This window comes from Marmota monax, unplaced genomic scaffold (genome assembly GCF_021218885.2).
Source record: "Marmota monax isolate L192 unplaced genomic scaffold, Marmota_monax_Labrador192_F-V1.1 WCK01_AAM20220418_F8-fsc00104, whole genome shotgun sequence".
Classification (NCBI taxonomy): domain Eukaryota; kingdom Metazoa; phylum Chordata; class Mammalia; order Rodentia; family Sciuridae; genus Marmota; species Marmota monax.
The window spans coordinates 3,741,289-3,868,087 of NW_026693836.1; the positions used below are offsets into that span (position 1 = coordinate 3,741,289).

At 36.4% G+C, this 126,799-nt stretch overlaps 4 protein-coding genes, 1 long non-coding RNA gene and 3 other non-coding genes across 13 annotated transcripts; 5 read left to right on the forward strand and 3 right to left on the reverse strand.

Moving 5' to 3' along the window:
- Nucleotides 1-2,549: 2,549 nt before the first annotated feature.
- Nucleotides 2,550-64,425, reverse strand: Mre11 (MRE11 homolog, double strand break repair nuclease). 4 transcript variants are annotated; one of them, XM_046462375.2, is made up of 20 exons: nucleotides 64,271-64,425; nucleotides 63,403-63,511; nucleotides 61,049-61,181; nucleotides 57,177-57,337; nucleotides 52,894-52,981; nucleotides 51,748-51,889; nucleotides 49,044-49,158; nucleotides 43,118-43,303; nucleotides 42,136-42,307; nucleotides 39,545-39,625; nucleotides 35,627-35,753; nucleotides 33,682-33,782; nucleotides 32,243-32,416; nucleotides 27,307-27,369; nucleotides 21,587-21,806; nucleotides 19,880-19,963; nucleotides 10,153-10,211; nucleotides 8,904-8,968; nucleotides 7,344-7,419; nucleotides 2,550-3,600 (listed from the first exon to the last, which is right to left on the reverse strand). In XM_046462375.2, the coding sequence occupies exons 2-20, from the start codon at nucleotides 63,420-63,422 to the stop codon at nucleotides 3,544-3,546; spliced, it is 2,124 nt and encodes a 707-aa protein (XP_046318331.1). In that variant the 5' UTR covers nucleotides 63,423-63,511; nucleotides 64,271-64,425; the 3' UTR covers nucleotides 2,550-3,543. The 4 variants fall into 4 exon arrangements, with proteins under 4 accessions (XP_046318331.1, XP_046318333.1, XP_046318332.1 ...); XM_046462377.2 differs by having other exon boundaries at nucleotides 64,248-64,407; XM_046462376.2 differs by having other exon boundaries at nucleotides 64,243-64,407.
- Trnav-cac (transfer RNA valine (anticodon CAC)) lies at nucleotides 34,659-34,730 on the forward strand. Its single transcript has one exon. It is a non-coding gene; the product is annotated as a tRNA-Val (tRNA).
- LOC124105283 (U6 spliceosomal RNA) lies at nucleotides 56,280-56,386 on the forward strand. Its single transcript, XR_006855691.1, has one exon. It is a non-coding gene; the product is annotated as a U6 spliceosomal RNA (small nuclear RNA).
- Nucleotides 64,426-64,442: 17 nt separating the features above from the next.
- Ankrd49 (ankyrin repeat domain 49) lies at nucleotides 64,443-70,603 on the forward strand. Of its 3 annotated transcripts, none has more exons than XM_046462395.2 (3): nucleotides 64,443-64,584; nucleotides 66,956-67,306; nucleotides 68,500-70,602. In XM_046462395.2, exons 2-3 carry the CDS (start codon nucleotides 67,049-67,051, stop codon nucleotides 68,959-68,961), a joined length of 720 nt encoding a protein of 239 aa, XP_046318351.1. In that variant the 5' UTR covers nucleotides 64,443-64,584; nucleotides 66,956-67,048; the 3' UTR covers nucleotides 68,962-70,602. The 3 variants fall into 3 exon arrangements, with proteins under 3 accessions (XP_046318351.1, XP_046318350.1, XP_058440953.1); XM_046462394.2 differs by lacking the exon at nucleotides 64,443-64,584 and adding an exon at nucleotides 64,600-64,621 and having other exon boundaries at nucleotides 68,500-70,603; XM_058584970.1 differs by lacking the exon at nucleotides 64,443-64,584 and adding an exon at nucleotides 64,640-66,204 and having other exon boundaries at nucleotides 68,500-70,603.
- A 7,929-nt stretch (nucleotides 70,604-78,532) lies between these two features.
- Nucleotides 78,533-95,922, forward strand: CUNH11orf97 (chromosome unknown C11orf97 homolog). The gene is made up of 4 exons (XM_046462332.1): nucleotides 78,533-78,808; nucleotides 84,815-84,919; nucleotides 92,445-92,570; nucleotides 95,593-95,922. The coding sequence occupies exons 1-4, from the start codon at nucleotides 78,676-78,678 to the stop codon at nucleotides 95,595-95,597; spliced, it is 369 nt and encodes a 122-aa protein (XP_046318288.1). The 5' UTR covers nucleotides 78,533-78,675; the 3' UTR covers nucleotides 95,598-95,922.
- Nucleotides 81,073-81,202, reverse strand: LOC124105276 (small nucleolar RNA SNORA51). The gene has a single exon (XR_006855684.1). It is a non-coding gene; the product is annotated as a small nucleolar RNA SNORA51 (small nucleolar RNA).
- Nucleotides 95,923-100,656: 4,734 nt separating the features above from the next.
- On the reverse strand, nucleotides 100,657-108,741 carry LOC124105255 (uncharacterized). The gene is made up of 2 exons (XR_006855676.2): nucleotides 105,765-108,741; nucleotides 100,657-100,982 (listed from the first exon to the last, which is right to left on the reverse strand). It is a non-coding gene; the product is annotated as an uncharacterized LOC124105255 (long non-coding RNA).
- Nucleotides 108,742-108,790: 49 nt separating this feature from the next.
- On the forward strand, nucleotides 108,791-113,460 carry Fut4 (fucosyltransferase 4). The gene is made up of 3 exons (XM_058584982.1): nucleotides 108,791-108,820; nucleotides 108,965-109,198; nucleotides 109,441-113,460. The coding sequence occupies exons 1-3, from the start codon at nucleotides 108,791-108,793 to the stop codon at nucleotides 110,998-111,000; spliced, it is 1,824 nt and encodes a 607-aa protein (XP_058440965.1). The 3' UTR covers nucleotides 111,001-113,460.
- Nucleotides 113,461-126,799: the final 13,339 nt, after the last annotated feature.

The window sequence follows — 126,799 nt, forward strand, 5'->3', positions numbered from 1 at the left end:
GGAATCAACCTAACAAAAGAGGTGAAAGACTTATACAATGAAAACTACAGAACCCTAAAGAGAGAAATAGAAGAAGATCTTAGAAGATGGAAAAATATACCCTGTTCATGGATAGGCAGAACTAACATCATCAAAATGGCGATATTACCAAAAGTTCTCTATAGGTTTAATGCAATGCCAATCAAAATCCCAATGGCATTTCTTGTAGAAATAGAGAAAGCAATCATGAAATTCATATGGAAAAATAAAAGACCCAGAATAGCAAAAACAATGCTAAGCAAGAAGTGTGAATCAGGCGGTATAGCGATACCAGACTTCAAACTATACTACAGAGCAATAGTAACAAAAACAGCATGGTACTGGTACCAAAACAGGCGTGTGGACCAATGGTACAGAATAGAGGACACAGAAACCAATCCACAAAACTACAACTATCTTATATTTGATAAAGGGGCTAAAAGCATGCAATGGAGGAAGGATAGCATCTTCAACAAATGGTGCTGGGAAAACTGGAAATCCATATGCAACAAAATGAAACTGAATCCCTTTCTCTCGCCATGCACAAAAGTGAATTCAAAATGGATCAAGGAACTTGATATCAAATCAGAGACGCGCCGTCTGATAGAAGAAAAAGTTGGCTACGATCTACAGTCGGTGGGGTCGGGCTCCAAATTCCTCAATAGGACACCCATAGCACAAAAGTTAATAACTAGAATCAACAAATGGGACTTACTCAAACTAAGAAGTTTTTTCTCAGCAAAAGAAACAATAAGAGAGGTAAATAGGGAGCCTACATCCTGGGAACAAATCTTTACTCCTCACACTTCAGATAGAGCCCTAATATCCAGAGTATACAAAGAACTCAAAAAATTAGACAATAAGAGAACAAACAACCCAATCAACAAATGGGCCAAGGACCTGAACAGACACTTCACAGAGGAGGACATACAGTCAATCAACAAGTACATGAAAAAATGCTCAACATCTCTAGCTGTCAGAGAAATGCAAATCAAAACCACCCTAAGATACCATCTCACTCCAGTAAGATTGGCAGCCATTAGGAAGTCAAACAACAACAAGTGCTGGCGAGGATGTGGGGAAAAGGGTACACTTGTACATTGCTGGTGGGACTGCAGATTGGTGCAGCCAATTTGGAAAGCAGTATGGAGATTTCTTGGAAAGCTGGGAATGGAGCCACCATTTGACCCAGCTATCCCCCTTCTTGGTCTATTCCCTAAAGACCTAAAAAGAGCATGCTACAGGGACACTGCTACATCGATGTTCATAGCAGCACAGTTCACAATAGCAAGACTGTGGAACCAACCTAGATGCCCTTCAATAGACGAATGGATAAAAAAAATGTGGCATTTATACACAATGGAGTATTACTCTGCATTAAAAAATGACAAAATCATAGAATTTACAGGGAAATGGATGGCATTAGAGCAGATTATGCTAAGTGAAGCTAGCCAATCCCTAAAAAACAAATGCCAAATGTCTTCTTTGATATAAGGAAAGTAACTAAGAACAGAGTAGGGACGAAGAACAGGAGAAGAAGATTAACATTTAACAGGGATGAGAGGTGGGAGGGAAAGGGAGAGAGAAGGTAAATTGCATGGTAATGGAAGGAGACCCTCAGGGTTATACAGTGGAGGGGGTAGAGAGAGAGGAGGGGAGGGGAGGGGAGAGGTGGGGAGGGGGGAGGGTGGATGATGGGAAAGGCAGCGGAGCACAACAGACACTAGTATGGCAATTTGTAAATCAATGGATGTGTAACTGATGTGAATCTGCAATCTGTGTATGGGGTGAAGGTGGGAGTTCATAACCCACTAGAATCAAAGTGTGGAATATGATATGTCAAGAAATTTGTAATGTTTTGAACAACCCACAATAAAAAATTAAAAAAAAAAAAAAAATAATAATAATAATCCTTATGTTCAAGTTAGGCACAAAACTTAGTTTTTAAAGAAACTCATTAGAATGTTATAATGTAATTTTTGACTTAGGCCATTTCTAAGATGCTATAATATAGACATATCCATTATCTAAATGCTTCTTATAATTTGACAAGTTCCAGATATAATTATTCTGATGGTAATGAATATTGTTTAATCAACTATTTGCTTCTATCTATGAAGAAATGTCAGGTTGTTGTGCCACAAAGATCCACCATTTCCTTAAGGAGTCTTTAAACAGAACTGCCTCAAAGAATGAACTCTCTCAGCCAGACATAGTGGTGCCCGCCTGTTATCCCAGCAACTCAGAGGACACTGAGGCAGGAAGATCCCCAAGTTTAAGGCGAGCCTGGGCCACTTAGTGAAGCCTTATTTCAAAATAAAATTTTAAAAAGATAGTAGTGTAGTTCAGTGGTAAAAGATCCCTGGGTTCAATTCCCAGTACTGGGGGGGTGGGGGGGGGGTGGGAAGAAGGAATATTCTCAGGTATCTATTTTTTAAAGAGTGTTAAAAAGGAGAATGGGATTATTTCAATAAAACCTTCTTCAAGATTTCTGAAATTGCCCATTCAGAAATATTATATAGGAACCAAAGTTAAAATTAAAAAGTTTTATTTTTGTCTTTTTGAGATGGGATCTTAGGCTGACCTTGAACTGTCTCTCCTCCTACCTCAGCCTCCCAAGTAGCTAGAACTATAAGTATCTCTTTTATTGAAAAAAGTTAACATTTGTAAAATATAAAATTTATTTAACATTTTTCTTCCTATAAATAGATGTAAGAAAGAGAACAGCCTTAATGACAGAGAATAATAGAGACAATTGCTACTACTCAATAGGAACATAATGTTTTAAATTTTTGCTACAAATGGAACAAAAACTCAGTAATTCTAACAGACTGTTTTGGTTTTTTTTAAATAAAAAAAATCTATATAGAATTATTCAAACTTTTCAGTACTTCTAATCATTCCAAATCTTTGGGTCTACTACTACATGAAGCACTAGGGGAAAAAAAAGAAAACCCATACTTAATGACAAATAGTGATGTGAGGCACAGTTTCACAAAGAATGTTCACTTCTGGGAAATACAAAGCCTCTAGAAAATTATTAAAAAAAAAAAGAGGTAAAATTTTATAAGCTCTTTCCTTCAACTCTGGCTAAATTAAACATTAAGATACTGATAGTCTTTGATCATGAAGCAGAAATGTATAATGGTGGATTTATTTTACTACTTATTCAAGAACAACCTTTAAGCAAAGCCCTTATTCAGTAAGATATACACTAACATGTCAGTAAAATACATTTTAAATTTTACAAAGCATTCCCAAATAATTTAACAATCAGACTAAAAAATGAGAACCAATGTTATTTTTAAAGCCATCAGCTGAGAAACACCTTCAGTAATAGAGTCATGTTCAGGAAATGATACTTAAAAATATAAATTCCTACATATTAGTTTATCTGTTAAGTAAGTCTTTTTCAAAATTTTCAGTTCACAGAAACAGTTTTAAAATCTTTTAACTATGAAGTCTTTGCTTGAAATGTTTTGATTCTTTCTGTAACTTGAAAATTTCTAAGTTACATTGAATATATTATCTTCTGTTTCTTCTTAAAGAACCAATGTTCATGAAAGGATCATCATCTTCATCCTGAAATGACAAAGATGTTAAATCAGTGTTGTTCCATGTTGCCCTGAAGCAAGACAGAAGTTCGTAGGACAAAACAGTAGCAATGGTGTCAGTGAGAGCCACTTTCGCTTCACACAGGCTAGATTTCATTTTTTGCATTTCCTTTATAAGTGTGAAACATATAATTCAATTCAAGTTCTTAATGAGCATTAAAAATAAAATTTGATCCTGCAATATACGAGTGTATATACACATATATAATGAACACCCATTTCTCTCAGTGATTAGACTAAATAAAAGCAAATGAGGTATGGGTAAGCCAGGTAAAACTGAATTAAAACATTTCTATTTGGTCTGTCAATAGTTTTTTTTTTTTTCCCCCATTTCCTTCCCATTTACATTCTATTACAGTTGTCTGCTATCCTGAAAATTCACCAAAAAATAATGAATTCACATGCAGAAGGTCTAACTTAGAAAGAGCTGTAATTCTTAGTTCCCATTTCCCATTTAGGGCTAGAAGTAGATAGCTACTCTCAGACTACTGAAGAAACAACTTATCAACGCAACCTTTTGGGTTTTTGAAAAAGAAGTAGATGGAATATTTCAAGAGTTTCCATTCTGATGAGCTGTAAATTACATGCATGTTAGAAAACAACAGGAATATGAATGAGATATTAACTAAGAATTTAACTAAAGAAAATGAAAACTAACAAACCTCAGGTAAGTTCAAGTTATATAATTTAATGAGGGATAATATAAATTGATTATATTCTATAATTCAATATTCAGAGGTAAAATAAATTTGTAAATTTCTGATTTATGTTTCTATTAAAAAATTAATAAAGGAAATCATTAGCTTATGTTAGTTTTATTGATAGTATTAACAAATTAAAGTGTTAGCTAAATTATCCATCTCTGGTAAGAAATGGATACCTTGAGAAATATAAATTCACTTTCATTTACTGATTCATTTTCTGCTACTATCAAAAGCAGAACTTATTAAATATGAATCCAAAATGAAGGCCAATAGAGAGTTTTCTATCTTTGCAGTTAAACATGAACTAGTACACAAAATTTTAACTTTAATATATAACCACATGTATATACAAATGCTCTGCTTGCTTCTCTCCAAGAATAAATACGGTAACATTCAATAGATAGAAGAGGTCTTGCTGTCATTTTTCGGCCCAGCTCAAGTTGTTTTAAAACTACAGCTGAGATACAGGGAACTTGGAAGGAGCAGTGGAAGCTCAAAATGAAAAGGGTAATTCATATGCCATACCATGTATGAATCCTGAGGACATTTTGGAAAGTTAATAAGTAAGTCACAAAACAACACATACTGTATGTTTCCATTTATATGAGTTACCTAGAGCAGACAAATTCATAGAAAGAGAAAGTTTAACAGTGGGTACACGAACTGGGGAAAGAGGGAAATGGGACCATATTTAAAGGTTATAGAGTCTAGGTTTTGCAAGATTAAAAAGTTCTAACCTATCTATTATCCTGCATAAAACTCAAAGTGGATCAAGGACCCAGACATTTGACAAGAGACTCTGGACCTACTAGAAGAAAAAATAGGCCCAAATCTCCATCATGTCAGCTTAGGAGCTGAATTCCTTAACAAGAGTCCTAAAGCTCAAGAAGCAAAATCAAAAATCAATAAATGGGATTATATCAAAACCTAAACATCTTCTTCACAGCAAAGGGAACAATCGAGAACATTAAGAGAGAGTCTATAGAATGGGAGAAACTCTTTGCCATCAACTACTCAAAGTATTAATCTCCAGAATATATAGAAGAGCTCAAAAACTTCACACCAAAAACCAAATAACCCAATCAATAAATGGGCAAAAAAACTAAACAGACACTTCACAGAAGAAGAAATACAAATGGCCAACAAATATATTAAAAAAAAAGCCCAACCTCACTAGCAATGAGAGAATTGCAAATTAAAACTACACTAAGATTTCGTCTCACTTCAGTCAGAATGATAATTATCAATAATACAAGCAACAATAAATGTTGATGAAGATGTGGGGAAAAGGGCATACTTATACATTGCCGATGGGACTGAAAATTGGTGCAACCACACTGGAAAGTAGTATGGAGATTCCTCAAAAAACTTGGAATGGAACTACCATTTGACCCAGCTATCCCACTCCTCCTCGGCAATACCCAAACGACTTAAAATCAACATACTCTAGTAACACAGCCACAACAATGTTTGTAGCAGCTCAATTCCCAAAAGCTAAGATATGGAAAACCAAGCTAGATGCCCTTCAACAGAAGATAAAGAAATGCATAAAGAAAACAAATGGATAAAGAAAATATGGTACATATCCAGAATGGAATATTACTCAGCCATAAAGAGAAATGAAATGATGGCATTTGCTGGTAAATGGATGGGACTCAAGACTATCATGCGAAGTAAAATAAGCCAACCCAAAAGATTAAAGACTGAATGTTTCTCTGATATGTGGATGCTGACTCACAATAGAGTGTGTGTGTGTGTGTGTGTGTGTGTGTGTTTCCAATCTGGGGTGGGGAGATAGAGGTTCCCTGATTGAATTATGGAATGGGGGGAATGATAGGGGGTGGGAATGACGATAGAATGAATGGGACAAGACTTTCCTATGTTCATATATGAATGCACAACCAGTATAACGCCACATCATGTACCACCACAAGCATAGGAAGTTATATCCATGTATGTATGATATGTCAAAATACATTCTGTTGGACTAGGGTTGTGGCTCAGTGGTAGAGCGCTCGCCTGGCATGTGCGAGGCCCTGGGTTCGATCCTCAGCACCACATAAAAATAAAATAAAGATGTTGTGTCCACGGAAAACTGAAAAATAAATATTAAAAAAAAATTCTCTCTCTCTCTCTCTCTCTCTAAAAAAATACACTCTGTCATATATAACTAAAAAGAACAAATTTTTAAAAAGTTAAAAAAAAGTTCTAGAGATCTGTTTTACAACAATGTGAATGTATTTAATACCACTAACCTGTACGTGTTAAGATGGTTAAGTTTTATGTTAAAGTGCTTTTACTAAAATTAAATTTTTTTAATAAAAAGAAATAAATGAAAGGGCTGATAGGTCTAAGAGAAATACCTTCAAGGAATTCAACAAAAACTTGTAAACGTCCTTCAACTGGCAGTCATGTAGCTTTAATTCAACTTGATGAAAACAATAAATGAATGAAGGCAAGAGGCAAGTCTTGATCATACCTTTTCTATTCCTGCTCATTCAAGTCAGAGGAGATTTAACATTTGTCCGATTCAGACAATCACCTTGAGTTTCCTCTATACATCTTATCAGAAAGCATTTCACTCAATGCCTGAACACTCTGACGTAAAAATCACCACCAGACACCATCTTATATATGAAACATGTGGAGCACACAGTGGGTAATTATTCTATTAAAGTAACATTAAAAGCTCTTACATTATCATCACCAACATTTCTTCAAATATAAATGGTAAAAGCTAAAAAACTATTCTTAGCTTTTATCATTTATATTTGGAGAAATGTTAACTGGAGTGAACATCATCTTTTAAAAATCTGCAGGACTTTCATATGAGAAATTACACAGACGGGCACTCAACAGATGTTCCCTATTGACTTTTAACATTATAGTTCAAAGAAAAGCTATCAGTTAAACTATTAAATAACTTTTAGCCACTAGCTAGCAGTCTCTATTTACCTATCACAAAATTAAAAATTAATTAAAATTTAACAATAAAAGACTTTATTACCTCATCTGATTCAAAATCAACCCCTTTAGTTACTTGGCTCTGGGACATGTGCTTGCTTGCTGATGTGCTCGACCACCTGAGGCAAAAAATAAAGGGGAGGAGGGATAATAAACCAAAGACAATGACATAGAGAATGTATGAGAAATGCACTTCTAGTTAAGTTTCTCAATCCTGAAAGCACCCATGAATAAAAATAATACACAATTCCCTTCAATTGCACTACAGCAGTAAAACTATGTTTAGAAAAAGGACTCCTGGGCCGGGGTTGTGGCTCAGTGGTAGAGCGCTTGCCTAGCATGCATGAGGCACCAGGTTCAATCCCTGGCACCACATTAGAAAAATAAACAAATGAAATAAAGTTGTTTAAAAAAGGAAAGAAAGAAAAAGGACTCTAAAGTCAGAGTTTGGATCTCAATTTTTCCATTCACTAGCATGTGTCTTTAGACAAGTTTCTTTGTGCCTCAATTTCCTCATCTGTAAAATGGGAATAACAGTTTATTTTTTTATTAAAGATTCAATGTGTTAATATGCTGAAATACACACAGCACAACCTGACATATCAAGCACTGATCAGAGGCTTAATTATAATTATAGTTCTTATCACATATCAAAATATATCTATTATCATCCCTCACTTCTGAAAATTATGGTAACACTGAAATATTTTTTTTTCAAATCTCAGTTCTACAACAGAATAAAAGTATCTTTAAAAAGGCCCCACATATTAAAAGAAAGAAAAAAGGCCCACCAATCTCCAGAGGTTTTCTTCTACCAGAGCCCACACTCCTGGCTCTTTATTTGAGCCCTTCCCATAAGCACTCACGATAAGGGCCTGAGTCATAATTTCACACATAATTATGTACTGATTCAATCTTCCTTTAATGGATTCATAAATGGGTTCAATTCTTTCCACAATTTAAGTTGCCTGAAGGCATAACCATATTAAAATAGTTGTTATGTCCCCCATCAGACCTAATATAATGCTCAAAAAGAAAATATTTAAAAAGGTCACTGATTATTTTCTTCGTAGAAATTTCCATTAATTGAGTTTTAGCTAAGCAGTGTTCACCCAAAATGTTAATTCTGAAACAAAATGGTACTACTGAATTAAGTCAAGCTCAACAGCAACAGGCAAAAAAAAAAAAAAAAGGCCAGGAAAAGCATATAAATACTCTAAGGCAGAGTAAATCTACACCACCTCTTTTTAGCACTTAGTACAGCACCATGTGCAATTAAGTAAATAAACTATGGTAGTAAAGAAAAGCTGGAATCAAAAATTAACAAAATACAAAATTATTTTCTAGTAAACGGGAAGAAAATCATTGAGTAATAAAGACAAAAGGAAGTGAATTACAGGTTATTTACATTTTCAGTGACAATACTTAACAACACTGCAACAGTTTTACAATCTAGCCCTCTGTCTATTTCTTATTTCTGTACATACTCTACTAGTTGAAAATAATTCTGTTGAACTTATACAGCACAGAAAAATGTAAAACTAGAATTCTGGATCCTTTTTAATATTTTGGATTTTTTTTTTTTCAGGAAGTCCCCAACTACCTTTGATCTGTTTTTGAAGTAGTAGGAAAAATGTCATCCTCATCTGATTCATCCACCTCAATCTCCTAAGGGTAGGGAAGGAAACAAAGCAACAATTTTTTTAGAATGGAACATCTAAATATGAATTAAATAATTGAATCTGAAAGTGGTTTTTTAAAAAGTATATTAAAAAGTCACAAAAAGGGAGCCAGAAAACATGAAAGCAGTAACTATTAAAAATTAAAGTCAGCCTGACCTCCCTTCAATGTCCCTCTTTATTCACAAATGGTATTCTCTACCGCATGTCTTAGCTCACTTCTCTCCTTGCCCACACAAGGCCTGGGTACCTACAGGATACAAACTGGTGAGTGACTTGCACAGGCTTGAGGGCAGTGGTGACCTGTGATGTTCTTCCTGGATTCCGATGAGGAGCTAGAACTTCAGTGTTCCATCTCCAATTTTAAATGAAGTATCTAACCATGTGAGAAGTACCAGGTGTCTGTTACATTTGTCCCTGCTAAATACCATTTGTTAGAGTAAGAACCAACAAAGATATTTCTGATTTTTTATTCCATCATGCAAAATACTAGCTATTCCTTGACATTTTGTTATCTTGACATGCAACACACACATAAGCTGTCTTCACCTAAATGAAGCACAGATGAGGATAAAGCCCCTGAAACAACATCATGTAAGGCCAAGGATGTTGCTAAACATCCTACAACATAAAGGACATTGCTTCATAAAAAAAGAATTATCTGATCTAAAATGTCAATAGTGCTGCTAGAGAAACCTTGATATAGGAGGAAGAGCACTGGCTTGGAAGTTAAGACATACGGGTTTTGAAAGTGAGGTACTAGAGGAGTCAAGCCCATTCTAGACTCTTTGGAAGCCAAAGGAAGAGGAGAAGGCCCATGTGAAATCCGAGCAAACCACGGAGATCCTTAGGCTCCAACCTTTAGTCTGTGTTGAGTCTAAACTTGCCTTGGATGTTAGTATTCCACACACATGCCCTTTTGTTTCAGTGTTGTTACCCTTGAAAATATTACCTTACATACACTCCTTATGGATATTTAGTAATGTGAACCACTATTTTTAAAGGAAGAAAAGAAATAAGAAGAATTCTGAGTTGCCCTCAGTCTATGTAAGTGATAAGCATCTTCTGGCTTTAATAGGTCCTCTTTTATTTACTTTGCAAGTCCAAGAATTGACAATTCGTAATGCAGGAAACATAAATTATTAAAAGAGAACTATAAAACCTTTTTCTTACCTCTGAGTAATTCTTAGTAGCAACATTTCGGGAGGGCTGCTGTCTCACAGTTTTAAAAGCTAGAATGCAAAAGATAAAATACCATTATGTAATTCTTAAAATAACTTAGAAAAATTACACATTTCTTTAGCTGAAGATTTTATTTTGTTTTGTTTCTTTGGATTTTTTTCTTGGCTTTTAAAAAATGCTTTTATTAGTACATTACAGTTGTACATAATAGTGGGGTTCATTTCTACATAATCATATATGCATGGAATTTATTTTACTCCATTTCAGTCCCCAATGCCTCCTCTTTCCCTCTGCTCCTCCCTTCCCCTAGTCCCTTTCCCTCTGCTCCTCCCTTCCCCTAGTCCCTTACTGGTCTTAGCTCAATGTTTTTTAATTCCTATCTGCAAAAATCCATCATGACCAAGTATAAAACCATCTGTACCTTTTAAAATCGGAAGGCATATGGAATTGCATGTTCAAATAACTCAAGCTCTACCTGTCAGCCTTGCGCTTATTCAAATATAGTAACAGCAGTATTCACAAATACACCCGTACTAAAAATACTTAAAAATAATACCCAAAACATAAAACCTGACCCCCAACCACTGAGCTACAAAGATAATGAAGGTAAACCTCCCAATACCTTCCTTCTTTGTAGTCAATGATAGATTTTCTGTGGCTACATTATGAATTTTCTCATTCTATCTTGGTAGCCATATTTGGAAGGGTATTGGATATAACAGAACTATATCAGAAGGAAATTCTATAAAACAGTACATCTTTCTTTTATTCCATGATAAAACTTTCCTATGAATCTTTTTTTGCTTTATAAACTAGGTTCAAAGTTGAGGTTTAGCTAGCCCTTTACCTTTCCCCTTCTTTTCCCTTGAGATAAAAACTAAGGAAGGAGGAAGGAAGGAAGGAACGAAGGAAGGAAGGAAGGAAGGAAGGAAGGGAGGGAGGGAGGGAGGGAGGGAGGGAGGGAGGGAGGGAGGAAAGGAGGGAGGGGAGGGAGGGAAGGGAGGGAAGGAAGGGAAGGAAGGGAAGGAAGGAAAGGAAGGAAGGAAGGAAGATTGATTAACAAAGCCAACCACTCAAAGAATCTTTCAGAGTACAAAATTTCCTAGTCTGAAAACCTCAAGAATCTTTCTACCTAGCCTACATTTACTATTTGCTCCTGTTTCCTGTTCTAGATTCTATCCCCGATCTTGTGATGTCTGTCTGAGAGGAGAGATGAAAGGCAGCAGCAAAAGTCTGGTCTGCTCTCTCAATTTTGGTCTCACATCCTACTCTACTAAAAAGGCTAGCAAATGAACAGAAAAGCCAATGACCATGACACTTGCAAAGAATATTTCTGCTCAATACTTATTTACTATCTCCTCAAACTCTGAGATCCTTTAAAAGAAGAAATCTTTCTTTTAATCCTCAGTGGACAGAAAAAGATGAAGATTTATGAAATAAATTAATTTTATCAGAAAGATAAGCATACGTTTTGTTAGAAAGACAATATATTACAGTGGTTAAGAGGCCTGGTTTTAGAGTTAAGACTCATTCTGACTTCCTCCCCAGGTAACTATGACAAGTTCCTTGTCTTCTTTCAATCTCAATATACTCAATTGTAAAATACTGTTAATACTTTATCCAGAAAATTTGTTGAAAAGATAAAGAGGTATTTAACGCAAATTGTTTTGGCAAATGCCTAGTGGGCAATGGGCATTCACATACGTGGAGCTGTTAGTGGCAATACATGCAGCAGCAGCAGTGAATCTCATGATGGTAATCACACATAAATAAGTGGCGGCAGAGGCATCTTTTAGTTGCTCAGTCACTGTCCTTGGCTAACTTTAATGGAAAAATCTGAGCTGTCAACTCTTCTTCACAACTGCTGTTAGCTAAAAGTGTAATTTCTACTGTTCCCAAAATTTCAGCAAAGCAATAGACCTCCAAATTCCATGGAGCTTATTAAAACAGAATTTGGCTTTTATTTTTCTCTTCACTCCTCCATTAATAATGGGGATATACAAGTTACAGTTTTAATGGTGCTTCTGTCCCAGTGTGATGACAAACATAGTTAATAGCCCATGGTTATTTTTTTAGAGACTTAAAAATAAAAACACCAAATCTAACAATAAAAATATTTCACACATTCATATTAAAAACATCAGTTTCTTTTTCAAAACAAGGCCCCCAAATTAGGAGGTAATCAATTAAATCAGCAAAACTATGAGATCAAATCAATTAGATAAAAGATAAATTTAGACTCATGATTTATATAGCATCCATCTGGGGCTAGGGATATAGCATAGCAATAGAGCACCACCCTGGCATGCAAGAGGCCCTGGGGGGTGGGGGAGTACCACTAATACTAACTAGTGATCATCTATTGAGCTTTTTTTTTTTTTAAAGAGAGAGAGAGAGAAAGAAAGAATTTTAATATTTATTTCTTAGTTTTTTTCAGCAGACACAACATCTTTGTTTATATGTGGTGCTGAGGATCGAACGCAGGCCGTACGCATGCCAGGCAAGCGCGCTACTGCTTGAGCCACATCCCCAGCCCATCTATTGAGCTTTTACTAAGTACTGTACTCAGTATCATGTATACTTAAGTTCACTTAAAATAACTATTCCATGAGATATGTACAACATTGTCAATTTTATAGCTCAGGGATCTGAGGTTTTCTGAATAATCACAGTTTACTCTTACTGAGACCTACCATGTTTAGACACTTGCAGGTCCCTCACGTAGATTTTCTCAGTAATTCTCAACATGACCCAATAAGGTAGAAACAATCATTACCCCACTTTAGAGATGAGGACATAGAAACTTCAAGATGGAAAGTGTAACCAATCTGCTGAAGGACACATAGCTAGACAACGGAGGAGTTAGGAGTACAAGCAAGGTCTTTCTGACTTCGGAATCATGCTCTAACCTTTACACTCTACAATCTCTGTGTAATTTTCATTTAATCAAGTTCAAGAATTTAATATGCATCTACTATGTGCCAGGCACTATGGATGCAATAAACAATAATGACCCAGCCATTGTTCCCCTAGCACTTACAGTGCAAGGGTAGCAGGTAACTAATGGGCCTGACCAGACCAAACCAGGACTAACTCTAGAGCTGGGTTCTAAACCATAATGCTACTCTGCCCATGGCACCACAATAAGATCTGGACCTTAAACACAACTCAAGGGGATCTGAAGCTTCAAATTAATGTGGTTTACTGACATAGCCTCTTTCAGAGGGGACTATTATTACTTTAAAAAATAATGTCATGATGCAGGCACATCAATGTTTATAGCAGTTCAATTCACAATAGTCAAGCTATGGAACCAAACTGGGTGCCCTTCAACAGATGAATGGATAAGCATGGAGGATTAGATGAATCCTAGATAGGGAAGAGGGGTGGCAGGGAAAGGGAGAGGGCAGGGGATTAGCAAGGACAGTGGAATGTGATGGACATCATTATCCAAAGTACATGTATGAAGACTCGCATTGGGTGTCAATACTTTATATATAAACAGATATGGAAAATTGTGGTATATATGTGTAATAAGAATTGTAATGCAAAAAGAAAAGTATACGAATAAAGGCATGAATTGGGCTGAGGATGTGGCTCAAGTGGTAGCGTGCTCGCCAAGCATGCATGAAGCACTGGGTTCGATTCTCAGCACCACATAAAAACAAAATAAAGATATTGTGTCCACCTAAAAACTAAAAAAATAAATAAATATTTTTAAAAAAAATTTTAAAAAATAAAGGCATGAATTGGCATGAACATACTATATATACAAAGTTATGAAAAACTGTACTCTATGTGTAATAAGAACTGTAATGCATTCTGCTGTCATGTATTTAAAAAAAATAAAATTAATAAATTTTTTAAAAAATGTGGTATATATATACACAATGGAATATTACTCGGTCATAAAAAAGTACGAAATTATGGCATTTCCCAGTAAATAGATGGAACTAGAGACTATAATACATAGTGAAATAAGCCAATCCCAAAAAAACCAAAGGCCAAATGTTTTCTCTGATATGCGGATGCTAACACACGATAAGGGGGCGTGGATAATAGAAATTCACTGGACAATCCAGTGAATGAAGGGAAGTGAGGAGGAATGGGAATATGAAAAACAGTAGAATGAATCAGACATAATTTTTCTATGTTCCTACGTGAATCCACGACCAGTAGAACTCCACATCATGTACAATCATAAGAATGGGATCTTAATTAGAATAAGTTATATTCCATGTATGTATAATATGTCAAAATACACTTTACTGTCATGTGTATCTAAAAAGAACAAATTTTTAAAAAGTGAAAAACAAAATAATGAAGTCAATCCAATTTGTGATAATGTACCATAACTGGCCCTTTGTCTTTCTACCCCAAAAGGAAATTTATTCCACACTCTCAATGCATAACAGGGCAGCTGTTATTAAATAAAAAGATGCTTTCAAAGTCTCTGTTGGCATAGTGATTCTAAAAGAAGCTGACACTGTCAAGTGAAAAATGCTCACAAACAGTATGAGCTAAAGTCCTCAATGCAAAGGAAGCGCTACAAGTGAATTCCAAATAAGTAAGGATAAAATCTCTGTATCTATTCACTATTTTTCATACAATGCTTCTCCTGAAAACAATCCATGCTGCTCCTCAAGCAACAATAGAAAAATCTCAATGGTATTTGAAAAGCACATGACGTAGCACAGAATTACCAGGCCAAAACAAGAAAAGCTAGAACTCAAAAGAAGTACTAGTCCTTTTCCCTGAGGAACCATTCATTCATGGAAACATTAATGTTGGCTTTTAGAGAAAAGCTGAGTGAGACAATGCCTAGCGGTGGTGGGAGACTGAGGCATTTCCTCGACACCATAAGCTGGCACTCCAACTGATAAAGAGAGAAGCAGAGGTAAACAAGATTTCATAAGTGCATGTCATGCCCCAACAACCCTCAAGTTGTACATTTAGTTTTAAGAGGCCTAAGATTTATTTTTTCAAAATTATTTCATGATTTTATTACTTTACATTTATCTCAAAATAAGGTTTTATTTTATTAGAACAATAAACTAATTTAAATTGACCTGTTTCACACAAATATATGTATACATATATTTTTTTATATGTTCTTTTTAGTTATATATGACAGAATGTATTTTTACATAGTATACATATGTATACATATGTAGTATAACTTCCCATTCTTCTTATAAATGATGTGGAGTTATACTGGTCGTGTATTCATACATGAACACAGGAAAATAACGTCTGATTCATTCTACTATATTTCCTATTCCCATTCACCCTGCCTTCCCTTCATATTACCCTTTGTCTAATCCCAAAGTACTTCTATTCTTTTCTACTTTTACCTTTACAGTGACTTTGTATCAGAACATTCAGCCTTTGATTTGGGGGGATTGGCTTATTTGATTTAGCATGATAAACTCCAGTTCCATCCACTTATCAGCAAATGCTATCATTTCATTTCCCTTTAGGGCTGAGTAATATTCCTTTCTGGATATGTACATTTTTTTATCCATTCATCTGTTGAAGGGCACCTAGGTTGGTTCCATAGCTTAGCTAATGTAAATTTCGTTGCTATAAACACTGTTGTGGCTGCGTCACCACAGCATGCTGATTTTAAGTCCTTGGGTATATGCCAAGTAGGATAGCTAGGTCAAATGCTGGTTCCATTCCAAGTTTCCTGAGGAATCTCTATACTGCTTTTCAGAGTGGTTGCACCAATTTGCAGTCCCACCAGCAATGTGTGAGTCTACCTTTTTTCCCACATCTTCACCAACATTTATTGATACTTGTATTCTTGATAATTGCCATTTTGAATGGAGTGAGATGAAATCTCCATGTAGTTTCAATTTGCATTTCTGTAATTGCTAGAAATGTTGAGCATTTTTTCATATATTCATTGACCATTCATATTTCTTCTTCTGTGAAGTGTTAAGTGGCCTAAGATTTGAGGTGCCCTAGAAGTCTGGAGAAACAAAGACAAATCTTTTCAAGAAGAACACTACTTCATCCAAGGTCTGATTATTCCTACTGACAAATTTTCTAGGAACAACAGATAACAAAACATCCAAAGAAATAAGTCACCATGGATAACAAACAACAGAAACAGAATTCACAAAAGAGGCCAAAGACATTCAGGCATTAAGTCATAGACACAAAACATAAAACAAGTGTCCTTACTACGCATACAAAAAATAAATAAATAAATAAATAAAGACCTAAAAACATCCACAGGGAATTCTTAAAAACTATGAAAAGTGACAGATCATATTTAAAAAGAATCAGATAGAATTTCAATACCGGAGTCCTCCCCCACCCCCCCCCCCCAAAAAAAATTCCAATTAACTAAAAATACAAAAGAATTTCAGAATAGATGAGTTAGAATATAGATCAGATATTGAGAGCTGCGAAAGAATCATTGCTTTGAAGTATGTGACCTTGGACAGCAAGAGGCCTCTCCTGGGTGCCTGGAGAAATGCCCACTCCCAAGTGGCTCCTGTTGATAGGGAGAATTCCATTCTTGTCATGGAATTTACTAGATCAAAAGCCTTGAATTCAAATCCCAGCTGCCTGGAGGTAGAAGAGTTGGGTTTAAACAGGTAAACCCCAACTAAGCTGTTTTACTTAAAACTTCCTCCTGTTTACCTCAAGCCTTTTCATAGTGAATCCCTTTGATTTTTAAAACCTATATGATAAACATGCAGAACTTCAGCTCATTGTTCAGTCAGATCCCACCAGGGCTGATTCACCCACTGAGTCCCACTTTTACCTGAGTAGTTCCCTCCCTTCCTCCCTCTCTCCCTCCCTCCTTCCTTTCTTTCTTTTTTTATTTTTACTTTTTGTGGTGCTGAGGATTGAACCCAGGGCCTTGTGCATGCGAGGCAAGCACTCTACTCCAGCCCTATCTTTATTTCTTGTACTTTCTTATTTTCCTAATCTGCCCACTGCCTCTATTTGGAGAACTGTTCACTCGCTGTGCAGGTCATGGTGATAATCAGATACGATTATTCAGAATGGAGTGCAGGAAAATAGCATATGCAAGAGAAATTAAGAATGAGCCAGGGGCAGTGCTGCACGCTTGTAATCCCAACGGCTCAGGAGGATGAGGCAGGAGTATCCTGAGTTCAAAAATCCCCAACCTCAGCAAAAGCAATTTGCTAAGCAACTCAGTGAGACCCTGTCTCTAAAATAAAACACAAAAACAGGCTGGGAATGTGGCTCAGTGTTCGAGTGCCCCTGAATTCAATTTCTGGTACCACTCTCTCCCAAAAAGAATGAAAAGGTCTCACAGAAGGAGGAATAAAATAGGAATGAGGAAATATCTGAAGGGATAACAGACAAGGCTTTTCTAGAATGATACAACACAAATTCAGAGATTTATGAACCAATAAACCCTAAGCAGCATAAAAAAGAGCACCATACTTAGATTTATAATAACAAAACTATAGAACACCAAAGACAACAAGGTGAGGGGAAAAAAATAGATTACTTAAAAAAAAAAAAAGAAAAAGAAATGCAGCTTAATTAACAGCTGATATCTTAACAACAGAGGAAGACTGACTTTAAATGATTAATTCTATTCACTCTATCAAGGAAAACTTCACATAAGTAAGCTAGGCAGAGCAAAGGTCATTGGGGCTAAGATAAAGGCAGGCCATCTATAAGTTGCCATCTGTCTGTAACATGCTAATCAACTTCTGGTGGTGTAACATAGAAGTGTTCATATTTTATTCACTCTCTTTTTCTCATTTTGTATAACAACAACATTTCATAAATGCCTACTATGTGCCAAAAATTTTGTTCAGAAAAGCCTAGTACAGTATGGATTATCATTCCTAATTAACATGTAAACAACCTAGGACTGTGACCTACTTGAGTAAAGTCATAAAACTTCCATGTTGAATTCAGAGTTGAACTTGGCCCGCATTCTTTACAATATAAGATGCTGCCTTTTTTTTTTTTCCGCCTTCTTTGCTTTTGTAACTGAGGTATCAGAAATGGAAGATCTTCTTTCTGAACACCATTCTCTACCTAGCCAAAAAGACAAGTTTCTGAAATCAAAGCTAAGGATATTAGAAGACTCTTCAAAGTGCTGAATAATACTTCAGTAACTAGACCTTTATCTCTTCCCCTGCACTGAAGTCAACTCAAAATGGATCAAATATATCTAGGAATTACACCAGAAACTATGCAACTCCTAGAGAAAAACATGGGGTCTACGCTCCAACATACAAGAACAGGCCATGACTTTCTCAACGGGACCCCTAAGGCTTAGGAAATATGCCAAGAGCTAATAAATGAGACAGCATCAAATTAAAAAGTTTCTGCACAGGAAAGGAAACAAGATCAAGAGAGAACCTACAGAATGGAACAAAATCTTTGCTAGCTACACTTCTGATAGAGGATTAATATCAAGAATATGTAAAAAACTTAACACCAAAAAAATCAAATAACCCAATAAATAAATGGGCAAATGAACTAAAAATACTTCTCAGAGTAAGAAATATAAATCACCAACAAATATATAAAAAAATTCAACATCAATAGCAATTAGGGAAATAACAAAACTACACTGAGATTTCATCCCACTCGAGTCAGAATGGCAGCCATTAAGAATATGAACAAATTAGATGTAGAGAAAAGGAATACTTTTTCACTATTAGTGAGATTGTAAATTAGTACAACCACTATGGAAATCAGAATGGAAGTTCCTCAAAAGACTAGGCATGGAACCACCATGACCATCTATACCAATCCTCAGTATTTATCCCAAAGAATTAAAGTCATAACACTATAGCAATTCACGCATACTCATGTTATAGTAGCACAATTCACAATAGCCAAACTGTGGCACCAGCCGAGGTACCTATCAATGGATGAATGGATATCAAAACTGGGGTATATAAACACAATGGAGTTTTATTCAGCCATAAAAAAATAGGAAATCATGACATTTGCAGGAAAATGGATGGAACTTCAGAACATTATGTTAAGCCAAAAAACTCAGAAGGTTGAGGATCATATGTGTTCTCTCACATGTGGCAGCTAGAGGGAAAAAAGAAAGATGGTGGTAGGGAATCTCATGAAAATCAAAGGAAGATCAGTAGAACAGAGGAAAGGGACCAAGGCGGGGAAGACAGAGAAGACAAAGAAAGGGAAAATCCTGATGAATGATGTTGGCCAAATTATACTGTTATGTTGTGTGTGTACAAAGATATAACAACAAATCCTACTTTTATATACAACTGTAATGCACCAATAAAAAACATGTAAATAAAACAGAGAGTTTTAATTGATCTGATGATTGTGTCCATTCTCTATCATCAGTTGCCATTCAATAAAGGCTGAAAAACTTCCTTTAAGGGAGAGATAATAATTCTTTACAAGGCAGCTTACTTCTCCTTTATTTTTATATTAATTAGATCCCATACTTCACTTTGCTAGGCAATCATGATCCCTCTGCCAAAGATAAATAATAATTCTATTTGTCTAAAAGAAATGATTTAAAACATTATTAAAGTTTACTCTCCAATAGTTTTGATGCATAACAAAGATCTTTTAAAGAATAACTTATCCTATAATCTTAATAGTCCTTTAACTGTAATGAATGCAATACAAATAAATGAGGGCTACTATGAGGGGTTTCCTCAGTCTTTCTAAGTTGGAATTTATAAGTTCTGCTAGATAGTCACTTGCAGCCTGTACTCACCATCTATAATAGACATATTTCTAGATGTTGACACAGTGGCCTTTGAGTTCCTGCTTCGAGTAGAAGTCTCTAGAGCATTGCCTGCTATTAGAATAATGAACAGTCAATACACAATCCCAACAGTAACTAAGGCTTTTTCAAACACCACCAAAAAATGAAAACTATATAAAGTTATGCCAAAAGTTTGTAAAAACTGTAATTCCAGTCACTTGGGATCTGAGGCAGGAGAATCATACCAGCCTCAGCAACTTGGTGAGGCCCTAAGCAACTCAGCAAGAGCCTATCTCTAAATAAAACATTAAAAAAAAAAAAAAGGATTGGGGATGTGAGTAGTAGGTAAGCATCCCTAGGTTAATCCTTGGTTAAAAAAAAAAAGAAAAAAGTTTGCAAAAAGCCAAAGGCCTATATTAGAAAATGTAGAGTCTGACCAATCAATTTTCAGACATTAGACTAATGCTTTTAGACTATGTCTGGTTCACATTCATCCATTTAAAATTTCAGAAAAAAAATTTTGTAAATATGAAGATAATGATATCACTGGAAGATGGAGATTTCTCTCACTGAAGACTTAAAGCTAAATTACTATTCATTTTGCCAACTTATAATTCACTTGAATAAATATTTAATGAAAATAATTAGGAAATTTCTTTAGGGACGGATTTAAACAACACATTAAGAAGTCACTGGATGACCATTTTTCATTGTCTGGACTATTCAATAGCAACAATAGTATATTAAATACAGAGATAAAAATAATTTTAACAATTGGTTTTAAAAATCAAATTATTTTGGGGGGGTAATTTTCCTTTTTGAATGAATTTTATGGAGAACACTTTATAAGATTGCAGGTATTTTACCTTAAACAGTAACAAAAATAATTCTTTTATGATCTGAAGTAGTCATTACCTAGCCATTTTCCTTAATGATTCATATTTGTCTCATTATTACTTTGCACATGTGAGAGAAAATGTGACAATAAATGTACCCATAATGTACTATGAGAGAAATACAATAAAGCTTCAAAAAAATATAGGTTAAGAACAATTAAAACTCTATGTTGGCAGGGTATGTTGTGGCACATGCCTGTAATCCCAGTGGCTCAGGAGGCTGAGACAGGAGGATCATGAGTTCAAAAGGCAGCCTCAACAAAAAGTGAGGCGCCAAGCAACTCAGTGAGACGCTGACTCTACATAAACCACAAATTAGGGTTGGGGTTGTGGCTCACTGGTCAAGGGCCCCTGAGTTCAATCCCTGGTACCAACAAAACAAAACAACAACAACAAAAAACTCAATTTTGCAGGTGACCATTCAAAATTCACTTAAGTTAAAGGTACATGTCAAAACTTAAAATGCCTTTTGCATTATAATAATCAAATTGTAACTGGGCATGGTGGTATACACCTATAATATCAGCTACTTGGACTTAGGCAGGATGATCTGCCTGGGAAACTTAGTGAGACTCTGTTTTGAAACAAAAAATAAAAAGGGATGGAGATGTAGCTCAGAAGTGTAGCACTTGCCTAGTATGCACAAGACCCTGGATTCAATCCCCACTATTGCAAAAAAAAAAGGAAAAAAATGTTTTTTAAAAAATCATGTTCCAGAAACAAAGACGTGTAATAACACAATTCTGACCAAAAGATACTAGGTACTACTTCCCACTCAACTTCCAAGTCTGCAGCATGCAAGACAATATTTAGTACTAACCTCTGCCTCTTTGAGATCCTCCTCTTGATGCTGAATTCTGCCCTCTGCCTCCTCTTCGACCTCTGCCTCGGCCTCTTCCTTTGTTGAGTCCTGCTGAGATGCTATCATCAGAGTCATTTGCCATCTGTTCTGCTAGATCTATACTCATGAGGTCATCAGCACTAAAGGCAGATGTGTGGTCTTCTGATTGACACCTGAGAGCTCGGGCCCTATTCATGGCCTGTGTAACAGGAAAAACACACATCAGAAAATAGTGCAGCATCTTGACAATCACTAATTTTGTCATTCAGATGAACAGTTAATATTGTCAAACTGTACATTTTATTATTTTTCACTAACTGACTATAAAAGTACAAAAATTCAATGTATTTGTATAAAAAGTATAATCAAAGTCGATGTCTATTATCTGTCAGGTCAATTTATAATACTACCTGTAAAATGAAACCTTTTGAAAAGGTTTACCAATCAAAATAGAATTTAAAGAATCAAAATTTTAAAAACTAGATGGAAATCTGGCTATAACTCCTACTTCAAAACCACACTTATGAGCTACTTTTTAGAATGAGCTCTTAATAAACAACAATAAAAAAAACCTACACAAAGTAGTTATTTTCTCTAGGTGGTGAAATTTCAGGGTGCTTATCTTTTCTTTTTTATTCTTATACCTTATACAATATGCTTTTTCTAAAATGTTTGTTTCCATAAACAGAAACAATAAATAATCTCTTACAACTATAAGCATATTAAGGTTTGAGAAGGAATAAAAATTGTGGAACTAACAATATGCCACAATTTTTTTATTTTGATAAGAAACCATCCAGAAAAGATAAGTTTGAGACTTAATCAAATATTCTAACTCTAAAATGAATACAGATTTTTAAATTAAAAATTGAATAAAAGCAATTCTGCCTTGTCTCTTTGCTTAAACTAGTAAATGTAAAAGGAGTACAAAAACAAAATGCATTTTTCAATAAAACTAGAAAATAATTCCAACCCCAAACACATAATCTATGAAGCAGAGTGAATAAATACAATGAACACTTGAGGTGGCTAAGGGAGAAAACTGAGAAGACTTCAGGAAGTGTAGAGTTCTCCAAAACAAATACAGATATCCCAGGATGTTATGACAATAGTTTTTTACTTGGAAAAGCAAGTTCTTAATCTAATAGATGATCAGAGCATTTCTAAGCATTATGGTACCACAAACGAGAGGCAGGACTAAAGAGAAGGGAACAAGGCATGCAGGGTAGAAATAGGAACGAAGTGTGGATAGGGCATACCAAGTAGACTAATTCAGTATTTAAAAAGTTAGGAAAAATAAAGACTTATGACACAATTGTACATAATTTGGAGAATTAGTAACATAAACTAACCAAGAAAAAACATGTTATCAACAGACTATCAGATAATACTGTTAAAAGAATGACACCACCAAAAAGAACAACCAAAAAATTTCATAGGTAAATTCAACCAAATTTTCAAAGTGATAATTCACTTGGTATTTCAATAGTTCTAGAACACAAGGAAAGAAATCTTCCAAATGTTTGCAAACATGATACTGACAAAGGACCATACAAAAAGAAAATTAAAGATCAAAAGATGTAGTAATATATCATGAGGGCAAGGATGAGGGTAATAAAAGCATTCATACTATCGTGAGAGAGCAAACCCAAGTGATCTTTATAGCAGTAACTAGAATTTAAAATTCATATGCCCCATTACAATTGTTATTATTTTTTTAAAAGAGAGAGAGAGAGAGAGAGAATTTTTTAATATGTATATGTATATATATATATATATATATATATATCTTTTTTTTTTTTTTTTTTTTTTTAGTTTTCGGCAGACACAACATCTTTGTTTTTATGTGGTGCTGAGGATCGAACCCGGGCAGCACACATGCCAGGCGAACGCGATACCACTTGAGCCACATCCCCAGCCCTACAATTATTATTTCTTGAAGTTAATTACCAACCATCATTCCAAATTCTACATTTTTCTCTTTGCCCAAACACAGTATCATCATCTTTATCAAACATTACATTTGAATAGCACTTTAACTCTACTTTTCTTATGCAGATTTTCATCATCCCAAACTGAAACTCTATATCCATGTCTGTTTATTTATATCAGGCTCTTTTTTTCATTCAGCATAATGTTTTCATGTTGTAGCACATATCTAAATTTTATTCCTTTTAAAGATTTAACCAACATTCCATTGCAAGTAGGTACCACATTTTGTTTATCCACTCATTTGTTCATAGACATTTGGATTGCTTCTAACTTTGGCTTCTTTGTCATATCTACTTGAGTCCCTGCTTTCAATACTGTTGGTTATATACCCAGGTGTGGAATTGCTAGATTATATGGCAATTCTGTGTTTAATTTTTGGTTGCATCATTTTCCATCCCCCCAGCAATGTATGGTGTTCCAATTTCTCCACATTCTTATCAATACTTGTTATTTTCTAAGTGTGTTTTTCTTAATAGCCATTCTAACGGGTGTGAGGTGGTATCTCACTGTGACTTTTACATTTCTCTAATCATTGGTGATGTTGAGTATCTTTCCACCTGTTTATTAAACATTTGTAAATCTTTAGAAAATTGTCTATTCAATTCCATTTCCCACTCTTTCAAGTGGGTTTGTTGTTATTGGTGAGTTGTAGAAGCCTTTTTAAAATATATTGTGGATACTAATCCCTTTGATATATGGATACATTATTTGCAAATAAGTTCTCTCATTGTGTGGACTACCTTTTCACTCTGCCAATAATTTCTAGTATCACATTTTGAAAGAGATTACCAACCCTAACTCTAATTCAGACAGAATATTAAGAAATCAGATAAACTAAGGACTATGCATAATATTTAGAAAAGTTTTTATATTCTTAAAAAGCTATTAAAAAACAACAACAGGGGTTGTGGCTCAGCATAGAGTGCTCACCTAGCACATGGGAGGCACTGGATTCAATCCTCAGCATCACATAAAAGTAAATAAATAAAATAAAGGTATTGTGTCCAACTAATATATATATATAAAACAACAAATTAGTATATGTGATTGAGACTACATATGATCTACAAAGTCTAATATTTACTGTCTGGCTCTCTGTTTCAATGTGAACTTATAATTAAAGAAAAATTTTTAATTTTTTCCATATGAACAAGAGTTTCAAAGTATAATGCTTTTTTCCTAAATGAAAGGACTAATATTTTTGTTTTGTCTGTTTGTTTAAATAATTTAAGCAATTATACTGGGATTAATATTCTGATCTAAATGATTATACAAAGCTATGAATTTGCATCTTGGGAAAATATCAAACTCTAACACCCAAGTTCGAAATAGTACACTGAGGCTGAAAATCTTTAATATCCTATGTATACAATGCTGAAAATTTTACCAGTGGTTTGAATGTGTCCCCCAATTTCATGTGTTAGAAATGCAAATGTTAATAGTATTGAGAGGCAGGACCTTCAGGAGGTGACTGGTCATGATGGCTCTACACATATGAATGAATTATCCATCCATGAATTAATAAATAAATGAGTTATCAAGACAGTAGCTTGGGCTGAGGTTGTAAGTAGAGCGCTTTCCTAGTATGTGTGAGGCCCTGGGTTCTATCCCCAGCACCATATAAAACGAAATAAAGAAAATAAAGGTATTGTGTCCATCTACAGCTAAAAGTATTTTTTTAAAAAAAGAGAGGCTTTATTATGAAAATGAGATCTCTCTAGCACACTTGGTGCTTCACCATGTGATGTCCTCCACCATGTCATGACCCTGCAGGAAGATATCACCAGCTGCTCACCAGATGCTTGCACCATGTTCTCTGGACTTCCAACTCCAAGTACTGTGCGCTAAACAGATGCTACTATTTATAAACTGCCTGTCCTCAGACATTTTGTTAAGAGCAACAAAAATTGGACTAAAACACCTAAGAAGCCCTGGTCACTTGCAAAAGTTTTAGAAATATAGTTGAAAATCTAAACTCATTAAGGTCTTTCCTCTGAAAAATTCCAATTTGAAATGTGTCATATCCTTTCCTACCTTCCTTATGTAAAATGTGGAGGGTTTTTTGTTTTGATTTGTTTTTTTTCCAGTGCTGGGGATTAAACCCAGCACGTCATGCATGCCAGGCAAGGGCACTACCACTAAGCTATACTCCCAGTCCTCATTTTTACCCTTTCAAAAGATTAAGAAAAAATTGAAGCTAGCATCTTCAAACATAAAGGACCCACAGTAAGAAAGATTTCTATGTTAAATTGAAAGAGGTAATCCTAATTAAGCTAGATGATCCAAGAACCAAAAAAGAACACTTCTTTCTAGCCTGCATTTTTGCTATTTGGCAAACTCTTTTCTATTTTAAGAGCAACTTGTAAAATGTAAAAAAAGGTAGCAAGGGATCCATAATCTATTGGCTCTTAAAAATAACTTAGCTTTCAAAAAAGAACTTATAAAAGTCATAGCAGTTACATCTATGTACAGTGATTTTGATGTCATTCATAATGGTTTTATAAGTTTTTAGCAATTCATTGGTCATGCATTATTATTATTATTATTATAACCTAATACTTTGATAATACAAAGGATGGTGGACAAATTTAGATTTCAAGGTTAAAACAGGTTCAAACTCTAGCCCCACCATGTGACCCTGAGTCTGGTCTCAGTCTTACTTGTAAACAGGAATTAAGATAGTGTAAGTAAGGCACCTATCAAAAAGAATTCAATAAATACTTTCTTTAGAGCTACTAAATGAAGAAAATCTTATGAACATAGATCACACCTTTTTCTAATTTTTATTTCTATCTAAAGTGGAACATGTAACCCATAACTGTTTAAAATGTCTGCTGATGGAAAGCAATCAAGGCAAAACCCAAGAGTAAATAATTTATGAGGTAACTTTTAAATACTAGTAGGCAAACATAAAACACTAAAGACAATCAGGAAAAAAAAAAAGAAAAGAAAAACTGGCTGGGGATATATCTCAGTTGGTAGAGTGCTTGCCTCATATGCACAAAGCCCTGGGTTCAATCCCCAGCACCATAAAAAATAAATAAATAAATAAGAAAAAACTATTTCAATCACTAGATTGAACTAGATAGAAATGCAAAATTCTATTAGGTAGGGTCTCAAAACTTAATGAGGTGATTGCTAATTTGTTGTTCCTAACCTGCAAAGATAGAAACTAAGAGAAAAATTATTGTAGCCAAGCTAATTTTAACACTTAGATTGGACAACAGAAACTGCCAAGTCTTATCCAGGGTAACAATGCTAATCAAAATACTAAGCTTCTTTTTTGCCCCAAATAATAGGTTAGAACACTTGCCTAGTATATGTGAGGTCCTGAGTTCAATCTCCACCACCAGGGGGATAAAATGGATTTCAAAAATATAAGCTCAAAGGATAAAATTTATCTTATATAGATAAGATGCTCTGATAGCAACTAGATATTATTCTGATAGAAAGAGAGCTTTTTTAATGTATCCCTGCCCCCACAATATAAACAAATTTTAGACAACAGCAAAAGAAAAAAAAAAAAGTAGCAATGCCAGCATGAAGAATACTGTAGGCAAACAAATAAATCAAGGGTAGCTATTCTCAGGCATCCCCTGCTCACTCCTGTCCATTACACCTGTGGACTGACTATTCTAAATAAACCTACTAGTTATTCTATTTGAACAAACTAAGATGAGTACAGAAATTAACAGCAAGAAAATTACCTCTCGAACTTCATCATCTTCTTCTTCAGTATTTTTTTGTCTGCTTTCTCGGAAACGACGTACCTAGGTCATAACATGTTAAGTCACAAACATGTTGCTTATCCCAGTTAGGTAAATATAAAATAATGGACTACCACTGATTAAGAAATACTTTTCATTACAACACAAAACCTGGAAATTTAACTATCACAAAAGACTGATTAAAGTCATATTTTTCCAGTTACTTAAATTAAAATGCTAGAAATGTTTTCTGAAGTAAATACGTGTGTATTCACATATATATATATATATATATATATTTTCTCTCTGAAGTTCTCTCTCAGAAAAATTACATTACCAGAAGCCAAAATGTTCCATGTTACTGAAAAAGTCTGTAAGACTGCAAAGAAAAAGTTCCTAATATCCAATGGATATATATTTCAGTAAATAGTTAAAAACAAGTATTTCTCTTTTACATGTCTTGAAATATTTATTACATTCCTCAATTCACTCTTGTACACATGGCTGCAAAACACATAGGAGGCTCTCTAAAACAGTATCTGAAGTGAGTGGGTCCCTAAAGATCCATATTTGTTAATGGTCAACTACTAAATATTTGCTGACTGTGGCTCTGGACCCAAGAGTGGAACTACAAATCCCATGTTTTAATGGATCCTGCTCACAAGGATCTTACATAGCTAGAGACAAGCCCCATTTATTTAACAATGTACTCAGCGCATATTTAGGTATTGAGTACCCACTATGTGCCAGGCACTATTGTAGAAAACAAGAAAACAAAAATAGTAAAAAAAAAAAAAAAAAAAACTCTGCTGCCTTCACAGAGGTGACAATCTAGTGAGTATATGGAAAAGAAGGGAGGACAGCCAATAACAAAACAAGAAGTTATATTGTATTTAGAAGGTATCCAGGATCCAGTTAATACAATTAACACTGGAAAGGCTTATCCTATGGGAGCCTTTGGCATCCTCAGGGTCAATGCATTTACTGATGGATTCAACCTACACATTATGATCACATGACCTTGATTATGTGAACAGAGGGCACAGAAGGACTACTTGGAGCCAGGCACAGTGTAGCACACCTATAACCCCAGCAGCTCCAGAGGCTAAGGCAGGAGGATCATAAATTCAAAGCAGCTTCACCAACTCAGTGAGGCCTTAAGCAACTTTGTGAGACCCTGCCTCAAAATGAAAAATAAAAAAAGACAAGGATGTGGCTTAGTGGTTAAGTGCCCCTGGGTTTAATCCCTGGTACAAAAGGTGTGTGTGGTGGTGGTGGTGGTGGGGGGTTTACTCCTTGGGAACACCTGCACAAATCTTGCTGCTCAATCCACGAACCACTGTTTGTGAATGTGGCCTTGGAGAGCTCATGCCTGGTATCCTTCAGATTCCAACAGACGCCTTACTTCTTATTTTACTATATACTCTTTACCTTTAAAAACCTTAAGTGAATGTGCTCCCAGAAGTCTTGTGAATCCTTTCAAAAATTTAAACCTGTGAAATCTTTGCAAAAAGCCTGTTAAGTGCTCAGAGGAAAACAAAACAGGAAGAGAGACAGGGAGTGCTAGGGAGGTGTTGCATCTTTGTGAAAAGAATTATCACAAAGGCCTCAGGGCAAAGATCATATAATAGTGAAGATGTTAAGGGTGAGGCATGAATCAAGAAAATACTTAGGGAAAATCATTAAAATCAAAGGAAAAGGTATGTGCACTGCAAGGAAGTCACTGCAGCTAGAGCAGACAGAAGATAAAGAAATAATAGAAAGCCAGATTGAATAAAGCTTTGTAAGCAACTGTAAGTTTTTTGTTTGTTTGTTTTAAAGGCAGGAGTTACTAGATTCATAATCTGTTAGGATCACTAAACAGCTGAATTAAGGACAGAAATGGAGGAGCACTGGAAGAAGAGGAAGGGTAGGAGAAGGCAGATCAGTTTGGAAGCTACTGGGAAAATCCCCAAAATTGCCTTGGACTGATTGTAGTGTTACAGGTAGTAAGAGTAGTCAGAGTAGAAAAGACATCATTACCCTAAGTACATTTTTGAAGACACGAATGGTGTGAAAATGCTTTGTGTACAACCAGTGAGTAAAAAATTGCCCCATATGTGTAATATGAAATGAATTGCATTCTGCCATCATATATAACAAATTAGAATAAATAAATAATTTAACTTAAAAAAAAGTAGTAGTCAGATACTGCATACATTCTAACAGTGGAGCCCAAAGGATTTCTAGACAGTCAGAATACAGGTGACAGAAGGACAGGAATCAAGGATGACTTAAAAGTTTTTGGCTCAGTAACTGAAAGAGTGGTGCTTATACTAGAACTGTAAAAGGACAGCAGGTCTGAAAGCAGAGTGTGAGGATGAGCCACTAAACTTAGGACTGTTACAAGTTTGAAATGCCGATTAAACATGCAGCTGGAAATGTCTAGCAGACTGTTAACTATGCAAGTCTTGATCTAAGAGGAAAGATTTGGGCTAGACTTTTGAAAATAACAACCAAATGCCAGGCTGGACAAGGTTATAAAGAGGATGTAAATTTGAAGAAGGGATCCAAAGACAGTTCTGGGGACTCTAATTAAGAGGATGGAGAGATGAGAAGAATCAAGAATAGAGATTAGGAATACACAGCCAATGAGGCAGGAAAAATCCCTTAACAGTGTGGAGTCCTGGAAGCTACTGAAGAGAATGTCTCATGAAGAGGCCCAGGGACATTTAAGGTAGAACAATGACAGTAGATTTAGCAATGGAGGTCACCAGTGACCCCAAAAAGAGCAGCTTCACAGGAATGATGGGTCAAAAGCTTGATGGAGGACTGGGGTTATAGCTCAGTAGTAGAGCACTTGCCTAGCATGTGTGAGGCACTGGGTTCTATTCTCAGCACCACATATAAATAAATTAATAAATAAAGTAAAGGTCCATCAACAATTTAAAACATATATATATATATGAGGTTGACGGATGGTTTTAAAATGAAAATAAGGGAGAAAACTCTCTGAAGCAATTCTTATGTAAAAGAGGAACAAAGAAACAGTACAGTAGCTAAAGGGAAATGCGATGCAGAATTGTTTGTTTTTTAAGCATAAAGATCAGTATGTTTGTTATGATTCAGGGAGGAATGCAGAAATAATAATCTTTTAAAAAGATGACATACTATGTAATAGTGTCCAGATGATATATAGCATACCCAAAGTGCCACTATTTGTAAAAGAGAATCAAAAGTCACAAAAAACACACCGAGCAGGCACTGTCTGGCAGCATCTGAGGATTTACCAGGCACTCATTCTTTTAATCCTCACAATACTGAAGGAGGTTCCATTATTATCTCCATCTTATAGATGAGGAAACTGAGGCACAGGGAGGTTGGAGAACTCACTGATGGGTGCACAGCTAATAAGGATTTTCATATCAAATACAGGTGGTCTGGCCCACAGTGCATGCTCTTAGCCACCATCCTACACACATGCTGGGAGCCTTCTGCAGCTCAGGAGTCAAGGTGTCACTTAGGGAGGGTCATGTTTTATTGTGGATACTCACCTGAGGAATCTACCTGTACTAAAAACTCAAAACATAACACATACACTGGGACAGACTAGGTAGTTTTGGAGTATGGTTTACATGCCTGAATTTTAAAAATACTTGTCATTGAGTAAAACTAGTTACATAATAACACCATAAGATTTTAAGAAAACCATGTTAAGTAAATTCAAGAAAGGAAAACCCAAAGGTAATGTGTTTTTAAAACAATGCTTTATTCTTCTGTTTAAGGGGAATAGAAAAGGTGAACGCCTATAATACAAATGCCTAAATGTAACTGTTGATAGTATACTGGAATACTTCCAACTTTTATATACATGCATACACATACACTCATGTATACAATAAAAATAAGGAGGATAATATTGCGTATAGCTCTACATCCTTAAAATTATTTTCCCACTTAACATTATATTGGAAATATTTTTCCAAGTTCTTAAAAAATGTAATTTTTCATGGCTGTAATGAATTCTATACTGTGAATGTTCCAACACCAAATGTAACAAGACATTTCCAATTATTCTTCACTGTGGATAACACTAAGAATAATTATTCCATATACAAATCTCTATCATACTATTTTCTTAGGAAAATTTCCCAGTTTAAATAGTAAATCTTGAGCTTCTTCATACACACTACCAAAATGCTTCTCAGTAAAGCTATCTGAACATAATCCTCTCATCAGCAGTATTCTAACTACTATTTTTCTCAAATCATTCCCAATTTGACAAATAAAAAATACATTTAATTAATCTAAATTTCTTTGATTATCCTTGGCTAACCACCATTTTCATATGCTTATTAGGCATTTATATTTCTTTTGTGAACCACCTATTCATGTCCTTTGTTCATTATCCTATTGGAATATTTAATATTTTTAAAGATTTATTATAGCTATTTAATATTAAGAATATTAACCTTTCTTCTGCCCACATACAAATATTGCCATGTCAATACCTTTTAATTTTGCTTTCTGACACTTTGGCATGCAAACATTTAAACATCTAATAGTCGAATCTGAAGAATGTTCTTCTGCGATTCTTCTGGTGCCTTTATGCTTAGAGAGAATGCATGTTGTAGATGAGACTCTAAAGCTCAATCAAAACTTATTAAAGCAGTGAAATAAAGAGGAATTTTCATCCTACAAAGCTCATCTTCAGGACAAGATATTTTCTAAGGGAATAAAACTAAATCATGAGGTCCAACCACATGTAAATGACTGTTCTAGGTACTTTCTAGATATTAGACATTTTAGTTTAATCTTCATCTTAATATCTCATCTTTATTGCTGAGGAAACTGAACAAATCAGAAAGGTTAAATTGTGGTTTATCAGAAAAAAACTCAGATCTACTCTTAGGAGAGACTGTCTAAATAGGCCTACACACCCAAATTAGTTACTCACCTCTTCATCAATTTTATCTTCTAGGGCATCAATATGACGTTCTTTAAGAAATCGCTGTGTTTTTTCCAACTGGTATTTCACTAATTCCTCAATGGCATCCTTCTCTTCCTTGTCCACAAATTCTTGTACTGCCTCACCCATCCCTCTTTCTGTTAGCAGTGAGAGTTGAACATTCTGTAAGAAAAACAAACCACTATTTGCAGAAATATTATCTATTTCTTTTAAAAATAAGTACCTATCAGCAAGGAAAATTACAGAATAATGTTATCAGAGACAAACAAGTTACCCAGCTATTGAAGGAAAAACAAAATTGGTAGATAGTAATCTAGCCTACTGACAAAAATTAAGGGTCAAAAAAGCAAACTCAAACCAAGAAAAGGAAGGGGAGCCCAGGACAGGTAAAGATGCAGAGGCCCGAATGGCTGGGGTCCAGAAATAGCACTGTAGATTAATAAGAGATTAGGTGAATATGTTACACAGCAAGTGAAAATTAAAGTTGTAGGAAATGAAGACTGCTAACCAGCTGACTGTAAAACAAGGAGATTATTAGGACTGTCCAGGACCACCCAGTATAATCATAGAGACAAGAAAAGGAAAGGAGGAGGCAGAAGGAGGGGGTCAGAAGGAAATATAATTGTGGGAAAATGGCCAGAGATACATCATTGCTGCCTTTGAAGATGGATGAAGGGGACCAAGATCAAGAAACACAGACACCTCTAGAAATTGGAAAAAATATTCTTCCATAGAGCTTCCAGAAAGTAACACAGCCCTGCTGACACCTGGACTTTAGTCCAGTGAGATCTGTGTCAGATTTCTGACTAACAGATCTCAGATCACATAACAAAACTGTTATTTTTATACAACCAGAGACTCTTAGAGTGGTAGAATTTACTCAAACGGTTAAATTTAGTAGCTTCACCATCATGTGGCTGTATTTGTAAAGTAATTCTGAAATTACATCCAAATTAAGAGAAAATCAAATCCTGGACTGACTTTTGCAATAGAGACAAAAAAGAAAGAGGATAAAAACAATAATACAATAAAAACACACATTAAAAATATCACATTAATAATGATATTAAGCTGGGCACATGCCTGTAATCCCAGTGGCCTGGGAGGCTGAGCAGGAGGATCACAAGTTCAAAGACAGCCTTAGCAAAGTGAGGCATTAGGCAACTCAGTGAGACCCTGTCTCTAAATAAAATACAAATATGCCCCCCAAAAAAGAAAAAAAAAACCAAAACAATTATATTAATAACCATGAACTAAGCATTAGTTTTTCTTGATATACAGTAACTACAAATGAATGTAACTAAATGTCACTCTACTTACTCATGGCAACACAGTGAGGATTCATTTTGTTTGACTATCGATTATATGTATTAAAATCTGTTATTATAAAATAGTCATTATTCAAAATGTAAATTATAAGAAATTACCTTCTCTGCAGTCTGAAAATACTGTTTGACAAGGTCTTCTACCCTGAGAGTTGTTCCTTCTGAAGGTTTTGTGATAAGCTTCCCAAAGTTGATCTCTTCTCCTAGAAAAATAAGTCCATCAAAAAAATAGCAGCTTCTACTAATATGTTAAAGTGGCTAAACTCACTGCAGGTTGCTGTCAGTGAGGAGGTAAGGCCTAACTCTTATCAACTGCCAGCTTGCCCAATATAGTACATTTCAAGACACTCCAGCCACTTTTACTAATAGCTACAGTCTTTTCCCACAGTTAGTATTCCCTTTCCATATCTCCAAGGAGTAGGTCTCTTACAGCTGTTCTCACGAAATGGTTCCCAGACGTCGGGAGGTCCCCAAGACCCTTTCAGGAAATGCATAAAGTCAAAACAACTTTCATGATAATATAATACTAAGACATTGCCTTTTTCACTGTATGGACATTTGCACTAATATACAAAAGCAATCATGGGTAAAACCATTAGGTTTTTATAAGCAATTAAAGTATAAACAATTTATAAGCAATTTAAGTATAAACAAAAAGGAAAATCAACAGACTACAACTCACCAGAGACAAAACTCAACTAAATAAGGTACTGTTATAATTCTGTTTTCTTATGAATGCTATACTCATGATCTTTCAAGGAATTGATAAGGATGCACAATTAAAGTAAATAATTATCAAGAAGCAATTAAATCAGGCTAGAGTTGTGGCTCAGTGGTAGAGTGCTTGCCTAGCATGTGTGAGGTACTGAGTTTGATTCTCAGCACTGCATATAAATAAGTAATAAATAAATATATAAAATGAAAGTCAAACAAAAAAAAACTAAGCAATTAATTCAATTTCATAGTATAAAAATATGATTCTCTGGTTTGGATTTCTTTCCTATAAAATAGTAGAAATGAGCAGACTGTGAAAATAGAAACCCATTAAATCTGAGCTAATAAAAATCAGAGTAGGGCTAGGGATATAGCTCAGTTGGTAGAGTGCTTGCCTCACATGCACAAGGCCCTGGGTTCAATCCCCAGCACCACCAAAAAAAATTAAAAAAAAAAAAAAAACAGTAACTTTTAAACAGGTACATGTTACCATGAAAATTCTCTTATTCAATAGCTCTGAAGAGAAGAGTCTATACATTTAACATGAACAATACTTTTTATGAAACAGCACTATTTCAACCAATGACTTAGTTTTATAAATGTTAAAAAGGGCCATTAGATTTTATAAAATTTAATTAGAAATTAATTACCTGCATTATCAGAAAACACCAAATTACAGGATACTTCTTATTTTCAAAAAGCCTGATAACTTCCTGATCCACTGAACACACCAGTATCAAAATACTTAATAACGCATAATTTGCCAATGTATTACCTGGACATTAATACTGCATAGAAAGTAGCAAATATTTATTTTGTGCTTTGTTTTTGTTTTTGTATTACAATTCTTTTTTTTTTTTAAGAGAGAGAATTTTTAAATATTTATTTTTTATTTTTTAGTTCTTGGCGGACACAATATCTTTGTTTGTATGTGGTGCTGAGGATCGAACCCGGGCCACACACATGGCAGGCGAGCGCGCTACCGCTTGAGCCCCATCCCCAGCCCTGCATTACAATTCTTAATACACCTTTATCAGAATTTATTTTGAACAATAACATCTAAAGTCTATATATGTTATTACTCAGCAAAACTGTTTAGAAAAACTATATTTACAAAGACAGTTTTCCATTTCTTCATAATCCACAGGTTTAAAAAAATAACAACTAATTTGTAGAAGAAAAAGATTTAATTATTCCAACCATCTTTTTTTTTGTCTAAGATATTACAATAAACTAAAACATCTTCTATAACTATTTTATTTTCTTTTGTCAAAGACAGATTTATAAAAGTCTTACAATAGCATTCTTTAATTTATAAAAATAACTAGCTTACCTGTTTTTTCTTTTTGTTCTCTATGCCTGAAGAAATGGATAACATCTTTTGGATTAGCTACTCGATCCACAAATTTCTGGCTAAAGCGAAGAACATTGAAAGGTTCAAAACCTCCACTATAGTCCACCTGAAATACAGAATAACATATGAAAGCCAGGAAACAATTTGCCAATTTTTGAGAAACACACTCATTCTTCAGTATTTATATTTGGCATTTTTATATTTACTTATCCATACTTTTAAATTTGTAAAAATTACTTTTCTATAATATATTTTAAAGATCAAATTGGTATTATACCGTTTATTCAATTGAGAAAATAATGCTTGGAAGGTTCATAAACTTAAAAGCAAAATAGTTTGGGCACAGTGGTGTACACCGGTAATCCCAGTGGCTCAGGTGGCTGAGGCAGGAAGATCCTAAGTTCAAAGCCAGTATTAGCAACTAATACTTAAACAACTTAGCAAGATCCCATCTCAAAATAAAAAGTTTAAGAAAGGGAATGCTAGGGATATGGCTCAGCAGTTAAATACCCCTGGGTTCAATCCCCACTAAAAAAAGCAAAATATTTTGATGGATCCAGGTTACAGCAAAGATTTCCACAATGCTGGAATTATTACATCTCCAATGACAACAAAGTTTAGGTACCCACTATGAGTACTATCTGAAAAGGAGATGGAATTTCTAAACAAATTTCTAAACTTTCAAACAAAAAAGACCTCTAATACAACAAAACACCAGCCCTAGGGCATTAGTTCCTTGGTCTATCATCTCAGGGATATGTATATCTTCAAACTGGGCAAGGACAAATACTGGGGAAATCCAAGTAGAAAAAAATAAGTCTATAAGCATTGGGAAATGATTACCTTCAAAAGATGGTTAGCTCAATGGAAATAATAACTCTCAAGGAAGACTATTCTAGAGAAGTCTACAATGGTAAATAGTCCTTTACAAAGAGAAACACAGCTTTCCCCTGAGGAGATACACTCACTAAATTAGCTATTCTCAGCGAATGCTCTGGGACCAGCATCACACAGCCTAACCAGAATACTCCTGACCTGATCATGACCCCACCCACACTCTTCATCACAATTGGCACCATCTTTTTATTCATTATGTTCATTTATTTGATATTTACTATGTCTCCCTTCATTCCTCTACCTCCTATAAGCTCAAGTTCAAAGCCATATCTTCTTTAAACCATCTCTATGGCCAGGTGTAGTGGTGCACACTTGCCACCCTAGCAAGTCAGGAGTCAGAGACAAGGATTTCATGTTCCATACCCATCTTGGTAACTTAGCCAGACTCTGTCTGAAAAAATAAAAATAGCTGGAGGTGTAGGTTGGTGAGTATCCCTACATTCAATCACCAGTATCACTTAAACAAAAAAACAAAACAAAAAAAATCACTGTGTCCTTGTCAGGAGAAGTGATTTGAATCACAGTCTCTTATTGTCCTGTGGCAGGAGCACACCTGTGCTGGGAATTTCCTGTGCAAAGGCTACAGGTTAAGACTGCCCAGTTGCTATGGTGATGCCCCCCCCCCCCCCCCCCAGCAAGGAGGTTCTGTGTATAGCATGGCATTATCAGTCTTGACCCTAAATTCAGACACCAGCTGTGGGGGATAGAGGATTATGAGTGCAGAAAAGATAATTATAACTGGATACCTGATATACCTAAGCCTAATTCTCTCTTTAGATCAGAAGCCAGCTTGTCACATGTTATGAAGGATTCATTTCTGTTTTCTGTAAAAATATTAGGATGTCTGTATAGCCTGGCCATTAGTTGATGTTGTAAAGCTGCTTGGAATGCCTGCCCGTGCCTTGAACTCACCCATGCCCGGTTTTCCCTGACCAGAAAACAACCCTTTCCTAAACCTTAGTGACACCTCATAAATTCTGGCCTTCCCTAGCCAGATAAGGACCCTCTCAGAGGCTCTAACGACCTCCATAAATTCTGATGTCGAGGCCAGCAAAAATGTAAACTTGTGTTATGTTCCCCAGAGTTTTGTTATCTATAACCCCCCTTTGTGTAACTTTTTGGGCTATAAAACTGGACTGCAAGGAAGCTTTGCAGCTGTCCTTGGCTCCAACGATTTTGATGGGAAAGGCAGCCCGGCCGGTCGAAATAATAAGCTTGCATTAATTTGATTTTAATTGGAGTCAGTGGTCTTTTCTTGCAGAACTTTGTCTTTCAACCTGCTTGCTTTGAAGAAACTTTCTCATAGAAAATCCTTTTGATGTTAAAACCTATTTAATAAATGTGTTGAGCTAGCTCTGTATTGTTACACCTCCATTAGAGGGTAATGTCCCATCTGGTTGCGGCTCTCTATGTATGTCTGTTTGTCTTTTCTAAGCTCCCATCACCCCTCACCAGTTTTTCTGAATTAACAGCCATGCAAGTCGCATGTCCTCCAACATCCATAACACAGGTACTCTGAGATTTGTTCAATGAATTAATAAGGACCCTCTAATGGGTACAACGTATTTTGTCATACGACTTACACAATAATATCTGATCCTTTATTTCATGAATGAATAAATTATTTATTGTGTTTAGAAAAAGAATGCCAATTTGCTATTTAAATGGTTGGTTCTAAAGTTATCAGACAGACATAAATGAGAAACATGGTATCTTTTGTCCTGATGAAGAGAACTATGTCGTTCATTTAAAGTAACCTTCTTTGTATAACCCAGATCATCTCTTCTGCTGCCATGTTCTAAAAGTACTAAATGCAGAGGCAACTGGGTATCCCCCAAACTCCTTAGACATACTCTAGCCTAGATTTATTTTTAATTTTCTGCTCATAAAAATTACAAAACTTGTTCACTAAACAAACTTTACTGGGTGTCTTCAATGTTCTGGTACAGAGTACTCTGTTAAGGGTTAGGGACACAATCATGAACAAAACACAATCTTGGTTGTCAAGAAATTTACACACTGACCGGGAAGACAAATATAAATAATTGCATGCAGAATGTAAATTGTACTATAAAAGATATGAACAAAGTAGAATGAGGACACAAAGGAAGAAACTTCAAATTGGAGGGGAGACCCAGAAAGGTTTCTGTGGAGAGACAGGCTTTAAATGGTTGCTGAAGGAGACAAAAAGCCAGGAGCAAGGAAGTGCATTCCACACAGGATTGGCACAGGCAAAAGGTTCAAGTGAATTTCACCAGGCACAGGACCAGTCATTTTAGTCCAATATGACTAGAGCTTAAGAACATGCTTAGGAGGAAAAAGCCTAAGAGGCTGGTTTAGACCAGGTTCTATAAACACCCTAGTGCTACCCCCTCAAAAGTTTTGACTTGCTCCTGTTAGTGCTAGGAAATTATATTAAACTGTGTCCAGAAGGAAAGCCATGCAAGATTGTGTTTTACAAAGATCCTATTGGCATTAGTGTGGAGAAAAGGCTAGTTGGCAGAGTGAAAAGGGAAGTGAAAGTTGAGTTCAGGTAGGATGTTGCAGCAGCAGGCCTGTAAGTGATAATAAGGGCTCAACTACAGCAATGACAGTGGGAGAGAGAAAGGGGACCAGATTACTTTTTGTACACCACTCACTATATAATTCATTTGGATCTCAAAAACTTATGAAATACAAATCAACAAACAAAAGATCCAGTTGTGTGAAGTCATACAACTAGTGAAAGGGCCAGAATCAAACCCAAACAGTCTAGCTTTAAACTGTAATCTTTACCCCTTCATCCTACATCCCAAGACCCCTCAAATTTTAATGTGTAGACAAATCTCTTGGGGATTTTACTAAAAGGCAATGGGTCTGACATGAGGCCTAAGATTCTGCATTTTTTCAATAATTTCCCAGTTGATGCCAATACCAAGTAATATGGCTTAAGGACCACAAAAACTGTACATTACTAGAATTTGAAAATTAATAAAGCTTAATCATGTAAAAAAGACTTACTCGAAGTCGTATAAGAGGCTTCTCTGGCTGTCGAGAATTTCCCAGACGTTCCCGTTCAGCATTTTCAAGCATTTCTTCAATCTCAAAATAAAAATTAAATAAAAGAAAGTACATTTAGTATAAATCAGTTGAATAATAGTTCATATTCCTACCACAGGAACTTTCCTGCATTACACAGTCATCTTCATTTCCTAGGTTATTTATAACACCTTTTAAAATATAACTACTAGTAATGCTCTGATTAATGTTTTTCTTTTATGAAAGTTCTTAATAATTTTTCAATCTCTGTATTTTTTTATAAGAAAGTTTAAAACACTGCTTCTGCTCCAACTTTCTATTCATGTTTTGATATGACTTAGGCCTCATTTTATTAACTTAAAAGCAAATAAACCTAGATTTTTCAGTCAGATCAGGCAGAATATGTAGGATTCTATAACCAAAGGCTCTTGGATTATTTACTTTGAAAAAGTTCAAGCTAAAATAAAATAAGAAAAATATTTCAAATATCTGAAGCTATCTCATGGTATACTACTTGTCCTAAATTGTTCTAAGGTCAGAACTGAGATATAAGTAGACGAATTTTAATACAGTAACTTTCTAACAGCTGAAGTCCTCTGGAAGTTACCCAATCACCATGAACACAACCTTTTTGAAAATGATTCCTATAGTACTCCTTGTAACTTGGTTCCCTCCTCAGGAATAATAATAGAACAAGTATTTTTGTCCTTAAATCTCTTCCAGTCCTAAAACATTATAATCTGTCCTTCAAATTATCTGTAACAATGCAGCCCCAAATAACTTTCAATGATGAGGTTTTACATCCGTAGTATTCAGTATGGTTGCCATAAACCACACATATACAGAGACAGCGCCTGGAATGTACTTGGTACAATGAAGAAGTGAATTTTTAATTTAATTTTAATTAATTATATTTAAATAGTTACATGTGCTACTAACTACCATCCTGAAAACACAGAGCTATAAGAGTATGATCTAGATAAATTATTTCAATTCAATGAGCATTTATAGAGGACCTATAGCCAAGTATTTGGACATGTGCTAAGACGGAAAAGTTAAAAGATGGGCCTTGTCCTCACATGCATATAAACAATGATATAATTAAGTACAAAAAAAGAAACACAATAGCATACAAATGTAACAAGGTTATGTGTACACCCAGGTGTTTAAAGTGGATCCTTTTTACTTTTGCTGGTCATGTGACCATTCCAAGTCCACGGATCTCAATCAGGGACATTGTCAAAATCTGGAAACAGTTAATTCATGTCTGGGGGAAAAAGGAGCTACTGGAGTCTACTAAGGCCAAGGAGAACACTGCTAAACATACTATAATGTACAGAATAGCTTCCCACAACAAAGAAACATATAATCTAAAATGTTATTTGAGCCAGGGTTGAGGCAAGGAATATAATTAATTCAAAATCAATCCATGTACTTTTCATCCCCCTGATTCAGGAATTGTGCTTACCCCAAGCAGTAAAATTCAATGTTCAGGGTTTATTTGGAACTACTGGGAAAAATAATTCTTCCAGCTATAACAATAACAGAAGTCTGTGGACCAGCATGTGAGAATGTCTTCCATAAAGTGAAGTTTAGCATAGAAACCATAAGTGTGAGTGGTAGCAGAGGCCATAAAAACAGAGAGAAACCCACAACTTTAAGTTTGAATTTCTGGAATCAATCTCCTTGACACCAACATACTCTTACAACTTTTTAGTTATATAAGCTATACATTGCTCATATAGCTCTGACACTGGACAAATTACTTTATCTAAGGTTTAACTCATTGTACATAGATTGTGAGTAGTAGGGCTAGAGGTACAGATCAATGACAGTGCTTGCCTACCAGGCAGGAGGTCCTAGGTCTGATCCCCGAAACTGCAAGAAAATAAAAATAAAGGTAGACCCTAACTGCCTAGAACATAGTTAGATGGATTTAATGCAAAATGCTGTCCAGAGTGCATAGCATATAGAGGCAGTCAGTAAATATTAGTGTTCACAATTATTATTATTGTCATTATTACCCTAAATGATTTTTAAAAGAATAAAATGTGAAGTAGAAAAGCTGGCACAAAGAACTGAATGTCAGCAATTAATGTTGTTGTCAACCTACATATTATTAAAAGCATTCACCCAACTTTAGTTTAGTAGGGGTTCGATTTTCTACAGGGGTTTATGAGTGGCAAGTCACACAGAAAGGGAAGATGGGGCTTATACTGAAGCTGTAGGGAATAAAGCAAACACATTTTAAGATTTTCTGTGGGGCAGACATCAGGGTGAAAGGTATGCCAAATGGAGATTACCACAATATCCTCCCACTGCCAATCAGAGTCACTGCCCACTCTCATAAGTGAAGACAAGCCAATTATCAAGTCAGGATTAAAAAGAAGAAAAAGATTATAAGTACTTTTTTTAAAAGAAGGAAAGAAACTGAGACAAAGGTTTAATTAAAGTCTTATCAGCTTCATGAGAATATAATAAATACAAAGGCTTCCCTCTACTGAATTACTTTATTGAAGGTAAATAATTTCTCAACCAATGTATACCTCATTGACTTCATCTAAAAGAATTACCTTCTCCAAACAGAAGCTTTGTATGGCTTGGGTTACTTTAGGATTATCTGGGTTAAAAATATCTGTATGATTAGCCAGAACAACATCCTCCATAAAAAACTGCCGCACGGTACCAAGAGGGATCTTCTGCATATTCATCTTCCTCCCTTTAACACGGAGCAAACCAACGTGTCTGAAAAGGGAGAAAACTGGAAGCTTAACTACAACATTTATTTCCCCAGAAAATTAATTTCTAACTTTCTATAAAATATTTCCTTACAAAATTATATCCTTAAAAATAAATGTTTTTCTCAGTTTAATCTTAATGTCATTTTCACAGGAAAAAAATGGTAAACCTTCTTTCTCAGAATAAAATTCACTCATTCATTATTTTTCCTGTCTAAACAAATTACAGTCTTATAAGGGAAGATAGACCTAAGTATAATAAAATGTTATCAGGACAATAATAAAATTAATTTACAGCAGAACTACAAAGGGGGAAAAAACAAACAAACATACATCCTATAAGCCTCCTATTATAACAATCTGAATGTCAATAGATCCCTAGATTAAAATCCCTTAAAAATGGAGTTTAGTCACTGTTAACTACTTTTTAAAATCACATCACTCTGTCAAAAAGAGATTAAATATATTATCTTATTGCATTTGTAACTAGAAAAACCACAATTAAGTGACTTTATGGGATTTTGTTTATAAATGAATTTTATGAAATTAGCAGCCATCAACATAGCGTTATATTTAAAACTTAATAAAAATGTTAGGTTTGAATTTGCCTAATGAATGGCAAAATCAACATCAAATGGATGTTTCCTTGTTGAAGATGGCTTAAAATCTGGGAAAACAGTAAAACCACATAGAATAACCAACATTCACAAATAAATCTTTCTTATATTGCCAATACCTTGAACCCATGGGATAATTAGGAGATTATTACAACAAGGATTTCTTTAAAATTGATTTGAAACATGTAACAATGACTCACTTCTTCACAGCTTCTCCTGGGGAAAGAGAAGTAACCACTGAGCTTCCAGGTTGTGATACATAAAAGAGCTGCTGCTCATTTTTGATCGGAGCTATTTTACACTCATGTTCATGGCCCCAAATAACAAGATCAATGAAGTCATCCAAAAACTGTTCTGGAATGAAGTTTGTACTTCCATGTTTACTCCTATATCAAGATTTTTTTAAAAATAAATAATATAAATTCATAGCAATATAGAATAATTCCATATTAACTAAGACTACACAGATTTTTCTCTATTCACTTATGATATATTATATCATTCTTTGTGCCAAAAACTTACCATGAGATTGGGAATACAACGATAATCAATATCTAGTTTTTTACTTTTAGGTAGTGACAGACTAGCAGACTAGCAGAGCACAGTCAAATAGGATGTCAAGAGAAGGTGGTCAACTCTACATTCAAGGAGTCACAAAAGGCTTTACAGAGAAAGGTTCCCCAGCTTTGGTCAAGTCAGGAAAGCATAAGCACTGACAATAAGAAAAATCCACAAACTGAGCTGGGCTTGGTGGCACACACACATATGTAATCCCACCAGTTCAGGAGGCTGAGGCAGGAGGATTGTGAGTTCAAAGCCAGCTTCAGCAAAAAGCAAGACACTAAGCAACTCACTCAGTGAGAGACCCTGTTTCTAAACAGGATGGGTGGGGGGTAAACTCATACACTGCTGTTGAGACTGCAAATTGGTGCAGCCAATATGGAAAGCAGTATGGAGATTTCTTGGAAAATTGGGAATGGAACCACCATTTGACCCAGCTCTCTCCCTCCTAGGTCTATACCCAAAGGACTTAAAAACAACATACTACAGGGACATAGCCACATCAAGTTTATAGCAACACAATTCACAACAGCTAAACTATGGAACCAACCTAGATGCCTTTCAATAGATGAATGGATAAAAAATATGTGGCATATATACACAATGAAATATTACTAATTAATAAAAAAGAATAAAACCATGGCATTTGCAGGTAAATGGATGGAGTTAGAGAAGATAATGCTAAATGAAGTTAGCCAATCCCAAAAAAACAAATGCCGAATATTTTCTCTGATATAAGGAGGCTGATTCATAGTGGGATAGGGAGCGGGAGCATGGGAGGAATAGATAAACTCTAGATAGGGAAGAAGGGTGGGAGGGGAAGGGAGGGAACACAGGGTTATTAATGATGGTGGAATGTGATGATCATTATTATCCAAAGTACAGATATGAAGATATGAACTGGTGTGAATATACTATGTATACAGAGATATGAAAAATTGTGTTCTATACGTGTAATAAGAATTATAATGCATTCTGCTGTCATATATAAATTAAAAAATAAAACAAAAACAAAACAGGATTGGGGATGTGGCTCAGCAGCCAAGTGCCCCTGAGTTCAATCCTCCATGCCCCCCACTAAAAAAATCCACAAACTGATCTCATTATATGCACCCCCCCAAAAAAGAAGGCAGAAAATAAAATAACTCTAAATTTTGTAGTATAAAAACAAATTTCTAAATGTGTCCAAACCTTTTTTTTTTTTGGAGGTGGGGACTGGGAATTGAACCCAGGGGTTCTTTACCTCAAACTTGAGGTCCTCCTGCCTCAGCCTCCAAGGTTGACCGGGCTACAGGCATGCACCACCAGCTGACCAATCATTTTTTAACATATCTGTTTCTTTTATGGATTATAAAAATCATGAGACAAACTGTCAACAAGAAATAAGAGTTTTTCAATATTAAATAAAATATTATATGAATAAGTGCTTTGCAAACCATAGTTTTATACTTAGAAAAGTTATTACCCAGTAAGAGAAAACAGAAAGAAAAGGTTTTCTCCAACATTAAATTATCCACTGGGTATTTAAGTGAAAATGCTCAAATATTTCAACCTAGCATTCATTTGATCAAAACCAATATTCATTCACTTAACCAACAAATATTTACTCAGGTCTAAAATGTGTCAAATGCCTCAGGCAGTTAACACAGCAGTAAACAAAATCCTTGCTCTTGTGGGGGAAACAAGCAGTAATACCATAAGTATATGTGTATAAAAATAAAACTTGTCAAGCAGTGATTGGTGCTTATCATAAGAAAAAAATAAAAGGAAAAGTGATAGGGAAGGATGCTACTCTACATACACGGGGTAGTCAGGAAATATCTCTCTGAGGAGTAAAAATGAGCAAAGAATTGAGATGAGGGATCCGTATGCAGAGGAAGAGCAGATGGTAAAGGTGCTGAAGTAAGAATGTGTTCCATGGGTCCAAGAAACAGTATGGAGATTCATACAGGTGAAAGGAATAACACAGGGAAGACAGGAAATGAAATCAGGGAAGCAGCAGGCTTAAGTATTTTGGAATGTTTTCATGTAAAAATTAAACATTTGCTGGGTGTGATGGAACAGACCTGTAATCCTAGTGACTGGAGGCTGAAGCAGGAAGATCACAAATTCAAGGTCAGCCTCTGCAATTTAGTGACCCTAAGCAAACTAGCAAGACCCTGTCTCAAAAAAATAAAAAGGACTGGGGATGTAGCTCAGTGGTAAAGCCCTCCTGGGTTCAAATCTCACTTAAAAAAAAAAAAAAATCTAAGGTATGAGATCATGACAATTACTTAGAAAAAGAAGGTAATTCTCAAATACATTATGATATCACTGTGACTTCATGGAGCAATGGCTCTTTCCTGGAATAAAGAAGGAAGATTATTCAAGTAGTCTGACTCTGATTTGTGACCTAGAGATGGATCAAAACATCCTAGTTGAAAGATTTTGCATGACAAAGCCCTCCTCAGCTTCAGACCACTCCTTCTTTCCCAGCAAAAGAAAAAAAAAATGGTGAATATAGGAAAAAAAATTACAAATAAAAGCAGCACAGCATAGAAGACTCAAGAATTCTCACCTAATCTGAGAAAATCTTTTGTTTTTTAACAACTTAAGGAAACAATAACAACAGACGTATCTAAGAATGCTAAGGCTGGCAAATTAATCTAAGAGTATTAAAAAAAAAAAATCACAAAACCACAATGAAGAGGGTGAGGAAGAGGAAGTAAGTAACTTTGGAAAATGGTGTTTTGACTGAATATAGTAAAGTTGTAGACAAAAATATACAAATATTGTACCTTAGTTGACAAATTTGTTTCTCACAGGGTTATGGTTTAGTAATTATGAAATTACCTTACATATAAACCTGGATCAAAAAAACAGGTAAATACATTATAGATGACACAATCCAGATTTCTGTTAGAGAAAAAAGTTACAAATAAGGCAAGGGAGAAGACAAAAAATGAACCTTGTAAGTCTGGATTAGAATCAGCCTGAATTTATAATTGTGTTTCTAAACACATACATAGCCAGAAATAAAAATACAGGTGTGAATACATACATGCATTGCTATACATATAAAAATCTTTATTTCCTTCACTCTGTTTGTTCAGAGAGCTGAGAGAGCCACAGGAGCAACAAGCACACCCAGACACATAGGTATGTGTAGGTTTCCAAATATTACTTCCCAATAAAAGGAATCAGAGCTCCTTGGAGAAGTGGCTGATTCCAAGGCTAAGGGAAGAAAATACAAGGTGAGACTACAATATCTTTTTTGGAGAGGGGGTAACAGGGATTGAATTTGGAGGTACTCAACCACTGAGCCATATTCCCAGCCCTATTTGTATTTTATTTAAAGACAGGGTCTCACTGAGTTTGCTTAGCACTTCACTGTTGCTGACATTGGTTTTGAGTTCGAGATCCTTCTACCTCAGCCTCCCAAGCTGCTGAGATTACAGGTGTGCACCACAGTGGTTGGCAGAGACTACAGCATCTTGAGGTGCAAAAAAGCTAAGGTTATACACAAAAAAAGAAAGAGGGGCTGGGGTTGTGGCTCAGTGGTAGAGCACTCACCTAGCACTAGGTTCAATCCTCATTACCACAGTAAGATAAATAAATAAAGTTATTGTGTCTATTTACAACTCAAAAATATTTAAAAAAAGAAAAAAAGAAAAGGAAAGGGGTAAGTGAAATAATACAGAAGCCAACATAAAAGAGCCGCCAATGGTCACAGCAGGATTAATCCACTGGATTATAACTCAAAGAGTAAAACAAATGATCCTTAAACCCATTATGACATGTATAAACGAATAAGTAAATAATGGGGGACAGGAATAAGAAAAAAATCTTCCTTATAAAGAAATTACTAAATACAGAAAGAATAAAAATATTTTAAAAACATCACAATTATAATACCACACTATTAATTACTATAAAGATGATCCCAGTGGATGCTAAGATTAGTGGGACAATTTTAAGGTGAAAAAGTATATTTAGATAGTCTCCAAGTATTTTTCCCAAAATGTTCATTAATTACAAAGTAGAAAATAGGATCTTTATAGTGGAGAAATCTGAACTATACCGATTAATCAAAGGATGGCTAGTATCACCAGCAATGAGACACATCAACATCATGTTGACTACTTGTTCTCTGATCAATGTTGTCTTCTATCTTTCACGCTGGCTTAAATCTGGATCACTTTAATGAGTTTTCCTTCCAACTTTTCTCTACTTCGGCATAGTACAAAGTGTTGCAGAACCAGGAAGGCTCCACAAGAGAAGAAACACCTCCCCAATGGTATAAAGTTTCATGGCAACCACACAAAACAAAACTCTGGCTGGCTTTTCCTTTGAAGCTCATACTGTTTATTTGAGAAAGTACATAAAGCAGTGCAAATCTGTGTCCTTCTTAGACCCCGCACTTGGAAAAAGCCTGCATTCACTAATGCAGAGTAATCTGCATTCAATAAACATGTTCAATAAGTAAATTAAATAACAGGCCCCAAAACCTTTGGATTCTTCCTTGACAATATCCCAGTTCTCTCTATTCTGTTTCAGTTTCACTGTCATCACTGTTGCCATCTCACATTTCCTACTATGATAATCATATAATAAATCTTGCTTCAAGTCTCTCTTCCTGAAAATCAATTCTGTACCCTACCAACAGATTAAACATGTTTCAACCACTGGCAAAAGAAAACTGACCCAGCTATATTTACATATTCTAGAATGACACTTTTACATATATGTACCAGAAAACATGTATAAGAAATGTTTGTAACAGCAAGGTTTTAAAAAGCAAAAAAAAAAAAAAAAAAAAAAATGCCAGGCACAGTGGCACATGCCTATAATCCCAGCGGCTTCGGAGGCTGAGACAGAAAGATCTCAAGTTCAAAGCCAGCCTAAGCAAAAGTGAGGCACTAAGTAACTCAGTGAGACCCTGTCTCTAAATAAAATACAAAATAGGGGTGGGGATGTGGCTCAGTGGTCAAGTGCCCCTGAATACAATCCCCCCAAAAGCAAAATAATTGGAAATAAAAATGTACATTGACAGAAGAAAAAATAACTGTACATAAACAATAAAAATGAGGTACAAATCTAAGCAACAAAATGAATGAAACTCAATAATGCAATATTAAACAGAAGTTGTTTGTAAAATATACAGCATCATTCCAGTTATACTAAAACTAAATAAAATAGCAATTATGGCTATACATGTGATTAAAAATAAATTAAAGCACTGGATATTAATTCAAAGCTGAAAATAATGCTTCCCCTAGACTATGTGGAAGCACATGAGATCATGAAAAGAGAATGGGAAAATGTACTGGTAAGATTCTACTTTTTGCTGAATTAATTTTATAGTTATTCTTATGCCTCATCCATATGCTAAAAATATCCTTTTATAGAAATTAATATACATTAAAAACAATTTCAAAATAAGCCATGTGCAGCAAGTCCAAGTTTCCCTGATTCTGCCTGACACTTTGAAAGAATAAGGGCATTATTCACTAAAGCACGTGAGCTTGGAAACAGATTTGGGGAACCTCAATACTTGGCCCAACATTGTTCAGAGAATTCTTTTACCTGTTTTGATGAATCACAAATAAATTAAACCAAGAGTTCTCATCTTCTTTTGGTCTCAACATTGTTACTTTTTTATTGACAAACATTCGATAAAGCCTTTCATCTGGAATGGACCCTGAAATAGACATTATATATCTTAAAATTATTTTCTTACTGTGGTTTAAAAAAAGAAATGCTTTTCTTCTAAATTATGCATTTCTCAAAGTATTTCATTTTACTATTAGAGATATATTTAAATTCTGGAATAAGTTATAAGTGATATCATGTACAAAAGTTATGTTTCAGGTTCTTACATGACAGCAGTTAGATACATTCAAAGAACATGTTTCATTTCAGGGCTATGTACCCTCAAAATCAGAGAAATATGAACTAAAAAAGGAAGTTTCTTATGCTTAAATTCTTATTAAAATCTTTAGTAATACTGTTTTTCACCCCCTTCTTTATTATAAATTATAGGCATATGTACTTTTGATCTAAGATACACATTATTACATGCACAGATATTTAAAAAGTTAAGATAAAAATGTATTTTAGCACAGTATTTCTATGTACATTGTGATTTGAAATTAAAATATCATGCTTTTTTAATAATTCAATATTTTTCAAATAATTCTTGTTATTTCATGTACACCACAGGCTCACCTTGGTCTAGTGAAGGACAAAAAACAAATAAGTAAACAAAATAATAACAACTTGTAAATATTATAAAAAAGGGAGGAAAGCCAGGATGATAACAAGGAGAATAACAGTGTCGGGTGGGAAAGAGGGGCAAGGCTGCTACTTTATATAATGATTACAGAGGATGTCAGAAGAAAAACCATCAATACAACAATGTATAAGAGCAAGAAGTAGCCCAGCTCCCAAAGTAAATACCTTGGTATGGCCATTGGAATAACAACTGAGGTAGAATATATAATACACATAACTGGAGATAAAAGTCAAGGTATACAATGCACAGAGCATTTAGAAGGCTGATCTACTCAGGTGCTGACAAAATCTGATGATAGGTAGGCAGGTAAAAAGTTTGAGGGGAAGCTGGGCACAGTGGCTCATGTCTATAATCCCAGTAGCTCAGGAGGCTGAGACAAGAGGATCATGAATTCAAAGCTAGCCTCAGCAATGGTGAGTTGCTAAGCAATCTGGCGAGACTCTGTCTCTAAATAAAATACAGATGTCACTCAGTGGTCAAGAGCTCCTGAGTTCAATCCCCAGTACAAAACAAAAACAAAACAAAAAAAGAGTTTGAGGGAAAAAGAGGGCAATTTAGCCAAAAGGTATGAGCTTTAAAAAAGCAGGGTATTTGGACATAACTTATTCCAGAATTTAAATATATCTAATAGTAAAATGAAATACTTTGAGAAATGCATAATTTAGAAGAAAAGCATTTCTTTTTTTAAACCAAAGTAAGAAAATAATATTTTTTTAAAATAACATAATGTCTAAAAGAAAGTAGTGGTGGGAAACAAGAAGAGTGATCCCCATTTCTGCCCAAAAGACCATGGTAAGAGAACTGCAGGAGACCTAAAACCCTCAGACACCCAGCTGGGCTTCAGAGAAGGTCAGAAAGTAGAGGCAACATTCAAAAGAGACAGGCAATGCTGGGATATGTTCATTACAAAGAATTCTAGAGTTTATAGTGAAAGGAAGAAGGTTGGGATGGACACAAAGTCCAGTTAAAGAAGGCATAACAGGACAAGATGAGCCTTTGGGAGAAAATGGTTAACTGAGGAGACATGTCTCTGATGGTACCAGAGGCATAATGGGACCTGTCTTCAGTCTGAAGGTAGAAGAAACTGTTTTCTGGAGATATGATCTCTAACACTGCAGTAATTAAAACTGCTAATTGCTTTTTTAAAAAATGTATTTAACCTCCTGCTATATCACTTGTAGAAGCAGATGTGAGGACATACTAAATGGACTTAAAGCACACTTATTTCTGGTCTCAAAAATACTTGACACATAAAATACATAAAATAATGAATGTATTCTTTTAAAAATAGTCTTTGGTCTTTCATTCACATGGAATCAAGCCTAGCAAATAAGCTTCTGTCTACTGAACACTGGATGAATTAAAGATAGTGAAGTTGATAAGGCAAATGCTTGATCTTTAGAGATGACACTCTTAGATTAGCACTGTCCAACAGACATGTTAGCCACTAATGTGTTCTAAATATATAATCTGAAATTTAATAGTAGCCATATTAAAACAAGTAAAAAGAAAGACAAATTAATTTCAACTTATCTGTTAGTAAAGATATTCTACATTTTTCCCTCGGTATTTGAAAACTAGTATGTACTTTACATTTCAAGTGTCCAATGTCTACATGAGGCTAGTGGCTACCATACTGAACAGTGATGCTTTAGATCTTTCAGAGACTTCTAAGATACCAAAATGAAGTTTTGCTAATTATTCTGTAATTCTAACATACAGGATTCTATATATACGTTTAAAAGAAAAAACTGAAAATAATAAACAGATACTAAAGGAGAACTATATTTCAACCAAAATTGCTATTATGTATTAATGCTATTAAATTAAAGTTTTAACAAAATCTTCCAACATTTTTTTTACAACCACCAACAAGTAATAAGGAGATCTGTTACACTTTTTTGCAGAGGATCACAAAGATATGTCCAAAATTCCATTTCACAATTGGCTAAACAATTATTTATTGATATAAACAGTAAAATGAAACCATCTTACCTAAACCATATAAAGCAATTTTTGTGGTTCCTTTTTGAAGCAAAACTGGACTAATGTCTATCTTCTCCACAGACATTGAACGTCCAAAGTGATTTATAAATCCAGCACAACTTAAAATATCCAGGGCACAGAGAGCATCTGCCTATGAAAAATATTTTCAAAGAATATTAATGTGTATGTACAAATAAACACTCTGCATAAATACCACACTACCTTTAACCAGCATACTGCACATACTACCTGCCTTATCTAAATGCTTAGGACCAGAAGTATTTCAGATTGTGGGAGATTTTTGGATTTTAGAAAGTTTCCATAGATTTTGTCAACTGAGTATTCCTAATCTGAAAATTCAAAATCAGAAATGATCCCAAGTCCCAAACTTTTTGAATAGCAAGTTTCATATTTTAGAGCATTTGGGGTTTTTATTTTTAGATTAGGGATATCCAACCTGTAGTTACAAAAACATAGGTTAGGATAGTGTCTTCTCAAAATTCCAATATTAAAAGTATCCACTACCTTTTTTCTACTATAAGTTATCTACAGCAACTGGACTCACACACTAAATGCCAAGTAAGCATCTCACTACAACTACGTGGTGTCTTGGCCACTAAAAAGTAAAAATCAACCTAAAACAAGTGCTTTGTAATTTTAAGCATACCTCTTGAAACCTAGGGAAAAAGACTACAGGTAATAAGTGACTTAAAATATTTATGACCAGATTTTAAAAAAAGATATTTTGAGTTTAGGACCTCTAGTATTACCTCCATGACATATAGGAAATAAAATACTCTAATTTAGATTTAAAGATGTTTGTGAAATAATTATATCCTATAAGTGAGCTCCTCAAGAAATGTAAAAGCACAAGTAAACTATAAAACACTACACAAATATTAAGTGTTTATTCCTCCTGGCTACTCATTGCCAAACTCAGTTCTAATCAAATGAAAGCATAGCTGATATACCAATTCTTATTCTAGATTTTCTTTTTATCTAAGCAGTAGTAAAAATGCTTATATTAGTGATAACAAATCAAATTTGACTTCTTGACTAAAAATTTGACTACAAATTGCTGAGGAAAAGAAAAGGATTGCTTTCCACAGATAAACTAAACTGAACATTTCTAAAATTTCAACAAACAATAATTACCCCTGTAGGATCATCATGATTTCCATGAATACTAAACACTGGAATTGAGATGTTGAGATTGCCATCTTGGTAGTTCACCCATGGAAATCTTAAAAAAAGAAAAGAAAACTGAAAGTTTCTACAAGGGACAAAAGTTGTTTTGCAAGACTTTCTTCCAAAAAAAATGCATGCGATTATAGACACATTGTACAATTTAAATTGGCAGATAACCACTAACAGTACTTCAGAAAATATAATCATAGATAACAATTCATTTCAACTAAAGCTTGAAAATATCTCACAAAGTACTACATTTTAATGAAAATCCAATAACATTAAATGGTGCTTCTGAAATGTATGAGTGATAAAGTTGATTAATAGGAAATTAATAGGCCTCAAAAAATTTAAAAACCTTTCCAAATGGGTTTTTTTATTCTTTTTTAACTTTAATTTGTTATAATAACAACAGAATGAATTACAGTTCATATTACACACATAGAGCACAATTTTTCATATCTCTGGTTGTACACAAAATAGTCAACATCCTTCATGTCTTCTTAAATGTACTTAGGGAATGATGACCACTGCATTTCACCATCTTTCCCACCCCCATTTCCCCTCCCTTCCCCTCACTCAACTTTTCCCCTTGGTCCTATCTAGAGTTCATTTAATCCTCCCATCCCCACCCCAGCATATTATGAATCACCATCCTTAAATCAGAGAAAGCATTCAGCATTTGGTTTTTTGGGGATTGGCTAGTTTCATTTAGTATTATATTCTCCAGCTCCATCCATTTACCTGCAAATACCATGATTTTATTCTGTTTTAACTCACAACTTCCTTAATAAAATTCCTATAGCACAAGAATTAATATCAAGAATCAATAAGTGGGATGGATTTGAACTAAAAATCTTCCTTCTCATCAAAAGAAACAATCAGTGAGGTGAATAGAGAGCCTACTAATTGGGAACAAATTCTTATCAAACCCACATCAGATACAGCATGAATCTCTAGTATACATAAAGAACTCAAAAACCTTAACACCCAAAAAAACCAATAATCCAATCAACAAATGGGCCAAGGAACTGAAAAGATACTTCTCAGAAGATACACAATCAATCAACAAATATATGAAAAAATGTTCAACATTTTTAGCAATTAGAGAAATGCAAATCAAAACTACTCTAAGATTTCATCTCACTCCAGTCAGAATGGCAGCTATTATAAAGACAAACAACAATAAGTATCGGCGAGGATGTGGGGGAAAAGGCACACTCATACATTGCTGAGGGGACTGCAAATTGGTGCAGCCAATATGGAAAGCAGTGAGGAAAATCCTTGAAAAATTGGGAATGGAACCACCATTTGACCCAGCTATCCCTCTCGTAAGTCTATATTCAAAGGACTTAAAAACAGCATACTATAGGGACACAGCCACATCAATATTTACAGTAGCATAATTCACAACAGCTAAACTGTGGAACCAAACTAGATGCCCTTCAGTAGATGAATGGATAAAGAAAATGTGGTACATATTCACAATGGAATATTATTTAGCATTAAAAGAGAATAAAATCATGGCATTTGCAGGTAAATGGATGGAGCTGGAGAATATAATGCAAAGTGAAATTAGCCCATCGGTATAGTTTTTATTTGTCATTAGGACAGGGGAGAAAACACCTATAGTTTGGAATCCAAAAGAACTACATTAATGATCTTAGCTTTATCACCTCCTACCTGTACAATTTATTTTTTTTATTTTTTTTTTTAACTTGTTTTTTTTTTTTAATTTTTTTAAATTTTTTATTGTTGGCTGTTCAAAACATTACATAGTTCTTGATATATCATATTTCACAATTTGATTCAAGTGGGTTATGAGCTCCCATTTTTACCCCATATACAGATTGCAGAATCACATCAGTTACACATCCATTGATTTACATATTGCCATACTAGTGTCTGTTGTATTCTGCTGCCTTTCCTATCGTCTACTATCCCCCCTCCCCTCCCCTCCCCTCCCCTCCCCTCTTCTCTCTCTGCTCCCTCTACTGACATTCGTTTGTCCCCCTTATATTATTTTCCCCTTCCCCTCACTTCCTCTTGTATGTACTTTTGTATAATTCTGAGGGTCTCCTTCCATTTCCATGCATTTTCCCTTCTCTCTCCCTTTCCCTCCCACCTCTCATCCCTGTTTAATGTTAATCTTCTTCTCATGCTCTTCGACCCTACTCTGTTCTTAGTTACTCTCCTTATATCAAAGAAGACATTTGGCATTTGTTTTTTAGGGATTGGCTAGCTTCACTTAGCATAATCTGCTCTAATGCCATCCATTTCCCTGCAAATTCTATGATTTTGTCATTTTTTAATGCAGAGTAATACTCCATTGTGTATAAATGCCACATTTTTTTTATCCATTCATCCATTGAAGGGCATCTAGGTTGGTTCCACAGTCTTGCTATTGTGAATTGTGCTGCTATGAACATCGATGTAGCAGTGTCCCTGTAACATGCTCTTTTTAGGTCTTTAGGGAATAGACCGAGAAGGGGAATAGCTGGGTCAAATGGTGGCTCCATTCCCAGCTTTCCAAGAAATCTCCATACTGCTTTCCAAATTGGCTGCACCAATTTGCAGTCCCACCAGCAATGTACAAGTGTACCCTTTTCCCCACATCCTCGCCAGCACTTGTTGTTGTTTGACTTCATAATGGCTGCCAATCTAACTGGAGTGAGATGGTATCTTAGGGTGGTTTTGATTTGCATTTCTCTGACTGCTAGAGATGGTGAGCATTTTTTCATGTACTTGTTGATTGATTGTATGTCCTCCTCTGAGAAGTGTCTGTTCAGGTCCTTGGCCCATTTGTTGATTGGGTTGTTTGTTCTCTTATTGTCTACTACCTGTACAATTTAATCTTCTGTCCACTGCTGTCCCCAGTCATCCTATTCTTCTCAGAGGCAAATAATGTTAGCAATTTCTATCACATCTTTTCATTGTAACATATTCACTTATTTCATTTAACATATTTTAAAAATCATTCCACAGCAGTACTATTCATGAGAAACTTCTGCTTTTTCGGCCACAATGTATTTCATTATATGGCTGATGATACTGTATTTAAGCAATTCCCTATCAATGTACATTTAGATCCTTTCTAGTCTTTTCTCTTATAAATAATGGTACAATTAATAATCTTGAAAAGTTTCCCTGTTGAGAGTGTATCTGTAGGAAAATTCCTAAAGGACACTACTGGGTCAAAGAATATACACGTTTGCAAGTTTGACAGCTACTGCCAATTTCCCTCCATAAAGGCTGTTCAGAATTACACCTAACACAATGACATGCACAAGAGAGAAAAACTTCCCCAACCTCACCAACATACAATGTTATCAAGTTTTTAAACCTTTATGCCAGTGCTCACTTTGGCAGCACATATACTAAAATTCTAAAAATACTGAGAAGATTAACATGGCCCCAGCACAAGAACAACACACCAATTTATAAAGCATTACATATTTCAAATATATATATATATCTGTATGCCAGTGGTTCTCAATCCTAGTTGCATGTTAGAATCATTTGGGGATCTTTTAGGAAGTACCTATGCCCATGACACACTTCAAAAGATATATGACCCTTGGCATGGGCACCAGCATTTTTGAGTATTTCTAGGTAACTATAACATGCACAAATGACTGAGAAGCACTGATCCATGCCCATCTGAGTAAAAAAAAAAAAAAAAAAATTCAGTATAGCTTTATTTTTTATTTGGCATTTTATTTCCTTTTCTGTCAACTATGTCCAAATTTTTACCTATTTTCCATTAACTCAAGAGGTTTTTGTTTTTTGGTTTTCTGTTTTGTCTTGTTTTTTGAGGACAGGTACCAGGGATTGAACTCAACCACTGAGCCACATTCCCAGCCCTATTTTGTATTTTATTTATAGATAGTGTCTCTTTGAGTTGCTTAGCACCTCCATGTTGCTGAGGCTGGCTTTGAACTCTTGATCTGACTGACTCAGCTTCCTGAGCTGCCACTGCACCCAGCCAAATCCCAGTTTTTAAAACAGACAAAGGGTATAAACAGAAGAATATATCAAAGAAGATATAAAAATCTGAGAAGATGTTCAGTCCCAGTATTATTTAGGGCAATACAAATTCATACAATGATGTACAGAAAATTCAAAGAACTATATTTAGTATGCAAATAACTTACAGTGAAAGTGAAATAGCTATAATTGTTAATGTGTTTATGAGTATTTACAGAAAAGATATGCAGGTAACATTCACTTCAACATATAAATATACTTACTTACTAAAACCAAAGTTGACTGATTGATCACTAATGATTTCAAACTGTACAGGACGATCACCCATACAATATTTTCTTAATAATTCAAGGCATGTATGTAATGTTTTTCTTGAGGGCTTATTTTCATGGAAAAGATCACCACCTAACAAAATAAAATCCACCTAATCAAAAGAAAATAGTGTTAAAATTAGTAGGTTTTATGAGTATGACTTTTAAAAAAATCTATAGATGAAAAAGGTAGAAAAAAATCTTTAATAATTAAAGACAACATCATGTATGACAATTTAAAATCTTATGTTTCCTTTGTACTTTTTGCTCATTTGTTTGTTTTTGTGGTGTTGGGGATTGATCCCAGGTCCTGTGTATGCAGGGCAAGCACTCTACCAACTGAGCTATATTCCCAGCCCCTTATGTTTCCTTTATTTAAAGGTCCTTCCAATCTGGTGATTAATCTTACTCCAATTTAGGTTCAAAAGCTGCCTTTTAAAAAGACACATTTAAATTACTACACCAAGTCCCTGACTCAAGTTACCCAAGGTGATATATATTCTTTTAAATTAAAATCAAACATAAACTTTGCACTTTAACAGAACACACAGAATAGATAGAAAATTCAACCCAAATTATTTAGTGTTCCTACAGGCACTGGTAGCTAAGGAAATAGCAATTTACAAAAGAGATGATGTCCTTTCCCTCATTAAATGCTACGTGCAATACCCTGTACTGGGTCCTGAGGCTACAAGAATGAATATTATATGATCACTATCCTTAATACGTTCAAATTCTAATGGAGGAGACAAACCATTATGCACTTAAAAATAAGTCAGACTCTGACATGCAGTAGAATGGATATGTAAATAAACATAGATGGCACTACAATGAATTGAGGGAAGATGTCCAACAAAAAATCCAGGGGGGATGTGTTAACATCATGGCATTTGAGTTATTAATGAAAGATAAATGAGATTTTTGAGGAAAAGCATTCTAGAAACACCAGTGAAGAAATAAAATCACACAAAAAAATTCCAACACACTCACACTTTTAAGAGGTATACAATCTACCTAAAGAAACTTAAGTTCTTAATTATTTAAAAGACTGGAGTAGGGATCACTGTGGCTACAGTGGTCAGGGGGAGTTTATTTAAAATGCGAGATTTACGCTAGGCCTTCAAGACTGAATATGATTTGAGTAAAGAAAGAAAATTATTATAATGGAAGAAACAAAACAAATACGAAAAAAATACACTGAGTCAGGCTTACAGGTGGTGCATGCCTGTAATCCCGATAACTCAGGACGCTGAGGGAGGAAGATTGCAAGATCAAGGCCAGCCTTAGCAACTTGGCAAGGCCCTAAGCAATTGAGCGAGGCCCTGAAAAATAAAAAGGGCTAGGGTTGTAGCTCAGTAGTTAAGCATCCCTGGGTTCAATCCCCTGTATCTGCCCCAGCCCCCAGTCCCCCTACAAAAAATACACTGAGGGAATGAGAAGTAGTTGGTTAATGTATGTCACTTCTGTAAAATGAAAGGAATTCTGGAGACTGGTTACAAGGCAAAGTGACTGCACTCACTACTACTGAACTCTGTACACTTCAAAAGATGGTGAATTTTAAGTTACGTGTATTCTATCACAATTAATATTTTTTTAATATTTTTAAAAAATAGTTTGTGGCTCCAGGAAACCCCGAGAAGGGCTTAACTCACTATTGTGGTATTCCTGTCCAAACTTGCAGAACCTGAAATCTAATTATGAGGAAATACCAGGCATACCCAACTGCAGGCACATTGTACAAAATAACCAGTCTGTACTCTTTATTTAAAAATATCAGGGTCATGAAAGACAAAGGCAGATTGAGCAAATATACCAGATTAAAGTAGATCAAAGAAATATGTCAACTAAATGAAACATGTAATCCTGGCTTGGGTCCTGGAGGCCACCTATCTGCCCTTAAATTGCTATAAGAGACATTACTAGGATAATCAACATCTTAAAACTACGTAAAGATATTGAATCAATATTACTTTCTGGTTGTGAATTGTGTATTGTGGTTACACGTGCAAATTATTAAGTGGTTCAGGGGGAAAAGTATGTGTATGTGAAAAGATAAAGCAAAGAAAGTCAATGTAATAAAATGTTAGAAAATCTGGATGAAGGACTTTTCTTGTAATTTTTTTTTCTGTAAGACTGATTATTATTTCAAAATTGAAAATCTGAAGTCTCCAAGGAACAAGGAAATAAAATAAGACTGATTAGATCACAAGGGCAAACATAATAGAGAACTGCAAAGTCAGGAAGAATTCAAACTTTAATAATAAATATTAAATTCAAATTAAGGGAAAGAGTAATTAAAATATGCATCTAGAAGTTCCAGCATGGGGCCACTGAAGATGGGGAGGTGGAAAAATTAAGGGATTCTAGCAAGAAACAGACCTCCTTTGGTAACAAGTTTCTCTGCCCTCAGGGAAAGAAGAATCCATCTTAAAAGGAGTTGATACTAGCTATTTCCTAGCTCAATTAACAAAGTTCTAAGAGCTCCTATGGCTTTTTAGATCTTTTATAAATATTTAAATATAGAATGAACATGCAGGAAAGATTTTTCACTCTCATGGAATTTACCCTCCAGTAGAGAATACAGATAATAAACAAACAATTCACTGAATTATTTCAGGTGAGACTATGAAAAAAATAAAACAGAATAAGGTCACAGAGTGCTTAGGGTTTGGGGGGGTTTTTTTGTACTGGGAATTTTAACCCAAGGACACTTAACCATTGAGCCATATCCCCAGCCCTTTTTTATATTTTTTATTTAGAGACAGGGTCTCACTGATAGGGCCTTAGTAGGTCCTCGATAAGTTGCTGAGGCTGGCTTTGAACTCACTATCCTCCTGCCTTAGCCTCCAGAGCCAATGGGAACACAGGTGTGCATCATTACACATGACGCATACGGTATTCTTACTTCCCTATTTCTAATATCAGTACCACCATTCACCCAGACTCAATACACTTTAGCATTAACTTCCTCTTTTCTATTCCTAATGCCACTGTTTTTAAAAAGATCTTTTTAAAGATCTTTGACCTTGTATCTTTTTAAAGATCTTTTTTAAGATCTAAAACTGGTCTGATTCAAGCGGTACTACCCTGCTGCCAGAGACTTTCTATAGAACTGGGAACAAACTCCTCAATCACTCTGGCATACAAAGCCCTCCTTAAAGGAGTTCAAACCCTCATTTCTAATCTTTTGGCACACCTTCTGATACATGGCCTATAGGTGAGCCAAACCAACCTGCTAGTCATCTAACATACTTGAAACTTTTTCATGCCTGTGCCTTCATTCCTGCTTCACCTTGAACATACATTCTCTGTGCTCTTCAAGTACCAAAATCCAGCCCTCCTTCAAAGCTCAAGTTAAATGTCACCTCTTTCATTAAACTCATCTTGCTATCCTCATCTAAATGTCATCTCTTCCACCTCTAAAACTCCCAGGAAATACTATATGATTTTCTTAAAGCTCTTACCACATGTGACCTTGTATCTGAGTATTTTGTATATCATATCTCACATTTGGATTTGCCATATGTTCTTTGAAAGCATAAACTATAATATTAATCTTTTCATTTCAAATAGAAACTACCACAAGACCATGCATTCATTAAATGCCTCATAATATATTTGTAAATTTTAAGACTATTTACCAGAGTAGATCCTACTGTTATTAAGGATACAAACACAGAATCTGCTTTGAGTTTCTAGCATATTGATATGTAAGGAGGCCACATCAGCACAAGAGCCTCTAAAAATAAATCTAACCTAAGAGACAAGAAACTATTGACCAAAGAAATATAGTAGAATCACACAAATATATACATCAAACTCACTTCATTTTCCTGGGCAAGTCTTAAAATTTCATCAAGTGTGACAAATGTATCATTTCCTCTGACTGCATCTTTCTCCATAAATCCAAGGTGAATATCAGTTGCAACTAAGATTTTAAATGTATTTTCATCATCACTGTATTAAAAAATAAATATCATTTCAATATAATGCATTAAAAGGATATTCAAGTAAGTTAAGACGTAAGCATAAAATAAATAACAGCAGTTAGGAGTAAAGTCATTTTTCTACTGTTAACCTTGTTCTGAAAATCTGAAGTACTCAACATCACATAATTTTTCTAACCACTAATTCAATACATAACAAATTTGTACATAAGTTTTAAAAGGTTCTGTAACTGCTTCAAAAATTTATAATCCTGTTATAATAAACCTAAAGGCCTGCTTGTTTTCCTATTCTGTCCCAGCACAAAAACCCAAAGGGCTTTGATCTTGATTACAAGATTTGGTTATTTGATTTTACAATCTAGGAAAATCAAGTTTAAAAAGTCTTCCTCTAAGTTTGTAAGTAGATTTTATACTATTGTGCTAGCAACTTACATTCAGGGTCCTGGAAACACCTGCTTGACTGTACTTTCAATAAAAAGCTAATTTTTCATTAATAAATTTTACCAAGTAAGAAAAGAAATTTCAATTCAAATAAAATCTGGCAGAGGCAATTTCATGTGAAGCAGCACTGGAATAGCAATTAACATTCTCTTAAACAATGTAAATTTTAATTTTCTAAATACTTTTATATCTATGAACTCATCATAACTCCTAGTCAATAAAGAGGTAGGCATTATTATACCTGAAAAATGAAAAGTCTAGACACTGAAAAATTGATTTATCACTCAACTAATTTCAGAAACAGGACTAAAAGCCACATGAAAACTCAGGTTATTTTTACTAAACTATAATCTTTAAAATCTTTTTTTTTTTTTAGAGAGAGAGGAGAGAGAATTTTTTTAATATTTATTTTTCAGTTTTTGGTGGACACAACATCTTTATTTTTATTTTTATGTGGTGCTGAGGATCGAACCCAGCACCCCGTGCATGCCAGGCGAGCTCGTTACCGCCTGAGCCACATCCCCAGCCCCAAAATCTTTTTTTTATTATTTTTTAAATTGTAGATAGACATAATGCTTTTATTTTATTTTTATGTGGTGCTGAGGATCAAACCCAGTGCCTAACACATGTTAGGCAAGCACTCTACCACTGAGCTCAACCCCAGCACCTTTAAATCTTTTTATACAAAATTATTATTTTTTTTTAATTTTTTTTTTTTTAGTTTTCGGCGGACACAACATCTTTGTATGTGGTGCTGAGGATCGAACCCAGGCCGCACGCATGCCAGGCGAGCGCGCTACCGCTTGAGCCACATCCCCAGCCCTTTTTATACAAAATTAAAATATTAATATATGAAAAGCATTTCCAGAAATATTTCTCTTTAGTAACTTCAAAAATGATATGTACAAAGTTCTGATTACTGTATACAAGCTTTTCAGATCACATTACTACATCCTTCCACAGCAATGTATAAAGTATTTTCACATGATTTCTCTCATTTAAATCTCAAAATTAATCTGAGAAAGGCATGATTATTCCAATTATACAAATTAAGAAATTGAGGCTAGGCTCAGAGAACTGCTGAATTTCCAAGGTCATATATCTAATTTTCACCAATGTCTTAAAACTACAATGAAAGACTCAAAGTCTAAGGCTTTTTCCACCTAACATTTTTAGGCCTTTTATTTATTTAGATTTTATCCAAATTCATTTTCAATATATTTGATACTACATTAATTTACTCTAAAAATCTGCTTAAACAGAACTTCATGAATAAAACTTTATCATGAAAATTCAAGGCTATCTATAGCTTCAATATTTTAATAAAGTCTAAGAACATAACCTTACTACAGCAACATAACAAATTACTCCAAGACTCCAATCTATAGCTTCACAGTCTTAATAAACATATAGAATGGATTTTTAAACATTGAAAATATTCTTTTTGATGATTAACACTTCTATTCACAGGCAAGTTCTTTATTTACTGGTAATTTTTTTTTGGTTGGGGGTACTGGGGATTTAACTCAGGGTGACTGGACCACTGAGCCACATCCCCAAGCCTATTTTGTATCTTATTTCGAGACAAGGTCTCACTTAGTAGCTTAGCACCTTGCTTTTGCTGAGGCTAGCTTTGAACTCGTGATCTTCCTGCCTCAACCTCCTAAGCCTCTAGTATTATAGGCCGGCACCACCATGCCCAGGTAATTTATTTTTTTAAGGTGATCATAGTTAATAATCATTGTAAACTCAAAGTAACCAAAGGATTCTATAAGCCAAGATGGGCTTACAGTGCATCAGCAGTACTCATTTTTATGGTCAGTAGGGCTCCACAAGGGCAAGATTTCTCTCCAAGAACTCCTAGGTCCTGTGTTCAAATGTGTCAATCGTTTCCAAATTCTAAAAACAAATATCAAAAACATATTTGTTAAAAGGTTGCACTTATTTAACCATTTTCAGTTAGGCTGCATAGGTACAGACTTCTTAAATAATCAGACTGGCAATTCTGAAAGTCTCATTTTCATCTAAGCGCTTACTATTATTTTTTAATGAGTTTATAATAGACAATAACGAGTCTTCAGTGCCACTTTAATATCACTGTTATGGTTAACATATCAGTGTTTCTTTTCCCTTGCTCTTATGGAAAATTAATGCATATTAATAAATGTACAGTAAGGGTCACGTAAGATTCTAGCACAGCACACAATTCTGGGTGTTAAATTGTATGCATAGGATTTTCTGGAGTATGGCGGCAACCCCATATTTCCTGGCCCAAAACAACGTTTTTAAAAGACCGGGATTGTTTTTATAAGAGAGGGACCCCATGTTTAAAGCTAGAAAAAAATAAATCAAACACGTAGAGAAACACCTTTGAGAGCCTGCAGGACAACTTTTAAGTAGTCAGACTTGGGAAGGAAAAGCTGTCACCGGCTTACACGTCCGGTGTTCCAGGTTGCATTGGGATTCCAAGAGTCACCAAGCTCTATTCGCGGTGGGACTCCAGAGCCATGAGCTCTCCACGCCCCTCCCCAGCCGACTTCGCGGCCCACGCTCGCCAGAGCGTCCCATTCACTCTGGGCTTCCGCCTCGGAACCTAGAAAGCTAGGAGATGGATACGATGCCTAAATTACCCCACACCTGGATTCTTCAAAGCCCCACCTTCGGGACCAAGACTGTCTTCTATCCAGGAAAAAGGGGCGGAATTCGTGAGTAGAAAAGCAAGCAGTCTGCCCGGGAAACACGAAGGGTCATAAACCAGAATTAGGCGCGAGAGAACCGCATCTGTGTTTCTCGCGATATCTCGTTAATGACGTAGGTTTCTCAAGTCCTCTTCGAGTTTCATTGGCTGCGGAATGTCGAGAGCGGGTAAGGAAACTAGCGGTAAGGCCCCGCCCCCGTACGGGAGCCAATCCTGAGCAGCCCAGGGGACAAACCCGGAAGCAAGATTCGCAGCGGCGACTTTCCTCTGTAAGGTGGGTGATTCCTCCCGGTCCCGGACCAGGTTTCCAGGTGGAGTAGCAGTTAAGAACTACTGGGTCCAAAGGGGTGGTCACCTTAGGCCCTGACCGAGCCCTGGAGGTCAGGCCATTTGGCGGGTCCTAGGTAACATCGTGGTGGCTTGTTCGATTTTGGCTGTTTGGAAGGCCGCGGGCCTGCGAGGGACTAGCCGGTGGCAGAGTCAGGTCTGGCGGGCGTCTTTCCTCCGCCCCGCCCGCCTCACTACACCCTCTAGTTCTCAGACTTTATTCCCTGCTCCCCGTTGTCGCCCGTGAATCCCTGGCTTCAGCACATCTGTACTGCGTTTTTCTGAGAACAAAATATAGTGCAGTAAAAGTAATGTGGAACTTTTTAATTTGAAGATCGGGCTTTCAGCTCCACAGAAGGGTCCTTGATCTGAATTTGACAGGTTGTTTTAATCTGTCACTGAATTTGTCACCCTATTACTTCCTAATCGGATATCATCGAGTAAGAATCTTGATCATTTTATTTTAAACCCTGAACGAAGAAGATGCATCTGGGTTTGACTTTTTAAATTAAATATACCAAGGAAGTTTTGTATGTGATTTATTTTATCTAGAACTTAAAAAGTTCAGAATTTATATGAAGGACTATGGAAAAAGAAAGACTTCTTGTGGGAAGTCAGTGAGATTTGTGCTAAAATATTATTATATCTGATATAAATACAAGCGATCCATACTTTATGTAGGTTCCATACTTTATGTAGGTATTTGTTACCTGTTTAATGAATTGTTATATGATCACTTTTGTGTTGCGAGGTTCAGAAAATAGCTTGAGAATAAAGAAAAAAGTGGAAACTCCAAGGGAACTAATATAACACGAAGTAAGTCCGATGAGGTCACTCAATAGACTCCAAAAAGTTGGATGGACCTTAGAAATTCTTTGTACAATCCTTACATTTTACAATGAAATTACATGCCTAGAGAAGTTACTGGTCATAAGTGATAGATTTAAGCTTGAGTTTCATGATCCTGCCCCTAGTAAACAATATTTAATACCACAGTAGATTTGTATATTCTTAAATTTGTGGAATTTAGTAGAACAAAATTAGTATCTTAGGTGTATGACTAATTCTGGATCTTCTCAGAATCTATTCTAGGCAGAATCAAATGACAGGGCTTTAATTAAATTTAATACTATTGCTATTTCTCAATACTTGCTGTATAGAAGTGGAATTTAAATGTTAGTTAAACAAAGTCCTTAACCTTAAGTTCATGATCTTTAAGCATCAGAAACAAAGTTCATGGTAAAACAAGACAAAATATAGCACCAAAAAGAACAAAGGAGAAAGATCTAATTGGGAGGATCAAGAAAGAATGAAAGGGAGAACATTCTGAGAATAGTCTTGAAAGATTTGTTAAGATTTCAAAAAGTGCAGTTTGGAGACTGATAAATTATATTTTTAAAATAACATTTTCATTTTCTTAATTTTGATTAAGGCTTATGTGCTGTGTAACTCTTTAAGCTGATATTAATTTGTAAATTAATATTGCAGCTAAGCAGAATAAACATCTGCCGGAAGCTTTCTTCCATCTCCAGGAATGGGTGAATTATGACCCTCCTGTATACTCAAGGTATCTAGATAGGGTTCATATTATCTTTGCAATCACCTGCACTGGACAGGAATCTTCTTGAGGTAAAGACATGGATCTTGTTCATTATTGAATCCCAGTTCCTAAAAATTCATATTTTTTGAGTGAAGGAGTAAATGACAACCAAAATTCAGTTCAGAAACAAGGAGCCAACTAAGAACTATAGTTTTCTGTCAGCAAATAGGACTACTTTTTGAAGCAATGAGTTTTCCTAGGCCTGAAATTATTAAAGTAGAAATAGGATAATTATTACAAGTATAGTGATAAAATTATCTGTACCAGTGAGAGATTTGGGAAAGATATCATTTGGGGCCTATTTTGTCAAAGAATTTTTTCAAATTGTCTCTTAGAAACTAGAAATTTTTGTTTGTGCTTTGTGTTATCTATGTATCTAGTTTATAAAAATTGTTATTGTATCTGTATTTATTGTATTAGTTATACTTCAAAAAATTTAAGCATTCATCACCCTTCACTGAATACCATCATACTTAAACCAATAGGTTCAAAATAATAGGCATAGCCATTCATTTACTAGAAGGAAAAGAAGAATGGCTACATCATTAAAGATCATAGATAACTGAAATCTGTTAGCTCTAGTATTTAATATGAGCATCATGAGAAAATGACCAGTTTAGGTAATGTTTATTTGTGCATGCTTGCAAAACTGGTTTCTGTGCTATTGATAAAGCTTCAGTTATTGTTTTGCTAATAATTTTTGTGTTTGTGTTTTCAGATCTTGATGAAAACAATAAAGCAGACATAATTCATCCCTAGAAAGATTATATCCTAGCATTTGAAATGCTTTTTACTTAGAATAGTAGTTAAAATGGAAAAAACAAAAATAAATGATGAAGGAAAACCAGACCCAGAGAATTCTTTGGACTTTTCTGAACACTTTAATCAACTTGAATTGTTGGAAACACATGGACACCTTATTCCCACTGGTACCCAAAGTCTCTGGGTAGGCAATTCTGATGAAGATGAAGAGCAAGATGAAAAAAATGAAGAGTGGTATCAATTACAAGAAAAAAAAATGGAGAAAGATCCAAGCAAATTGCTGCTTTGGGCTGCTGAAAAAAATCGGGTAAAAAAAAAAAAAGGAAAAAAAGGGGAACCATAAAATAGTAAGAAAAACTTTGGGTTTAGAACCTAAAGACCTGCCCGGGTGCACCCCTCTATTTGATCTTTGAGCAAATTCCATTTCTGAACCTCTAGTTTCTTATATGTAAAAATGGCCACCATAATATCTGTCTCTGTTGTACAGGATGGTGAGAATCAAATTAAACAATGTACACAAAAGCACATATTAAATTACAAACTGTCATGTTAGGTATTATTTGGGGGTTTAAGAATAATTAACTATAAGGATAACAAGCAATTATCTATATTTTTAAAGCATTTATAAGTTATTAGGATTATCCTATGGGTAAACATTGTTTAAAATAGGTAAAATGGAAATTAACATTTCTTAAATACCAACTATACCAGTTAGCTTACTACATTGTTTTATTTAATCCTCACGTGTCCATACAATAAGGGTTAATATTAATTTTCCCAGGATTATCCTAGTAGAATTAACACCAAAAAACTATTCTTTCTACTTGGCCACTTCCTCTTCACTTTATTATGTTCTCCCATGTCTGTGTTGGTAAACTAATAACTATAAGAATTTAGCATTGATTAATAGCTTTTTAGCTCTAGAACACCCAGCAGCCCTCTAGAGGTTCATAAACTAAACTGAAAATCACTGCCTGGTGGTAGGTTTCTGAGGTCATATTCAGAAGGAATTGAGCCTTTAAGTCCTTGGATTTCCTTTCACCGTTTTATTCTTCTCTTAAAGGAAATTTCATTTTTATAAGTTTTATACACTGTTTATTCGAATGATGTTATTATAAGAAAATTAATGTTATATTTTCTTTGCAGATGAAATATAGAATATTAAATATAATTATAGCCTATATTATTCATTTAGGGCTAAAGCTTTTGTGCAGTAAGTCTTAATTAGACCAGGACTAAATGTATGGTTTAATATTCAGAGAATCGGATTCTTAGAAGCAATTGAGTATAGTTAACACTAAATTGTTCATTAGTAAACCAGTTGCCCTCTTGCACCAAAAAAGAAATCTTAAATTATTTTCATTTTAAAATTCATACCTTAACAGTTTTTTATTTAACTTAATTAAATCTAAAACTGCTGAACAATTTCATTTTCTTTATTTATTGTTTTGCTTCGAGTTGGGTTTTTTAAAGAGCTCTTTTTTTTTTTTTCCTTTTCAGCTTACTACAGTGCAGAGACTACTTTCTGAGAAAGCCACTCAAGTAAACACTAGAGATGAGGATGAGTATACCCCTCTTCATCGAGCAGCCTACAGTGGACATTTAGATATTGTCCGTGAACTGGTTGCGCAAGGGGCAGATGTGCATGCAGTAACTGTGGATGGCTGGACACCTCTGCATAGTGCTTGTAAGTGGAACAATACCAGAGTGGCTTCTTTCTTACTTCAGCACGATGCAGATGTCAATGCTCAAACAAAAGGCCTTCTGACTCCCTTGCATCTTGCTGCTGGAAACAGAGACAGCAAAGAGACCCTAGAACTCCTCCTAATGAACCGTTATATCAAACCAGATTTGAAGAACAACTTAGAAGAAACTGCATTTGATATTGCCAGGAGGACAAGTATCTATCACTACCTCTTTGAAATTGTGGAAGGCTGTACAAATTCTTCACCTCAGTCTTAATAGTTCTAGTAATTTTCTTAAGTTTGTGAGTACCAGTGCCTCCTTTGTGTGTGACGTAAAATATTCCCATTATACAAAGTTGACATCAAAAGTCTTACTACAAAAATTCAGTGCTACTCAGTATAATGTTCTTCCTAGTGAATCGCCTGATCTTGATGTCAAAATATATTTGAGAGTTGTTTAGATATATCTTTAATGATTTCTGTGGAGTTGTGATTTTTATGAGGAATAATTTTAACTTACCTTTACTTAAAAACTTGACACGGGTAGAACAGAAACTAAAGATATTTTTGGTGCTGATCCAAGAGAAATGTATTTTTAAATACCCCATATCCTGGATCTTTGTTGAGTATTTAATATATTAACATGTATTTTTATAAAGTTAGGTGACTCCAAATTTAATTTAAAAGTCTTAAATATATTGGTGCAGCTCAGCTGTCTACATTATCATAATCAATTGCTTTCACTGTAAACCAGAAAAAGTAACATACTAGTGACTTTAAAAAATACAATTAAAAAAAGCCTAGATTTTTGCTTTATATAACAGAAAATTTTGAAAAGTAGTTAGCTGGGCATTTAGTCCATGAATTTTACATACTTCCTCCCCTGCCACAGTTCACAAAACCCTATGCACAGTCCTACCTCACCCTGGTTAACCTACATAATCCTTATTATGGTGAGTCAGTATGACCTTTTAGAGATGCACACAACTATCCCTTGGTCCAGGAGATCATAATATATCTGCTACCCAACTGGTTTTACTTGCCTAATCCTGCTGGGTCAGCCTCTGCTCATAAAATCTCTTTGAGTTCACCAAAAATATCAATTTTCCAAGGTCCTCAGTTTATTCAAACCATTACAAGGGCAAAGTGACAAGGGTAAGGAATTCTAAGAGTAAGGGGATTATAATTATATTGGGACTAGAACCACCAAGTGGCTCAGGTTTAAAAAAAAAAAAAAAAAAACACATAGTGTGGATAGTGATAAACAAATATTCAAGAAAAATAAAGTGCAAGTTTGACAAGAAGAAAGGCGTGAGTTCTTTTTTAACATGTATATTTTGTTTGACTTATAGCATATTTATTCAAACAGCATATGCAACTCTCTCCATGTATTCAGCAGTTTCCCATTGAATACCTAGCTCCTTTGACTATTCCCAAAGGATCTTCTCTTAACCTCTCAACACTGGAACTAATGTTGTAGGGAAAGGAAACAACCAGCTATGCTTTTCTTCAGTATATTTTTTAAATGCCTACCAAATTTTGTCTCTTGAGCCAGCCCACATGACTCAACCACCCTAGACTATGCAATAATATTTATTAATCAAATATATGTGGCAGGATTTTGTTTAGAACAAAATTGGATCATCTCAGAAAGTTAAAGATAATAAATTAACAGAGTCATTGTAACAGATTCTCAAGAGTTATAAAACTTCAATTATTTTGTGATCTCTGGCCTTGGTTTTAAAGTATCAATACCTAATACAAATATTTGTGCAGAAAACAAGAGATTGCTTTCTTTCCATTTTTTCTGGTCCAAGTAAGTGACACCAAATGATAAGTACAGCTGACAGACAGTGATGGTAGAGTAGGACCCCATCTATACCAGTAGACTGCTGAATGAGGCTGCCTGATTATCTGAAATTCACAGAGCCTGCAGCTCCATTCTTAATTGGGAGTGGGTTATATCCATGATTTTATGTCAGTTTTCCCTTTATGGAGCCAAAGAAGACTATCTAATAAGGAACTGAGTTGTGACCACTCTTAAGGTTTTTTTAGTCCTCAACATTCACCAATGCTAAAAAGCAAACTTTGAACAAATAAAGCCTCTTTCCCAGAGGGAAGAATTTTTATTGTTTGCATCCTTTATACTTTACATTTACTACTATCCACAGAAAATATTTACTAATTGTGCTTTTGACTACCACAGAGCTGTACTTTTACAGTTTAAGCAGGCCAAAAGTTGAGTGGCAAACAAAATTTTCTCTAATTCTGAAGTTTATCCAAAGACTTTTTTTTTTTAAATCAGTTTTCTATAACTGAGGTCTTAAATTTGATTAACTTGTCTGCTTGAGGAAGAGACAACTCGTTATTGTTCAAGGTATACATAGGCCCATGGTGAAACTATTTGGCTTTGCCTATATAAATCTCAAGTACACTACAGAGAGCCTTGTGGCCCACAGCCTACCACAGTGATGGGATTTACAATCTTTCTATAGGAATGTGAGGACATTCATTTATTCCTATTTTTTGGCATCTTTGTAGCATCCACTACTCACTAGAAGCTCATGATCAAGAGAAACCCAGAAGCTTGAATCTCATACCAAAATGAAATCTCTGGATCAGCTCTCTATTTTTTTTTTATTCTTTTTAGTTATACATGGCAGTAGAATGTATTTTGGCATATCATACATACATGGAGTATAACTTACCATTCTTGTGGTTGTACATGATGTGGAGTTTACACTTGTCATATATTCATATATGAACATAGGAAAGTTATGTCCAGTTCATTCTACTGTCTTGCCTGTTCTCATCCCAGCCCCATCTTCATTCCCCTTTGTCTAAATCCAATGAACTTCTGTCCCCTGTCCCATTATTGTGTGTTAGCATCCACATAACAGAACATTCAGCCTTTGTTTTTTGGGGATTGGTTTTTTTAGCATAATATTATCCAGTTCCATCCATCTACCAGCAAATGCCATAATCTCATTCTTCATTATGGCTGAATAATATTCCATTGTATATAACACATTTTTTAATCCATTCATCTATTGAAGGTAGGTACCTAAGTTATATCCATAGCTTCAGCTTTCTATTTTGGATCAACATATATGCTATCTTCATCCTATCCAAAATGACTAGGAATTTATGAAATCTGCCCATGAAATATGATTACTAAATCAAATTATGCCTTTATTAATATTAGCTTATCATAGGATCCTTCAAGTGTTCTTCAGGATAACTAAATTACCATTAAACCAGTGTAATAAAAAGTGCTTCCTCTAAATGGAACTTAAGGTCTATGTTTGGTAAGTTCAGAAAGACAGAGAAGAGTTGAATATAGCCTATTGGTGTTTTTTAATTCCTGGAAATTTCCCTTGGAAACCCCCAAATTTTACTTCTGGAGAACTAAGGAGAAATTAAATAGTACTATCACAAGGAAACATAATATGAGCTGTAGGTAATTTTAAGTTTTTCCTAGTAGCCACATTAAACCAAAGTGGGTGAAATTGATTTTTAAAATGTTTTAACCCAGTGCATCCAAAATATTAATTTCAACATTACAAGGGCAATGTAATATGTAAATATGTAATTTCAACATATTTAACAATTACTGAGATATGCTACTTTTTTTGTAGTTAAGTCTTCAAAGTACAGTGCATTTTATAGTATATCAGAATTCAGACTAGCCACATTTGATGGCAGCTACTATACTGAACAGCACAGGTAGATGCATGACACATGCCCTGGAGATATAGCAGGTTGGTTAAGAGAAGCATTAAACTGAGATAGTCACACTTATGTGCAACTTTGGGCAAATAATTTCAGTTTTTTCATGTGTAAAATTGGGATAATATCTGTTTTGTTGCCCGTTGCAGGAGACAAATGAGATAAATGTGGATATAATACCTATTAGGTGATAGGTACTCAAAAGTGGATTGAGTTCTTTCTTTCCCTAGTATTCCAAGCAGATATGCCCTTCTTCTTTTAAGTATTTGGATTCTTGAAGACCAATTAAGTAACTCTCTCTTTATATTCCTATAGTTGTCCCTAACAGTTTTCCAGTAAAATTTGCAGCACAGAGCTTCTTTCAAGAATCTAAGAAACTTCTCTCCTAGAAAAAATGCCCACCCCATTTTAAGTGGTCTTGACCAAGTATCAAAGTTCTCCAAAAGAAGAAAAAATTAAAGCAATAAACAAAATAAAGGAAAAGAATTTTGGTAAATAATTGCAAGGACAGGAGGGAAAGGAAATTCCAAGAGAGTATATTTCCAGAATGAATACAAACCTTGAATAGCTTATTGCTCATTCTATATGCATCTTCCCAATGCCTATTAAATGAGTTGCTACTTAAATTCATACCCATTTTCCCCTCTTTTCAAGGTGGGTTATTGTTAATACTAAACAAAAGGAATAAAAACACAAGAAATAATCAGTTTATTTTAACTGATTTTACTTTTATTTTGTCCATTGAAAACTCAGGTGCATCTAATAATCCTCCAATGACATGGCATATCCTCCAATGGATCTCACTGTAGCAAGATTTGTGAGCCAGAAAATTAGCTTAATCAAAGAAATAGTGTATACAATTGGAAAGCAAGCTGATAATTTGTTTTATTTTTCCATTCATATTACAATATGTTCAGCATTTTATCTCTACTAGATGTATAGTAATTGAAAATTAGGGAACCATTAGAGAATTAATTTGAGTTCAGAAAGATCATTGTCTCCTGAGCAGTCATTGGTGTTCCATTTTCATATACATCTACCTTAATCAGGCAATTTTTAGTCATCGAATAAAAAGTGAGGAAGTGAGCCTGCCATCACACAAGAAAGAGAAAAAATCATGTGCCTATCAAGTTTTTCCAAACCTCAGTTTAATATCTCAAGAAGAAAATATATACTGATTGCAGAGGGCAATCAGTAAAGACACGGGCTCTGCTATGAGGTCATAAGAAGACCTAAGATGAATCAAGTACTTCAGAGCATGTACCAGAAAAAAGGAGTAGGATTCAGATTTGCTTTCATGTGCTTTTGCATATTTCTTATTGAAATTGGAAGATATGTAAAACTTATGAAAAGAATCAAAAGCAAGAAAAATGTGTAAGTGTCCTTTCATCCTTTCTTTTGATTTTAGTCTGCACCCTTGGATATGAGTCCATCTAGAAAAGTAACAGTGTGCAAGGTTTCTCAACCTTCACATTGTTGACATTGGAGCCACATAATGTCATTGTGGTGGGCATCCAGTGTACTGTAGGATGTTTAGAAGTACTCCTGGACTGCACCCACTAGATGCCAACAGCACCTGCCAGGCCCTCACTCCCAGTTATGGCAACCAAAAATGTCTCCAGACATTGCCCAATGTCCCCTTCTTTATAGCATAAAAAATCTATAAGGCAGAAGATTTCATAATTTGAAAAGCTACATGGTTGTTTTTATTAACATGCAAGTAAATTTAATTAAAGCATATGTTTTCCTTACATTTTGTTAGGCATTTCAAATATTCAATCTATCTTTAAATCATGTAATCATTGATTCTACTTTAGTTCTGTTTCATTTTGTTTTTGTTTGCTTGACTGTACCAGGAATTGAACCCAGGGATGCTTAGTCATAGTCCTTTTTTATTTTGAGACAGGGTCTCACTAAGTTGTTTAGGGCTTACTAAATTGCTGAGGCTGTCCTTGAACTTGTGATCCTCCTGCCTCAGCCTTTTGAGTTGCTGGGATCACAGGCGTGCACCATCATGCCTGACTAGGTTTTTAGTATTTTATTAATAGAATCATTGAACATATTCAAAAATTGGGCTAAAACACACAATTAGAAAAAGAGAGCTCACTAATACTGAAAGTTGGTTAGAAGAAAAGCTTAATCCCTATACTCAGTTTTGGCCTTTAGGAAATTTACCCTTTATCTCAGATGAATTTACGATTTTAAAAAAATCTAATTTCTGTGTCTCAATTGAGATAATAGCAACATTCTGATTTTTAATAGGTAGCACCATTACAAATGTGAATTTTTATTGTATTGCTGAATGAAGTTGACACAAGACTTTGCTTCTAGAAAAATAAGAATAAGAGAGATCAACTACTTCTGTCATGGAGGAAGGCCATGGTGAGAAAGCTAGGAGGTTCAAATGTAAATAAGTAGAGAAACAGAGAAAATTTCTTTTTTAGAAATTAATCTCTTAATGTTATTACAGACCTAGAGTCTTTGAGTTTGTTACTTAAATGTAAAAATCATGTGGTATAATTTATTTTGTCAATCACTTTTGTTTTATAAGGGAATTCTAAGATGAAATATATAAAAATCATTATTACAAAAAATCTATATCTGTGTATCAACCTCCCCCAAACATCTTTTAGCATGAGTGAAATAGACTCGTCTTCTTTATGAAAATTCTTAGGTATATAAGACATGGTACACCAACCCACTGTGCTAGTCTATAGGAGCTAACAGCTGAATGCCGACTATGAGCCGACTGTGCTGTAGGTGCTTCACATACACCACAATAGCCTCACAATAGCCATATGCAGTAGATATCATTGTAAAAATGAGGAAGTTGGGCTGGCAGAAATTAAGTGAATGGCCCATTGTCATACAGTTGTGCATGATGAAAGTAAGTGCTCTTCACCACACACTAGTATTTAATATTCACTGTATTTGTAAAGTTGATTGGAGATTAAATTATTCTGCCTGTTTAGTGTATTTTCTTCAAAGTGAGTTCCCACAAAGCTCAAGTTCCCACAACAGCTCTTCACCTATAGTGTTCTTAAATATTAATAACTGTGTATAACTAGTCTATCAATAATAACAACCAAAAATTTTTTATTTTCTTTAATATTATTTTATGTGATATATTTATGGTGGGAAAGTTGAATTTGCTTTTGAAAGTTTAGTCAATATTTTAAAATTTGATTATTTACATCTATATATTTAAATATGTATGCTATATATCCACATATAAAATATATATTACACACATATATACATTTGTTAATTTGATTTTGCCTTCCACATAAAATTCCGTGCTCTTTTTTTACATGTAAATGTCTTTATTTTATTATGGGAAGAACATCTAACTTAAAATCTACCCTTTTAAAATTTTAATTATACAATATAATATAGTTATCCATAGATGTAATACTGTACAGCAGATCTCTAGAACTTACTCATCTTGTATAACATAACCTTTATACCCAATGAGCGTCTACTCCCATTTCCCCCTTTTCCTGGCCCTTGACAATACATTCTACTCTGCTTCTCTGTGCTTACCTGTTTTAACTACTTCATGTAAGTGGAGGAAGGGGATTCACCTTAGTGGCAGGGTGCTTGTCTCAAATATGCAAGGGCCTGGGTTATATCCTTGGTATATTGAGTAGGAAGCATGAAGGAAAACAAAATAAAATCCATACAGGTGAAATTATGCAGTATGCAGAAAATTGCATTTTATGGCATAAAAACATAAATAAGCAAGAAATACCATCAGTTGACAATTATTAGAGCAAAAGCAGTTCTCAAAAAGAAAAACCAAGTTAGGAGGCTTATACATCCTGATTTCAAGATTAGCTATGAAACATCAATATCAAGGAATCAGTATTAGAAGATAGACTGCATATAGGTCAATAGAGAAGAATAGAGTCTAGAAATAAATCTGGATATAGATGGCCAATTGTTTTTTTTACACAAGTACCAAGAATTGAATGGGAAATTCTCTCAAACAAATGGTACTTGAACAAATAAGAGTTCATTTGGGGGAAAAAAGGAACTTATTTATGGATAGAAGAAAAAACAGTTTGGTAACAGGGACACAGATTGGATTTTAAAATGGCAGGACAAATCATTTGGGGTTGGTTAAATTTTCTGTATCTGAATTGTGGTGGTGGTTTTGCAAGTGTATGTAACTTAAAAGTCATTGAATTCAGTAGTCCTTTAATAAAATGCAGTTTTTGTATATAAGTTATATTTCAATAAAGTTGATTTTAAAGTAGGTATTCAAAGATGACTAATTTTATTCCTCTGTCATTTTTCATAGTAAGCAGGGAAATATGATGGCCTCTTCTCCAAATTCTAGGGCTGTATCTTCACAAAGGTGTGTGAGTTATAAATACATGTGTGCACGCACACACATACACATTTAATCAATTGACTGCAACTTTTAAATCCCATGAAACAAGTTCTTTGTAACCAGGAGCATTTTCTCCAGTAAATGATAGAATAGGAAATAAAACGTGAGCTCAAAAACTTAGTCCATTTGGCAGTTTTCAAAAGTTTAAAAAAATGGCTAGTTACTACACAAGAAGAATTTGGTTGGCTTTTAAAATAATTTAGATCAGACTGTTAGAATCTTAAATAGGCCACCAAAGTGGTTATAGCATTTACTTCTCTGAAGAAAAAAGCAATAGCATTAAACATCCAAATGCTTATTCAATTACTCCAAAACTAAGCAGAAGAAAGTTGATTTCTTGAGACCTGTTTCATAGATACAGAATTGAACACAGAATAAAAAACTCAAGCCACCTACATTTTACTAAAATGCCATTAAATAATATTAAGTTATGTATTAACTTTGGTGACTTTTATTAACTTTTTATTTATTTGATAAAGATAATATTTTTACATTATTTTATAAAGAAACTTTAGTCTTAGATTTTGCCTCCATCTAGTGGACATGTTGGTCTTTTTCATGTAATTGAAATGAAAAAAGGATAAATCAACTGCTCAATTTTTATTGCTCATTTTAGTTTTGTGGAATTGAAAAGTGGGGGGACCACAGTTCATAACTAAAACAGTACATTTAACACTTTTTCAATAATTTATTTCAAAGAGATTTTGAAGTGGTACATAATTGAAGACACATATGATCATTGGAAATTAAAAAAATCAAAAGAAGAAAATGAGCAGCCACCTAAATTAATATAGTTACTCTAATTTACAACTACATTATCTCCAAATCTTTTATATTGAGGAAAACAATAGTTGTATGATTATTATTTGATCAAATAAACCATATTGTTTTATGAGTAAAAAATTTCAAATTAATTTTTATAATTAGAACGTGCTCAATTATTTTAATTTTGTAGATGTATACCATACATACAATAAAATTCAAAAATCTTGAAGAATTATTCAAAGTTAACATACCCATGTGACTAACAGCTGAAGGTATGGGAAATAACTGGTATTCCAAAAGCCTATTTTGTCCCGCCCCTCAGTGTTCCTTCAAAGTTGACGACTGCTCTAGCTTTTACTACCATTATTTGAGTTAGACCTACATAAATGGAATGATTTACTATGTGTATTTGTGTGTTTGTTTGTTTGTTTTTAATCAATGTTATGCCTATGAGAGTCATCCATAATTCCACATACAGGGTTTGTCTTTTTCATTGCTTTACTCTGTTATATCAGCATATAATAATTTATAGATACATTTTATTTTTTTATTCTCTTATGTGCCTTTAGAATGTTTACAGTTTGGGGCTCTATAGTATTATAAAATTATGATAATCAAGCATATTTTAGTGTGCGGCATGAAACCAGTGATCGCACTTTGAACTCACCTGTCCAGTACCTGCCCTCACTCCGCACTTTCTGTTGGTGACATATTTCTTGGACTTTGGATCCAGACTTTTCTGAGGTGACATTCCATCTGTGCCACACCCTAGCTGTGTGGTCTCAGGCAATTTTCTGAGTCTTTCTGAATCTCCGTTTCCCTATTAGGGAACTGTAAAACCTCTTTTGAGAAGCTGATGTGAGAAAGGAGAGATCAATGGAAGGTCCTTTGCTTTGATCAAAAACGAATTTAAACTCTAACTGCACGTCTTCTTTGGTTTGCAGGGCAATACACAAGGGTACTCCCAGGGCTGGCAAAAAACATCCAGGGCGGGGGAGGATCCGCAGTCACTATGGCAACCGGAGACGCCTAGTTTACGCAGCTGACTGCAGAGCTGAGAAAGCCGGGCGACAGCCGACAGACCGCGAAACCCCTGGCGGCATGAGGCAGCAGGAGCCCGTGGTAGTGACCGTGGCCGCAACGCCCGAGGAGGGCTGCGATGGGGAGCAGCCTCAGCAGCTGGCAGGGCTGGTGTGCAGGGCGCCCGGCGTCTCCCAGGAACCCCACAAACAGTGTGAGTTCAGCTGCAGCCGCGGACTCTGTCGCAAGGGGTGGATGGGTGTGGAGAAAGAGTGAAAGCTGCAGGACATCTGAGTGGCACTGGCTGAAGAGAAGGTCAGAGCGGGAAGGGGTGGGGAGCTGCTGTTTTGGCAAAGGCAAAGGTGATGTCACTGTGATAGAAAGCATCCTGGACATTTCCCCAAGCCCTCCTTTACAAAAGACACCAAAGCCCAGCGTGGGCATCACCTATGACTTAAAGGATTGACAGTGGAATTATTCTGTAAGAGAATTATAAATGTATATATATAATTATACACACAGAGAGAGGCCTTTACATGTATATAACATGTAGACATTTATATATGCATGTATGTGTGTATGTGGATATGCACATCATTTTGACAATTCCTTCATTATACAGATTAAGAAATTGTGGTATAGAGGAGAGGAAGTAACTTGCCACCATTAATTCATAAGTGCTGGAGAAATACATAAAATGTTTTAATTCTCATCTCTTGAACTCCAAATCCATATATTATTCCCTGATCCTTTTGGAATCTCAGTTAAGGACTTTTTTTTTTTTTGGGGGGGGGGTGGTTACTGAGGATTGAACCCAGGGGTGCTTAACCACTGAACCACATCGCTATACCTTTTTTATTTTTTTCTGAGACATGGTCTCACTAAGTTGCTTAGGGTCTCACTAAATTGCTGAGGCTGGCTTCTTCAAACTTGCAGTCCTCCTGCCTCAGCCACCTGAGCTTCTGGGATTATAGGCCTATGTCATGGTGCAACATTTTAACACACTGCTGTCCTGCGGCCCCCACCCCACAACATATAAGCAATGTTCAAATATGTAAAGACAGTTCCAGTCCACAGTTACATCCAGCATGGTTATAACTGGAGTCCTAGCCAGGTTTCAGTGCTCACCCACATTGTTTCATGAACTTACAGATACTTGACAGCCTATTGCACCCCACAGGTCTTCAGGTGCTAAGGAATGATGATGAAAATAATAGGACCAAGAGGAACACAAGCAGTTTCTAGCCTCCTTGATTGCCTCTCTGGGGAGTAGCCTAAGACTTCCAGCCTCCCTTCAAACTGGCTGATCCCAGAAGGGAGCACTGGGCTCAAGCTACTAGCACTTGTGCTTCAGTGGACCCATACCCTCCTCTCAAGAGATCTTGTCAAGGAGTCAGTCACTGAACCACTGCCTCCTGGGGAAAGGGGTCTGTCCCTCAGCGTCAGCCCAAGGGTGTCTATGATACCTCATTCTTCTTTTTATTATTATCAACAGCAAACAGAAGCCTTATTTAAAGTAATTAAAATCAGTGTATTTAAGTATCAGAGATCCCTTACCTCTGGTTTAAATTAAATCTGGCAACTTTTCCATTAAAATGCTTTAAAAGGTTTAAAATGCTTAAAAGCATCAAAAGGATTTTTTAGTCTAGGGCTTTAGGAATAAATGGTAGATTTATTCATTCATCGATTCAACATATACTGAGTCTTTATTAAATGCCAGGCTTTGGGCAAGTTGCAGGAAATAGGGAAATGAATGCATATAGGTACCAACTTTCATGAGTTCACAAAGTCAGGGTAGAGGCATGCAAAGGGTTTTGCCTCAGTTTCCCTGAGAACCTCCTTTCAAGGACTCAGACTAAGTAGAGAGGGGGCTGTTCATACCACACAACGTATCCTTTCAATTTTCAAATGTTTTTAATTACTGGAAAAGTCTTTAGTCTCTCTATAGCCTCTACTTTCTAATCACAGATGTGCTCTCAAATATACACAAAGTGTGGTCCTTTCCCACAAACATCCTTCAATTATATAAAGGTAACCTTTGGAGCACCCATAAAATGAATCAAAGAACTAATTAGCTTTATAATAATTTGTAGTGCTTTTGCCATTCTGGCTGGTCTCTTCCAACATTATCCCATTAATTAAATCACTGAGCCCAGTATTGTGGGTATTATCTGATTATACAATGTGGTGGAACTATAACTCCTTTGATCAGAGAACTATACTTCTATTAAATGGATCCAAAATAACATGTAAAACAAATGCAGTTTATGACAATCCTTAGTTTGTCTTTCTCCCTTTCCCAGGTTCTAGTCTCCTAGATTAGGTTTGATTCATATATATTCATGTATCTATTCATGTATATATATATATATATATATATATATATATATATATATTCATATATCCATGTATATATATTCATATATCTAAATGTATATATTCATATATTATACACACACACACACACACACACACACACCATGTCTTTCCATTCATAACACAGGCCAGGCACAGGGCCTGAGCTGAGGTGTACATGGGGTAGACTTACTCTGCCTCCTTTTTCTATATAGTCATTGTAAGAATGACTTGTGGTAAGCATCAGGAGGCCTGGGCCATATATTTATCCCCTTAAATGCCATCCTGTGGATTTTTGCATTTTCTTCCAGCTTTAGAAGCAGCCTTTGAGAATCCTAATTGTCATTCAACCACTTACCCATTCACCCAAGTTTATGCCATTCTAGTTCCTTTATTCAAATCAACAAATTAGATGGTGATCTCATCAAAATTGTTCAGTTCAAAGAAGCCTTTGATCTGTTAATCAGCATCCTACTTGTGGGCATTCTGCCTCCCCCTCCAGAAAATCCACTTTATCGGGCGCCTGGTTGAAACGCAGATATATTGTAACTACCTCCCCAGTCTAGTAGGTTAGTAACTTGAGGTATGGAAAAGTCAGGTAGGTTGGCTTCTTGTTTTTAGTACTTTAGTTTTATAACTTCAGACAGGTACTTTCTTAATAATAAAATAGAAATAATTATATTTACCCATAGGTAATTGTGAGGAAGAGAAACAATATGAGTATTAGATGCCTAAAGCATGGTAATATTGAATAAATTGTAGCACTTGCTACATGAAATAACATTGTTCCAAAAGAAAATCTAGAATAACATTGTTCTTAGCAGTCCCTCTTAAAACTTAATGGGACCAGAACCTTGGGAAACACTTGTAATTCCAGCAGCTTGGGAGGCTGAGGCAGGAGGATCACAAATTCAAAGCCAGCCTCAGCAACTTAGTGAGACCCTAAGCAACTTGGCAAGACCCTCTCTCAAAATAAAAAAATAAAAAGGGCTGGGGATGTGGTTCAGTGGTTAATCACCCCTTGGGTTCAACACCTGGTACCAAAGAAGGAAAAAAAAATAGTGGTCACTGTTTCTCACTGTGTATAGACAGAAGCCATTTGTTTACCATTCACTCAAAATTTTGGTGAAGATCAACATAAAGCTGCTATGTTATGGTTTGTAGATTTCTTCCTTCCCTTTCTTCCTCCCTCCCTTGCTCCCTTCCTTTCTTCCTTCTTTTTCTTTGTAGAGGATAATAGCTTACACTTGTTCCTTTCTACTCTCAATGTTCACTGTTCTTTAAATCACCTTTTCTGATTACCTCTAAATTTTCTTAAAAACAAAGCTGAAATTTGTCAGAAGATCTCACCCTATAGAAGGTAACTCTACCCATTATAGACTTTGCTGTTATAGACTAGCTGTTATAGACTTTGTTCCTTTTCTAGAGAAGTTTATTAAATCCTTTCCTGCCTGAAGATTATGATTCTACAGAAAAAAAAAATTTAAACCAAAATTAATGCTCTTATCTCTCATTAATATGACTCCCAACTTTTAGGAAGAATGAGACTCTGAGAGTATCTAACTCTACCTTGTCTGTGTCTGAGGGTGTGATTGAGTCCTCATGACCAATAATGACCCAGGCCACTGTCACGGCAGCATGTCTCTTGCCCCCATTTAGCCAGTGTGTAGTCAAGTCAAATGAATTCCCTTGTGTTATTACTGGTTGGTCTGGAAAAGATGAGACACCTCCCATATCTTTGTAGGTTTAAAATTGAATCTTAAATAAAATGAGTCAGGTACAGTGGCGCATGTTTGTAATCCCAGCGACTTGGGCAACTGAAACAAGAGGATGGCATGTTCAAAGCCAGGCACAGCAACTTAGCAAGACCCTAGGTAACTTAGCATGACCCTGTCTCAAAATTAAAAAATAAGGGCTAGGGGTGTGGCTTGGTAAGTGCCCCTGTACTCAAACTCCCAGTACCCCCCACTCCGCAAAAAATAAATAAATAAGTGGTTTGCTTGAGTTTTTCGTGGCTCCTTAAATTGAGCTCTTGGGTACCAAGCCTAAGAGCATGTTTCCTGACATTCACAGGTTGCGTTGTCAGGCAGGCACATAGAATAGTCTTTGCTTAGGGTTCTATCAAATCTAATGATGGTTGGTTCTACCTGAGCATACATCACTCAAACCTTTGTTATATGCCAAGTCCTCTTCTAGGACTCTGATAAACTGAACAGACAATATCCCTACCCTTATGGTGTTCAATAGTCTGGTTAAGAAGACAGATATCAGCCAGGTATGGTGGTATACACCTGTAATCCCAGTGACTTAGGAGACTGCAGCAGGAGGATGACAGTTTGAGGCCAACCTCTGCAGTAAGTCCCTGTCTCAAAATAAAAAGGTCTGGGAATATAGCCAAGTGATAGAGTGCCCCCTCCCATTTAATCTCCAGTATAAAAACAGAGAGAGAGAGAGAGAGAAGAAGAAGAAGAAGAAGAAGAAGAAGAAGAAGAAGAAGAAGAAGAAGAAGAAGAGGAGGAGGAGGAGGAGGAGGAGGAGGAGGAGGAGGAGGAGGAGGAGGAGGAGGAGGAGGAGGGAAGACTAACACCTACACACATATTTGCATGTAAATGAAATGAAACTGCATTTAAAGGAAAGAAAAAAGGAGGAGAGTATGAAGAAAAAAACTTTTCTAGCTTGTGGAGTCAAGGAAAGTTGCCCCGAGGAACTGATATTAAAGCTGTGATTTACAATTTGAGTAGAAGTTATGCAGGAAAAAAAATCAGGAGAAAGGCAATTCAGGAAGAGAAGAGAACAGGTACAAAAGTGAGAATGCACAGAAGGGCGACTTGGCTGGAGCTCAGAGAACTACACAGAGAGGCTGATGAAGAGATTGGAGAGAGGCAGGGCAGAGCACAAAGCTGTTTTGTTCCCTAGAGTTCTATCCTCTGGGGTGAAAGAACAAATATCAGTCCTGGACTGGAGTAGTAAAAATGACCTATAGAGCTAGATTTAGAGGCCAGAAAAAAGTCACATGTCCATCAGTGGTTGCTACTACAGAGAGGTAAGAATGATAGAGGTTTAATCTTTTAAAATTATAAATTCAATAAAGAGGCTGATTCACAGTAGGATAGGGAGAGGGAACATGGTAGGAATAGATGAACTCTAGATAGGGCAGAGGGGTTGGAGGGGAAGGGAGAGGGCAGGGGGTTAGAAATGATGGTGGAATGTGATGATGATTTTTCATATCTCTGGTTGTATATAAGTATGTTCACACCAATTCCTGTTTTCATACCTGTACTTTGTATAATAATGATCTTTGTATACAACCAGAGATATGAAAAATTGTGCTTTATATGTGAAACAAATTGTAATGCATTCTGCTGTTTTATATATATATATATATATATATATATATATATTATATATATATATATATATATATATATATATATATATATATATATATAATTATAAATTTAAAATGCTGAGGTTGTTCTACATTCTGCATCTGGTTTTCAAGGTCCATGCACACATCTATTTTACCCATTGCTCTCAGCCCTGACATAGAAGGTCTTTAGTAAGAATCTATTGACTAAATTGAGTGAAAGGTTTCTTGAAATGAATGAGAAATCCCACATACTTCTTCATAATATCCAAAAGAGGTACCTAAAACATCCCACAAGTTCAGAATTACATGAAAGTGTGAAGTCCCCAAAGAACAAAGTTACAATGGAGAGATCACTCTGAGAGAGAGCCTGCAGGGCAAATTTCTGATATTTGTATGGAATGGGTCTTTATATTAAAAAATTATTCATGTAGATGAAATGGCTAGAAGGTTGGGAAGAATTATGATAACTCATCAATTTTGTCAATTCCTTTATAGGGAAGAAATTTTTATATTGTGAGCCACATAAGAGAATTAAGGAAGTGCTGGAAGAAGAACTTTATATTAAGAGAGATGAATGCCACATTAAAAATCCACCTTCAGGTAATCTCAGTAACAAAGTATATTTGTGAAGTGAAAATTAAATTGCCTATTTGATGAGAGGGTGATTATTATATTTATTATAAAACTATAACTACCAAAAAGAAAATAGGTTCTTGGGAAATTTTTAAACTATTCTATAATTACTTTTCTGATGTTCAAATAAACCTTTTGTGTTTAGAAAAAAATGAGCTACTGGTATGTACTTCTTTGCTGTCCCAATGTTTGGTGAAGTTATTTCTACTTAATGAGAAGTGCATTTTTCCCCAAATGCTTGAAAACCACAATGACATCTTCTGTCTTATCAACACAGGTATAACCAATAACAGTAATTCCCAAACTAGATTATCTCAGAATTACTTGAGAACTTATTAAAGGTAGACTTCTGGTCCCCATCCCTAAGAGATCTGGCTCAACAGGTCTGAGATAGGGCCCAACAATTTTTTTTTCTACCAACTTCCCACATGAGGTTGATACTGTGGGTCTAGAGACCCCATTTTTCCAACCTTTGACTCAGCAGAATTCTGGTTCACTCAAATAGGTCAAAACATTCAAGGGTTTTTGTGCCACAAATACAGGTGTGTATTTACATGGTCTGGACACAAAAACATCTCATTGATGGCTCATGTGAGGATAGATATGCTCTATAAGCCCAAGAATTTATGCTTTTTTTTTTTTTTGGTACTTGTTATTGAACCCAGGACCTTAGCCCACAAATGTTATTTTGAAACTGCCAGTACTCTGCATTCCATGGCTCCTTCTCAGTGAGTAGATACATATTCCATGCTCAGGTTTTTATTGTGATGCTGTAGGGTACCAGCAATTGCTAGGAAAAAAAATAAAAATAAAAGAACTGTAAGATAGGACTCCCATGCTCAGAAAACTTGATGTTTTTTAGGACAATTGTTGAACCTGCAGATGGGGCCCAATTCCCTCAGGATTCCTAAGAGCAGATGCTATAGGTCCAGAAGTCTACCATTTCAGACTTCATCGTGCATAGGCTCATTTTATGTTTCTAAACCAGCTATAGAAACATCTTTGGGACCTTCTTTTATTGTCCATTCTTACAGAAGTAGAGACCTATGTAATGGCCACATTTGCTCTTGCAATGGTTTCAGGAAGTTTTAATTCTATGAATGAATATAAAGTTTGACATTTGTGAATGGATGCAGAATGACCTACAATATTTCTACTGTGAATGCAGCATAGATGTATTATTTCCTCCCTGGTTAATTTTTCAAAATCTACATTATATTTTAGATTTATCTTGTTTTCAAAGACTACCTACAAAGTTAATTTGTATACTAGTTGTCTGTTATCTTATTCTTATTGGATGTGCTTTATTATGAGGCCATCTAGGTTTACAGAAAATATAGTTTGATTTTAAAAATTCATTTTTCTAAGCCCTTTTTCCAAATATTGTTCATACAAATGAAGACTTTTTGGGTTGCATTTTTATAACATCTATCAGGAGTTGCATTGAGGTATTATGTTAGCCTATAAAACATTCAAAACTAAGAATAGATCCTTAAGCTTAGGTTTTAAAGGTTCTACTTATTGAAAAGAAACATAAATTTTTAAAAGGGCTAGAAGCCCTACATCCTTGGCCAGAACACAGAACAAGTACTCAGGGAGGGTGCCACACTCTCTAGCCCTGAGCCAGACACTTGACCATCTGGCCATTGCAGTGACACGCCCTCTTTCAATACCTGATAACAGCTATGGCTTTTCTTCCTGGAAGACACATCTTGTCACATACACCCAGAATTCTGCATGAAATTTTTAGGGACTTCAGTGGCTCTTATAACTGCTATTTATGGATATCAAGAATAAATACATTTGGGGGACTGGGGTTGTAGCTCAATGGTTGAGCACTTGCCTTGCATGCGTGAGGCATTGGGTTTGATCCTCCGCACCACATAAATAAATAAATAAATAAATAAATAAATAAATAAATAAAATAAAGATTTTTTTTAAAAAAAAAAAAGAATAAGTAAATTTGGGTTGGGGTTGTAGCTCAGTTGTTGAGCACTTGCCTAGCACATGTGAGGCACTGGTTTCAATCCTTAGTACCACATAAAAATAAATAAATGAAATGCAGGTTAGAAAAAAAAAGAATAAGTACATTTGGCCAGGTGTTGTGGCACACGCCTGTAATCCCAGTGACTCGGGAGGCTGAGGCAGGAGGATCAAGAGTTCAAAGACAACCTCAGCATCCTATCACTGAACTACAACATCCAGCCTTTTATTGTTATTTTGAGGTAAGGTCTCACTAATTTGCCCACGCTGGTCTCCAATTTGCAACCCTTATGCCTCAACAGGTAAAAGTATGTAGCCAGGACTCTAAGGCTTCCCTTCTCTGGACTTTTGATTCCCACTAGGCTCCTGATGCAGAGATTTGTGGGCACAGTGAGAAGCACAGGATGCTGGGGTGAAGGGTGATGATTATGGTAGTGATAATGGTGATAATAATAATTCCCATCATTTATAGAAGTATCTTCTGCATGTATCAGACTTTTTTGTTATTGTTTTGTTTTACAAATTATCTCTTTTTATTAGTGAAACAACACTGTGTGAATATATGCTCTTTTATTCATATTTTGCTTATCTGGAAGCTGATGTTCATAAGGATACATGATTTACCTAGTGTCACACAGTTGGCAAGTGGAATAGCTGGTCCTTGAACACAGGCTTGTCAGAAGCTGCAGAACTTGCTGTCAGCCATTGGGTTATTCTGTCTTCCTTTAAAGCATAAAACTGTGTTTTCAGAGAGGAATAAAAATTGAAACTACAATTTTAGTAGCAGTATAGAGTCATCTTAAGAAAGAAAGGAAGAAAGGAAAGAAAGAAGGAAGGGAGAGAGGGAGGGAGGGAGGGAAGGTAAATTACCATTCTTCTCTAGGTTGTTTCAGTTTAGCCTTCAGGTTCAAACCTGTGCTTCCAGAGGTTTGCCAATTCCTATCAGACCTATTATAGGCAGAGAGCCTGGACCTATTATAAAGTTTCTCATCATCCTGAAAAATAGAAATGCACTTTCCTCATCATACCTTCTAGTCAGTTGGATAAAGAAGAATGAAGCTAATGTGATTATTCATAACTTAGTGATTCCCTGAAGATTTCCCCTCCCCACTTTTTAAAAAGAGAAAACTTAGCTTTTGGTTTCCACAAACTTCTATGGAAGACTTTGTAAAAAGAAGTTAATATGTTAACAATATTTTCATGTAGCAAAGGTTTTTTTATCTTTCTAATTGAAACCTGCAGACGTTATATTAGCCATGAAAATTTGATAAATGAAGCTTAATCAAAGTTTTCCTCTTATAGAATATTTCTTTTAGCAATGAATTTCAAAGTGTACTTCCAAGTCCATTAATATTTTTCTTTTTGTGCCTTAATACGTGATAAATTAACTTTGAGTCTGGTTTATTTACTGCGCTTAGTACAAATTTAGAAAGTGCAAAATGTTGTTTGAGCAAGGGTAAACCAGTTGGATATTAATTATTTCATTCAACAAAAGTGTTTTCATGCATCTGTAATATACAAGTGTAATTGTGGAGCCTAGGAGTCACTGAACACAAATTAAAATTACTTGCATTTTTCTTCCTTTGGTCAAATCTCTGAATATGTTCATATAAGGGAAGTATAGAAGATATGACTCTAAACTGGCTTTTTAAGTTCTCAGGCTCATTATTCACAGTCCAGAGAGAGCTAACAGGAACAAAAAAATATTTTTAAAGGGTGAATTTACTTTTCCTGTGAGGCCAGGCTAGGTCCCACTGACAAGAATTGGCATAAGCATAGTTTCATAATTTTTAAAGTTAGAATAAAAACACACTTAAGATGTCCAGGTATAAGGGGTTGGGTGCATGAGAGGGAAGAAAGAAGAATCTCTGGAAGGTTCTAGGAAAAGGACTCAATTTCTTATTCTTCATTTCTCCCCTGCTGCCCATTTCTTTTTCAGGCCACGATGCCAGCACAGAGGTCTTGCAGGACCTGCTGTGTCTTTCTTCCACCTCCTGAAATGCACATGCTCAGAGCTGAGGAGTTCAGTTTCTAATAAGAGAAGCGGTTGCCTCAAAGGGCATCTGTGATTCTTTTTTTTTTTTTTTTTTGGTATTGGGAAATTAACACAGGGGCACTCGACCACTGAGCCACATCCCAACCCTATTTTGTATTTTATTTAGAGACAGGGTCTCACTAGTACCACACCTTTGCAGAGGCGACTTTGAACTCTCGATCTTCCTGCCTCAGCCTCCCGAGCTGCTGGGATTAAAGGCATGTGTCACCTGGCCAGCCATCTGTGATTCTTAATAGGCTTCTTTTTTCCCCAGATGACTATTTTGCCTTCTGAAATTCCTCACCCAAATATCAGACCAAATAAAAGTAGTAGTATTTTTTTTCCCAGTAACCTCTATCCCTCAGGACAGTAAATTCTTATGTATAACTATATTTTGTTTTGAGGGTTTTAATGAATTTCTTAGCATCTGCATTTATATTTTCAGATATTTTCTCTATTGATTATAAGCTTCAGCTATTCTTGTGATTCCACTGGAAAGAGCCCTACTAAATTCCCAATCTCTAAATTCTTTACTTCATTTGATATGTTTGTTTAGCATAGATCTGCTTTCTGATTTTAAGCTACTTTCCATTTGCCAGATCTTCCCACAGTATATAGATGAATCTAAATTTATTTCCCTGGTCTCTTACAGGAAGTCATACACAAGTCGGTATTTAATAAATGTTGGTGGTTACCTGAATTTGAGTCTATTACCAGGGGCTGGGGATTATAGCTCTTTCCTATTTCTAGACAACACAGATGAGGAAACTGGCTTGAATGGCAGAGGAGATTTAAGTTAATATAGGATCTTGACAGAGAACATGGAGTCTTCTCTGAAGGCCCTGGAAGAAGGAAGCTAATCTTGATAGATAGCTTGAGAGAGGCAAGAATTGATGCTCAGCTCGATGAGTCAGCCAGTGATTTCCTGCTATAAGTGAACCTAATAAGCTCATGCTTGGACAATAAAATCATTTCCCTGTAAAAATAATAGCAACCATTTATTAAGTACTGATCACTTTATGCCTGCCTTTCCTACATCCTACAATATTCCTTCAAGGAAGATATTATTATCCTCGTTAAGAATAAATAAACAGCTAATGCCAGTAAAATACAAAATAGGCTGAAGGTGTGGCTCAGTGGTTGAGTGCCCCTAAGTTCAATCCCAAGTACAAAGTAAATAAATAAATACACAAATAAATAAATAAGGGCCGGGTGCAGTGGTATACACCTGTAATCCCAGTGGCTCAGGAGGCTGAGGCAGGAGGATCAAGAGTTCAAAGCCAGCCTCATGAAAAGTGAGGCACTGAGCAACTCAGTGAGACTCTGTCTCTAAATAAAATACAAAATAGGGATAGGGATGTAGCTCAGTGGTCGAGTGCCCCTGAGTTCAATCCCCAGTACCAAAAGAAAGGAAATTGAGACATATGGATTAAATAATTTGCCCAGAATCACATAATTGGAGGTGGTAGAACTGACACTAAAATCTTGCTGTCCTCTAAACCCAAAGACTGTACTCCTAGTCATCACTGGGTACAAAATCACTTGGGGAAGGATTGAGTGTCATTGAGGATGCCAGTAGGCAGCTCTGGATCCATGAGGAGAATTCAGCATTAAAATTTGTAGGCTCAGGGCTGGGACTGTAGCTCAGAGGAAGAGTACTTGGCCAGTATGCATGAGGCACTGGGTTCAATCCTCAGTGCCACATAAAAATAAAACAAAGATATCGTGTTCACCCATAACTAAAAAAAAAAATGTAGGCTCAGAAATCAGAAAAACAACTTATGGCAGCGAACCAGAATTCAGAAACTTACTTAACTTGGATTGTGGTTTTCTGCACAGTTAAAGTCCACGTAATGCTTTTTAATTGACTCTCAAAACTTAAAGAAGTGATTGTAGGATATTGTGTCAGTCAGCTTTTTTGTCACTAAGACCAAAATACCTGATACAAACAACTTAAAGGAGAAAAGGTTTATTTTGGGCTATTTTAGACTTCTGAGTCCATGGCCTACTGGCTCCATTGCTCTGAAACTGAGGTGAGGCAGAACATTGTGGTGGAGGATAGCTGCTCACCTCCTGGCAGCCAGGAAGCAGGGGGATGAGTTGTGTGGGACAAGGTATAATAGTTCCCAAGGGCACTCCCCCAGTGACCAACTAGGCAAGTCTGACCTCTGGACATTGATACATTATGAACCAAGCCGTTGAGGAACATTCCAGATCCAAACCATAACAGATACAGAGGATAGCCCAGTGCAAATCATTACTAGAACTTACTGAATAGTGCCGGAATTAAGACCTATAATTTGCCATGTACCAATGTGTACACATCACTTTCCAAGTACTTTGCTATGGTTGTTTTAAATGTAGGATCTGGGCTGGGTTGTGCTCAGTGGTTGGAGTGCTTGCCTAGCACATGTGAGGCATTGGGTTCAATCCTCAGCACCACATAAAAATAAATAAATAAAATAAAGGCATTATGTATGCCTACAACTAAATATATATATTAAAATATATTTTAAAATATATTTTATATATATTTAAAAAAAATATATATATATATATATATATATATTTTTTTTTTTTTTTTAAACAACGTAGGATCTGGTGATTTTGTTGTTACTTCTTTCAAATGGGAAATTAAACAACATCTAGTTTATAGTTTTTAGAAGATTCTTCCATCTATTGAATAAATTAATGTGTTTTTTTTCTTATCTGTAGAAATATTTCTAACCTGCTGCAGGAATTAAAAAAGAATCAGATAAAGCTGACTGAATACCCTCTATGTGTTAACTTTTATTCCTGCTCTTTCTGTGTTTTGTTATACATGTTCCTATTCTGACTTGTTCGGAATTTTTTTTACTGTTTCTTTATAACTATACATAGCATTAGGATTCATTTTGACATAATTTTGAAAGTATAGAATATAATTTGCTATAATTCAGTCCCCAGGATTACCCGCTTTCTCTCTCCTCCTCCCTCCCCTGTTCCCTTCCCTCTACTCTGACATGCAGAAGCTAGTTCAAAATAAGGGCAGGGAGGGGACTCCATCAAAATAGAAGGAAGACGGTGGACTAAATGAAGGGGACTAAGAGGGGAGGGAGAAGGGACAAGATAGGGGAAGAACAGAGGAATGAATCTAACCTAACTTTCCTATATACATATATGCATATACCACTGTGAATCTCACCATCATGTATATCCACAAGACACTTTAAAAAAAAAAACCTATTCTGACTTTTCATATATTTGTTTAGGTGTAAGATAAATTACAAAAGGGCATTATAGAGGTTTAGTTGCATGGGGGATAACTGAATGCATGAAATGGAATAAAGACCTTGGGGAGTTTGATTAATTAAATCAAAAACTTACACCCAAATAACTAAAAATAAATAATCATCAAGTAAATACTTTAGAAACACTTGTGTTTAAAAGAGAATATGCTAATGATCATCATCTTGCTTTTGAAAATATTGACAGTGGTCCTGGAAGGGATCTGGAGCATTAAAAGGAATCTCCCTATGGGGTGCTTGAAGCCAGGACTGCCTAGCAGAAACAGTTTACTGCCACAAGCCAAATACTATTCAAGGCACGGAGGACTGAGAAGTAAGACTCTGACACCCTTGACTTCCACAGACACCCTAAGGGTACTGCGCAGTTTACAAACCAGTGGTATATACTTTGTTTAAAGATCTCAATCAAAACTCAACCTGCCCCTGTCTTTCTCTATAGTTACTTATTGTTTTGCCCTGTTCCATCATTGAAGAACTCAAAATGGTAACAGTTTAGTTAACCAATGTCCCCCCAGGGATACAATAGAAGTTTCTACTCAGACTTACACTGCTGACTTTTTTTTTTTTCCTCCTCAATTTCCTATCCACAGAAGACTTTCTGGCACATAGTCAGCTTCAGAGAGGAGGGATTTTGCTCTGTGTTTTCTTCTGGATGGATGGTCTCTGTTTACCAGTGGAAATGAGGGAAGGGAGATGAGGGATTAAGGAAGAACAAGGGAGATGAGGGATTAAGGAAGAACAAGGCAAGTATTTTGCTTGGCTCCTTTAGTTTCACCTTTTCCAGGTAGCAGCCACCAGCCTGGGTCCAGTGAACCATTCCTCAACAAACAGAAACTTTAAGCAAATTATTGCTGTTTCCCTCACTGTCATAGCCAATGTTTGCCAGGAACAATTGTGGCAGAATGTGGGAAAGGCAGAGGGCTTGACATGGGAGCACAGTGTCCAGATAATGTAGAGACATGCAGCTGGGTATATGAGTCCTGAAGATCAGTCTACAGCCTGGAGTGACCTGGGGAAAAGGAAAGAAATAGGTAAAAGCCAAGGATACATTTGTCCAGGATATAAATCATAATTGCGAATGTTAAATAGCACTGTTTATTCTAGATTCTTAACATATATATTTCCTGTTTACAACAATCACAGGAAATAGTTATGATTTATTTAACAATTGAGGAAACAGGATCAGAGAGGTAGAATAATTTACCCAGTGACACTCAGCTACTGTTTTTTTAAAAAAAAAAAAAGTGTTATAAGGGGATTTGTGTAGCAAGCAGGAGCCAGTAATGGGTTTAAACTACTTTATTATTAAATTGGGTTTAATAATAAAGTAGCCATTATTTGCATGGGCCAAGCATGGCAATACATGTTTTACATAGTTATAGAACCCCATGATTACACAAGTTGAGAATTATAATCTCTCTTCTAGGGAAGAAAACTGAGGCATAGAGACATGACATTACCTAAGAGCCCATGTGTTGGAGCCCAAACTAAACCTGTATCCATCCAGCTTTCAAGACTATACCCTTAACCACCAGACCATGAGTCATGGTAAAGAATCTAGTCACCAGGCAAGAAGGGCCGAATTAGTCATAGGGTTGTGTTAAATAGGCACAGAGCCTGGGCTCTGGAAAGGCAGGGTGAGAAATCTGGGAGTCAACTGCACTCAGGATCCACAAAGATATCATTGTCCTGGAGTAATGGTTGGTTCAAGCCTAATCTGGGTCACTTGTCTATCAGGGGCTATTTATCTCAACTTTCCACTCAATATGTCAGGTCCCATTTATAGTGGGCAAATTCATCATTCCAAGAAAACTCACAAAGCTATTTATTTTAAAGATGGATAGTTTCCAAAATGCATATTATAAGACTGAAGAATAAATTACCTTTATCTGAAGACATATACGTCTAATAATTATCCAATTCATCAACTGGAGTCAAATAACAAAAATGTGTTACATTTGGACCATAATTGTATTGCTTTCATCTGTACAATTTAGGAGAGAAGTGTTCCTGGCTCCTTCCTGTACTTGTTGCCACTTATTCATGCTACTTTCCTAGCAGCCTTGGCCATCTCTCCCTAGCCCATATCTAGCCATTACAAAGATCAGATGTAATTGTTTCTGATAGGTTTAATTTCATCTCTGCCATATGATGATATCTACTGCTACTGTCTATGAGACAGTCACAACTGGTCCAATTACGTCAATCATACAGATAACTAAGAATCAGACATTTCTCATTATCAATCAAAAAAAAAAAGAGCTATGCAGAGAAATTTATATGAAACATTCCACAGACAATTGCCTGTAATCAAGAGATCCACAAAGACTGGGACTGTGTCTCCTCACCACTGTGTCTTTGGCTCTTAGCATGGTACCTGGCACAGTAGGTTCTCAATTGCTATTTGTCACCAGAATGACCAATGAAAACCAGAAAATGTACATTGGAAAAAAAAGAAAAAGAAAGTGTATGTTGAATGTCTACTTTATGTTCAGGATCTTTTTGCTGGAAACCCATATACATGTTCCCCCTCCACAAAAGCATATGATTTTCTCAGGCAAACAATGGAGGAGGGGCAAGGGAAAACTATTGTCTTCAGTGTGTGAATTATGAAAAGTTGTACATATTTTATACACAGCTTGGAAATGACACTTTGAGGTTTTCAATATGTCCAGGAACTCCCATGTTTCATTTAGAAAATTCAACTAAAACTTACTGTCACTTTCTTTTCCTCTTATGCTTTTTTCCCCTTTCTCATGAGCAACGTGATCCTAACAGTTGTGACTCTTCCAACATCTAATACACATCATTTAAAGTTTAAATTTAGAGTCATGATCACCCAGTTGTAATTCTAAAGCATGTTTTTGGAAACATCCTGAATTAGAACCCCAAACTATTGTGCTTTTATCTCACTAACAGACTTCATTAATTTACTTTGATCATTTCCTTCTTATCCTATATCATATAACAAACAAACAAACCATTGTCTAGCCCAGTGCTAAGCTTCAATATGCCTGTGAATCACATGAGTATCTTACTAAAATTCAGATTCTGATCCAGGAGGTTGAGTCGGAGATTCTGCATTTAAAATTTCCCAGGTGATGCCAAAGCTAATTGTCTGGAAACCATGCTCCTGTTGTGAGGGTCTGAAAGACTCAGTAAAGGTTTTTATAGTTAAGGAGAACACAAGGGTGTGGCTTTTACATTCTACTCCACCTAATGAAATATCACTGGGAATATTAATTCAAACTTAGATTAAAGTGGGGTTGGTATTAAAGAGCATCTTCCAAACTAAAACACTTACTTATTTGTTCACATATTCTTTTTCACTCTAGGATGAAATGAATATAATTTTCCACTGGGAAGAAACCTCTTTCTCTTTATGTTTGAAGAACACTGAAGAAACCCAAGTTGTTTCTTGATTTCAGATGTATGGATGGAGGGGAAGTATATTAGTCTGTAATATGTTTACATAGTCATCTAAAGTCATGAAAGACTATTGATATTTTGCTAAATACCTGCAAACAATGAAGGAATATCTTATGCTTATTTTTAGTTTTCACAATTGGAATAAAGTGGGTTTCTAATTCAATAGAATTGGGTTATTCTATTAAATGAGTGAGGCACTAAGCAACTCGGTGAAATAAAAATAAAACAAAAGCAAATTTATTGTGTCTTTATTTCAAGATAAACATTGTAAACCTAACCTTCACTAAAGTTTAATGAGCTAATCCACTTAAAAATAGAAATAAATCCAGGAATAGACAATTGTCAGTAAATGAGTAACATAGATAAGAAGTCATTGATTGACTTGGAGACAATCATTTTCATACTGGTCTTAGTAAAGCTGATCATTCCTACAGAATCTGTTTACAGAATAGTAAATAGGAGCCAGGATATTTATTGTTGTTGTTAAGAGAGCTCTGTAATCCCAGAGCTCAGGAGACTGAGGCATGATGATCACAAATTCAAAGCTAGCTTTAGCAATTTAGTGAAGCCTTAAGTGACTTAGCGAGCTCTTTCCTCAAAATAAAAATCAAAAGGTTGGGGATGTGGCTCAGTGGTTAAGTGTCCCTGGGTTCAATCCCTGGTACCAAAAAAAAATAAAATAATTTTTTTAAAAAAGAAAGAAATTTAAAGGGATAAATTCTTTCCCTCCCCCTAAATTTTCAAAGTAATATATATGCAATATAGAAAAACTAATAAAGAAAACTGGAAATTAAAATCTTGTGGGGATTGATTTAGAGGCACTTAACCACTGAGCCACATCCCCAGCCCTTTAAAAGTTTTGTTTTGTTTTTAATTTTGAAACAGGTTGTCACTGAGTTGCTTAGTGCCTCACTAAATTGCTGAGTCTGGCTTTGAACTCGCAATCTTCCTGCCTCAGCCTTCTGAGCCTCTGGGATTACAGGAGTGTACCACCCCACCTGGCTTTATTCTTCTTTTCTATGCTATTTTACTTTAGTATTTGAAATCACACTGTATAGTATATACATTTATTATCCCTTCTAGCACAACATTACATAATTTCCCATTCATTTATCATGCTAAATAATTTCATAAAAATCTTTATATATTTGTACTAAATTTATTCTTTAATAATTTTTTGATATTTGGATTTTGCTGACTTTTCATTTTATACATATCCATTGTTACTTATACTAATCCTTTCCTTATCCCCTAATTTAAGAAGTTCTTGGTTTTTGTTTTGTTTTGTTTTGGTTTGGTTTGGTTTGGTTTGCTTTAGTATACTGAACATCTATGAGAAAGCAATTCTAATTCAATGGAAGAGATGCTGAAAGATTCAAGATTAACATCCATTATTAGCATGTAAAACTGAGGAAAAGATCAGTGAATTGTGCTTGTAGAATTCTGCCCCCATTGGATACAGAAGGGTCAAGCCTAAAGCCATCAATGGGAAAGATGAAGAAAGATGGTCTCTCAGAGCAGGGGTTTCTGGCTAGAAGCTGTTCTTTGCTCACTTTGTCAATTTTTTCTCCCAGCCCCCTCAGGCTGATTCTCTAGGCTAAGATGGTGGAGATCGTGTTTGCTGTAGTAGAGAAAGGAAGTGACGGGCTGAGCCCAGTGGTAGTGCTAAAAAGCTTCCAGAGTCACACTTGGCTCAGGCTTCTCCAGGGAAGATGGACAGAGGGAAAGGAGGTGCTGGCACCACGCGAGGGCTTGGCACAGGGCTCTGGAAAGTTCAGAGGAGATGGAGGCCCAGGTGGCAGGATACGCCTGGATAGCGACAAACTCCTATGGCCATGAGAGTCTGCAATGCCCATACAAGGGACAGCAGTCCAAACCCTATCATGCATAAGCAGATGGAGTCACATGGGGGATGACTTGCCCTAACCTGTCTCCCATGTGGGACTGACCTCCCCCTATTAAGCCCATGGTGGGCATCCTGGGAGATGGGGGGTCAGGGTAGCCCAATGTTGGACAGGACACCATACTGCATCTGGTTTCTGGTTCATCTCCATCTCTCAAAGCTTTTGGACATGCACACAACTGAAGGAGGTCTCACTGGATGAGAACTTTGGAAAGCTCCCTCTAGTGAGACTGGGCAGGGGTGGCAGGATGGGGATGGGGACTGCCTTGAGAAAGCAGCTGAGAAGAAGTTCTATTGTTCTTGAAAGCTTGGTCCTTGTTCCCAATATCAATCCAATAACAAGGACACAGTTCTGAGAAAAAGGAAAAAGAAGTTTTATTGCTTTGCTAGCAAAGGAGAAACACAGGGCTACTGTTCCAGAGGCTGTGATTCTGCCCATCCGGGGGAACAGGGAGCTTTTAAAGAGGTGATTCAAAGGCTACATTTCACAAGTTCTCTGTCCTGAGTTGTAATTCACTTGTTAATTTGGGAGAGAGTCATTTCAGAGAGGACTTCTGGTGCCATCCCCAAGTCTAATTACTTCATTCCTGTGGTGGTGTGTACTCAGAGACAGATAATTCTGCCCAGGATGGGGAAGAAAGGTAATCCTGTTTTCCCCAAGATTAAAAAGGAGGAGAGATTAAGGAGGAGGAAGGCCAGAGAAATAGAAACATATCCCTTTTTTTTGGGGTGGGGGGAGTGGCGGGGGTGTGTGGCTACTGGCTACTGGGGAATGAACTCAGGGTACACAACCACTGAGCCATATCCCCATTCCTATTTTGTATTTTATTTAGAGGCAGGGTCTCACTGAGTTGCTTAGTGCCTCGCTTTTGCTGAGGCTGGCTTTGAACTCTACTGGGCCCTGTGAAACATATTTTTTTAAAAAAGAATAGGTCACAGTGGCAGAGTAGCAAGGGTGATATTCAAAGCATAAAGTGAATCACTGTTACACTTTCTCCTAGTATTCTGATTTCACTCTCCCTCTCTAGCATAAATTCATCTTAAAACTTCCTCCAGTTCACTAATTCATTACTCTTTTTAATGTAATAAATCAAGTTTAGTCAACAAAGATTGTTGACTGGGTATGTTTTGTCCCTACTTAAAATGTTTATACTGTGCTACAGTCAATAATCTCTTGAGTCAAGAGTCAAACTTTTCCAGACTTAATATAAAAATTTCCACTTAGTTCATGCACATTAGATGAGATCCTACCTGTAGGCCAATTCCAGCCACCACCATGTTTATGGAACTCTCATCCTTGGCTACTTCAAAAACAGTATTGTAGGCCAATAGCTAAAACAGAGGGATTACATTTAAATCTATAGAGAAATATAAAAACTACTAGAATTAGGGTGAAGTACTTACTATTCCTACAAATCTAAACTTCAAGCTTCCAAAAATTGTCACCATCAACCTCTTTCCACATGTTAGGTTGCTATACAAAAAGTGCAATGGATAGAAAGTATTTACTTTGGTTCATCCATTAGAAATTATGTTCTGTTCCTATTTGAGTACCCAGTAAGACTTTATAAACATGCTCAGGGATTTCCTTTCTCACTTCCACTCTACTCCTGCCAATAAACAAGCTCCCTGTTTGTTTTCACCCTTGCTGCCTCTGCTGACTGCTTTGGGTCAGTGCCTTTCTGAGCTGCCTTTAATGGTAACAAGGGCTCATCTCTGGGCACCTGTTCCTTGCTAGGGTTTCTGAAGGAGGTCTCACTGGATGAGAACTTTGGAAAGCTTTGTTGACTGGGTATGTCTTGTCCCTACTTAAAATGTTTATGTTGTGCTACAGTCAATAATCTCTTGAGTCAAGAGTCAAACTTTTCCAGACTTAATATAAAAATTACTCCACGCTGGGGCCTGATTCCTTCTGCAGTTATATACTGTTCTTCAGTGCTCATTGCACATTTTCCCAAGTGGATTCATGTACAGGGTTTTCCATACCAACATTACTTATAATGTTACTGAAACCTCGGTCCTTGTCCCTGATGCCAGTCCAATAACCAGGATAGGTTTTAAGAAAAAGGAAAAAGAAATTTACTGCTTGCTAGCAAAGGAGAAACACAGGGGACTCCTGTCTCAGAGACTGTAATTCTGTGCATCAGCAAGAACAGGGGCTGTGGGGGCGGGATGCTTTTAAAGAAGTGATTCAACATTTCATGTGTTCTCTGATGGAATTGTAATTCACTTGTTAATTTGGGAGACAGTCATTTCTGAGATCTTCAGGTGCCATCCCAAAAGTCTGGATTACTTCATTTCTCTAGTGGCTGTGTATTCCAGGGCAGATAAATCTGCCTAAAATGGGGAAGAAAGGTAATCCTGTTTCCCCTGAGATTAGGGAGAAGGAGAGATTAGGAGGAGCAGGGAAAGAGAAGAGAAAGAAAGGTCCTTTTCAAAAATAAATTGCCGTGGTAGAGCAGCAAGGGCTATCTATATTCAAAGCATAAAGTGGATCACTATTACAATAAGAGTGAGTTAATTAACTGAAACCACCTAAATGCTAATGTAGGGTATTGACATCAAATCAATATTGGCATCAGATTTGCCATTTTTATCTAGAGTTTCCAAAGTTTCAATTCTGAGGCAAAGCTGCTTAACTTCCCCTAAGAACAGGTGCCTGCTGTCAACCCCACCCCAGCTTAAACTCCTAAGCAGTTTATGAGATTCCTCTTGGGGCCTATAAAGCTGCTCTATGAGTGCTGACAGGCTGCTTCTCTCCTCAGAAGTACAGCCTTGTCGGTATATCTCATGTTACCAACAATAAATCTCTTGCGTGGGATTCCGGTGTGTGGCCAGGTCTTTGGACTTTGCATGGACTCTGGGAGTATCCTCTCATAGGGGATGATTTAAAAAATTACTTGGGCCAGGGATATAGCTTATTTGGTAAAGTGCTTGCCTTACATGCAAAAGGCCCTAGGTTCAATCCCCAGTACCACCCACACACACAAAAAAAACCCTATATGATTTTGACTGTTTTATTTTGCTTCTTTAGTAAACATTTTAAAATAGAAACTCTTTTTAAAACCAGAATTACAAGACACTTTATTAAAATGATAAAAATACACAGTAATCTTAAATCAACAACTATTTTTATACTTGATGAAGAACACTAGAAACATTCCTTCTGAGGCTCAAAATAAAACAAACAAAAAAATTTTTTTTTCCCAAAGATGTTTGCAGGATGCTCACTTTCACTCTTCATTGTTTATACCTGCTGGCCCCAGGGTCCTTCAGTTCCCTTGTTCCTTCAGCATCAGTGCAGGTACTGGGTGGACTGGTGTCATAGGGGCTTACACTGCACTTCCTAATTTGGCAAATAGTTGTGGCAAAAGCATCTGTGATCCACACAGACTAAAGAAAAAGAAAGAGAAAACAAAGAATCAGAATGATTGGGAAAACCATTTTCTTGTCATTAGATGAGACAAGTTTTTTTTCCTAAAAAAAAAAGACAACTTAGTTTTATTTTTAAAGAGCTTGATTTCCTGGTTTATCTTATTAACACATCCTTTGTCTTACAACTGAAATATTTATAAAGATTGAAATTATACAATGAGGAGATTTGGGGGTTTTGTTTTAATAAAAACATTACACATTACACATATGCAATATTTTATTTTATAGCCCATGTTATTTCATTCAGCCATTTATTATGACCATTTTCTATATAACATATTTATCTAAATCATTATTTTATGGATTATATAGTATGTCATGATATGGCTATACCACAACTTATTTAACATTGTCTCTATTGATGCACATTCATTTTACATTCAAGTCTTCTAAACTTTGCATTTTAATGGATTTTTCCACCTCTTCTAACACATACAATGAAAAGTAAACATTTTAGATTTTCCTCTGGAAGTTTATACTCTGGAAATAATAAACCAGAAGTCTTTGGATGAAAATAGGGCAATCAGATTCAGAATCAACATCATCCATTTTAAGAACTCTATTTCCTTAAATCCAGCCAGATTTATGCCCTTGTCTATACATAGACACTCATATACACCACACATAGGACAAGGAACTAGAGGTTAACATGGATGAACCTGGAGTATATTAGGCTATGTGAAATAAGCCCAGTCACAGAAAGACAAACATTGCATGATTCCACTTATGCTAGGAATTTAAAGTAGTCAAACACATAGAAGCAGACAGTGCAATGGTGGTTGCCAGTGACTGGGGTAAGGGGTTGCAACAGAAAGAAAGAGTTGTTAACAGTATAAAATTCAGTTATGCAAGATGAGTAAGTTCTAGAGATCTGTTGAACTTTGGGCTTATAAGGAGCAATGTTATATTAGACACTTAAAAATGGGTTACAAGGGAAGATCACAGGTTGTGTTCTTACCACAATAAATTAAAATTGGGGACAAAAGATGCTGATTAAATCTCTATGTGCATGGGGGGCTGGGGATATAGCTCAGTTGGTAGTTGCACGGCATGCACAAGGTTCAATCCCTAGCACGGCCAAAAAAAAAAAATATATATATATATATATATATATATATGCCTGAACTAGGATTGTTGACTAGTATTTTTCTCCATTCATAATATTTACAACTAGAAGAATCCTCAATAATACAGCTACCTTTAGTTTTATCTGTCTGAATTATAGTTGTTGCTTGGAACACACATGTGTGGGCTAAAGCGCTTCCTTCTAATTTATAATTGCACATTTTATGACTATGACTAAAGTGGGGAAAATGGAAACTACTGGGAAAGTGGAAACTATTGGGTGGAGAACTCAAGTCTGTCCCCTTCCTGCAACTGAAACTTGCTGTCCTTTAACTTGAAAGATTTTCTTGACAATCTGACAAATCTTGCTTATCAGAAGGCAAACAGAAATTATTAAGTTGCAAAGGTAGGTGCCTAAAATAACTTTCTGCTCTGACAGTGACACTTAATCCAAGTTCAAAGTGGCAAGGTAATCAAGGAAATGTTGCTTCAAAAGGCATGTGAATAGGGTTCCTGGAGGGTGAACACACAGCTTCTCCTCTAGACTATTTATGTTGGGGTTTTTTTTGAAGTTGTAATTCAAATGGGTAGGGTAAGCAGGAGAGCAGCATGTCCCTCAAGGGCAGAGGTCTTTTTCTGTTCAGAAAAAAGTTGTAGCTTTTGCAAGTTTATAAGCCCAAACAAAAGCTGGCCCTAATGTAGCTCTTCAAATATCAATATTGAACAATTCCCAGTGTCGGATTGTTTGGAAACACTTTAGAAATAGCTCTACAAGCCTGGTAATGGCAAAGAAGTCATGCCATAATCTATAAAACTAAAGAAAATCCAAAGTATTTTATCTTTTAAAGGAACACAGAAAATTCTGGGGTCATCATTTCAAAATCTACTAATAGTCTCCATTAATAGTTCTCAAACTATAAATTGGAACACAGGGTCCAGGAGAGCTTAAAGGGAGCCGTAGAGGTGAGACAGTTTTTCAATGTTAGAAATGAAGAATGGTGGGCTCTGCAAAGGTGTGGAACCATGGAATCTGTCTTTCATTGAAGAATTTTTGCTATTTCCATACTGCCTTAGATGATCCAGGAAATTAGATCTGACCTGCAAACACACCTGAGAAAGAGGCTTTCTTTATATGCAGTGCCCACAGGTGCTGCAGGACAGAACTACTTCCTGCAGTGCAATTAGACAGCCTGTCTGTATGCCTGTCTGCCCCTCTCTATCATACATACACCAAGACCAAAAGTTTACTGAATTGCACTAAACAATAATGATTAAATACAGTCCAAAGGTCTTTTTGGAAGGGTGGAAAATCATTTATATATCCCTGATTTTGTTCACTTTAATCTCCAACAAGTGCCCCAGGCTCCTTTTAGAGAAAGGATCACAGCAGTGTGATCATGCCCCTCAAACCCACTGTTCTGCTACTTGACAGGAATTTACTGATCAAGGCAATGATGTAACAGGACAACATATCTTCTCTCCTGAAGTGTGCCCAGGGTCTGTATGAGGAATGGGGTCAGACAGAGGGGTCGTGAGGGGAGTCAAGATCTTGCTTTGATCTGCAGAGAATTGGGTTGCCCCTCTAAGTTAGGGTCTTGAGTGAAGGTATAGCCTTGCAAAAGAGCAGGTACCACAGTAATTTCAGACCAGATAAGTTTGAGTTCCCGAAACTGTAGAGGATTTGTGGTAACTCATTTGATAAAGTATTCAAGCAGACTTGGGGAAGAGAGAGAGGATGGTGCTAGAGAACTGAAATTTGATACGGCAAGGTTTTGTGATATTTATAACTTTTACTCCACACTTTGGTGATATACTACTTATCATGGTCATTATTTTATAATTGAGAGTCTTTTGCATTATCTTCTTAAGTGTAAAAATTGAATTGCTTCACTACTGTTTCATGAAATATAAAATTAATAATGATGTTAATTTAGTCATCTATTAATTTATTTAATAAATGCTCATTAGTATGTCAGGCACTACACTGTGTAATATTAACATGTTTATCTCAACATCAAAATAGTTTTCTTTTGGGTAAGTATTGCATTCCATCACTTTAACATATGACTGCAAAGAATCTGTGTTTTAGGAAAGTATAGTTTAATAAGAATAATATAGAGGTAAACCATTGAAATATTTTAAATATCATGCAAATATTTCTAACTTTAATCAAAATTTCACTATGTTCATTTTCCTGAACATTCCAAAATCTTGCATTACTTGTTCAGTCAAGTAAATGTCCCAGAAGAATTTGAGTACATAAATTGTAAAACTCTAAAATAAATTTAATAAGTTTCCAAATTGACTATCTATAACAATTTCTGTTAGGACTAATAAATTATTTCACTTGAATTAAAAAGGAGAAGAGGTGATAAATTTCTTTTTTTATCAAGGTTTTTTATTTTTTTAATATTTATTTTTTAGGTGTTATTGGACACAATGCCTTTACTTTATTTATTTATATGTGATACTGAGGATCAAACCCAGGACCACACACACACACACACACATGTTAAAAGCACTTTCCTGTTGAGCTACACTCTCAGCCCTTCTACCAAGGGTTTTTTAGCAGGGTAATGGGCAGGCAATAAATTAAGGGTTGTTGTTAATCTCACACAACTCCTAACAATTTTTAACCAAATGCCCTTTCCTTATCATTTGGCCAATTACAGTTAAAAAAAAAGTTTTGCCTAACAAAGGAAACAATCCTCGCCTATTTGCCTTTCAACCACACCTGCTCACTAGCCCTTTACCATTTTCCAGGAAGTAAATAATACTGGGACAACTTTTGAACTGCCTTTTTTTATTTCTGGAGAAAAAAAAAATTGAAAGTATATGTATTTGTTAACCTCTTGTCACCGGGACAAAACACCTGAGAAAAACAACTTGGAGGGGGAAAAATTTATTTTTGGCTTGAGGTTTCTGAGGTTTTAGTTCATGGTCGGCTGGCTCCAAGGCCTTGAGTCTGAGGTGAGCCACAACATTATGGCAGGAGGGCGTGTAGCAGCTTTGCTCAGCTTATGACAGTCAGGAAGCAGAGACCGAGAAGCATTCAGAGTCAAGAAATACCCTTTCACGGCACACCCTGGTGACCTACTTGTTCAAACCAGGCCCCACCTTCTAAGATTTCCACCCCTTCCCACTAAATGTCAGGAAATTATCAGTCCATCAGTGGGTTCATCCGCTGAAGAAGTCAAAGTCCTCATAATCCAGTCACTTCCCTGAAGCCCTACCTCTGAATATTGATGCACTAGGGACCAAAGCTCCAACATATGAATCTTTGGGAGACATTCCAGATCTGAACTATAGTAGTATTTTTAGCAGGCCCATGTTCAGTCATAGAAATCTCAGATCCAAACCAAGATAACCCCTTTGAGAATAGCTCAGGTCTCACAGAACTTAAAGTGACAGTTTGGTTATAGCTGGAGAATGAGGTAATCAGAATATATTTGAGGGTTTCCATAGGAAATATCAAATCTCCGGTGAGTAACATTAAGATTAAAATGAACTAGGGAATTCTGTCTTATATAAAATTTTGGATCTGAATAGGTCACCCCTGGGACATTGTTAACTAATTATTCATTCACCTTGACAAACTGAGCCTTGAGTTACAGAGCTTTTTTTCTATGCCATTTTGGCAACCCTCAGGATCCCAAATCCCTTCCTTATACCTACCTGGTCTTGCTGTTGTCTTCATGCTTGCAACTGAAAGAAAGCCAGTTCTTCCTGTGTAGTGTTCTGTAGAAACTGAGAAGCTTTTAAAAACACAAATCAATGATTTATTGTTGCTAAATTAGAAAGAATTAAGGAATCTTTAAGTTCCTAAGGTGATTCAGAGTTCATTTAGTCCAATCTCTTAATTTTGAGAATAGTAATCATTTCTTATATATTGAAGTAGATACCAAGAAAAGTCTTAAGTAGGGGAAGTTTGTGGTTTTGAACCATAATGAAGTAAGTGGACACAATGAAAATTGATGTTCATGAAACCTAGGCCATTCTCCAGGTAAAACATTGGTTTTATTGGAAAATTTGGAAGATGTAAGGGAAAATTAAAAACAAGAGAGGAAAGCAAGTAAGAAAGCAATCAGGTCAATATTGACCTCAATATTGACCAAGTGCCTATTTACCATGTGCTGGGTACAATTTTGTGCTGTATCTCTGATGATTTATTTAACTGAAGTAGAAGAAAAATATGCATAAATGTACTGATTTTTGAACTGCATAAAAAAGAAAAGCTAATACATTCTTTCCTTTTTTCTGGTTGGAACAAGTTATTTGTGACTTTATAGCTTTCCTTTTTTTTTTTTTTTCTTTTTGAGACGGGATCTCACTATAGTACCCAAGCTGGTCTTGAACTTGCTATCCTTCTGCTTCAGTCTCCACGGTAGATAGGATTACAGGCATGTGCCACCATGCCTGACATAGTTTTTCTTTTACATAAAATAACAGGGTTGGGGTTAGGCGTGTAGCTTAGTGGTAGAGCTTGATACCCTGAGTTTGATCCCTAGCATCACACAGAAAGTAAGTCAGTTTCTAGTTTTAGATTTTAAAATATTGAATTTCTATTTCTAATTTCTATTTTTCAAATTTAAAAAACCCAGAAATATTTAAAAGGTTTTAGTGCATAGGAGAAAATGATAATAGATTGATACCTTCCATCTAACTTTTAACTGCTACTGAGGGTTGGCAGGCAGAGCCACTTCAAATTGTTACCTAGCAGGGGCCTTTGCAGAAACTGAGGCAATTAGAAGACCACACCCTGCAAACCCCAAATCTTTAGATCAAGTCAGAAAGATTTTGGCCATGTAGCTCAGAATAACAGGAATGAGTATATTGAAAGGATAGGAAAAGGAAAAGGGGACCCTCTCAGAGGAGAGAGTGGGTCCTCCCAAAGAGGAGAGAGACAATGGGTCTTTCCTACACTCCCATTTTATTGGGGATCCCAGACAAGTTTGCAGAAAGTCCTGCCAGGGCTCACTTCTTGACTTTTGACTGACAGCAAGATAACATCAGACTTTTAAGTACCCACTGCCATGGCAACTCTAGGTTGGCCTGTGTTGATCATCTAATTGGATTCTTAACCATACATTCTTACAGATTTAATGGTAAAGAGGAATCATCCTTATCTCTTGGATTTTCAGGATCTGGTCACAAAAGTGTTTCCCTTCAGGGTTACTACCAACATTATTTTGGGCCTACATTTCTCCTGTAGTTAACAGTTTGCTGAGGAATGTGACATATCCTGTCCAGTTAGGCAGGGCTGCAGGTAAATTGCTTCTTGGAAAAGAAAGCATGTGGGGGTCAGCAGATCGGACTCATTTTATAGAATTATTCTCTTAACCTCATGTTTCCACCATCCTCATCTGTCTGTCCCCTAACAAAACTACTTTCCATAGAAGCTTTAACTTTCAGATTTTGGGGGCAGGGGGTAGTACCGGGGATTGAACTCAGGAGCTCTCAACCACTGAGCCACATCTCCAGTCCTATTTTGTATTTCATTCTGAGACAGGGTCTCACTGAGTTGCTTAGCACCCAGCTTTTGCTGAGGCTGGTTTTGATCTCCTCCTTCCTCAGCCTCCTAAACCTTTGGGATTATAGGCATTTGCCACCACGCCCGGCCATATTTTTTTTTATGACTTTTTTATTTATTTATTTTTATGTGGTGCTAAGGATCTAACCCAGGGCTTTGCACATGTGAGGCGAGTGCTCTACCGCTGAGCCATAACCCCAGCCCCACCTCTCTGCCCCCACCAGATTTTTAATAACAAAAAGTGAACATGTATCAAAACATCACATGGTAAATATGTACAATTCTTATGTAATAGTTAGAAATTAAAAATATAAATTTAAATGAAAAATCCATGTTTATTTTTGATACTAATAACATCAAAAGTAATTGGCAGGCTGGATGGGGTGGCACCCTCCTATAATCCCAGCAACTGGGGAGGCTGAGACAGGAGGATCCCAAATCCAGGCCAGCCTCAGTAATTTAGTAAGATCCTATCTCAATGTAAAAAATAAAAAGGACCATGGATGTAGCTCAGTGGTAAACCACCTCTGGGTTAAATCCCTAATACCAAAACAAAAAGCAAAAACAAACCACTGGGTGTGATGGCACCATTCCCAGCTTTCTAATATCCTGTAATTTATATCAGACTCTACACAGCTGTGATCTACTAAAAGCTTTCTCAAAGCTGCCTCCTTTCTTTGGGTCAGCACCTCCTCCTCAGGCCTATTTAGAATTCCATGGAATAAAAGATGAGTAATATAAATGAAGGCCCTAACCCAGAAACTTAAAGTTAAGTCCTAGGCAAAAAAAAAAAAAAAAAAAAAAAAAAAAAAATCCTTGCAGTTCTATACATTGTTGCCTTACTGATAAACCTGGATAATCTGGAGAGGACAGTGCTATTACATAGCCTTTACTCAGGTAAAGTTTAGCCTAAACTTGGGTGCAATAATATTTATCTTATATAGTCCTGAGTATTTTGCATAACTTTCATTAGTGCAGAAATTGTTTTGTAGTGTTGAGCAATATTAATAGCGATGTCCATTCACTTGTCCAAATGAATAGGCCGTAAGTTCCTTAAAGACAAGGGCCTCAGGGGCCTTATCTTATCTTTGGTTTATGAGCCCTGTGCCTCGGTACACACTCCCTCCCCGCCCCCCCCCCAAAAAAAAAAAAAGAAAAGAAAAAGAAAGAAATGCTATCAGCCAGCAGTCAGAAATATTCTGTGGGAAAGTAAGGAAAGAACAAGTTTTCATTGCTCAAATAACATTTTGTTCTTCTCTATCCTCTTGTCGGGGCTATAGGCAAAGGGTATGTTCTTAGGACCACTCGCATTGAAAACTTAATTTCACAAAACGCCCAATCTCAGTTCGCCCAGTCTCAGGGGCTGACTCCACAGCTGGCCGGTTTCTGCAGGCCACGAGGTCACCACCACCACCACCTCCTCTGCCGGCATGTTCCAGCGGTCTCTAGGGTTGCCTCTCTGATTCCCTCCCTCTCTCCCTCTCTCCGGAGGGAGTCGCTGGCGGGTAGCAGAGCCCTGCTGGAGGAAGCGGATTCTGATCCTCAGCCCAGCGGAGGCCCAGCTCCCGGAACGCCTGCAGTTCGTGCCTCAGCCTGCTCTCGTGCCGCAGCGGCTTCAGGAGGATCTCAAGACCCCTGCACGCACCCAGGGATGAACTGAGCCCTAACTCCAGAAGATTAAGTTTCAGGCCACGGTGAGTGAGGTTCCGGTGACAGCTGAAAGAGGGGTCGAGGCGCCAGACCCGGACCGTGGGTTCGCACAGAGAAGCTGCGACCCCTGGAAAACAGATCCGGATGAGACTCCTGTGGGACTCTGTCTAGGAGCCCGGGAGCACTGGAAGGGGTGGAGTGTGGGCAGAGGCGAAGCAGGAAACCCCAGGCCAGGCCTGCCTGAGCTGGGGGCACTGTGGAGGGGAGGGACAGAGCGACGCCCAGCTGGGTTGCCCGGCCCGCTTACCTGCACTGGCGACGCGTCGCGCGCCCGGCCCTCGGGAGGAGGCGAGCCTGGCCCGAAGGCCTTTGGATTCCGGGACCGCCCCCTCCTGCTCCCTGGCTGGCGGCGACCGGCAGAGACGGCTGGAGCCGCAGCGGCAGGATGAGAGTCGATGCCACCCCTTTTCGCCTGCGGACGCGCGGCAAGCGGTGCCGGCTCAGCCTGTGCGCTCCATGGGGATGCCGTGGGGCCCCGCGGTCGGCGGGCGGCGCGGGCGGCGTAGAGGCCTGGGGCTACCACCGAGCGCTTTGGCGGTGGCGGCCGCCGGGTTGATGTGCACCGCTCTGGTAGCCTACGCCTGCTGGGGACAGCTGCCGCCGCTACCTTGGGCGTCCCCGGCTCAGTCGCGGCCAGTGGGCGTGCTCCTTTGGTGGGAACCCTTCGGGGGTCGCGGCCCCGCATCAAGGCCGACACCTGACTGCCAGCTGCGCTTCAACATCAGCGGCTGCCGCCTTCTTACCGACCGTTCGACCTATGGAGAGGCTCATGCCGTACTTTTCCACCACCGTGACCTCGTGAGAGGACCCCCCGACTGGCCCCCGCCCTGGGGCATCCAGGTGCGCACAGCAGAGGAGCTGGAGCTGCGAGTATTAGATGACCTGGAAGAAGAAGCGGCGGCTGCCGCCGAAGCCCTGGCGATCTCCAGCCCCAGGCCCCCGGGCCAGCGCTGGGTGTGGATGAACTTCGAGTCGCCCTCCCACTCTCCGGGGCTTGGGAGCCTGGAAAGTAACCTCTTCAACTGGACGCTCTCTTACCGGGCTGACTCAGACATCTTCGTGCCTTATGGCTACCTGTATCCCAGGAGCCACCCTAGGGACCAGCCGATAGGTCAGGTACCGCCGCTGGCCCAAAAACGGGGGCTGGTGGCCTGGGTGGTGAGCAACTGGGACGAGCGACAGGCCAGGGTCCGCTACTACCACCAGCTGAGCCAGCATGTGCGGGTGGATGTGTTTGGCCAGGGAGGGCCAGGGCGGCCCGTGCCTGACAGCGGGCTTCTACACACTGTAGCCCGTTACAAGTTTTACCTGGCTTTTGAGAACTCGCAGCACCTGGATTATATCACCGAGAAACTCTGGCGCAACGCGTTGCTGGCTGGGGCCGTGCCAGTGGTGCTAGGCCCAGATCGTGCCAACTATGAGCGCTTCGTGCCGCGAGGCGCCTTCATCCATGTAGACGACTTCCCTAGTGCCTCCTCACTAGCCACCTACCTGCTCTTTCTGGACCGAAACCTGGCAGTTTACCGCCGCTACTTCCACTGGCGCCGGAGGTATGCAGTACACATCACCTCCTTCTGGGACGAGCCTTGGTGCCGGGCCTGCCAAGCTGTGCAGACTGCCGGGGACCAGCCCAAGAGCATACGCAACCTGGCCAGCTGGTTTGAGCAGTGAGGCTGTCTGCCCCTGAATGTGACCTTTTTGATCCTTTTCTGCACATTTTCCTGACTGCCAAATCATGGGACTAAGTTCTCCGAAAACCTATTTTTGCTCTATAAGGAAAAGGTGATTTACCAATTAATATTATTTAGCACAAGGATGGAGTGGGGAAGATCCCTGGTTCTTACATTTTTTGCACAACTAGTTCTCTGCTGTTCATGGGTTATCAGTGTTTCTCGTGAAGAAAGGGTTCTTTCCATGCTCCTTACAGATGTGAAGAAATAGCTTAGCTACAAGATGCCTTTAGGAGATTTCTTTGAATTTCCTCATCTGCCTTAGTTAGGCCTTATCTGTGGCCTGTGCAGCCTCAAAATCTCATACATTAGGTGCCCCACTCACATTTGCCTGGACAAAAGTGAAGCAAAGCACTGTTTTTAGCATTGGTGTGAGATAGTGGAAGGACTATGCCCACAAATGGGTCTTTTTTTGGTTGCATCAGTCAAAACCTTGCTTCTGGCTGGTATGGTGACAATTGCCTATAATCCAAAGCCTCTTAGGAGGCGGAGGCAGTAGGATGGCAAGTTCCAGACCAGCTCCAGCAATTTAGGGGCACCTTCTGAAAATAAAATAATAAGAATTGGGGTGTAGCTCAGTGGTAGAGTGCCCCTGGATTCAATCCCCAGATTAAAAAAAAAAAAAAAAAAAAACCCTCTGGGAAAAGGAGGGTAGTTCAGAGAGCCATTGACTTTGACTTCCTTAATAAGCACTGTTTATTCCCCTGCCCTATAAATGCAAACAGATTCTGGATTGTGCTTGGAGGACAGTTAGGAAGAATATATGGTTATACCTTACTTTACACAAGAAATGTATTCCAGAAAAGCTGCATCTATATCAAATCTCAAATTCAGTGCCCTAAGAGAGTTCAGTATTTAATGGAACCTTATGGAGAATCCCTTTACAATGTGAACAGTCATCTTCTAATTTATTTCTTCTGTCTTTAGTTTTTCTATAAACTGGATTTTAAAAAATTACAATTTCAGATGTGAAAATAAAGCACAAGCAACCTTCTTTTCTCTCTCTTCCTGGCAAAACAGCCTGCATTTACAGACAGAAGACAGAGAAGCCACAATGTCACTTTCCACAAAATTATGGACATTTCATGTCTTTACTGGACCCCCAAATTTAAACTGCAATCCAGTGCTTCAGAGGTGCTGGCATTACCTGTACAGAACAGTGAAAGAGATTGTACTGTATTGTGGAATCATGAAAAAGGAAAAAAAAAAAAATGGTTCGTGTTAGAGGTAATTTTTGTTTCTACCTGACAGTTTTTAGTAAAATGTTTTAATCCAAGGGAATAGGAACTAAACTAGTGCCTTCTACTAATGGACTCTGCCTTTTGTTAAAGGCTGAATCTGCAGTGCTGCTAATGCCAGCAGGTTTCCTTCTTAGTCTGCAGAGTACTACAGCAATTTCTCACATTTATAGAGTCTTTGAGAATATGCTGTGGGTCAAATTTTAAAATAATATGCATTGACTTTACAGGAAGTTGAATGAACATCATATTCAACAGATATCACGATGTGCCTACTGTGTACCCAACATTGGGCTTGGGCCCCTAGGGAAGATACAAAAACATATAAGGCAAGGGCTCTTACAATCTACTAGTGCCAAAAAGTGAATAATGACTTTGATGAAAAAGCTGGTAAAACCTATTTGACTAAAGTGAAATTCTTAGAGATATAGACCATAAATCAATGATTAGAAAGCCATTTGATTTAAAGCCCACTATAATGGCGCTTTTCTCTTTGAGTTATTATAATAAGGATACCCAATGATTAATTGCTGTGGGTAAGTTCCAAAATAAATTAGTTTTATACAGAGTTCTGCTGTAAATAGTAATTTTGTATTTGATTTGTACAATTAGCTTAGTCAAAAAGCAAGTTTTACCTCTATGTGCATTTGTTGCATACATACTTGAAAAGCTCTTAAAACTACGTGCTTCAATTCTTTCTTTTCTTTGAAAGGAAAATTAAAATGTCAAGATCATTGTACTGTCATGTATAACTAATTTTAAAAAAAGAAAAAGAAAGGAAAATTAAAAGCTGTGGACAACATTCCTCGTTAAAGTATTATAGTTTGGGCAGAATTTCAATTACAAAGTGAGAGTCACCCAGTAAAGATAAAAGTTTTACTCTTGAAGTAAGTAATAAGATATTGGCAAGTGATTTTTTGAAGGTAGTTTGGTTTAGATTTGAATTCTATCTATGTGACATTGGGCAAATTAGTAATAATATTGAGTGTCAGCTTCCTCATCTGTAAAATGAGGGGGAAAAGTATTTCACAGCTCATTATGAGCATTTCAGAAAATAAATGAAGATGCCAACACTTAGTGATTTTAGGATACCCTCATATATATTTTATGTCTGAAACTGTATCTCAAGGTGTATTGCAGAATAAATATGAAATAAAAAGGAAGATGCTTCATATTGTGTATTTCAAATCAGCCCCTACAGCTAAGCCATATTTCAGGAATCATCACTACCATTTAGATTAAGCCCGAATTTGCAAACTAGCACTAAGCACCTATGCTTTCTTTGAAAAGAAATTTGTGTTTTGGTTAAGTTATATAATTAAATTAGTAGTAATTATTTTATTGACACCCTTTTGGTATTAAGTTGGGTTTTTTTTTAAAAAAAAGAGAGAGAGAGAATTTTTTAATATTTATTTTTTAGTTATTGGCGGACATAACATCTTTGTTTGTATGTGGTGCTGAGGATTGAACCCGGGCCGCATGCATGCCAGGCGAGTGCGCTACCGCTTGAGCCACTAACCAGATATTTACTGAATATTTAGCATGAGGAAGAATACATATGAATGCATTATATATATATATATAATATATATATTTATATTTCAAAAATTACTTCTCTGATTATCATGCCCTCCTTTAAAAGGCATACACTTTTCTTTTAAATTTATTATGAATTTAATTTTTTAATTTTTTTATCACTGGGTGTCTCTACATGAGTGAACCTTGAAAGATAATAACATCATAAAACAGTCTGATTTGCTTGCAATATTCACAGATCGTTTTCATCTTCCAAACCTTCCCCTAACAGCAAGGGGAAGACAGTAGGGAAGACAGGGTGTCTTCATGAAAAGAGCTTGCAGTTTGGAGTCTGAACCTAAATAAAGAACTTAGGAGAGTTTTAGCTTCCTTCTTAATAATGCATGAATGCCCCTACAAAACCAGGGTTAAACATGATGATATGTACCAAAGTGCTTTGAACATTTTAAAGTACTATACCATTACAGGATATTCAAAATTTTCAAGGCTGTAGACCTGGCATCAGTAAACCTTTTCTGTACATGCCAGACAGCAAATATTTCACGCTTCACAGGCTGGTTATGTAGTCTGTTGCCACTACTCCGCTCTGCTGTGGGAACACAAAAGCAGCCACAGACAATGTGTAAACAAATGGGGTGGCTGGATTTGGCCCACCAGCTATTGTTTGCCAATTCTGCTCTAGACTTCTAGAGATATAAGGAATTTGGGAAATTAAGTATATAGTTTTAAAATCTAACCTGATGGGGTTTCTTAGAAGGGATTTAAGGAATTGTAATTTAGGAATTCTGGTGGCAGATATTCCTGGATTCCTAGACCAGTTTTTGCAATATTTCCTAGTTGATCTTGGAAAAATTATTTAAGCTTTTTGTGTTTTGGTAGCTTCAGCTCTAATAAAAGTAATCATATATAATTTATAGTCTTGTTGAGAGTATTAGATAACACGCTTAAAGTACTAAATCTAGTGCCTGGCACATAGGAAGAACCTAGAAAATGCTAGCTGTGATTGCCACTAATCCCTTTTACAGAGGGAGGAGTCAAAGTCCAGACCCACTGAAGGACTTGTCTAAGGTTAGATAGTAGTGTCAGAAGCAGCCATGCCTGTGCAAATCACAACCCCTTTAAGCCTCTGTCACTTGAACTTCAAAATGAGGGGGTTGCACAAAATAAACTCTTGAGACCTTCCAGTTTCCTTTGCTATCATTCTACTAATTGGCACCCTAGGGCTTAGCTACTTCACCTCACAGTGTCCCTTCCTTACGGTTTAGAAATGAGTTCATATATAGGAGCAATAAACTGGCAGAAAACCAGGCACAGGCACCAGAAAGGGAGAGTCTGCTTTAGCTTACACACACACACACACACACCCCTCAGATATCAAGGAGAGGATCAAGTCCATGCTAATTAGTTTGGTAGATAACTATTGCATACATTTCAAGTCACTCTTGGATGTGTCTCAGGGACTTTTATGCTACACATTCTTTTAACAAATCAAGTCTTAATGTTCAGATTATTTTGACAAAATGATTAAAGTAATAAAATGGAAAATGGCTCGTTGTTTTTGATGTGTACCTCCATGCACCTACGTGTTCACCTGTGACCCATGGGATACTTCTTGTTTGGGGCAGTTTTTGTGAATTATATTTTTTTCTAGATTAGTAACTGAATTGCAATGACTTTGCCTCTCCTAAGTTGCACTAGGTCCAATTTACCCAGTCATTTTGTTTCTTCTTGCCTGTTTTTTTTTCCACTTTAATAACTTGGTGACTCATCTCCAAGGGCATAAGAAGTACATCCCTCTCTGTCAGTACAGTTTATTTTATTAAGTGCTCTGATGCCCTTTATGCACTGTCTTTATCTCCTAACCATCACATTAAGTAATGTCATCTTGAGAAGAGCTGAAATAAAGCCTGGGAATGTGATGGTGGGCAAAGAGCTGATAGGGCAAGCTGCCTTCTTTATAGCAGATACTGGAACTGTTCAAAGGGGAAAACATGAAGTTGGAATAAACACTGAAGATTCTCTATCTGCCCTCCCCCAACACTTTTGCACACACTTGCTGACATGCTCATTTAAGTACAGACTTTGAAAAATTACCATGGCCAGCTGAGGATAGGAACAATACTGGAAAGAAAAGAAGATGTGATTATGAATTGAGTAAAAAAGAAAAGTGCATTATAAAATGGAGCAGGTAGTGCATACGGAAGGGGATTAGGAAAAAAGAAAAAGGAAAGACATTGAGGTCAAGGAATACAAAGTGTTTGAAGAGAAAAAAGATTAGATAAAAGAAGGGAAGAAGGAAAGATACTTGAGAAAAGTAGAGCAAAGACTAGGAAGGGTTAAAGGACTACCAAAGAGGTAGGATAAAGGAGGGGCATATGCAAAGACATCAAGGGAAGAGTTACAGGGTTTTTATTTCAGTACTGGGAATGGAACCCAGGAGCCTCCTTTATATTAAGAAACACTCTATCACTGAGCTACACCCCCATCCCAGAGAGAACAATTTCAAATGCACCATTCAATGTCACTTTGCTGAGAAGAAACCTTTGTTCCAGCTTAAGACACAGAGTCTGTCAACAGATTGGAGCGAAGTCTAAGAGTATGAGAATTCACTGACAGGGAGAGTCAGGAACTTAGAGAATAAACTAACATTTCAACAGAAATATAAAACTATCTAGCCAGGCACAGTGGCGCAGCTCAGGAGATAGAGGCAGGAGGATCAGGAGTTCAAAGCCAGCCTCAGGAACAGCAAGGCACTAAGCAGCTCAGTGAGACCCTGTCTCTAAATAAAATTTACAAATAGGGCTGGGGATGTGGCTCAGTGGTAGAGTGCCCCTGAGTTCAATCCTTGGTATCCACTCCCCCCGAAAAAAGAAATATAAAACTATTTCTTGATTCATTACAGCAGATGTTATAAACTCTTATGAATGCTTTTTTCATCTTGGAAAAAAGTACATTAAGTGCCTTTTATCATTCCTAGTTAGTGTACTTCGTCTATACTCAATATCTGCTTTTAAATAAATCTATTTTTATATAGTCATAATCACTAATTTATTCTTTTAAAGAGACTAAGAAAAATATGCAAAAGATTCAGTTCATTAATATGCTTATTAGTTTCTTGTAGAATGTTATTACAAAACTATTTCAGGTAAGATTTAAAGAATTGGATTTTTTTGATTCATTTTGAGATGTTTGATTTAATGTTTTTTAAAATTACTGAATCTCTGCTGGAATTGTAGCTCAGTAGTAGAGCATTTGCCTAGAACATGTGAGGCACTGGGTTTGATTCTTAACACCATATATAAATAAATTATATAAAAGTCCATCAACAACTAAAAGAAATATTTAAAAAATTACTAATTCTTACCTAATATCCTGAAAATAATAATACCATATTAGGTCTTGAGTGCTAAGCATTTTCTGAATTGTTTTTAAAAGCAGAGAGAAATGGACTATTCAGCATTTAACAAATGTCATTATTATCATCACCTTCATAATGACTAATCTCTGTAGGGATTTTGTTCTCCCAGCAACTAGGAACACCTGTCCTTGCCCTGTGATTTTTTTTTTTTCTGGTTCTTCTAAGGTTAAGTAAACATGTTAGAAGGCTCTATTCCATTATCTGAAACATCCCCACCAACAATTATCTTGGTGTTCTAAAAGTAATGCCTTTCAATAATGTTATGGTTTACCAAACCTTTGTTGGGAGGTAGAAATCTATGGTTTTATACAAAGATTTTTTTTCCAGAAGTGATAATTCATTAACATTTTTATGTAATGGAGCTCCTGCTATAGGTAGAATGCTTTATATCCATATTTTTAAAAATATTTTTTGTAGTTGTAGATAGACAGCATGCCTTTATTTTATTTGTTTGTTTTTATGTGGTGCTAAGGATCCAACCTTGTGTCTCACACATGCTAGGCAAGCACTCTGCCACTGAACTACAGCCCCAATCCTATCCATATTTTTTTTTCTATTTATTACTCTTCTGTTAAAAGCATTATAATCAGTGCCCTCTAGGATGACTCTCATTGGTCCCTGCCTCCTGGTGTCCATGCCTTCATGTAATCGTCCTCCCTGGAGTTTGGTCTAGATTTAGTGACTCACTTCTAATGACTAGAGTATTGGAAAAGTGAAGAAACTTCTGAGTTTCGGTTATAAGAATATTCTTCCTATCCTCCTTCCCTTATTTTTCTTTCTTTTTGTTGCCTCTTGTCTGTCCTTCCTCTCTCCCTTCATTCTTCCCCCTCCCTTTCTTCCTTTTCTCCTCCCCTACCCATGCCCCTTTTAATGGGAACATAGGAAAAGAAACCACTTGTCAAGGATTTTTAAGCATTATGTAAACTAATTTTTCTTTAAATTCTCGTTTAATGTTGAAGAGTTATATGAGAAATTAGTGAAACTTATTTGCTCAGCTTTTTTTTTTCCCCTTTAGTACTGAGGATTGAACCCAGAGGCACTTTACCACTGAGCCACATGCTCAGCCCTTTAAATTTTTTTTTTTTTTAATTATGAACCAAGGTCTCACTAAGTTGCTTAGGGCCTTGCTAAGTTGCTGAGGCTGGTCTTGAAGTTGCAATCCTGCATCAGCCTCTAGAGTCTCTAGAATTGCAAGCTATGCCACCATGCCCACCTAGCTTCTCTTATCTTTTTAATGTTTTAAGGAAATAAGAGGAAATTATTATTTTATTGTTGCCTTTAGTTGCTAATGCCCACAGTTTTTTTCTTTGTTGCTTAAAGCCCTGCCAGTTTTATCCTCTTACTGGATGTACTGGATACACTAGGATAATCTTAACCAGGAAGCTGAAATGTCAACATGCCAACAACTTTTAAGATAGGAATTTTGGAATAAAGGAAAAGATACCAAGTTTCAAAGGAAATGCCCTTAAGCCATTGAAATTCAGGAAGCACCCATGTACCACTGAAATGCAGAAAGCACCTAGGAGGATTTGCAACTCCTGAGTAACATGCCCTTGGCCTGCACCCTTGACCTAAGCCCATTTAACATGAGGGTAATGTTCAAGCACCAGGAAAACTGGAACAAAATTGGGGAGCTCCATCCTGCCTCCACCTCTAGTTCAGACCCTAGTGGTCATCCCTCTATAAATATTAATACCCCACACCAGTGAGTTTCTGTCTCTCCCTCTGGAGATAGCCCACATTCTCCCTTGAGGGCATATTTATTGGTCTATCCCAAACAGGTCTCTCTTTCTCTTTCTTTCTCTCCCTGCCCCCTCCCCCTTTGGTACAGGGATTGAGCCCAGGGGTGCTTAACCACTGAGCCACATCCCTAGCCCTTTTTATTTTTTATTTGGAGACAGGGCCTCGCTAGATTGTTTAGGGCCTCGCTATTCTCCTGCCTCAGCCTCCCAAACCACTGGGATAACAGGCATGCACCACTGTGCCCAGCTCAAAAGTCGTATGTCTCTCTTGAGATTGTCCCTATTCTCCCTTGAATGTGTATCTACTTTCCTAACTACACCTCTATCCGTGTGCTGAAATTCTTTTCCCTCATGTATGCCAAGAACCCCACTGGTCCTGAGTTTCCCCCTTCTCTTTGGGAACTCCTCAGACCCTTATTTAGAGACATCTCTTCTCTCGTGACACTTTGAAACTCTAGGTCAGTACTCCTCTTTGGGGTCAGCACACTTTGGAAGCCTAGAGTAGACTACCCCACACAGATAAGGAGGCAAATCTTTTTGCATGAAATAATGTCATTCATTTATTGAAGAGGGTTGGTGTGTTTATATTAAAGTGACAACTTTGTAGTAGCACAGCCAGCTTTGCTCTCTGATTTTCACTCTGAAAAGCAAACTACTGAGACTGAATCTAAATTCTTCTTTATATCCACGTGGCCATGTATGAGTTTGCAGGGCACTAGAAACACTATGCCCGAAGTATATTCTGAGTTACACTTGTAAATGAGCATATGCTATGTTCTGTACACAACTAAACAAAATCATTAGTAATTTGGATGTCAGTTAAAAAAAATTTCTCATAAAAATTCCATTCCCCCCACCCCCCCGCTTTTCCTTCTTTCTAGTGCTAAAGATCAAAACACAGCACAGCAAGCATGCTGGGTAAAGGCCACACCATCGAGATACAGCCCCAGTATGTTCCTTTCATTTTATACTTTTTTTTTATATTATATTTATTCTTTCCATGAGTCTTAATAGTTAAACTGCCCTTGAAACTAAAGTAAATGAAGGTCTTCATTTATTACGTATTCCTCGCTTTATTTGAAAGCACTTTATTTTGCCATCATTCCTCTAGCATGACTAATGGAGTCCTAAATTTATTTTTTATTGTTTCAGGATAAAATAATCTAAAGTATTACATAGTGCTTTTGGAAATTAGTCATACTCAGTTCCTTCTTCAAAGTTTTATCAAGATCCTTTATTTTCCGGTAACTCTATAAACATGTATAGTATGTACTATAAAACACAGTTATTTAGACGCCAACTTTGGCAACCTTGTCATCCAGCTTGAAATTCGATTTATACTTTCTTGGGATTATGCTATATCATCTCACTTTATTTCCTGAGTATAATGGTCTATGACATAGGCCTTAGGCAGTGAGTAGCTGAGCCAAGGATGCAAGATTCAAGCCTATTTCTTTCTCTTTTTTTAAAAAAAAATTTTTTGTAGTTGTAAATGGACAGAATGCCTTTGTTTATTTTTATGTGGTGTTGAGGATTGAACCCAGAGCCTCACACATGCTAGGCAAGCGCTCTGCCACTGAGCTACAGCCCCTACCCTCAAGCCTATTTCTTGCGTCGTCATTTGTGAGAGTAAACAATTTTGTCTTACTTTAACTGGTATTTTGCTTTCTGTCAAAAATTTTTAATCATTTGGGAAACATGATTAAAGGGTTGGAATAAAAATTTCTTACGAAAATGGGTGAAGACTTGAGAAAACATAAACCAGAAAAGCAAAAGCTGAAGGGGAGTTTTGTTACGGTCTTTAAGTACCTTTCATCATTCAACAAATATTTTGTCAAGTGCTGAGCACTATTCTTGTCACCGGGATAAAGCAACAAACAGACAGACAAGGCTCAAGCCCTCATGCTGGAAACATGTAGAGGGAAGAGAAAATAAACAAGTTACTAAAGAAATGATTTTCTATAGCACATGAGGTCTTATTGTTCTGAATGATATCCTACATCCTTTATCTTTGCTGGGGCTCAAATAAGAGATGGGATAGAACAAAAATGAGGGAGATAGAATCTCTCTTTTAACTACTTTCCTTTATCTTGTCTGTGTAAGTAATCTTAAATCCTTTCTGGAACACAGTGGGACAAGGATACAGATTATGCCTTGTTACTGTGGTCAAGAAAGCACAGGATACACTTTGGAAAGAGTTCCATCCCAATGGTTAAGCAGTTTAACATCTAATCGGTTTTTTTTTTTTTAATTTTTATTTTTTAGTTGTAATCAGACACAATCTTTATTTAATTTCTTATGTGGAGCTGAGGATTGAACCCAGGGCCTCACACATGCTAGGGGAGTGCTCCGCTCCACTGCTGAGCTACAATCCCAATCCCTAACATCTAATCTTAATGGGACTTTTTCTTCCTTTCAACATTTTAGTAATATATTTTTCACAATTTGTTATAAAAAAGAATGTTCACGTTACAGGTTAAAGAAGACTAAAGAGCTATGGCAACTGAAGATGCATTATCCTAACCTAACTGCATTCTGGATCAGAAAATTAACTAACTAATTAATTAATTAATTTTTGCTTTCCAACACATTTGAAGACAATTGGCCAAAATTTAACTATGGACCATAGATTAGACAGTAGTACTTTATCCATGTTAAATCTTCTGACTTGCATAATTGTACTATGGTTATACAAGGGAATGAAAAAAAATTTGTTCTGAACAAATAGACACTAAAATATTTAGCAAAGGGAAAGATTTCTACAACTTCTTTTTAAATGGATCAGAAAAAATACACATATAAAAAGAAAATAATAAGGCAAACATGGCACAATGCTAATATCAATCTTGGCAAAGGGTTTATGGAAGTTCATTAAACTCTCCTTGCAACTTTTCAGGAAATGTGATGTATTTCAAATAAAAAGACAAAAAGAATAGGAATGTTTAGGTTAATCCAATAGTATTTTGGAAATACGGCCCAGTGAAGATAATACAACCATCTATACCTGGGCCAAGGGAATGAATTTTGTATTAACTAGAACCATGGATACTAAACAAGTAAATTAGCTGATGCAGACATGCATGCCCTTACAGGTTGTTATTATTTACAGGATTTTCCTGATAAAAATTTTTTTTTTTTTAAATTAAGTTAGCACCACAGGACTGAATATGTGAAAAACTGAGTTTTACAATTGACTCTCAGGACAAATTTAGGCAAATCTTTGAACTGTGCTTTCCCTCCCTGATTAAATTAAAATACGAATATTTAGGCATTATTCCATGCCAGGTATGAAATATGTTTTAGAGTGACTATTGCACTTTATTACCGAACTATGCTAGCTTAGATTCCCCCCAAAATGGACTTAAGATAACAGCTTGCATGCAGATAGTTTATTTTGGGATGTGATTGCAAGGAGCAGGAGAGAGGAACTGGGAAGAATGAATTATGGAAGTAGGAAGAATGAAATATTAGGTCCATACTCCTGTGGCATCTGGTACTTGATCCCACCAGGGACCACTGTTGAAGACCTAGGATACACCACAGAATTGCCTGTTCAATGGATGGAAAGGGGAGCATTTAACACAACTGGCCAAGGGTTGACCCATGAAGTGTTAACTCCCACATACTCCAAGGCTTGCTTCTACACTAGAATGGCTGAGTAGATTTCAAGGAGTGTCCAGCATCAGCAGAGAAGCCCAGGAACAGTGTGAGAGATAGAGGCTCAGGTAAGGTGAGGCACCGTGAGGTCATACTGTGTGCAGCTGATTGCCACAACAACAGTTGGAGTTAACAGGTAGAATGAGGAAAACATGAAAGGCAGCATGACACAATACGTTCCTATGACCAGAAACATCGGCCAGTGACAAGGCACCTACCTTGGCAGTCTCCTTTTATGTCAGTTGTACTCATGAAGTATTTGACACAGATTCAAAAGGATGACATAGCTATTATTGTATTGAGTTTATTTTTTATAAAATCTGTCCATTACAATTATTATAAAAATAATAATTAGCTATCCAATTTTTTATCGCATGTACTAAGCATTGTAATTATTTCATTTCATCTTCAAAACAACCCTGAGAGATAAGCCACATCCCAATGGTTCTCACCCAGGTCCTGCAGGGAACATCTGATCATGTCTAGAGATACTTTCAGTTGTTAAAATTAGAATTGAGTGTTCCTGGCACTTAGTGAGTGAAGGCCAAGGATACTGATAAACATCCTGTTATATGTAGAGAAGACTGTCCCCTGCAATAGTTGTTTGGCCTAAAATGTAAGTAGTGTTCAGGTTGAGAAATCACGGCATGCCTTTATAATTGAGAAAACTGAGGCCAAATGAGATTAAGTACTTTGGTGGGGGGGGGGGGTGTTCAGAAATTAGTGAGTAATGGAGTAGGCATATAAACTCTGGTTGACTGACTCAAGCTCTTGCATACTTGCGACCATGCTGTACAGCTTCCCTATGGAGAGCACAATATGACGAAATTGTATGTCAGTTATTATAGTGATTAAAGCAGAAATTGAAAGAAATGCAGACAATGATTGGAAATCATCAGTGTTTCTGATTTTATAACAAATCAGCTTTTGGAAAATGGAAAGGATTTGACTATTAGAAGTTATGGTATTAGGGTTCTCCAGAGGTACAGAACCAATAGAATGAATGTATAATTATAACCAGGATTTATTATATTGGCTAACATAAGCAGATGATGGATAGGCTGTCTGCTGACTGGAGGCTAGGGGAAAACAGTAACGCATCAGTCCAAGAAGCTGGAGGCCTTAGAAAAAGAGGGACAAATGATGCAGCCCCAGTTCTGGCCAAAGGAACTCCCTGCAGAGCCCCCAGAGCAACATCATGTTCAAAGGCTGAAGAATCTGGAGTTAGATCTATAGGTGATGACAGTTGTGCAGAAAATTGAGAATTATGTGTAAGAGCTTCCCCTTCCTTCACTTTTGTTCCATCCAGGCCTCCAGCCTATAGGATGGTGCTGCCCACCTGCAGGGTGAGTCTTCTCCCTCAGTTTCCTGACCAATTGCCTTTGAGGTACCCTTGCAGACACACCCAGAAGTGTGCTTTACCATTTACTTTCCTTTTGGTGGTGCTGGGGATTGAACCCAGGTCCTTGTGTGTGCTACTCAAGCACTCTACCACTGAGCTATATCCTCAGCCCTTGCTTTACCAATTTTCTAGGCATCTTTCAATCCAGTCAAGCAGACAACAAGATAAATCATCAGTTTCTTCAGTGTATTCTCAGCTTTTCTTGTCACTCTTTAGACCTATCACATCTGTGTAAGTTACATGCAAAGTAGGGCAGTATTAGGAGGTGGTAAATTTGGAAAACATGGATAAAGATTATTTTCATATTCAGAAATAAAATGCAGACTTTCAAAGGTAGATTCATTTTGAGTCTGTTTTCATCTGCCCCTCCTTTTTAATATAGCAGTTTATGATCACACACAACTTTCAGATTCATTTACTTTTTTTGTTTTTTGATTGATTAATTACTTTTTAAAATTAGAGCTTAATGGGTATACATAGTAGTTGGATTCATCCTGACAACCTCATACATGCATAGAAATCTATTTCAGTTCTTCACTTTCAAAGAAATATATTATTGTTCATTAGAGTGGCTTCACTGAACCAAACCTAAGACTAGCCATCTGTGCTCAAGGGCATAATTACTTCTTGCACTTGCCAGCCATCAGGGTTAATGGTTTTCTAAAGAATCTGACAAAAGGGTATTCTGATGGAAAAAGAAAGCAGAGCATGGTATATTACACAATATTTGGGCTTTTTGCTCTACTAAGCAATGTATCTAAAGTAAGACAGATCATCCACTTAGAGGGAAGAGAGCAAGAAATGAGTGGATATGGTGTGATGAGGGTCACAGGTAGGCCCTGAGTTGAAGTTTCAGCTCTAACACACGTTATATGGTCTTGCCTTGGGAAAATTATTTAGGTTTCCAAAGTTATCAACTATAAAATAGGGGCAGTAATGTCCTCAACAGAGTTTGGCCCACTGTAATTATTCAATAAACATTACTATTATATTTATTTAACTACATGACCTCAAGTACAGAAAGTTATATTAATTGTATTTTGCAATTCATTGTACATGACTCTGAAGCATCTGTGCAAATGATGTTAAAAAAAGCTCCGGTGTTAATGCAGGAAAGTTCAGAGGTGAAATGATTGAATTATGAGAGCTATAGCCTAAACAATATATGAGACTTTTATGACAAAAATTTAAATTTGTTAAGGGAAACAAAGAGAAACTTGAAAGAACTGAAACTTTTGACATTGTACAAATGAAAGCTATTTCCAAATTAATTTATTATATTAAATACAATGATACTGAAATTTAAGCAAACTTTTTAAAGAAACCACAAACATTTTAAAATCACTATGGAAGAACAAATTTTGTGAATAAACAAAGTAGGGGGAAAAATCAAAGAACAAAGGTTCATTCCACGAGATTTTATGAATAATACAAGTAAACAAGAAACACATATGAGTAGAATAGAAATGAAAGACATATTGCTTTCCACATTGGCTGCACCAATTTGCAGTCCCACCAGCAATGTATGAGTGTACCTTTTTCCCCACATCCTTGCCAACACTTATTGTTTTTTGTCTTCATAATAGCTGCCATTCTGACTAGAGTGAGAAGATATCTTAGAGTAGTTTTGATTTACATTTCTCTGATTGCTAGAGATGATGAGCATTTTTTCATATATTTGCTGATTGATTGTATATCCTCATCAGAGATTTGTCTGTTCCGGTCCTTGGCCCATTTGATGATTGGGTTGTTTTTTCAGTTCTTAGCTTTTTAAGTTCTTTATATACCTTTTCTCTGATATAAGGAGGCTGACTCATAGTGGGGTAGGGAGGGGGAGCATGGGAGAAATAGATGGATTATAGATAGGGAAGAGGGGTAGGAGGGGAAGGGAGGAGGCAGGGAATTAGCAAGGATGGTGGAATGTGATGGACATCATTATCCAAAGTACATGTATGAAGACACAAACTGGGTGTCAACCTACTTTATATACAAACAGAGATATGAAAAATTGTGGTACATATGTGTAATAAGAATTGTAATGCAAAACAAAGTACATGTATAAAGACATGAATTGGCATGAATACACTTTATATACAAAGATGAAAAATTGTGCTCTATATGTGTAATAAGAATTGTAATGCATTCCACTGTCGTGTATTAAAAAAATAAAATCAACTAAATAAAAATGAAAGAAAGAGATGAAAGGCATAAATTACTCCTATGAACCCATGCATCATTTGCAGGAGGTGGCTATACAAACCATTAGAGAAAGCATGAATTGTTTAATTGATGAAGTTAAGGAAAAATGGCCTAGTATATGAAGATAAACTTGGATCCCTACCTTGCACTATGTAGAATCATATTTGTGTTTGTGCATGTAAACTCTTGAAGGACAGAGGATGTTTAATGTGAGTAGTAAATTTACAAATTTAATATAATGAAATGTCATATAATGTCTTTTTGAACCTAGGGCAGGGAAAATTTCTTAAAAAAAAAAAAAACAAAAACAAAACCCCAAAGACACAAAGCATAACATTTTAAAAGCTGCTACAAAAATGCATCAAAATTAAGGATTTTAGTTACATAAAACACTTCATAGTCATAAATACTAGAGCTGCTTGTAATATGGGGGGGGGAGGCTTCCTCTAAATCATAAAGAAAAAGATGAGAAACATGACTTTAGAAATGGGCAACTGACATAAACAGGCAATTTTTACAGTGGAAAACTCCAAAACTATCACACACCT

What these genes read in the sequence shown, in the direction of transcription:
- Mre11 (XM_046462375.2), bottom strand. Translation starts at nt 63,422, where the DNA reads ATGAGTACTGCTGATGCACT. An exon ending in GACTTGCCCAGGAAAATGAA is followed by an intron (nt 57,338 to 61,048) that starts GTGAGTTTGATG and finishes TCTTTTGATTAG; the next exon opens with GTGGATTTTATTTTGTTAGG. An exon ending in ATTTTCAGACTGCAGAGAAG is followed by an intron (nt 32,417 to 33,681) that starts GTAATTTCTTAT and finishes TTTTTCTTACAG; the next exon opens with AATGTTCAACTCTCACTGCT.
- Ankrd49 (XM_046462395.2), top strand. Translation starts at nt 67,049, where the DNA reads ATGGAAAAAACAAAAATAAATGATGAAGGAAAACCAGACCCAGAGAAT. An exon ending in GGGCTGCTGAAAAAAATCGG is followed by an intron (nt 67,307 to 68,499) that starts GTAAAAAAAAAA and finishes TTTCCTTTTCAG; the next exon opens with CTTACTACAGTGCAGAGACT.
- Fut4 (XM_058584982.1), top strand. Translation starts at nt 108,791, where the DNA reads ATGCTATCAGCCAGCAGTCAGAAATATTCT. An exon ending in CCAGCAGTCAGAAATATTCT is followed by an intron (nt 108,821 to 108,964) that starts GTGGGAAAGTAA and finishes GCCCAATCTCAG; the next exon opens with TTCGCCCAGTCTCAGGGGCT. An exon ending in CAGCTCCCGGAACGCCTGCA is followed by an intron (nt 109,199 to 109,440) that starts GTTCGTGCCTCA and finishes GACTCTGTCTAG; the next exon opens with GAGCCCGGGAGCACTGGAAG.
- CUNH11orf97 (XM_046462332.1), top strand. Translation starts at nt 78,676, where the DNA reads ATGAGGCAGCAGGAGCCCGTGGTAGTGACCGTGGCCGCAACGCCCGAG. An exon ending in CCAGGAACCCCACAAACAGT is followed by an intron (nt 78,809 to 84,814) that starts GTGAGTTCAGCT and finishes ATTCCTTTATAG; the next exon opens with GGAAGAAATTTTTATATTGT. An exon ending in CATTAAAAATCCACCTTCAG is followed by an intron (nt 84,920 to 92,444) that starts GTAATCTCAGTA and finishes AAATATTGACAG; the next exon opens with TGGTCCTGGAAGGGATCTGG.